At 49.2% G+C, this 117322-nt stretch overlaps 1 protein-coding gene across 1 annotated transcript; it reads right to left on the bottom strand.

Annotated features, from left to right (window-relative positions):
* Positions 1 to 2519: 2519 nt before the first annotated feature.
* Positions 2520 to 116097, bottom strand: CDC42BPB (CDC42 binding protein kinase beta). Its single transcript, XM_065871433.1, has 37 exons — positions 115923 to 116097; positions 71627 to 71718; positions 65417 to 65500; positions 61282 to 61377; positions 53919 to 54067; positions 44850 to 44943; positions 42645 to 42845; positions 40685 to 40933; positions 39210 to 39289; positions 37147 to 37313; positions 36948 to 37067; positions 35840 to 35973; positions 34407 to 34649; positions 32435 to 32545; positions 30978 to 31222; positions 30767 to 30872; positions 30269 to 30393; positions 29711 to 29816; positions 27083 to 27231; positions 26662 to 26756; positions 24719 to 24798; positions 21018 to 21107; positions 20630 to 20707; positions 18929 to 19034; positions 18131 to 18267; positions 17426 to 17565; positions 16149 to 16230; positions 14721 to 14937; positions 14531 to 14593; positions 12931 to 13527; positions 10029 to 10126; positions 9856 to 9940; positions 9618 to 9735; positions 9420 to 9537; positions 8893 to 8998; positions 8716 to 8786; positions 2520 to 2651 (listed from the first exon to the last, which is right to left on the bottom strand). Exons 1-37 carry the CDS (start codon positions 116095 to 116097, stop codon positions 2520 to 2522), a joined length of 5139 nt encoding a protein of 1712 aa, XP_065727505.1.
* Positions 116098 to 117322: the final 1225 nt, after the last annotated feature.

Raw genomic sequence — 117322 nt, 5'->3', positions numbered from 1 at the left:
CCGTGCTCTGTGGTCAGTATCCTGCCTGTGAAGCTCACCCATGTTGTGGGTGGTCGTTACTCTTGGTGCTGTGTAGCTGTTGCAATAGCTAATATTTCATTTAAAAAACGACTGACGCTTCAGGACCCGCGTTTCAGAGCTGTGAGAGGTGCTCACCTCACGTGGGTCAGACATCAAACGGAGGGAGGGCCAATGTCCAATCCCATCATCTCGGACCCCGAGGCCCCGGCTGCCCACATGGCCGCTCACCACTGGCCTATGCTCGCTTTTCAGTTTTCCAGGTGCTGTGATTTCAGTCAATCGTCTCTGCCTGTGCTTTGGGTGGTCCCCTTTCAGGGACAGGTGGGAGGATTGTGTCTGCTCCTAAAATTTGCCATGCTCCTTCCCCAGCTGTGAGCACGGAGGCCCACAGGGAGACGGGCCTGGGTCCCCGCCGGCCGGTGGGGCTGTTTGGGCTGCGGAGCCCAGGCCGTGCTGACTGGCGGAGCCGCAAGGGTGCCCAGGACGCTCCCCGAGCGTCATCACCTGCCAGGCACCCGGCTGCCGTCTGTGCTCTACTGTATGCTCACACCACCCTCTCCGGCAGGTGCCGTCACTAACCACACGTTACCAGGAGCTTACTGGGGGACAGAGCAAACGATGAAGCCCCACTCACCGCAGGCTGCTCCCCGCCCTGGGGGCCAGAGCCCCCAGTGTGGCCACCCATCCAGCGCAGCCTCCCCATGAGCTCCCCCTCCTGGGGGTGGTCTGCCCCACCCTACCCCCGGGGCTGCTGAAGGGCCAGCGTGCGTCTGTCCCCTGCAGCTTCCCTCCCGGGGCCTTGCTCTGCCTTGCGGGCTCATGGGCACATGGCCCTTTTCCAGCACTGGGGTCCCCGGTGCAGCAGCCGGCCCCACCCTGCCCCGGCCCTGGAGGACACCTGCTGCTCTCAGGCTGAATGCCCATCTGCCTGTCCTGGCACGGACACTTGGCCAGACGGCCCCCCTCTCCAGCCAGTGGCCCACCCCTGACCCTGCCCACCATGGTGCAGGGTGTCCCCAGGAGGCCCCCATCGTGACGTTGGCAGGCAAGAGGTCCCAGCTCTGGCGGCTGGTTCCTGCCACGTGGACACGAACCTTTAGCATGGACCCCACCTGAGCAAATGACCAAGAATGGCTTCCACAGGCAAGACGGTGCTTTCCAGCACAGGGCGCTACTTGGTGGTGGTGGTGGTGGGGGGGGGGGCGGGCCCAGACACCGGGTGACAAGGTGGTCACATTCAGACAAACCACTGAGAACTTTAAAACTGCCGTCTTCTGCTTTATTGACAGGTAAATTGTTCAAAAATGTTCTCACAATTCAATAATTACAAAGACTCAGACTTACATTAAAAAAGTAAAAACCAGAACCCCCAGCAGGTGCCAGCCCCAGCAGAAGGCCCAGGGGGCGGGCAGGCGGGTGCTGGGCGTGTGACACGCACAGGCAGGCCACGGTGCCCAGGTCACTCAGTGCCGACTCAAGGTAAGTGCACGTCTTCAACAGCGTTGCCACCGAGAACGTCGACCGGCGGGAGAACAGGGGGAAGCCCAGCGGGGCGAGTTAATCGCAAGCCTTTACAGAGACAGGAGGCTGCCTGATACAAATGCCGCGGGGAAGGCGGGCAGATACACGCGGGCGCTGCGGGCCAGTCCACCGGTGGAGTGTGGCGGTGAGTCTACGCGATCCCGAAGGGCACTAATCATGGGGCTCCATGCGGGGCGGGGGTCCTGGCACCTGCCGCGGGGCTACCCGGGGCTCTGGCCTCCTCTCGGCCCGCAGGCCTCGGGGCCCGGCTGCACGACACTCACTGGTTTTACAGCAGGAGGCAGAGCTGTGGAAGCGAGCGGGAAACGGAGCACAGCTGACTTCACAGTAGATACGGGTGACACTTCGTGGTTGGGACCGGAAACGGACTGACACACATGAGGGACCACGACAGAGCAGGCTTCACTCGAATGGGCCTCTGTCCATGGCTACAAGGTCGGCAGAAGGACTTCTGCATCTGACTATGTAATGGCTAAATGAATAAAAAGGCCACAAACTAAGCTCCACTTTCCTCTGTCTTCAAAACTCTAGGGACACTGGGAATGCTATACAACTTCCTACTATTCTCCTAAGGTCCTAGGAAACAGTTTCAGGGAACAGGGAACAGACGCGGCACCGAGGCCGCCCCGAGCTGCCTGCTTCCTGCACAGCCCCCGGCGCCACTGGGGTCTGCAGGAGGCTGGCGCCACGGGCCCCCCGCGCTGCCTCAGCTGGTTCTGGGCAGGAGGGGCCGCAGGCGGTCCTTCGTGTGCAAACGGAACAGCTGTGCAGATGAGATCTGGCCTACCGCCTCGCTGCGGCATAAAGCCCATCATTATTATAATAAAGTATTTTCTTCATCTCCGTATCTACAAATCGATTCTACATTTCCTTGGACAACACTGGAGGGTCAGCTCAGTCTTGGCACTGACAGGAGGCCACCCGGGCCCCCGGCCCCGCTGCGGTGACCGGCAGCTTCAGGCATCGCAGGACGGCTGCTCCAGGCCTTCAAGGGGGAGCTGGCTCCTGTGGGGGGAGTTGGGGCTTGGTGGGCCGCTGGGGTTGGAGCTGTTCGATGGAGTCGAGTGTTTGGTGGAATCCGAATCAGGCTGTGAAGACAAAGAGGGACAGCGTGAGAACCATGGCCCTGGGCCTGTGGAGGCGATGCTGCCTGGGCAGGTGTAGCCCCTGCTGGCTCCACTCTTGTCATGAGAGCACACGCTGCAAGCCTGTCACGTGGTCCTTGCTGGTGAGAGATCATAAACCAAGGCCCAACCCCACAAATGACTCAGTAACTATTCCAAAAGGAGCGACTCCGCAGTGAAGAAACCAGACGGAATGGCGACCGAGCAGTCAGAGGTCACAGACGCGAAGCCCTTCCACGATAAAAGCATGAGGAACAGAGAGGACCCTTCTCAACATGACAACGGGTGTCCGTGAGCAGCCCACAGTTCACTTCACACCCGGTGGTGAAAGGCAAAGCTTCCCGCTCAGCGCAGGAACAAGACCAGGCTGCTGCTTTCACCGCTGCTATTCGACACTGTGCTCCAAGTTCCAGCCAGGGCAAGAAAAAATGGCATCCAAGTTGGAAAGGAAGAAGTAAAAGCATCTCTCTTCACAGCTGACATGACTCTGTATAGACAGAAAATCCTAAAGAACTCCACGAAGAACAAATTCAGTAAAGTTGCAGGGTACAAGATCAACACACAAAAGTCAGCTGTGTTTCTAGATATCAGCAATGAACAATGGGAAAAGGAAATTAAGAAAACAATGCCATTTACAATAGCATCCAAAAGGATAAAATACAGCTAGGAATAAAATTTAACCAAGAAGGTGAAAGATCTGTACACTGAGACTATGAAACATCGCTGAAAGAAATGAAAGACCACCTAAATAACCGGAAGGGCATCCTACGTTCATGGATTGGAAGACTACTGTAAAGATGGCAATATTCCCCAACATGATCAACCTACAGATTCAATGCAATCGTTACTGAAATTTCAACGGATGTTTTTGGGGAGGGGCAGAAATGGAAAAGCCAATCCTCAAATTCATATAGAATTGCAAAGGACTCAGAATAGTGAAAACAATACTAAGAAAAAGTGGGAGGACTCACACTTCCCAAACTTACAACTTCAAAACGTACTACAAAGCAACAGTAATCAAATACAGCGTGGTAGTATTAATCTAAAGACCAATGCAATAGAACTGAGAGTCCAGAAATGTATCTATAAACCTGTGGTCAATGGATTTTTAACAAGGGTGCCAAGACCATTCAATGGGGGAAGGAACAAATGGTGCTGGATATTCACCTGCAAAAGAATTAAACTAGACCCCTACCTCACACCACACACACAAACTAACTCAAAATGTAAAAAAGACCTAAACAAAAGCTAAAACCATAAAACTCTTAAGAAGAAAACAGGACTAAATCTTCATAACCTTGAATTTGGCAATGGATTCTTAGATATAACATCAAAAGCACGAGCAACAAAAGAAAAAAATAGAAAAACTGGACCTCACCAAAATTAGAAACTTTTGTACACTGAAGGACATAGAGAATTGTGAAAAGACAATCCAAAAGAACGTGAAAAAACTATTTGCAAATCACATATCTGATAAGTGTCTGGTATCCTTTTTTTTGGCTGTGCCACACCACACAACTTATGGGATCTTAGTTCCCAGACCAGGGATGGAACCCGGGCCACAGCAGTGAAAATGCCAAGTCCCAACCACTGGACCCCCAGGGAATTCCCTATCCATATCGTATAAAAATTTCTTACAACCCAACAACAAAAGACAAATAATCCAATTTAAAAATGGGCAGAAGACTTGAATAGACATTTCTCCAAAGAAGGTATACAAATGGCCAATAAGCCCATGAAAAAGATGCTCAACATCACTGATCATTAGGGAAACGCAAACCAAAAGCACAATGAGATACAACTTCACACCTGCTAGGATGGCTATTGAAAAAACATTTGCTTGTAAGAAAAAAAATAAGTGTTAGCAAAGACGTGGACTCAACCCTTGTACATTTGCTGGTGGGAATGTAAAATGGTACAGCTGCTGTGGTTCCTCAAAAAGTTAAAAGTAGAGCCACCATATGACCCAGCAATCCCACTCCTAGGTACATACCCCAAAGAAGTGAAAACATGTACTCAAAACAAATACATGTACGCAGCTGTTCCTAGCGCACTATTCCTAACCACCAATGAGTACGTAAGATGTGGTCCATCTATCTACTGGACTGTTTGGCAATAAAAAGAAACAACTTACTGGTACAGAGGCTGCAACATGGACGAACCGTGAAAACATGATGCTGAGTGGAAGAAGCCAGACACAAAAGGCTATGTACTGTCTGATTCATGCCACTTATATGAAATGCCCAGAACAGGCAAATCCAGAGATTGTTAAGACTGGTGGTAGCCAGGAGCTGGGGGGAGGCAGGAATTGAGGAGAAACTGCTCAGTGGGTAGGGGTTTTATCTTGCAGTGATGGAAGTGTTCTGAGTAGACAGAGCTGGTGGTTGTACAACACTGTGAATGTACTAAACAGCCACTGAATTGTTGACTTCTTTACTTTTGGCTGTGTTGGGTCTCATTGCTGCACGCAGGCTTTCTCTAGTTGCGGCGAGCGGGGGCTATTCTTCGTTGCGGTGCGCGGGCTTCTCACTGCGGTGGCTTCTCTTGTTGCGGAGCACGGGCTCTAGGCGCACGGGCTTCAGCAGTTGTGGCACGTGGACCCAGTAGTTGTGGCTCAGGGCTCCAGAGCGCAGGCTCAGTAGTTGTGGCTCACGGGCTTAGTTGCCCCACGGCATGTGGGATCTTCCTGGAAGGGATCAAACCCGTGTCCCCTGCATTGGCAGGCGGATCCTTAACCACTGAACCACGAGGGAAGTCCGAATTGTTGACTTTTAAATGCTTACTTTCTGTTATGTGAATTTCACTTCAATAAACTTAAGGAGAGGAACAAACAGGTCAGAACAGGACAAACAGATGCCATGCACCTCAGGATGCAACACCCCAAGAAGGACACCACATCCTGTGTGCCATACTCCATCCTGGGACACACAACCCAAATCTCAAAAGACAAGGAAATGTCAGACACGCAAACTGAGGAGTGTTCTAGAAAATAAAAGATGTGCTCTCTGCCAGACAGGCTGAGGGCCTGTTCCAGAGTAAAGGGGCCAAAGAGATGAGGCAGCTAAATGCCACACGTGCTTGGGGACTGGGTCCTGCGCCAGCAAAGGTGCTTAAGGACATTATGGGGACACGCAGGTGGCTTCATCAGTGTGGCAGCTGTACTGTGGTCATGTGAGGGATCAGCCCTGCTCTCAGATAAAGGGTACGATGTGTGCAGTCAGGAAAAGTGTGTGCCGTGTGCACGCACACTCATACACACTTGTTTGTTGGTCCCTGGGGAGAACCGGGCGGCTGGGAGACAGGTGCGGAGCCTTTTCACTGTTTACGCAATTCAAAAAACCAGACCAGCCTTGACTAAGGAACGTTTTGCAAGAAAACCTGCACTTTTTGTAAACAAACTGCACAGTGGACTGAAGACTAGAGATGTGCCTACAAACGCAGCGCGTGGCCCTGGCTGGATTCTAGGGTTAGGGACAGGACGTCACCGGGCAGCGGGGAGACGCCCTCCCAAGGGAGGTGCGGGATAAGGACTTAGGGGTGGGTAATACTGCAACTCACTTTCTGCTGGTTCCTCCCCAAAAACCCAAATGGGGAAAATGGGTTAGGTACAGCCTATGTGGGTTATTCACTCTACTATTCTTGCAACTTTCCTGAAGTTTGAAAATTTTCCAAACAGATAGTTGCAGGGGAAAAAATAAGGGAAAAAACCCCAGAAGACCTACCTCTCTAGCCATCAACCTCAGGCCCTTTTAAGGGAGGCCTATAAAACCTTCCAGGAAAAGAAAACCCCTGTATGATGGCAACTAAGAGATCCGGATTTCCTAAGCCAGAGTTGAGGCTGGTGCAGCCCTGAAGACAGCTGAAAGAGCAGCTCAGCAAAGAGGGCACAGATAACTTCACTGATAAACACAGACGGAAAAACTGGCACCAAAATGTTCACCAACTGAATCTCTCACCGTCCCACATTAAGAGGATTCTACTTTACGCACAATGGCACCAAGAACCTTGGAATGCTTAAGAATTAACTTATTAGCCACCAACACGCGCAACCTGCCAGAGGGAGCCCGTCGGGAGAGACGTGCAGTGTTCCTACACAGGGAAGGTCAGGATGGTGAGCGGCCCCCAAATTCATCTACAAATCCAACACAATCCCAGCGAAAAGCTCAACACAATTTTCACTTTTTTTAGATTATGATGGAGTCAACAAGCTCCATAATCTAAAAAAAATTTTGATTTATTTTTGGCTGCGTTGGGTCGCCGTTGCTGCACGTGGGCTTTCTCTAGTTGCGGCGTGTAGGCTTCTCATTGTGATGGCTTCTCTGTTGTGGAGCAGGGGCTCTAGGCGTGTGGGCTCAGCAGTTGTGGCTCGCGGGCTTAGTTGCTCCAGGGCATGTGTGATCTTCCCGGACCAGGGCTCAAACCCGTGTCCCTTGCATTGGCAGGCGGATTCTTAACCACTGCACCACCAGGGAAGCCCCTAAAAATATTTTAAAATTTATTTGAAGGAGAAGCTAAGAAAGTGTTTTGCAAAGTGGGAATGAAGAGGTGTGCTCTACCGGCTCTCAGGTTACAGGTGGTACAGCACAGGCTCCAGGGATAGAGACAGTAAACAAAGGAATTTAACAAATAATAAAGGGTAATGCTTCAAGCTGGAAGGAAGGAAGTGGTGCAGGGCCAGCGCGTCATGTACCTTAGAAAGAAGCAGCTCAGGTCCTTGCGCACATACACGCTAAGACACACTTACACACTCACTCTCACGCCCCCTCGCAGACACTTCCACGACGTAATGACAAACAGAAAACCCTACCAAGCTCTCAGACTATAAGAGAATGTTTATCTTAATTAAAAAGATAAAGACTAGACTGTACGAGAATTAAATATTTCTGTATGACAATGCCCTTACAATTAAAGACAAAATTAAAAAGTCAGCGGTAAGGGGAAAAGTACCTGCAACAGATTAACACCCACAACCTACAAAGGGTTTCTATAAACGAGTTAAGAGGAAAGCATGGTGACTCAAGAGAAGACGGGTAAAGGGCACAAAGGTGGACCCAGAGGAAGCAGCAGCCGATCCACACCTGAAAAGCTGGCCACGCCAGGAAGGTGAGGACCACGTGAAGCGAAGCCCTTCTGGTTTCCGCTGTCAGCTCAGCAGCCCCCACGAGTCCAGCTGTCGGTGCCGGGGCTGTTAGAACAGCCAGCGGAACCCAGCCCCTCTCCTCCTTCCCACAAAAGTGCTGCTGGAGCACAGCCCTCAGGCTGCCGTTCTTCCCAGCCTCCTCCCCCACCACACACACAGGGAACCAAGGACACTGCCACCAGGAGCTGGGTCTGAAAGCCCAAGAACACCTGAGCCAGGGACGCCCCCACCTGGCCCCCACACTCCGATCCCAGGGGGCAGTCAGAAGAGGAGAGAGCAAGACACATGAGGCCACCTGTACTTTAAAAGGAACGTGCCTACTGACGTGTTACAGCCACGTGCATAAAAGTACACGGAAGAGTCTAGACGGGAAAAGCCTTCCTGCACTTTTCACAGGAGGGCTTTCATTTCTCAGTTGTGCATGGTGACGCCCACCCGCAGTCAGTGCCCAGGAGGAGAGCCGGGCCCCGGCAGCTCCCTTGGCCCCCCTCCTGAGCTTTCGGCGGCATCCTCCCGGGGCTGGCCCAGCCTCGGGCAGCCATGGCTGGGGGCAAGGGACCAGGTGACTCGGGAGCAGGGCCTGGAAGGAGGCCCAGCACCAGGCCGCAGAGGCCTCGGTCTCCCTGAGGCCATGACCTGGAGGCGAGAATCCACATCTTTCTCCCAACACACTCACAGCCACAGGGTCCACGTCCTCCCTCCTCCCGGCCTCGGCTCAGCCTCAGCAGTCATGAGTGGGGAGCTCCGGGGGGCTGGTGACCACTGAGGCCCTACGTGGCCACTCCAGGGGAGATGGAGTCTCTCTCCAAAGAACAGCTGCTTCGAGTCTCCTGCACGTGTGGAGCTGCAGACCCCAGGCCTTGTCCCTTGTAATTGGGCAAGTCTTACCTCTTTGTCAAAGTCCTGGTCGGGGTCAGACATACTTCTTAGAGGCATAGCCACGCCGGGCTCAGATCCACCTACGGAACACAGGTAGCCACTGATCATCTTGGGGAAAACAGTTCAGAGACGAACTGAAGGCCTGGAGTCCCAGCATCCAGGCCCCGCCCCGGGCGCCCCTGGTACCTGATGAGGGCCACGAGATGTAGGGCTTGTTCCTGGGCGGAGGCTGGCGGGACAGGCTGGCGGGAGCAGGGCCGGGCCTCTCCTCCTGGGAGGGGGGCATGGCGCTCTGGGCAGAGAGAATAGCACGTGAGCACAGCCTGGGGGAGCACAGCCGGGCCCCGGGCAGAGCGCGCAGGCCAAGTGCAAAGTCCGCCGCACGAGCAGGCCGGGGCCCTGGGCCTCGACAGGCAAAACGGGCTGGGAAGGACCTCTGGACAGCGGCATCAGGTCAGTTTTGAGCTAAGAATTGGCAATAGTGACTTTAGGCCAAGTCAAATTCTACAGAAAACACATTTTTTAAGGAAAAAAAAAAAACCCACAAAGTGTGCTACGTGCCCATATACTGAGATGTTTTAGCACCGTTGACAGCTATTTCTCACAAACCCCTAACAGACTGAGATGGTGACAGACACCTCAGGAGCACACAGGCAGGAGCCACAGGGGAGCCGGGGTGTGGGGAGGGCAGGGGACAGCATCCGCGGGCTCACCAGAGGCAGGTCCATGAGCACCTGCATCCCGTCGCCTGGGCCCATGTGGGCCACGTGGTTGAAGTTGGTGGGGTTGGAGATCATCTTGGATCTCAGCTCTGGGTCTCTAAGCATCTCTCTGGGGAAAGGAAACACCGTGAGGTTCAGGAAGGCGTCAGGGTCCTCTGGGCCCAGCACAGCCCCCAGCCAGGCTCCTACCGCCGCTGCTGCAGCCTCTCCTCCTCCGGCACCTTGAAGACAAACCGCCTTTTGCTTCTGGTCCGCAGCATCTGCTTCCTGCTGTTGTCAGAGGTGTCGGGCACGTTGAGAGCCGCTCCTGCAGGACAAGGAAAGGCCGCTGTGGCTCCGTGGGGCCGGGGGGAGGGCCACGGGGCCGCCGACTCCCAGGCAGGCCCCCTCCAGCCCCCGTCCTCTGCTCCCCCCGAGAAGGGCTCACCCGAGAACTTGCTCTTGAAGTAGATCAGGCGGGGAGGCTCGCAGTTGAGGAGGTTGAGGCTGCCCTCCAAGTTCAGTGGCCGGATCTGCGTTGGAAACCAGAGAGGGAGGCTGGCTGCTGGGGGGGCGGGGGAGGGGCGGCCAGGGGAGGGGCCGAGCACCGCCGGGCCTTACCCTGCGCAGGCCGACGGTCTGGACCCACTCCATGGTGCGTACGTCAAAGACGTCCACGCCGTACTCGCTGTAGACCGTGACGTGTGCGGGGCTGCAACCTGGCGCACACGGAGCAGAGTGGTGAGCCCGGGCCCGCCCCCCCTAGTGCCGGGGGCTGCCCGCCCAGCGTGGGGTGCAACGGCCCAGGCCGCAGGGGCCCTGCCCCTTACTCTAGAGGGAACCTTCACTTCAAGGTTCAGACAAACACAACGGACGTCTGAACGCTTTACCTCCACTCCTGAAACTAAACAGCATTTCAATACCATCGCCAAAGGTGCCGAAGGTGACCTGTTTAAACACCTGGCTTCCCCTTTAGCTTTCTTATACAACTACTGCAGAAGCCTGTCACTTCAGGCTCAGAACATCTGATATCCAGGTAGGGGCCCAATGTCCTGTTTCTTAAGGCAAATCCCTTCTTTCAGAGATGCCAAAAGGTCAGATTTCTGGGTAAATATTTAAAATCTCCACCCAGAGACTACTGCTGGGCTCTGGGCAAGGGCGCTGGCTTACTCTGGAGCTGCCTTCAGGCAGCCCTCCTGTAATCAGGTCTGAACACACACGCGGTAAAATGACAATTGCTCTCCTGCGATGAGCTGGGGAGCTGGTGCTGTCTCCCCCCTTCCCCGCTAAGGGATGGGACATCGTCAGGTCGTGACGGAAGACCCTCCCAGCGAACCAGACGTGTGAGACCGAGGACTGGTGGCCCTGTGGCACCCGAAGTTTAAGGGGCCTTTCCCACGTTTAGGACAGCGGTAAAAAATATCTGAACTATCTGAGAGAAAGCAGCGGTGGAGGCTGCATCCCGCCATCCTGCCAGGGGAGGCGCAAGGCTGGGGTCCCAGCATGCTGTCATCACACAGCCTCGCCCGGGCTGGCACGCAGAGCTGGCAGGTGGCTCTGGCTCAGCCCTGGTTCCTGGTCCTTCTACCTTCCAGGGTTAATCTTCCTCACGTTACGCTTAACTGAAGATAAATTTCTAAAAAGCTTCTGCTATGCTGCTATTACAGATTCCATATGGGCTCTCTGATCACACCTGTTGTTTTGAACCCAAAAATAAAATACAACAGGGTTTAGGAAACAGACAAAAGATGCTGGAACCAGTCACCAAACTGTCCCAGAAGTGACATCTCAGACAAACCATAAGGCCTTTTTGAGTGCCACATGTGAAAAAGATGGTCAGAGAAACCAGGGCCCTGAAGTGACTCAGAGGACCTTCCCGCACATGGGGGCTTCTGGGGCAGCTCTTCTTACTTGTGGGCATGTGGGGCTTCATCTGCAGGGAGCCAGGAGAGATCTGTGCGTACGACTTACTGATAAAGTGATAAACTGAGATGTCCAGTCTAAAGAAAAATTTAAACTAAAAAGTTAAATCAGTGGAGAGAACACGGGCCGTGGAGTCTAGATCCAAGTCTGAAGCCAGCCTCTGCTGCGTGGTTTGTGCAGGTCACCTCACTTCGTGGCCCTCAGGGTCCTCCTCGGTAGGCTGGGATCGATTAGCGCCCCCCAGCCCCGCCCCCCAGGTAACAGGAGAAGGGGGCAGAACACACGCATGCTCGGATGGGGCTTGGGACAAGCAGGCCACAATTCTAGTTCTCCAGCCTCAAAGTCACTGAATTACTTTTGGCAGCTCTAAAACTGACTTGGCATCTGTACTGTGCATGGAGGTGAGACGAGAGCACAAAGGTGGAGAGAGAGCTGCAATCAGAGGAGAACGCAGGAACCTCAGGCGTCACCGCCAGGTCACTCACGGTCAAGATTACAGAACACGGCACTCAGTGACCTGCATCCTGTCAGACGTTACCGGGTGGTCTTGAGGCCATTCCTGCACTGGCCGCCCACGAAGACGAGCGGGCGCGGCAGAGAGAGACCAGGAGAAGCGCCAGGGCCAGGCCTCGGCCCTTCCTGCCGGCTCTGGCTGCCCGCACCGCACCCCAGGCCCTGGCCAAGGGCTAACAAGGCCGGGACACGTCCAGCGAGCCTCCGCCGGCTGAAGGCCGGCAGCTCCCCTCACGGGCCTGGCTCCTGGTCCCAGCGCCTTGGCTGTTCTGCCAGCTTGGTGAAGCCAGCAACGAGGCAGCCGCAAGACTGTTCCTTTAGGTAATGAAGGAAAAACTGAACTCCCACGCCCCACCCCCACGACCCCAGCCCCCAGCAGCTGGAAATCAACGTGTACCCTGCGGCTGCCTACTCAGTCCTCGTCCCTCTGCCTTCCGGCGTCATGATGCAGCCCACCTGCTATACGCTATATCGAGTGGCCAGAATGGGGGGTTTAGGGTCTTTAAAAAGTGCTCAGACAGCAGGCCCAGCAGGAAGCGCCCCTGTGGAGTGCAGACTCCAGGGCCTCGTGCCCAGCGCTGTCGTCCATGCAGAAGGACATGCAACCGAGCCGATGAAGCAACAACTGTTCTCCAGAACGGCTCCTACCCCTCGGAACAGTATCTGTCCCAAGAGGAACTCTGACCTGGACATCAGAACTGAGTATTTTCTGGTCACTGCAAACCTTTAGCTTGTTTTCATCACCGTGTAAGTTTATACATCATCACGAAGAACATCTTTTAAAACGTAAAACAGTGCAGGTCCTGTCTTCCCTTGGCCTGGGCTTCCCCCAGGGAGGCCAGCCGTCTCCGTTGGGCTCCTGGGCTGAGGGGCTCCCGCAGTGCCCGTGGGATAGGAGGGCAAGCCCACTCCAACGGGCCCGGGGTGTGGCAGTGGGACCACCCTGCCCCCGCAGCAAGCCGCAGGGCCCGCCTCTCACGACCACTCAGCTAAGGGAGCTAGAGGACAAACCAAAGCAAATAGGACACATGCTGACCGGTGATGCGACAGCGGCAACGGGGTATGGCAACAGAAAACATATACATACTACAGGCAACGGGCGCCGCAGGCCACATGAGCTCCTGCGTGCGTGACCTCCGGCCTTGTGGGTCCACGTACAGTCCCATGTGGCTGAAGCAAAGCAGGTACTCCTCACTTTTGAGCTCCACAGCACAAAGGGCATCAAAAGACTGTTGTGAGAGGAACGTAAGCGAGGGGTCATTGGGATTTACCAGGTTTAGAGCCTGCCCATCTCCCTGGGTGCTCAACAGAGAGAACCCGGAAGGGTAGCCAACACAGAGCCTGTCCTTGACCACGGCCATCCACTGTGCATTGCCAGGGGCCACAAGCTCGCTGAGCTTCCTGTGGAAAGGCTTAGTTCTCTGGATCTCATAGCAAAGCACCAGCCGCTTCACCGCCACGAACAGGCAGGTGGGGCCGCCCTTCCTCAGCGTCCCGGTCGCCATGAGCTGGCAGCCCTTTGTCTCCGGAAGCTTGACGTCCACGCTGCTCTCCACGCCGTCGAAGGAGGACCACGGACACAGGTGGACATGGTGGTTCCGGCCGCAGAGGAGGATGGCGACTCTCTCTCTGGGGGCAAGCTCGATCTGGTACACTTTCTTGTAGTCGGCCACACGGACGATCACTGCAGGATGGGGGCCAGAGCATGAGGCCAGGGCCTCTGCTCGCGCCCCACCCGGAGCGCCCCTTCCTCATCATCTCACACACACACCTGGCACCAGGGCCCTGGCTGGGAGGTGCCAAGGGCAGTGAGGCCCTGCGTGGGTGGATCTGGACAGCCTTCCGGCTCATCCCTGAAGCCAGGAACCACGTTTGGAAAACAAAAAAAACCTCACTGGATCCTTGGATAAACTCGCTGAAGGCTCCCACCTGCTCACTGGGCCCCCAGACCAACCCAGGACCCTCGATACCCTAACTGGGGCAGGGCCTCCACTCGGGCTCTGAGCAAGAGCCGGGGGTCTGGACCCCGAGGGACAACAGCCTGTGGCAGCAGCCACCATCCCAAGGCCACATGTGTTCACCCTTCTTCCACTGTGCCTGTGTCGGGACCCCAGGCCCATGAGGAAGGCACCACCACCACCTCGGGGCAACTCCCTATTCCTTGGGGGAGGCGCCCAGAGCTGGGCCCAGGGCGGTGAAATGGGGAGACTTGTGGGTACTTTTGCTTTTTCTTCTGGGAAGAATGAAAGGTCAAAATTTGAAGCAAAGGAAGGCGAGTTTTGGTAAGGCCTCGGTGCACCGAGGAATTAAGGAAGCATTTCTCCTCCTGGGAAGCTCTCCCTGCCCCGACTCCCTGCTCAGTCCTCTCCCTGAAGGGCCTAATATACACGGCAGTCAGCTCACCACCAGCCCTCGAGGCTGGTCTCTGCGTTTCACTGGACCTGCTGGGTGGGCCCTGCCCACAGCCTTCAGGGCTGGGGGACACGAGGCAGACAGTCACTGACCATCTGTCTTATTTGTGGCATGTTCCTCTCCTCAGCCGCTGGCCTTTCCCTTTCTTTATAAAGCTCTCTGACACGGTGACTTACTGCTCTCACCCAGGAAATCCGTCTTAACCCTACACGTTGCCACCACTGACCCCGCGCGCGTGGCGCTAAGCAGGCGGCCTGAGCGTCCAGCTCACTCACCGTCCCGGGTCACCTCTATGACGTAGAGCCCTTCCTCGAGGCCGACGGCGATCCTGTCCCCGTCTGCGAACAACGTAAAGCGGTCAGTACCGGCGCGCGGGCCGTCTGCTTCCAAAGCGGCGGAGAAACTACCGGTTCAAATGGGCCACACCGCTGAGCCCACAGGCGGCCGGGACGCGGAGAAACGCACCCAGGATGGCGGCCGTGAGGATGGCCTTGATGAGGGGCAGCGAGCTGTCGTAGGCCTCCTGCGGGACGTGCACCACCAGGTTCCTCAGGCGGTTCTTGTGAAGGATGGCCTGCAGGCCTTCCAGGATCCCCACCCACTTCCTCTTTTCGTTCTCATTTTCCGTCAGAATGAGCAGCGAGCTGGTCTTAGAAGGTGTACCTAAGAGAGAGGCCGTCACCTTCACGACGGAAAACAAAACAGACAGAGAAGAGCCGTAAGACAACCGGACACACCGAACAGACGCCACGCGGCCTGCAGGGGTGAGGGCGGGGGCTGCTGCCCGGAGAGCTCGCCTCCGCGGGCCGCCAGGGTCCTGGTCCAGCCGCCCGCGGGCCGCGACAGCCTGGCTCTCACACGGCGCCCGCAGCCCGGCCTCGCCAGAGCTCAGGTGACTCGGCTCTGGCCAGAACTGCGGTTCACTGTTCACTCGAAAGCCGCCTTCTTGAATGCTCTGATCACAACTGAGAAACACATTCTCAGAACACGTCGAGGGACAACAGGATCTCAAACAAACGACTTCCCTGTGGGCGCTCCCCAAACACTTACCAGGACACGGGACAACCTTAGTTGCTACAAATCATCCTTTAGGCACACAATGATGGGAATTTTCTGTATTGTATACAGAGACAGTTTCTGAAGAGATGTGATTTAACAGAAAGTGATCCATACACTCGGTTTTGTGGTCAACCAAATTTCTCTGTACTTATAAAAATTCCCAGTGGAGGGGGATCCACCATCTTTTAGAAGCTTCCTGATGCCACAGCATCTAACACTAGCTCAGCAGGGGACACTCCAACTCAGCCAGCAAGACCGCTGATAAGCAATGTCTGCTAATTTCCCCCGGCTTTGCTCCAGTTAATGGCCAGCAAGTCCTCAGGAGGGAGGCTGAATGGTCCGCTTCATCTGGAGCCAACCGTGTGGCGGCCTCCAGCATCTAGCGCACGGGGCTGGAGCAGCCGGGACACAGACCGAGGAGGGAGGACGGAGCGGGAGGGCCTGACGCTGGGGAGACGGGGCTCTGCTGTGTGCAGAGAGGGTCCGTTACCCAGTACGGGGAGGGGGACGGGCGACACGGGACATATCGACAGGTGTGAAGGATCTGGAGAAACGGGAGGTCCACTCCGGATGTGCGCGAGCCCCTTGCTACAAGACAAGGAAATGCTCACAACAGTCCTTTTACTTTAACTACACGGATTTTTTTTCTTTTTTTTTTTTTTTTTTTTGGCCGCACCACGTGGCATTCGGGATCTTAGTTCCCCGACCACGGACTGAACCCGTGCCCCCTGCAGGGGAACTGCGGAGTCTTAACCACTGGACCGCCGGGGAAGTCCCCCTACGGACTTTTTATCATTAATGAAACGTCTCTTAAAAATCGGAAAGAAAACATACCCTGAATATACACGGAATATCTCGGCGTGAAGCATGTATGACGTCTGAAGCCAGGACTGAGCTCACAGAGAACTCTTCATCTCTGGTAAGAAATAACACATTCAGAATACCGGAAAAGAGACATGCACACAGGACTCTGTCCTCCACCCTTTAGGAACGGTATGAAAAAGGATACTTTCTAGAATACAAGGGAAGCTCCTCGCCTCCACCAGGATAAGAAAACGCTTATAATGACTAAGGCAACAAACAAAGCACAAGAATCTTGCATGCGTTTCAATGATTAGGGATGACTGGGAATAAAACCACTTTCCTGACTCACACTGTTCTATACTGTGCCAGACTGTTCCACAGGTACAAACATACCACGTCTTTGCTTTGGCCTGTACCTGGCTATAAACGGGGATAAAATGTGCTGAGATAACCACGGAATCACCTCCAGTTCGCTCTAAACCCTGGGCTACGGGCAGCGTTTCGTCTCGGGACACCTGCCAGCGGTCTCGTCACTGCTGGGCCAGGGGCACACCTGTGTGCAGCGAGGGGTGAGCAGGGTCGCCTGGGGCCGCTCCCACATCACAGGTGCCCAGCTGCTCACCCCTGCCCCGTGGGCCCCCCGAAGACCAATGCTGGAGAACGAAGCTCCAGGCCAGGCCCTAGTCCCGGACAGGTGCCATACTGTGTGGCACTGGGGGTGGGTGACAGAGGGACGGGCGCTCCACCTTGTGAGGAGAGGACGTGGCAGCAGCAACAATAGCTCTGCTGGCCAGGCTCTGAGCTAAGCACACCCTGTCTATTCACTTGCTTAATTAATCTTCCCAACAACCCTAGTACCTCACGACGTTGCTATTATGTCCATTTCAGAGTTAACCACAGAGAAGGTGGGGAGGGAAGGGTGCTGTGCCTTTTTGTATGTGGATGGCAGGAAGGCATCTGACTAGAGATGGAAGCCCTAAGAGACGGTGCCACTCAGCAAACGCTGTGGCCACACGAAGACAAGGGCTCACGAAGACAGAGCACAGACTACCTCAGGCTGTGCAACGTGTCTCTGGGATCTTTTCTACTTGTTCTTGGATGTAGTAGATGCCTATTTGGCAAATCTTTCAGTGCAAAAACATTCACAGCAGGAAAGTTTCTAGCAGGCACCTGTTTTTGGAGCTGCCCAATAACTAAGGGCGTGAAGGTAGAAATGGGGTTAAAGGCTACCAGGCAACAAACTCTCATTCTCAGACATATAAGTCAAGTAAACCTCCTAGAACGAGGATAGACTACACCACACCGACCTGAGGTCTAGGACTTGGCTGGCCACGACGCCAGGCTGCGTGGACTTGCCCTCGGGCAGATCGTACAGAAAGAGCTTGCAGTCACAGACCACTGCGTAGGCCCGCTGCCACCCCTTCTTCACCCCGGTCGGCTTGGGGACCTGCAGATCAAAGTAACCATGTTCCTCTGGGCCAGGGGTGCCAGCCGCAACACGGCCGGACAACGGAAAGTGGAGGTGGCAGGCCCGGGAGACTTCCTGGAGGCGGCTGCTGTGCAGCGGTCCGCTCCTAGCTGCTGCACGGCCAGTCCAGGCTGGCGGCAGAGCTGCGTCTGGGCCCAGGATGACTCGGGCAGTGCTGGGGAGGGGCTCTGCCCATGACAGAAGGTGACGCAGGGGACAGTGCAGACAGCTCAACGAATGGGTGTGTTCACAGCAGACGGGGAGCAGCGTGGAATGCTGGGCCGGGCACAGCGCCTTCAAATGGCACTTGGCTTTGAAACCTTAAGTGCGTCAGCCCAGGAGGTGGGGACGAGAGGCCCCAGCTAATGCTGAGTGTGTTTCTGGGGCGGGGGGTCCCTCAGGACCCCAGGAGGGGAGGGCTCCCAGGACCGGCATGTGGGTCGCTTCATGCAGCAAACGGACCAATTTCCAGGGTAGCTGGGCACGGCCGTGGGTCACCAGGCTGGGTCGCCTGCCTGGGCAGGCAGCAGGGGGAACATCCTACCTTTACGTAGCCCTTGTAGGCTGTTCCTATGCCTCTCTGTACGTCCACACCAAGAGGCCGCTTGGACTGCTCAGGGGGTATGGGGCACACCTGGGGAGCGCTGTCCTTGCAAGACACGTGGCAGGCAAACGAGCACACTGCGAAAGCACAGAACACACTGTCACACCTCCGCCCCCAAAGCAGCAGTTGCCTCAGACGTGCGTGGCACCCCAAGAAGGAAACAGTTTTTAGAGCAGTTCCTACAGACGCTTAGGGTACGCTGGCATCGAGCAACTTTTCCACACGCTCACTAGCACCCACTGGGGGGCTGGCGCCTGTGCTCGGGGGCTCCGGCCCCAGGCTCGTCACGGTTCTCACCGCGGGACCTCGGCTGGCCACGCATGCCCGCCCAGCCCCAGCACAGGGCAAGACCACAACACAGAGGCCTAAAATGCTAACAATGACAAACTAGCAGAAAAGAGACCAGACAGTGGTGCTTATCTCTAAATGACTTGATAGTGGAAGATCGTAAAGTTGTTTTTACTCTCCGCCTTTCCTCATCCTGCAGGAGAACGGACGTGGACGGGACGTGGATGTTACATTTTGTAACAAACAAGGACCAACAGACACCCTGGTCACCCCAGAGCAGCGCGCTGTCCACTGCAGCATGATCTCAACTCAGAGACCTTCACCGAGCACTTGTAAAGCCAGAGAAGGAACATGTGCCCTGGGCCCCTCATGGCTAGGTGGCCCTTGGCCTTGCCGGCCTTCACCGGGACTCCCACGCCTGGCCCCTCTTGGCTCGCAGGCCGCACTCACCCTCGCAGGCGTAGCCCTGGCGGATCAGCCCCACCATCAGGGAGGTGCAGTGGCTGCACTGCGTGGGGCTGGAGAAGGACTTGATGCTGAACTGGTGCGCTTTCGGCTGCAGGAAGAAGGTCAAGGTGGTGAGACACGAGCGGTGGGGACCGGGGACATGTCTGCTTGTAACCAAGCGTTCCAACAACTGCAGCGCACCCTGGAAAAGCTGAGCCACGCGCTTTCACCACGACGTGCGCGGCTCCCGGCGTGACCCCACGCATGGAGCCTGAGCCAGAAAATGAGTCCACACGTGCAGCCTTCAGTGAGGACCCTCGCCGCCCACACCAGCAACGCCGGCCGGGCTGGGGCGCTGTGGTGACTCGAGCCCCTTGCCTGCCAGAGGCTCTGGGGCTGGCCTGGGCCGTGTCTTGGAGTGGGCTGCCACCCACAGCAGCTTGTTCCTCCCAGCAAGAGTCTGGAAAGACCCAATGCTCCTTGTCGGGAGAGCAGACACAGGACGCCACCGACAACAGAAAGAGAAGCCCAGCCAGCATCCATGAAGCTTAACACGGCAAATGAAAGGATTCATTTCAGGGGCACGTGAAGATGTGGAACCATCTGTAGGAAGCAAGGGAGTGACCAACACAAAATCCAGAGAGCAGTCCGATCCCCGACTCCACGAGAATCGTAGTCCAAAAGCCAAGCCGTTAGCTGCTCTCAAACAAAATCAAGCCTCCATCTCTAGCTGGCATGGCTGTCTGTGACTGAAGCCTTAAAAAAGACCATGTCTATGTTAAAAAAAAACATCTAGTACGTAAGGCCAGACACCTGCTAAGCTTGAAACCAGGGCCCTGTCACAGCTCGAAGCCATGACCTACGCCGAACCCGGGCGCACTGACGGCACAGCTCTCCAAGATACATCTACGAAAAAGCCAAGTCACCAAGCTGCACGCTGAGCAGAATTCCATTCGCGCTGAGGAGGAAGTGCCTCCCATAAACCACGGGGACCTCCGAGGCCCGAAGTGCAGCCAGACAAACGGGAATGAACGTGGAGAAGGGACTTAATGGACACCGAGCGCAGAGTGGTTACCAGTGGACTAGGAAATGCGGTCTGGGGAGTGAAGACAGAGGGCTGGGGAGGTTAAACTCTGAAATCAGCCAATTAGAATGCACTCATGTCTCACTGGTTTAATCAAGAAAACACAGGGGTCTTCCTTGGTGGCGCAGTGGTTAAGAGTCCGCCTGCCAATGCAGGGGACACGGGTTTAAGCCCTGGTCCGGGAAGATCCCACATGCCGCGGAGCAACTAAGCCCATGCGCCACAACTACTGAGTCTGTGCTCTAGAGCCTGGGCGCGACAACTGCTGATCCCGCGTGTCACAACTACTGAAGCCCGTGCACGTAGAGCCCGTGCTCTGCAACGAGAAGCCACCACAATGAGAAGCCCGCGCACTGCAAGGAAGAGTAGCCCCTGCTCGCTGCAACTAGAGAAAGCCCGCACGCAACAATGAAGACCCAACGCAGCCAAAAATAAACAAATTAATTAAATATACATATTTTTAAAAAGTATAGAAAACACAGGGTCCTGATGCTTTCTGGATTACACACTACTCAGAACAAAACATTACTGTGTACGTGAAAATACTAAGTTCGTCCTATTTACACAAAAGTTGTCTAAATCCGAGAAGGCCCCCCGGGGAAGAGCAAGGTCCCTCCTACCTTTGGTCCCGCCAGAGCGAGGGTCTGTGTGGTGGGCAGCGGCACGGTGGGTGGCCTCTGAGGGGCCCGAGCCACGTCCTGGGGGACAAGTGGGGACAAGCGTGGACAGGTGAGCACTGTCCTAGCTCAGCACGCCTCTTACGCAGCAGAACTGATTAATAATGAACAGTCCTGTCCATTTTAATTTACCAGATTGTTGAGACACCTGTCAAAGCAGCCCTCATCTGGCTGATGCACTGACAGTAATTCTCAAACACAAGCCGGGCTTAGAGTGGCAAGCTGTGAGGCATCAGGGCAGCTTCTGTTCGAGGGCCCGCGAGGCACGTGGATGTGGGGGCAGGGGGCAGACCGCAGGGCTCTCGGGGCGTCAACAGGGCAATACTCTCACCTCCTGCTGTTCTGTGCTTGCGGCCACAGAGACTGGTGGGGACGCCTCTGGCTTTGGAGCTTGTGTTTCTTGCTCACTAGTTGAGCTGGTCTGTGAAAACAAAGGCAGAGAAATACTGTGGGAATAAAAGAGCTTATTCTGCAGAATTTACACTCTAACTACATGTTCTTTACTTAAAAAGTGCATTTCCTTGGGGACCTAAGGTCCCAGCACTGGTCCTTAGTCCTGGGACGTCCCGCCACGGACCCCACCTCACTCACAGCTGTCCTACCTTCTCCGAGGCCTCTGCCCCCGGCGTTCTAAGGCTGGGGTGGCGACCGCGTGGGAGGGTGGACTCTGACAAGTCACAACGATCGCCAAAGGCCTCACGCTCCAACTGCAGCCCGGAACCCCCCATCCTCCAGCCCCAGCCATTTAAGGGCAGGAACGGGAGCTGCCAACCCTGAGGTCAGTCAGCACTGGTTTTACTCTGCACCCAGGAGCCCTACGATCAAGTAGCCACGTGCTCCATGACCCCAACTCAGGGATCGAGAAAAAATACTAACGTCAAAAAAGGTCTATGGGGCTTCCCCGGTGGCGCAGCGGTTGGGAGTCCGCCTGCCGATGCAGGGGACGCGGGTTTGCGCCCCGGTCCGGGAAGATCCCACATGCCGCGGAGCGGCTGGGCCCGTGAGCCATGGCCGCTGAGCCTGCATGTCCGGAGCCTGTGCTCCACAAAGGGAGAGGCCACAGCAGTGAGAGGCCCACGTGCCGCTAAAAAAAAAAAAGTCTATGGACCTGTGACCAGAAGTAGGAATTTCCCTGGAAGCTTTATGACACAGGGAAGTCATGTTCTGTTCTGATAACTCAAGATTCCCAATTTACTCCCACAATTTGAAGCTCAAGCTGCATTCTAAAACCACCTAAAAATGACTTCACATTCATGAGTGTTCCTGATTCTAACATTTCCTCATCACCAGCAATTACAATTTACACAGATGCACATATACAGTTTACAAAGCTTCATAAATGTGACACAGAAGTAGCTGGGTAGGTACCTACAAGAGCAGTTTACAGCTTGCATTCCAAATCGAAATCCCATTGAACCAAATCAGAGACACACCTTCCAATGGCTGGAATTAATCAGGCTGCTGTCTAAGGAGCCAAATTCAGATGGGAAGGCAGCACATACACAAACAACACATACACAACTGTGTACTCCAATATTTGAATTTGTAAGCAAACTCACAAGGGAAAGGCTAGATCAATTAGCTACAAATATAAGCAAGCTTCTCCCATAAGTAAGGCATGTTACATGAGTTACAGTTCCATCTTTAGATAAATGAAGGGCAAGAGAACATTAAGTAATTTAATTTTAGCCATGTAGCAGCCCCACTAGTTTCATTTCGTTGGTTAATTAATCAAAAGGATGCAAATGAAGGAGGAGGAGAGGTGCACATCCAGTGCCACTCTGCTGACGTGAGTGAGGGCGCGGGGAGCCGGCGCGGGCAGCGGCCTCCTTCTTCCCAAGAGGCTGGCAGAGAGGAGGAGACAGAGCCCTCGGGTGCGACAGGAGGCACAAAACTATCATTCCCGCCCAATAAAAACTTGCGTAAAAATGTACTGATTCACTCACCATGGCAAACACTTCTAGTATAAACAGTAAGCTTAATGCAGGGAAATCAGAAGAGAAGCTTCCATCAGACATTTCTCACGTCTGGAAACCCTCCTAGCACACTCAAGACTCTGACCAAGGATTGTTTTCTTTCCATCAGTAAATGTCCTTCCTACTTGAATCACAGGGGAGTGAGGGACTAAAGCATGAAAATGGCAGGGGTGCTGGCTGCACAGGCTGAGGTTCAGAGGTCAGAACCTCTGCCGTCACGCTGAAGCCGCCACGCTGGCCGCCCATGGAGATGCAAGGTCTGAGCCAGAACCACCTGCCGCCTCACGGATCGCTACCCTGTCCACTAGTTTTACAGAAAAGCCACTGCTGTCCGCACCCCCCCCCCCCACCCCGCCAGTTAACAACCCCAGTCTTTGCTTCTCGGGAGTCTGTATCTGCCCCGACGACGGTGTCTGGCCGTGCAGGGCCAGGAGGAGGCACCAGGCTGAGTAGCGGCAGGTTCTGCACGTACCACGGGTTGTGAACGGTTGCATGTATTTACCTCTTAAAAAGTGAGGACTTCAGGGAAAAGGCAGCATCACAAATTTGATTAAAAAAACCCTCTTGACAGGTGAATGTAAACAGGTGTGCGCCCAGAATGGTGGCGGCAATACAGATCCGCCTGGATTTCCTAACAACTGATCTAGGCAAGGATCACGGTCGTCCGCTAACCCACGGTGACCGCTGATTGCTCCCAGGGCCCTTCCCGGGGTGGGGTCTGGTCTGGCAGATACCACCTCCACCTAAGGGTCAAGAAGCTTAGCGTCCCCGGTGCTGAGCAAACTGGCCTCCGCTCACGGGGAGAACACACCATCTCCCGAGCAGAGTTCACATCAAGATGTTCAACCCACATCTAATCGAGAGGAAGAGTGGAGGCCTTCTACAAGAGAACTGGTCTGGACACTACAAGAACATCAATGCTATAAAACACAAAGTGGGGGGTGGGGGGGACAGGGGCACAGCTCCAGATTAGAAGAGACCAAAGGGACACGAGCTCTGGCTCCTGAGCTGGAGGGAAGGCAGCTGTGCGCTGCGGCATCAGTGCAAACCATCCCTGCGTGGTGACGGCACTGTGGATACGCAGGGGAACGTCTTCAACTCAGGAAAGAAACGCTGGAGTACTGAGTGTATTAGGGGTCATGATGCCTGCAACCCACACTCAAATAGCTCAGGGGAAAAAGGTCCATGTGCATGTGGAGAGAGAGGGAGAGAAAGCAAGGGCAGCAACATGCCAGGTGAGAGACACGTATGTTCCCTGTACTATTCTTTCAACTTTCCCACAGGCTTAAAATTTTCTAATAAAAAGTTAGAAAACAAAAGCAACGGCAAACACATCAGAAGTCCCATTGATGAGATTTCCTTTCACACATCAGAAGTCCCATTGATGAGATTTCCTTTCACTAGTTTCCCGTTGCGGCTTGCTTTACGGGGCTGCTGGCAAGGGCCCGTCCCAGCAGTTTTGCAGAGACCGTCCTGCCTCCACAGACTGATGTGAAGAACACACAGCTGAAGAGGAGGGAGGCGGGACCCACTCAGACCAGCAGCCACTCCCGGAGCTGGAGGGGCTGCTCTGGGTTCCTCCTGTGCGGGGCGGGCCTCCCTGAGCAGAGGCGATGGACTCCAGCACCAGGACCGCAGCAGGGGCCTGGGCCGGACTACTCTTGCAAGCCAGCCACCTCCGCCCCGGCAAGGCTGTACCGTACTGCAACAGGAACACGACCAGCTCGTTCTTCACCGTGAGAGCCTGTGGTTTAAAAACTGCCTGGAATATTCAGCACGCAGGCAGAGGCCGGTGTGGACTTCCTCCCGGAAGGTGCCAAGCACTCTCTTACCCTCCACCTAACTTGAGGGGCCTCTCTGTGAACGCCTCAAACACCCTAACTGCTTCCAACTGTACACGTTTAGCCCCTGGTCAATTGCAGGATCGGCACAGCTGAGCTAAACTGCCCGGGGCCAGTGTACTGTGGGTTTGCGGCCCTGCAGGCAGTCAAATCACAGTAACTGATTTCTAACTTTTCATCAATCCACCTGCCACTGTAAAAACATAATTACTTACTCTAAACGTCAGATCGTGCGCAAGGGGTGCAGTGTTGAAGTACTCAAAAATGGAATCCTGAAAATCTGGAAGCTTGAGTCCTGTGAGAACAAAACGGGACTAGTCAAGGTAAAAACTTAAGATGCAAAGACTCAGGGTCACCGAGATATCAATTCTGTCAGTTAATGATGAATCTGAGAGAGTAACCGAGGAAGACTATCCGGAAATCTCTAAAAATGAGGGGGCGGGTGGGGGGAGGAGACCTACCAGATGCTAAAGCAGATTCATTGAAGCGTCTCTAATTAGAATCGGGAGGCATTGCCCATGGACAATGAGCAGGGGAGAAAATCCAGGAAGAGCCCCCACGCCCACGGTAATGAAATCTCAGCTATGGTAAGACCCACATCTGAAATCAGTAGCGAGGGGAACTTTTTAATAACTGGTACTGGACAACTAACTAGCCACAGGAGAAAGATAAAACGGGGTCCGCCCCTCAAACTGTACGTCATAGTAAATTCCAGATAAGTCAGTAATCTAAATGTTAAAAGTGAGACTATGCAAGCGTCAAAAGAAGACATGGGCGAATTACTTGAGCAACTGGGGACATGGGGGTACTGCCCTGTAACTCAAAAAAGGGAAAAAACTGATAAATTTGACACACAAAAATTTAAAAAACAACAATAAAAATACCTTACGCTTGGCAAAACAAAAACAACAATAGCAAAAAACCATCATAAACGAAGACAAACTAGGAAAACTATTTGCAACTTCTGTCAAACAAAACGTTCTAGTCCTCAATATATAGAAAGCTTCTAAAAATTAAGAGAAAGCCACAACCTGAATTATAAAAAATGGGCAGAAAACACAGATACGTAAGTCACCAGAATAAGAAATACAAACAGCCCTCAAACACATGGAAAGGTGTGCAGTCTGGCTCATAGTAAGAAAAAATGCAAATGTGGTGCTACTTCTCACCCATTCAGAGTAAGATCACACTTTGTAGGCGGGGCTCTGGGGCAGGAACGCTCGCCTGCACTGTGGCGGAGACACCAATGCACAAGCTTCGGAGCAGAATCCAGCACTGCTGAGGCTAAGTGTATGCATGCTTAGCCTCTGACTGGCAATCCCACTTCTGGAAACCTATCCCCAAGATGCACGGACAGAAATAGGAAACGCTATATGCACACGGCTACTCACCGCAGCACTCTGTGATAGCAAGAGACCAGAACAGCCCAACACCCGGCAGGGGGCTGCGCTGTGCTGGGCGAAGGGTCCGGGACCAGCTGAGGGCTGTGGCCTCGCCTGAGCACGTAACAGAGCAGGGCAGGCCTTTGTGAAGTCATGGGGGACACAACTGTCTAATTATACAGGTACAGGTACTTGCTTTATATTTGCAAGGTGAAACAAAGGAAGAATAAACCAAAAACTGTGGCTACTTTTGGAGAAGGCATCTTTGAACAAACTCTACTTCAGAATTTGGACTTTGGAATTATGCTAAGTGCTTTCTTTATGTAACTAAAAACTATTAAACCTAAAAGAAATGAAATGTAAAATAAAACCATTTCATTAAAAAAGGTTTATATTTAAATCATTCAGGGGCTTCCCTGGGTGGCGCAGTGGTTAAGAATCCACCTGCCGATGCAGGGAACATGGGTTCGAGCCCTGGTCCGGGAAGATCCCACATGCTGTGGAGCAACTAAGCCCGTGCGCCACAACTACTGAGCCTGCGCTCTAGAGCCCGTGAGCCACAACTACTGAAGGCCACGTGCTGCAAGCCACAACTACTGAAGCCCATTGTGCTCTGCAACAATGAGAAGCCACTGGAATGAGAAGCCCACGCACTGCAATGAAGAGTAGCCCCCGCTCTCAGCAACTAGAGAAAAGCCTGTGCACAGCAACGAAGACCCAATGCAGCCAAAAATAAATTAAAAAAAAAAAATTCAGACGCGTTGATTCTAATTTACCAGTATCTGCTCTAAACTTTTCTTCCATCTTCTTCTTCAAAATTTCCATTTCTTCTAATAATTCTCTGTTCTTGGCTTCGGAATCCTTTAGTTTGCTAAAATAAAAAATAAACAGCTTTAAGTGCCCAGAGCCCAGGTAATCTCTGTGCTGGCTCAGAGAGTGTCAAGATGTTGGGGGGGGCGGGGGGGCGGGGAGGGTGTTTAATCCAGGTGCCTGGGAAAGTGGCAGGGCAGGCACGACAAGTACCCCTGTTCATACACTTCAAAACTGCAGACTCTCATGCTCTCATTTTTTTCCTTAAAACACTAATAATAAGCACAGCCCCCAGGAGGTGAAGTGCTCACACATACCCGTGCACCTAGGTCTAACTGAACACCGACTAAGTGCCCGCCCCCGGGTGGCCCAAGGCCCCGCAGGCACCTTTCAAAGGAGAGATTCATGTCCTTGACCTTCCTCAGCTCCTCCTGGACGAGCTGTTTGGCCCGGATCTCCGCCTCTAGAGCTGACTGCAGTTCCAGGCGTGCAGACATGTCCAGCTTCTGGCTACGGCGAACTTTCCAAAGGGGATCCTGTAGAGATCAGTTCAAATGTTAAAAACAGATTCTTAAGCTATTTACTTGTTTAACAAAATTAATGCTAACAAATAAGTAATTCACCTTCTTTTAATCTTAAGCTTTTATTATATTTAAGTATCAACTCTCAGATGTTAAAGTCCATGGGATCCAGTTTTAGATTTGTGACTTTTTTCTCAGAGGTCTTCTAAAGAATAAACTTTACGGTTTTCCTTTAAGAATAAAGCCGACCCTGTAGTGTAACCTCTACATGGCCCCACTGCTCTGTTACAAACTTAAGTTACATTCTAGGATCACAGCTATCTTATTTCTCCTACGTCTTGAAACGTTTTGCTATTTCATCATCTTAGTAACTATGCCGATACTCATCAATTATTCCTACCTATGACAAAAGACTAAAATAATAACAGGAAGGAAGAATGATGTAATGACCTAGAAGGTTGAAGCCACAGTGAAATAAACCAGCTTGAGGACAGCATTCTTCCATTTTCTTACTGAGCTGCCTAATGTATCTCACCGACTTTCAAGAGCATAAGAGAAGTCTGAAGAGATTATCTTGCAGACTTTTTTTTAAGGCTGTCACTGAATACAGTTAAGAATTCTTCATTTTTCCTCCATAACAAGAAAGAGGAGAAAACGGAGTGAGAGAGATGGCTCACAAGCAGAAGAGGGTACGGAGGAGCGGGCAGGGCTCCATCTAGTGGTGACAGCGGGACGGATAAGCTGAGAGAAGGCTCAGGGGACCACATCCTAGGGGAACTTCCTCAAGAATGGATAAGTGAACAGACAACACACTTCTAAGGACATTCTCATCCAGTTAGTCCTTCAACACGAAGAACTATCTACACTGTATTTTGCAACAAAAATCTCAACGGGGGCTTCCCTGGTGGTGCAGCGGTTAAGAATCTGCCTGCCAACGCAGGGGACACGGGTTCAATCCCTGGTCCGGGAAGATCCCACATGCCGTGGAGCAACTAAGCCCATGCGCCACAACTACTGAGTCTGTGCTCTAGAGCCTGCGAGCCACAACTACTGGAGCCCACATGCCAAAACTACTGAAGCCTGTGTGCCTAGAGCCCGTGCTCTGCCACAAGAGAAGCCACCACACCACAATGAAGAGTAGCCTCTGCTCGCCCCAACTAGAGAAAGCCCGCGCATAGCAACGGAGACCCAACGCAGACAAAAATTAATAAGTAAATTAAAAATCTCAACAATCCCATTTTGCTAAAAGGACGTATTCTTTCATCTTTTATAAGGTTTGTGCATAAACTTTATTTAATGCAGTTTATAAATGCCAGTGTACTTGTAAACATGACTGGAAGAAAAGAAAAACAGAAACAAAAAAATGTACTACTCATTCTAATTGGTGTTTATAAATGTAAAAATGAAAATGTTTTCCAATCATGGAGCAAAGAACACAGTGGTAGTTTTTCTTTCAATAAAATTATGAGCTGTCCATGTTTTCAAAAGTATTGTGTTCTGGACATTCCTGGTGGCACAGTGGTTAAGAATCCACCTGCCGATGCAGGGGACACAGGTTCGAGCCCTGGTCCGGGAAGATCCCACATGCCGTGGAGCAACTAAGCCCGTGCGCCACAACTACTGAGCCTGCGCTCTAGAGCCACAACTACTGAAGCCTGCACGCCTAGAGCCCATGCTCCACAACAAGAGAAGCCCGCACACCACAACCAAGAGTAGCCCCTGCTCACCTCAACTAGAGAAAGGCCGCACGCAGCAACGAAGAGCCAACACAGCCAAAAATAAATAAATAAAAACAAAATTAAAAATGTATTGTGTTTTGGTGACGGAAGCGCAAGAAGAGTGAGAGGTCAAGGATGAGCTGGAACCTATCAGAGACGGACTCCTGAGGTTCAGCATCTACAAGCCGCACGTGCTCCAGGCCCTGTGGGATGGGGGCCAGCAGTTCAGTCCACCCGAAAGTACTGGCCCCCCCACCTTGGTAAATATACCTTCAAACCAGGAAAACATGGAATAAAACTGTGCGTTCACTAAGTTTAATTCTAGCCAGAATCCTAATGAAGTTTTGTTCCTCTTCACCTTTACTCTGACTTTGTGAATTATTCACAAAGTAACTCACACATGCGTATTTTAACAAGGGTAAATGGTGGAGGAGAGAAGGGGGCGCGAGCTGCTGCATGGGGAGCAGCACCACCAGCCCAGCGCTCAGAGTCACACAGGCTGCTGGACAGACGGACAGACCTACACACTAATAAAGCAAACCTCCTCGACGGCGGAATCCCATCCTGCTAAGTTAAGACTGCACCACAGAGCCTGCTACTCAACAGTGATTTGCTAAATGAATGAATGGTATCAAAGTAATCTGTGATCTCCCGGCGCCCGACAAGATGCCGGGCACACAGAAGCCTCCCACATCACTGAATTACCTGCACGTTCACATTTGGAGCCACCTATGATCCCCCAGCAACAGAAGTGCGCACTTTAGACCCAGACCTACCAGTGTCCTTGACCCCAGGCTGGAGCTCCTCAGCGCCTCGAGTTCTTCGGTCATCTTCGAAGCCAAGGCCTGAAGATAGCCCCGGGCATCCTTCTCGTCGCTGACCCTGGAGGGGAACAGCCATCCCGTGAGCCAGAGGCGCCCACCACCCCTCCTCAGGACACGGTGGCCCAATGCCATGTCACCCCCCATCTCCCGTGACGAGCCCACACCCTGTTAGGGGAGGCCAGTCCCAGCTAGCTCTCTGGGGCTCCTGGGCCATCGTGCAGCCGTGCTTCCCAGAAGCTCTGCCTCCGTTTCAGCCAGGACATGCGGGGCGGGGGCCAGCGCGACCCACACCCTCGGGGGCTTGGTGGTGCTGTTTCTCCACCTTCAGTCCAATGTCATGATCACTGGACAGAACTGCTGCCCCAAGACGGTACCGATCTGGGGGACACAGGCGAGACCTGTAGGCTTAGAGCTCAGAGACGCCACACGAGGTGCAAAGGAGGGGTGGCAGCTGGGAACCACGGTGGGGGCGCCCACTGGGCCGCACCGCGGGGCTCGCCGTGCACGCACCACTGAATGATTTCCGCGATCTGGGCTTCCCAGTGGGCAACCGACTCCTTCTTGGCTGCCAGATCCTGCAGGTCATCCTCCAGCTGTCTGTTCTGAGCTGTGAGTTTATCCACAAAGGAACAAAGCTGAAATTAAACAATTGTAACACACAACTCGTTACTGGGCATCCTCAGCGTTATGAAAACTCCAAGTCCTTTTGAATTTTGAAAGTTTTCTTTAATCGTTATGAGAGTTTCCCAAACGAAGTTTCCAATGTGGACTTTTTGATCATATCAAACTTAAGTCACGTTTCAATACAAATCTTAACATCAAAGTGATTAGAGCTACTGGTTTCAGGTAATTAGCAGCTTGTAACCAAATGAAAACATCCCACTTAAAAGATCAAACATATTATTACTTCACTTAAAAATTAAAATACTTAAAACACCAAACTTCTAAGACTCAAGAACGAAAAAATGACAGCATCCACAAAGTGACGGTTCAGATCCTTTAAATCACCTTTTCGTTTTCTGCAGTCAATTTCTTGTTTTCCTCAAGCAGCATCGCCCTTTCTCGTTCGTACTTGTCTTTGACTGTGCCCACGGCCTCCTCCATCTCACTGTGCCTGAGAAGGCGGGAGAGGTTTTAGGGGTTCCTGACTTTGCCAACGCTCCTCCCCGGGCCCGGCGCAGCCGCGAGGCCTCCGCGCCGCGGGGCTGTGCGGACTCACCGCTCACGTTTGGACTTCTCTAACTTGTCCTTCAGCACCAGGACCTCCTTCTGCAGGGCCAGCTGCTGGCTTTCAGAGTCGTGCACCTCTTTCTTCACATTCTTCACCTCCAGCACGTGGGAGGCCTCGCGTCTCACCAATTCCTCTTCATAAAACAGGACTTTCTTCTCAAGCTCAGATTTTATCTTGGAAATCTCCTGCTGATGTTCTAAGGCGGCACCTGGCCCACGGCCTCCTTGCTTCATCTGAAGATAAAGGTTGGAATAAATTACAAATCTCTGCGCCCTCCTCGAGGCTCAGGCATCACCCCGACCACGACAGACATTTGCAAGTGCTTCTTCCTCTGCCCTGCTGACAGACACCGATCCTTCTAACAGCTGCAGGGCAGGCTTTGGTGGGGGCGGGTGTGTGTGTGTGTCTGCCCTGGGAGGGGTGAGCCCAGATCTGCCTGAGACCCAGAGGCCCCGTCTCACACTCTGACACGAATGGTTCTCAAGGTCTCCTCACACCGTCCGTTCATTCACGCAACAATATTCTCTGGAGGGCTGACTGTGTGCCAGGCACCCTCCTGCTAACAGGGTCACACGGGGTGGTGACGTGGGAAGTGAGCCATCAGGCTAGGAAGGTCTTCATCACGGGGGAGGCGGGGGCTCAGCCAGGGCAGAGGCACTGAGTGAGGGGAGTCGGGGGACAAGTTGCAAGTGTCTGAAGAACAGGAGGAATTGGGGGGCACGAGGGAGGAGGTCAGGGTTATTCGAGCGCTGCGGGAAGCCATCAGAGGACATTAACAACGTGACGAGCTTTGACTTTGGTGTAATGAGCTGCTGTGTGGAGAGTAGACTGCAAAGGGCACAGAAAGGGATGGGGAGATGCAGTCACAGGCCGCCGAGTCCGGGCAAAAGGTGTTGCCCGTGGAAGCAAATACGACGGGGAGAAGCTGACACCTCAGGGATGTGTACTGGGGGGACGGGCCAGGTGTGAGGGCGAGAGAAGACCCATCGTCTGCATTTCACAGATGAGGAAACCCAGGCTCAGAAAGTGGAGTCCCGGATCTGAAGTCTCGCCAAGCCCATGAGGAGCCACTACAGCCCTCCCCCGCCCCTCCCCAGCCACCCCACTGCCCTCTGTCCCTGGACGAGGGCCCCAGGCCATCAGCCCGGCTCTTCCACTGTCAGCAGCAGGACAGACACAGAGAAAGCATGAGGCATCCGTTTGCTAGGGCTGGCTCTAGACTGCCGGAAACATTTACACAGGAAAGAAATGAAGGAACCCGGTTTTTAAAGGTGAGAAGCTCCCATAAGCTTTACATCGCGTTCCCGGCCCCCCGCCGCCCCTGCCCCACGCCAGGTCTTGTTGGAGCCCCGACAATCGCATCATTTAAGGTGACTCCCGCCTGGCAACCGCTAAGGATAAGAGTCTGCTCTCTCAGTAAGAATGAAGACCTCACCGAGCACTACCTTGAGGGCTTCAAGCTCACTTTCCATTTGCTTGGAGAAGTTCTCGCTGTGCTCACGCAGCTTGCGCTCCTTGGAGGCCTCGGCCACGGCGTCCTCGAGCTGAGCTTCCAGCTAAGGAAGGAGAACAGCGCTTTTTATCAACACAAACCAGCTCCACTGCGGCAGCTAGACCTTTACCCAGAAGGAACTCTGGGTAATTCTTCGCTCTTCATCAGATTTTGATCACAAAGTAAAGGCTGAGAAATACACTTCAGGACTTAACTGGAATGGCTGTTTAGTAATAAAACAAGTTTAAATTCTAATTTAAATTGATACTTTGAAACTGTATTTCAAGAAAAGATACCAGTTTGTGAAAACAAATACTCCAATACTGTAGGATATACATTCGGGGTTTTTTTGTTTGTTTGTTTTTTAATTTTACTTATTTATTTTTGGCTGTGTTGGGTCTTCGTTGCTGCCCGCGGGGCTTTCTTTAGTTGTGGCGAGCAGGGGCTACTCTTTGTTGCAGTGCGTGGGCTTCTCATTGCGGTGGCTTCTGTTGTTGTGGAACACGGGCTCTAGGCGTGTGGGCTTCAGTAGTTGTGGCTCGCGGGCTCAGCAGTTGCGGCTCGCGGGCTCCAGAGCGCAGGCTCAGTAGTTGTGGCGCACGGGCTTATTTGCTCCGCGGCATGTGGGATCTTCCCAGGCCAGGGCTTGAACCTGTGTCCCCTGCATTGGCGGGCGGATTCTTAACCACTGCACCACCAGAGAAGTCCCAGATTCATTTTTTTTTAATGGAAGACTTGAAACATACACAAAAGTAGATAGAGTGGTAGAATGAAGCCCATGTGCCATGACCCGGCGTCAAGAGGTAGCACCCTGGGCCTGCTTCAGCTGCATGGCTACTCCCCAATCATTTTAAAGCAAACCCCAGACACAGTTATCATTTCACCCAGAACTGGAATGGTCATGCTTAATTAGGGGTTCACTACAAAGAGTTACAGTTGGCTAGAACTACAAATGTACTGGGGTTGCAAAATCAACTGTCTAAGAAGAAAACAGATAGGCATTCTGAGGCCGAAGGACAAAGAGCCCTGGACATGAAAGGAACAGGAGCACATGCTCTGCGCCTCCCACTCAGTTCACCCTCCCCCTCAGTTTACCGAGTAAACCCAACAGAATGTTAAAGGAAGGGTTGTGGGCCATATGTTGCCTGTTGGTAGCAGAACGTTTGAAATCATCTCGGGCAGCAGTTCAAAGTGGGGTCCTGAGGCCCTTTTAGGGTCTGCAAGGCCCTTCCCCTTCTAAGTCCCTACATTAGGAGCTGGGCTTTCTTCATGTACATTATACAAAAAAGCGTATCACTCCAGACAATGGAGAAAGAGATATGAGAAGCCGGGTGTTTTCTATTAAGTCAGACATTAAAGAAAGGCATAAGCATGTTAAAAATGCCACGCTTCTCACTATATTTTAAAAAACTGGTCACTTTTCATAAAAATGTTATTTATGTTAACATGTAATGACTCTGTTGTTATACTGAACATTTTTTCAGTTTTAATTTCTAACGTGGTAAACACTAAGACCTATAACCACACAAACAAAAGCCCTTCGGGGCCCTCAGTGATTTCTGAGTGTCAAGGATCCCGAAGCCAGCCTCAGGACCGCTGCTCTGGGGCAGCGGCATTGCGCACCTAGAAGCCATGCTGCGTCACATCATGACGTGTTTCTATGGTATTTCTTGTTCGTGAATACCCTCTATTCTGCTTTAAAATTTTAGTACTACAGGAACTTCTTTTAATAACTTCACAAATAGGGAACAAGGGCTGAGAGCTACAAAACAGACGCTTAGCAAAGCGGCTGCTTGGCTTCACGTGAAGTTTAAGATCCACTGTATCTTCAAGTGACTTACGTGACGCAGCCTAAGCTCCCAAAGCTGTTTTACTGGGATCACCCAGGCGCCCCACCAGCGTCCCCTGAAGCCCCGAGAAGCTACCTCCTTCCTGCTCTTGTCGGCCCTGCGGGCCTCCTGCCTCAGCGCGTCCATCTTCTGCACGGCCGCCTCCACCTCCTCCTCCCGGTCCCGCAGCTGCCGGGACACCTTCTGCTTCTGGGACCGGAGCGCGGCCATGCGCTCGTTGAGCTCTGAGAACTCGTGCAGGGCCAGCTTCCGCTGCCGGCGGGCGTCTTCCAGCTCCCGGGCCTGGGACTTCAACCGCTCGCAAGCCTCCACCAATTGCTGAACACAAAAGAGCTAAATTACAGATGGTTTACGTTCGCCTAACAAGGACCGGACCGGAGGCGTAGCGCTGCCTTCCACTGTATTAAGGGGTTAAAGCGACGGCAGGTCTGGTTACAGGCTGTAGCCACAGCCCCGAGAACTGACCTTCCTGGAAAAAGCCCTTTGTTTGTCCCAGCGCAGCCTGAAGAAGCCCACCTGAGACCAGTGAGACCCTCCTATGATGTGAGCAGCTTGCTCACAGAGGCAAGTCTGGCCCAGGAATTTCGACCTCTCCCCTGTGTCATCCACGCCATCACCAAAGTAGCTGAAGCACGAATCTGGTCGCCAATCTGCTTACTTAAACCCAGCAGATCAGAAAAGAGCACATTATATACAGAAGTGCTTACGATTTCAATCAAAGTAAAGAACCGTATAAAAACAATCTGCTCCCTGCCGCCGATCCCTTGACAACTGGGCTGCTTGGTCACCGTGGCACCTGCTGGCCTGCGGCTGGAAGCAGCAGGATCTGAGCAGGCTGGCAGGGCAGCTCCCGCCACAGGGAGGAGAGGCCCCTGTGGACCCGCCCACTGCAAGTTTCTCCAGCCCACCTGCGCCTCTGAGACAAAGCCCTGCAGGTGGTACGATACCATGGGGAACGGAAATCCTGCTCGATTCAGAAAACAGACCCCAGCCACAGGGTCAACAACCGAGTGTACCTTAGGAAACACGGCCCTCACCGGTGTGAACATACTGCTGTCTGAACACAGCTGGACGTGTCTCACTGAACATCAATGTCATAAAGGAGCTATGGCCTCTTTCGCAAAGCCTTGCCAGAGCTGCAGGCCGGGCAGGAAGGATAGGGACTCTGGCTCGGGGGAAGACACGCACCCTAAGCCAACTGGGTCAGTGCAGGGAAAACCCTCAGCCCTCACACAGGGATACCGCCTGCTCAGCAGGCCCATGTCCGAGGTTAAAGACAACGACCGGAAAGTGCGCCCATGTAGCCACGGCACTGAAGAGCACCCACGACCACGATTGGCCCCACGGTAACCGGGCGCCAGTTTGGCTCCGTGTGAGCCTCGGCAGCAGGGGCCAGGATCTGCACACAGGCGAGGGGCCTGGACATCCTCGAACATACACACGGACTCAACCTCACACTCTGCAAGATCACGTAAGCCTCTCTCACACAAACAAGGCCTCTTGACTACCTTGTGGAAATCCTCCTTCTCCTGCCGCACCAGGCGGTACTGCTTCTCCAGGCCTTTCAGTCGATGCGTGGAATCCTCGTGCTCCTGGCGAAGAGTCACCGTGTCCTCAAGCTGTCGCTCAAGCCTATTTGAATCTGAGCAAAAGAGAAAAGAAAGCGTATTCCCTTACATGCAAAACTTTGTGATCTGACCTACTGACAGGGAATTATTTAATAATCCCAACGCTCTTTGTGATCTGACTTACTGAACAGGGAATTATTTAATAACCCCAACGCTCTTTGTGATCTGACTTACTGAACAGGGATTTATTTAATAATCCCAAATGCCCTCGAGGCTTTTTTGACATTCTCTCTCAGGCACGCACATGGCCGCCTGCACACCTGAGCAGACCCAGCAGACTTGGCTCTGCCCCTCTGTCTACGCACCCTTCCCCGGGACCGTGAGCCCCAGGGCGGCATGCGCCTCTCTGCCTCGCCCTTGCTCCGTGTGTGCCAGCACAGTGCAGCCGAGTGGTGCAGGAGGGTTTTAGTAAGTAATGGACGCAATGGAAGCCCTTTTCCGGATCGGGGTAGTGGGTCCCAGATAGGAAACAGAGAAGGCAATTGACTCGGCTTTGATCTGAGGTGAGGCAAGTGCAGCAGCAACCCACGTGTCAGGTAAAGGGTTAAGACTTAAAGGTGACTTGAGTCTTCAGGAAGCTCTGATAACCTAGGAACCACAAAACACACACTCTCGTGACAACAGAACCAGCATCTAAAACACTGGAAAGTGAGTACAGCCACTGAGGGGAGCTTCAGAAAGGAAAGTTATGGCAATTCTGTCTCAGAGTGACAAAGAGGAGAATTAAGAGAGAGAAATGCAAAATATTCTGAGAGTTTATGCATAAAATATTGAGAACTGATTCTAGCTGTAACTATAACATTATAGTATTAGTTAAGCAAGTTGGAGAAATGATTTTAAATAAGCTGGCAAAACACCAGAACTCTTTGCTGAAGTTTAACCTTTTTTTTTCCTGCTTTTCCATCCAATGAAAAGGACTCTGAAAATTTTCTTGGCAGAGACGAATGCCCAAGAATAGAGACTAAGCAGCTTGACTTTAGAACATTACCTGCTATTTTGTTCTTCAAACGCTCGATTTCTTCGTTCAGCTTTTTGATCTCTTTATCCCGGGCTGAACTGCCCAGGGCCCGGGCCGAGCCGTGGAGGGACTGGACGGTCTGGGTGGACTCTGGGGAAGAGACACACATGAGTGCAGGCCCACGGCAGCGGCAAGCAGACCCCACTGCAGAGGCCCCGCTGCCACTCACCCTGCAGCTTCCTGCTCAGCTCCAGCCTCTCCTGTTCCAGCCTCCGGATCCTCCTCTCATAGGCTTCAACCTGCAGGCTGTTCTCCAAATCCCGCTGCACACCCTCGTCTTTGGTTAACGTACTGGACTGCATTATGCTCTTCAGAGAGCCCCGGTCAGAAAAACAGCTGCAAATAAAGCAACAGGGTTTTCTGATCTACTGAGAATTTACAGTGATTCCATTAGCATTTAAAAACTTCCTGGGGTAAAAGATAAGCCTTTTTAAATTGGCAAACAAAAACACTCGTGAAAAGACTTTATTGTTTATGGAGCCAAAATTAGACAAGAGTCTTCCTTCCTGCAAATGACTGGGTGACAACGGGCAGCGAAGAGGGACGCCCTCAGAGCTGGTCAGAGACATTGCCTCTGCAGGGGAGGGGACGTTAATTTCTTTCTTTCTTGTTGAAGTACTGTTGATTTACAATGCTGTGTTAGTACAGAGCACAACTTCTAAATCATCGCGCCCACTCAACCAGACACTGAGAAGAGAAGGCCTTCTGCACGAGGAGCTGGGCTGGGGGGGCCTGGCTGGGCGCAGGCAGAGGCTTCCCAGGACGCTCACCCTGGAGGCCTGCGGCGAAGTGAGTCGGCGAGGGCACACTGGCTCCACACTGACTGGAGACTGTTCCTTCAACCCTCCGGGGCTCATCTTCCCCCGAAGACTGAACACCCTGTAAGGTTCCTTCAATTCCAGCACTCTCACCGGCACAGATAAGCTCCTCACCAATGACCAGCCGACTCACAACGCACAGACTAAGGCCAAGGATGGTTCTCTCCATCAGAGCTCAACTCGGAGACAGGTTACTTAGTTCCTCTTGCATTTAACGTGACAGTGATGTCAGGGACGTTTGAGTCCTACAATGCATGCAGCGAGGCACCCACCGTGCACACGCAAGCACACACACACTCACAGGAGGGGCTGGCTGGTGTTTCTCAAAGGTGGCCCGAGGGTGCTGTGCCGGCTGGCACTGCCGGGGTCCGGGGTCCGTTCCAGGAGGAGGTCCCTGGACCCAACCCAACACACCTGAGCCTCGGTCGCGGGGACGGGGCTGGGATCCACAGGTGTGATAAGCACCCAGGGAACTGAACGCAGTGGGAAGGTCTAGCGCCTCTGCAGAGGAGCTAATAAAGCAATACGCCCAGCACACCCTGGAACGCCTCCTTCTTGGCTGGAAGGCATGTGCCATAACTTGGGCTTATGTGCTGTTTAACTCCGGCATCCACACTGAAGAGTCTCTACAAGCTTGGGCACCAGTAACCTCTTCTGCAAGGAGTCTGTATCACTGCAGGCACCGTGGCAGCTCCATTTGTTTTATTTTACCCGCCTTTCTTCCTAACCCCTCTCTTCTTGGCCCAGTTTCCTTTTAAAGGCAAGTTAGAGCGTCTCCGGCAATGCAAGTCTGCCAGAGGCCCATTCGAGACAGAGGCCGACGCAGACAAACACCAGCCGGGGCTCCCGGGGCTGGAGCCACATGTGGGGCTCATGCTCTCAGCTCTGGCGGGGACTGTGCTGCAGCCCCACCCATGGGAGCGACGGGGCCGTGGCTAAGAGCCCTGCAAAAGCGAGTGGGAACCCTGATGAAGATGGCGCTCAGCCGGGCGTGAATGGACACCGTGCCACTAACTGCAGCCACTGATGTCCCATCGGCACAAATCCTGCCAGTGCCGATGGCCTACAGAGATCAGGCGCCAGCAAACTATGGCCCGAGGGCCAAATCCTCTCGAGCCTGCTTTTGTACCTCCCATAAGTTGAAAATGGTTTTTACGTTTTTAATGGGTTGTTAAAAAAGAAAAGTATACAGCAGAGATCTCAAAGCCTAAAGTATGTGCTGCCAGGCCCTTTATGGAGAAAGTCTGCCGACCCCGCTATACATGGCATCACGTGCAGCACCAGGTGTGCACTTCTAAAGGACAAAGCCACCCGGCGCCCCCTGAGCACAGCCCTCTCAGCGCTCGGACTGCTCACCCCCGCCCCCCGGTGGGAAGGCTCCTGCCGTGCTGCTGAGTGATAAACGCTGACGTACCTTTCCGTGGTGAATGTGAAACCGATGAATGGCAAATGTAATCCAGAAAAGCCCGTATGAGAACCAGGAGGCAATATTTCCTGTGCAAGAACACACACAACATAAACGAAATTATGTTCAAACAAATGGCAAACAAGGGAGAAAAAGTATTACCCCAGGATGAACTCAAGAGTGCAGCGGGGAGAACGGAGGGCGCTTCTGGAACGTTGCCTCCACGGTGCCACCTGCGTGGGGCCGGGTACCGGCAGGTCCACTTCCCGCTCCTGGCAGGGGCCAAAGCGTGACGCAGTTAAGGGGATAAACCCACTGCTTCTGATGATCATAACGGCACGGGTCCAACTTGGATCAGGCTGCTGACTGTGAACCTTCTAAAGCGGCAAGACCCCCACTCACCGTGACCCTGGGCAGGGAGGAGTGGGGGACCCGGGGCAGGCGCTTGGGCTCTGGGTTCTTGGCCTGAAACAGAGGCCAAGGCAGAAGCAGGGTTTGGAACCCAAAGGTGGACTATTTTAGACAGGCTTACTACAACTCTATTTTTCAATATGCGGGTCCTTCTCTATTAAAAATAAAAGCAAAGTTATTTATCTGGAGAATTGCAGTGTGGAAACAGTTTCTCTGAAGTCCAGGAAAAATCCTTTCAACAATGATAATACTTTTCTCACATCATCTAAACATCAGCTCTTATTTTACTAAGAAAAAGTCTGTAGGGAATAATCAAGATTTTTCTTTTACTTGGTTGAAACCTCAGTTTCTCTATCCCCAAACAAAGACACACGTATAGACTAATAAGGCTGAGTTTGATGACGCCAAAATAGTTTTACAGCATATGAGCAAAACTCTCTGGAGGCCAAAGGTATACTGACAAGTGCATCAGAGGCCCTGACAGAAAAGGTCAGACACCAGATGGGTCCCAGGGCCACATCCCAACTTGAAAAACCCACGACCTGAAACATCAGCAACTCAAAATCGGCCCATCACCACGGTCACTCCTGACTTCCCGAGGCATAAGGAAACATTCACGCACACGCTGAACACACATGATGGCAGGAAGTCCGGACATCCTCACGCACAGGGTCAGTGAGAAGGACCGGAAACCCTGAGGCCCACGTACTACCTGTGGGGCCGCAGGCGGGCTCCTGGCAGCGGTGACAACGGAAGTGACGTTCTAATGTGATAACGTACCTAACGCTGTTTCGCAAAGGTACAAAGCCATGAAGATAAAAGTAATTCTGATGAATTCTAAAACAAAACAGCTATTTAATAACTCCATTTTACTCAAATTGAGTAACCCATCATTTTAAAAACGGGATGTTAAGGACCAAGCCGTAGGCTGGGATAAAAGGTACATTTTCTTGAGACAACTGCCAAAACTTCTGGAGCCCAGCACAGTTCTAAGATTCGCCGCCTCCAAGGCGAGCAACCCTGTGTGCTGCAGACCCCCTGGGGTGCGACACAGGGACGGCCGCTGCACTTACAGCGTTCCTCAGCACGTCGTCATCCACGTCAAAGTTGGACGTGTCGGAAGGACTGCTCACATCCGGGATGTAAGGGGCTTCCAGGTTTCGTATATTTTCCCAGTTCAGTCCTTGGAAAAACGCGTGCTTCTTGAAGTCCTCCACCCCGTTCTGTCCCAGCCGGCGCTCCCTGCTGCAGATCAGCCTCTGGATGAGGTCTTTCGCCTCCTCGGACACATCTGTGACGTGGGATGGGAACTGAAACCGCTCCTGGAGGGGGAAGGGGCAAATCAGGGGACACGTGATGAAAACACTCAGAAAAATCTAAAGTGCACAGACATCACAGGGAACAGAGTAGAAACAACAGCTCCAAAGCAACAGTCACTTTTTATTTCATGGTAACTAAGTGCAACCAAAGCTAATGAAGCCGAATTCCAGAAAGGCAAACATAAAAATCATAAGTCTTGCTGGTTTTCCTCATGGCAGACTTGTTACCACATTGCACATAAATTAAAACAGTGATACATTTTCACCTATCAAGGTGGCAAAGAATGCTGACAACAGGCTGTGGGTGGGAGAGAAACTGGCACAGCCTTTCAGAACGCATTTTGCTAACAGCTGTGGCAGTTCCACTTCCAAAAAATTTAGTCTAGAGAAACGGTCCCAAAGAGAAAACATAACATGTTCATGATGCCATTCTATTCTGACCAAGAAAACTGAAAAGTACCTAAATGCTCATCAAAAAGGGACTTGTTAAAACAAGATATGGTGCACACATACACAGAGAGTAAGGTCCACCTCCACGTGCTGAGCAGAAAGATGACCAAAACCCCAGCCATATGCGGTGTGATGCCATTTATCTAAATGCCAACCCCCCATGCCAGCTTAAGTCCACAAGGCCACATACCACCATGGCACAGTGGGCCTGAGCACTGAGCCGCCCCTGCTGTCCAGGGCTGTGGTGGAGACTGAATAAAAGAACGAAGAGACCACTAGGCCAGGCCCCACAGGCGGCAGGCGCTTGGAAACAGCAGGTCTCGCTGAGAAGTATACGGGGTGTCTTTCACCATCTATTTACTGCATGCACTTTTGCATGTCTGAAGTTTTTATAGTAAGTATATATTAATTTATAAATAAAAAATTATTTCTACTTTGGGAAAAGTGTTTTTTAAAAAAACAGTATAACTTGCTTTGATTTAAACAGAAGACCCTTTACCACTTTAGTGTTAATCTGCTCCCTATGTGGGCAAATAAAGGGAGACAGGGCTGCAGGACAGATGGCAGACAAGTGGGAACCCTGCTGGGGTGTGTGAATGACTGAGCAGGTGGGGGAAAGAATGCTGTAAGCAAACAGGCAGAAAGGATGAAACTGGCATTAGAAAGACATCTGATAAGGAGTATGGAGAAAAAATACAGATGACAAAAACATGAGATGGAAGAAGAAATAATAAACAGGAAAACGAAGGAAACAGAAGAAAGCAATGTTGAAGTGAGAAATGAACAGCTGGGAAAAGGAAAGGGGAAAAATAAGAGGAAAAGAAATAGGATCAAGAACGCTACTATGTTGAGACGTGTGACCTGTTCATGATAACTGACTTCTGGGCAAACAGGTTGAGAGTCTGAGCTGGCATCCGGTAGATCCAGGCGCACAGGTCAAAGTGGTCAGTGGGCCACCCTCTCTGGCAATTCCCACCCCACACGGCACCGCGGGTACCTGCGTTTTCCTACCGAAGCCCGCTTCTCCTGCAGCGATCCTGGCCTGATGAACCCGTCACCCTCCGCCAGGAAACAGGAGCATCCTTGGAACCTCCCCTCCCACCCAGCCTTCTGTGTCAGCAGCCTGTGCAGACTCCCGTCTGGCTGCCCAGCCTACTCCACCCCGTCCCTCTTCCCCAGTGACTCCCCCTCAGGCTGCCTTCCTTGCCTTGGGGCCTGCGCCTCGGGACTAGAACAAACAGGGTGTGGAAATGCAACAGCTTACTTCATGGTTCATGATCTTTCCATAGGTCTCCACAAGGGATTCTGCATAAAACGGTGTTTCTCCATAAAGCATCTCGTACATGCAGACACCTAGAGACCACCAGTCGCACTCGGGGCCGTACTTGCCCATGCCATCCTCCATCGCCTGCAGGATCTCTGGGGAGATGTAGTCAGGGGTGCCCACGGCCACAGAGGACTGCACCTTAGGGGAGAGGGCGGTTGGTGTTGAAGGGAAACCCTAGGGCATCTCTACTTTCAAATTCCTAATTATTTTCTCTAAAACAGGGACAGCAGATGATGAAATCATCATGGAATAAAACTGGCACCTGATCATGATTTAAAAACCTAAGAATTCAAAATTCAATGCAAGTAAGTGTTGCTGCAGCACTAAACGGAGGCAGTGTCCGGAAGGCGCGGGGCTCTTGCACGCTGGGCCTTTCGACGCCCAGATGCCCACCAAGCCTCCACATGGCACTAAAGAGGCAGTGTCCGGAAGGCGCGGGGCTCTTGCACGCTGGGCCTTTCGACGCCCAGATGCCCACCAAGCCTCCACATGGCACTAAAGAGGCAGTGTCCGGAAGGCGCGGGGCTCTTGCACGCTGGGCCTTTCGACGCCCAGATGCCCACCAAGCCTCCACATGGCACTAAAGACACACATTCTCACTGCGGCTCAAAGTGTGGTCCAAGGACCATGTGCATCAGCCCAGCCCTTCTCAGACCTTCATGCAGGGACACCATGTACCTGTGAGACAGAGATTCTAAGACGCTGCATTTCTAACATGCTCCCAGGGGAAGTCCAGGCTGCTCACCACACCCTACCCTCTGGCCCCCAAACAGGAACGTCTGGAAGTAGGTCCAGGGACCAGCTGGGTGCCTGGACACTCCCTACATGGGGCACTGGGAATGGACCTGAACGTAGCAACACCTCTATGGAGAGCTACAACTGGTGAGGTGGCAACCATCCCGGAGAAGGCAAGGGGGCTGCGCAGGCTGAGAGGTCACAGACCGGCCTCAGAGCACGTGGAGTCCACAGGCCTGAGGGTCAGGCAGGACATGGAGACAACAACCCAGAAGGCCCATCTGCACAAAGACCAGGCGCTCCCTGGGTGCCAGCCCCAGAGCCATCTGAATGACTCAGCGGGGAGTCCTCAGGAGCTCTGACCGGGCAGCAGGGCAACAGCTGTCGGGAGCTATCGCAGGGTGAGTGCCACCGGGACGGGAGTGCCATGCAGGTAAGAAAGGTGACCAACGCTCCAGCTCAGACCAAGGCCACTGCTCCCGTCGTTACAAGACTGGCTTCGGGGACAGCACCAACGTATCAATCAACGCGTGGTCAAGACTCCAGAAATAAGAGATTGGCTTTGTGGAGAGAAAGTGAGTAAATCGCTTCGCTCATTTGAAAACGCTGTCAAGTGATGCCAGTTTTACAGGTTCTTTTACTGCTGCTTGAAAACTCACAGTAAGAAGCGGGGCGGGGGTCTGCTCTCCTCTGGAGAAGTAGCTGCATTAGACTTTATGATATGTGTAGATTCTAAAGAAGAAAAGTCTCCCAAACACCTCACACTGAAACTGTGACAAGGGACGCAAGGGAGAACGCAGACGACTCCCTAACGCACTGGAAGCCGCTGGCTGGAAGCAGCTGAGTGAGGTGCAGCAGCCCCACTTGAGGCCACTCAGCCAGCGTGCTGGTCCAGCTGAGGCCCAAGCCCAGCCTCCTGGCGACGGCCCCTCCGGGGAGGTCCTCCTGCTGTGCAGGGAGTGTCCGTTGGCCCTTGGAACAGGGGTATCAAGGCCCCCATTTCTACATCTGCAACACCCCTGGCTGACAGGAAGTCCCACCCCAGACGGAAACAAGAATGCACCATCACCCAGTTAAGGTCTGTCTACCTGGCAGGCATTTTAAGCAAGGACCCAAGGGCTGCCTCTCTTTCACTGCTGTGCTGGCACACTTTTAGCTGCCTAGGGATCTGAGGAAACCTGACAACCCCCCTTTTAGAAGGCATATGTATTATTTTTGTAAACATAAAAAACAAAGATGTTTTAAACTTAATAGAAAATTTCAACTGTCTCCTAAGTGCATTCGTCTTAATTTACATTAATAAACTTGGTTTCTTAATTGTATCTCAAATTGAAAATGTAAATAAGCCCCTTCTAATTGCAAGCAAACCCCAAAACCAAATGGAAAATCTCCAACAAAAATACCTACAGTTCCATCATCATTCATCTTCAAACACGATCCAAAGTCAGCCAGGCGGATATGACCATTCACATCCAAAAGGACATTGTCAGGTTTAATGTCTCTGTTAGTAAAATAAATACATAAATTAACCATTTCCATGCAACACATTAGGTAGGTCAAAGCCCTTAACTGGTAGCGGATCATCGGGGGAGACGCTAGCATCAGTCATGACGGCTGTAACAATCCACGAAAACATCCCCGTGATGATTCAGTCGGGCATGGCAGCAGCAGTCACCACCAGCGCTCATTCCTGCACAGCAGTTAATCCCCCATTGACACGCTGAGACACCGTTACTGTTCCCACCCACCCACCCAGCCTGCGAACCAATGCTTCCAGAGCACCTGCCTCGTGCCAGGCGCTGCTCTTGAGCCCAGGCCTACGACAGTACCGAGACGGCGCTGCCCTGCCTTCACGAAGCCTCACACCAGCTGGGGTGTCAGGAAATGAACATGCAAATGCACAGATATGCACATGGTCTTGGCATCCCTGAGTACAATCCACGGGGCAAGTGCTACAAAGAAACAGGAGGAGATATAAAAAGAGGTAGAGGGACAGAGTGTGAAGCGAGTCAAGGTGGCCGTTACCACTGAGAAGAGACGCCTAAGCAACTGGGGTAGAACAGCTACAGACCAACAAAGCACCACGCACGCCAAAACTGCATTTTACAGACAACAACAGGGAAGCTCCAGGGTGGAGCAGTCTGCCCAGTTATACAGCAGCAGGAAAGTAAACTGTCCCACTAAACCCGTGGTCTTACTGACGGTTCTTCTGTGCACTTGCCAGCACCGGGCAGGGATGGGGGGACAGCAAGGTGGACTTTAAGGAACTAGCCCTCCTTCCTGGCAGAATAAGCTTATGTGACTGGAAAAGCCACATAAGCACGAAAAGGAACAGAAACTTTAAAAGCAGAGGAAGACATTCACCAGGAAGAGTACAAGGATGTTTCCAGCAGCACAACTTGTAACAGCCACAAAGTGGGACCCACCTAACGTCCACCTGCAGGAGACAGGTAAAGCAGTGGGCTGTCCTCACGTGACAGAATGCTACATCTCAATGAAAACACACGGGAGCACCAACTACTCCCAACACAACAGACGAGTCTCACAAAGAAATGTGAGCAAAAGATGATGACAATTCTTACCCCAAAAGATAAACAAAGAAAAAACCCTTCTAGCACTCTAAACTGAAATAAATCTCCTTAAATAAACACCCAAGAATATGAAAAACAAAACAATATAATCCCTCAGTGAGTCAGAAAAATAAAAACTAAGAACAGGGGACTTCCCTGGTGGTTCAGTGGTTAAGACTCCGCACTTCCACTGCAGGGGGTGTGGGTTCAATCCCTGGTCAGGGAACTAAGATCCCACATGCCCTGCAGTGTGGCAAAACAAAAAGGAAACAAAAAAAACCTACAAACAGAACTAGACAAACATGGGGAGAAGTGAAAAGAGAGTTGATTTAACCCAGGAAAGAAACCGAAGAAAAAGACAAAATCTTAGTAGAAATAAGGACTAAATTATAAGATGCCAAAGGGGAATCAATTTCAATAAAAATCTAATGAAAGGCATTGAAGAAATAGAGGAAAAGGTCTGGAAGAATAAAAATGAGACAAAGAATTAAAAAGGGTCAGAGAGAAAGTAGCTGGAGACTGAAATGGAAGACAAGCAAAGAAGGCACAACATATACATAACAGGAGTCCCTAAAGAAATCAAAACAATAAAACATAACTAACATTTGAAACTATGCTCCAAGAGAACTTTCCAGAAGTAAAAAAGACCTGAATCTACAGACTAAAGGGCCCATCAAATTTAAAAATAAATAAATAAAATGTCCTGTTTTTTGGAGCCAGACAAGTTGATATGGAACAACCAACATGGAAGAATAGCTAGAAAAACACTGAAGAGAAAGAGGTATGATGGGGGGACTTGGCCGTACGTGATTTCAAGCCTCCATGATTAAAGCAGTGTGGTCCCAGAGCACAGAGAGAAAGACAACAATGGAACAGAATAGAATGTCCAGAAACAGACCAAATTCATAAAGAAACTGAGTGTATAATAAAGATGTTATCTCAAATCAGTGGGCAGACACAAATAAGTTTCATGCTAGGACAACTGAAGAGCCTTTTAGTTAAAGATAAAATCAGATCCATTCTTTTTTTTTGTGTGGTACGCGGGCCTCTCACTGTTGTGGCCTCTCCCACTGCGGAGCATAGGCTCCAGACGCGCAGGCTCAGCAACCATGGCTCATGGGCCCAGCCGCTCTGCAGCATGTGGGATCTTCCCGGACCGGGGCACGAACCCGTGTCCCCTACATCGGCAGGCGGACTCTCAACCACTGCGCCACCAGGGAAGCCCAGATCCATTCTTTATACAAGAATAAACTCCAAATGGATCACAGATCCATACGTTAAAAATAAAACTATTAGAAGAAAACATGGGTTTTCTTTTTCTCTGGGGTTTTAAAAAAAAAAGTACTTCTAACTATGACTCAAAATCCCAATGTAATAAAAGACCAATAAATTTAATACATTAAAAAAATCTACATGGCAAAAGACTACAATAAGCAAAACCAAAAAGCAAATGGCAAACTGGGAAAAAATATTTGCAACATATATTACAGATAAAGGGCAAATATTTAGCAACTGAAGGGAAAAAGCTAGAAATCAGAAAAACAGGCAAATGACATGAAGTAAATAACTCACACAGAAAGATATATAAATGAAATTCAACTCCACAAGAAAGACAAAAAACAAAAACAAAAAAACCCAACTGTATAACCATCTCTAATCCATCAGATGGCAAAAACATAAAAATACACTATGTTGCCAAGGCTGCAACGAAACAGGCACTTTCATACATTGCTGGTAGGAACACAAAAAGGTGCATCTCTACGGATGGAAACTGGCAACATCTGATAAAGCTAATAAAAAATGTTAGTATACATCTAATATGTATTTTATTTCTCTGTCGATCCAGTGATCCCACTTCTAGGAATTCACCCTAAAGACACACCGACAATACAAAAAGATGTAGGTACAAGGTTATTCATTACTGCATTATTTATAATCGCAAAATACTAGAAACAACCTAAATGTCCACCCACAAGAGAATTAACTATGGTACCGATACATGTGGCATGCTGTGCAAACGTAAAAGAGAATGAAGAGCTCCATGAGCTGATACAGAATGATTTCTAGGATACGTTAAGTGAAAACAACAAAATGTGTTAAGTGCATATTTAACCATGCTGCCTTCTGTTTAAGGAAAAGAGAAATAAGGAAACATGTCTGCTCATCTTGCATACACACACACACACACAATAAACGAAAAATAAGGAACTGGTTACTTAGAAGGGGCAGGGAATGAGGTGGATGCGATAAGGAAGGAAGGGACAGTTCTGAGTATAACCTTGCTTAGTTTTGGTATTATCGAAGCATGCTTGTGTTCTACATGCTTAAAAAATGAAACGAGGGCTTCCCTGGTGGCGCAGTGGTTGAGAGTCCGCCTGCCGATGCAGGGGACACGGGTTCGTGCCCCGGTCCGGGAAGATCCCACATGCCACAGAGCGGCTGGGCCTGTGGGCCCGGAACCTGTGCTCCGTGGCGGGAGAGGCTACAGCAGTGAGAGGCCCACGTACCACCAAAAAAAAAAAAATGAAACGAAATCAACAAAGATGGGAAGGGGCACCTGAAATGGAAAGCTGATGAAACCAGTGAACCCAATTATATTTCAAACCAGTAACACAACAGCACTGAAGGGAAATGGGGTAGAAAAAAACCCCAAACCTAAGTAACTTACGGCAGAGAACCTGACACTTGCAGTTGGGAGGTGGGGTTAGGGCTAGGGTTAGGTTTGTTTTTAGTAGGATAAAAGCAGAGCGAGGGTCCCTGGTAGCTCAGGACTTCCCTGGTGGCGCAGTGGTTAAGAATCCGCCTGCCAATGCAGGGGGCACGGGTTCAAGCCCTGGTCCAGGAAGATCCCACATGCCGCAGAGCAATTAAGCCCGTGTGCCACAACTACTGAGCCTGCGCTCTAGAGCCCACGAGCCACAACTACTGAAGCCCATGCGCCTAGAGCCCACGAGCCACAACTACTGAGCCTGCGCTCTGGAGCCTGCGAGCCACAACTACTGAAGCCCGCGCGCCTAGAGCCCATGCTCTGCAACAAGAGAACACTCCAATGAGAAGCCTGCACACCGCAATGAAGAGGAGCCCCCGCTCGCCGCAACTAGAGAAAGGCCTGCGCGCAGCAACAAAGACCCAACGCAGCCAAAAATAAGTAAATAAATAAACTTATAAATTATAGTAATAAAAAAAGCAGAGCGATTCTGAAGCTACTTCAGATACATGGCAGCGCTGGGCAAATGACTGGACGTGCTGGTGCTGCCGGGAGCCAGAGGAGGAGACGGAAATGGACCGGGAGAAAGCCAGAAGGGTAACTCGTGGTTCCCAAATTAGACATGGGTCTGTATGTATAAATGCGGACGTGTACAGACATGCACTTTACTCTGTCCACTGAGGGGCCTAAAACAGACACCCTGTAGCTCGAGCACACCCAGCACCCAAATATGGTCTTTAAAACCATCCCCCACTAAAGGAACCAGGGTTCCTCGGAGAAGGTACGAGATGAGCCAGAAACTAAGGCAGTTCTCAAAAACAATGAGGGCATGTCAGAAACATGGGAGTCAGGTAGAAGGGGCTTCCACTGGCCAAATATAGGACAATATAAGCATAAAAAGAATTCAGACAATGACAAATTATAAACCGTTGGGGTGACAAAGGATCCAGGTACCCACACTGATAATAAATAGACAAATGGGAGAGAAGGGAGGTGCTTCAACGTGGAGTGGATCCTGGAGTTTGGAAATCGTCATTTTGCAACCATCACAGTACAGGCTGGCCCGGGCAAAAATCATCAACAGATACTAAATGTGGGGGGAACTCTGAAGAGGATGTATGCATGACCTTAAAGTGTCTCCCCACAGATTGCTTTTAGATACAAAGGGGAAAAGTCCTAACTATGCAGCAGTGAATCACTACTTGAGTCTAAGACGGGTGGGGAGGGTCTTCAAAAGGTGCCCCTCTCCCTTTATACCCTCCAGAGGTGTTCAGCTGCTAACCGTCTGCGTGCACCTTTTTTCCCAATGGTGTTGGTTTATCTGGGCAGCATGGTTCTCTATTTAAAATATAATATCATCAATAAATGTTACTTAAAAAAAAACTGAATTGTCCATTTGCATGCAGGGAGGTTACAAAGAAAGGCCCTCTCAGCAAAACACCAGGGAGGCCGAGGGCAAGGACTAACCCAAGCTCCTACCAGCAGTGCTTCTGAGCTGGGCAGGTGGTCCCCACAGCACCAACTGAGAGAGCAGCCAATCCATGAGCTGACCGTCCCCATGGGCCACCACCCTGCTTGGGACTAACCCAGCCCATTCTCCCTCCAAACCCGGCGGTGGCCGCTTTTCCAGTAGAGTCAGGCGCACAGCTGAGAAGCAGCTCCAGTCCCCCGAGAGGGCCTTTTCTCTGTCAGCTGTTGTGACTCTGGTTAAAACGGTGGAATTGGCCGGGGCGGGGCTGGGTGGGTGGGATTACAGCCCTGGACAGACTGTAGTCTGATTTTCCTTTCCTGTTCTGCCCGTGATGCGCTGAGAAGGGAGGCCCTCCCGCCCACTGCTGTCCCATTTCTGAGCGACACACAGTGCGCCCGTGGGGCTTCCTACTGCAAAACCAAGCCGCAGGCTCGGTGGAGGTGGCGCGGGCCTGGTCCCTGTGCCTCCACGGACAGGCCTCCGCGCCAGCCCGGCTCCTGGAGGCCCCGGGCCGCCTCTGTCTTCGTCCAGGTCCTCTACTCCTACTCCACGCCTCTTCTACTCGGCTTTCTAGTTTTCCTTTTCTAAGGCCTTTCTTGTTCTCTGAATATTCCTTCTCTTAAAAGTGTACCTGTTCTTATTTCGATCGTAAGCTGTACGTATTCTGTTCTCTCTGGGGATGTGATTTCCCAGCTGCAATCCTTTGTGAGCCTGTCGCTCTCGGTCTCTGCCTCTGCTGGCATCTGGGGCTGACCTCTCAGGAAGCGGCGGCACCCACCGGGGGGTGGGCTCCCAGGTCCGAGCTCCCCACTGCTTCTGGCACAGTGAGCCTCGCAGGGGTCCAGAGCCAGGGAGCAGCCGTTCCACACGCAGAAGCCCGGCCGGCGGGGCGGCGGGCGCTGCCTGAAGTCGCCAAGGCCCACATCCTCCCACGGGAAAGGGCCCCAAGCTACGGTCTGAACCACGCTCCTCAAATCCACCAGTGAGGACAGTCTTGTGCTGATGAAACTCATTTCCTTCTGGCCCCGCCAAACGCAGCCTCAACTTACATCCCCCGGAGACTGGGTAGGACTGACTTCCTGTATTACCTAACTTTGTGAACTTTCTAGCAAAAACGCAAAGCTTACTGTTTTCACTAGGTCATTCAAGCACTTAGTCTGAATATGGAGTTGACTTTGAGGGAAAAAAAGTTCTTGAATTATTTTAATGTTTCCTACCATGCCCAGAGATTAAAAGATAGAGCAAAACTTCTACACAACCAATTAAGAAAATGAGGAGAAAGCTTCCTAATTAAGGAAAAACAGGAAAGAATAAACTATTCAAAAGGCAGTCAAGGGCTTCCCTGGTGGCGCAGTGGTTGAGCGTCCGCCTGCCGATGCAGGGGACACGGGTTCGTGCCCCGGTCCGGGAAGATCCCACATGCCGCGGAGCGGCTGGGCCCGTGAGCCATGGCCGCTGAGCCTGCGCGTCCGGGGCCTGTGCTCCGCAACGGGAGAGGCCACAACAGTGAGAGGCCCGTGTACCGCAAAAAAAAAAAAAAAAAAAAAAAAAAAAAAAAAAGGCAGTCAAATTAATTTCCCTGGAGCTCTGTGACAAATACAAAGACATTCATCTCTCTGTTGTGAATTAGGCAAAGTTCTCTCAAGAAGAGTATAAAATCTAATGTTGAAAACAACAACAATAACTGTTATAAAAGCAGGCATAATGACATTAAAGAAAACAGGAAAAAGAGGAAATGCCCTGTCCCAAACTTCATGGCCCTAAAAGCAGCAACCGCTGTGGGGGGCAGCTCCCTGGGCTCGCCCATGACACGGGGACCTATGCACAGCGCCCTGGGCAGGAGCGCGTGGTCCCAGGCAAGCTGCCCCCCCACCCCCACAGGGCAATGAGGTCACACTCTTGGCAGGACTTGAAGGGCTGTTACTTTGACGCTGGGAGCCATTGCTACCCTCAGAGCAGGAGCTGCGTCTGCTTAGGAAAATCCCTGACAGGCTCAGAGGCTCAGCCCGACCACAGTGCAAGGTCAGGGGACTCATGACAGCTGCAAACCTCTCGACGGCAACACTGAATTCCACACAGGATCATCTATCAGTCACGTATGTGAATGCAATTAAGATGCTCCTCTCAAAAAAATTATTTCACACACCTCCTTTTCCAGAAACTGCTGGAGGATATGTGCCACCAAATCAGAAGAATAAACCAAGAACAGAAAGACGCACGACCCAGAAAACAAGGGAGCCCATCCCAGGGAGACGGGAAGAGAACCTCTCCACTCAAAAAGAAACCTCACGATGAGAGCCACCAGAGTAGGAAGGCGTGGGAAAGACAGAAGGGATGGATCCAGGAAGGTAGATCGAGGATTGCTGGTGTGTCTGAATGTACAGAGCTTTACAATTTGGTCACAATATTTGGGGATAGTTAGTGGCAGCAACACAGAGAAGTAGCCAAAGAAAAAACAGTGCAATTATTAACTCCAGAGGAAACAAACTTTATATAGGAAGTGTAACTATTTATACCACCAGGCTCATCTGTAATATTTACACAGTATACTATAAATACTACACACTGATCTAACCGAAAGTTATTACATTTGACCCCTGAACAACACCAGGGCTGGGGTGCCAACCTCTGCGCAGTCGAAAATCTGAGTATAACTTCACAGTCGGCCCTCCATACCCGTGGGTCTACACCCACAGACCGTGTAAAACCGTATTATGTATCTAGTGAAAGAAATCTGAGTATAAGCCGACCCGTGTAGTTCAAACCCACGTTGTTCAAGGGCCAACTGTATTTTACTAACTGGGGCCAGATGGGAGAGGGAAGTTTGAGAGTTTGTGCGGGAGACAGGGATGAGAGACAGATGTACTTACTTGTGTCAAAGAGTCAAATCTCCATTTCGATAGATGTGGTCTAAGACTCCCCACCCCCACACAAAGTGAAACAGCAATGAAGCCCGTTATTTAGAAATATGGAAGTAAACAGAAGAAACAAGTAAAAACTGTCCATCATTACCTATGGCAAGGGGCAGCAGGGTGGGGGATGGCTGGAGACTCACGTTTTGTTTTAAGCCCTGTACAACTATTTGACTGTTTAAAGCTACTGCCGTGAAATACTTTGATAAAAATAAAACAAAACAGAACAAAACCAACAAAACCCCACCCAAACCCCACAGGATTAAAGCACTGTCTTAAATGGTAGAATGAGACTGACACAGAGGCACAGGCTGGCTGAGGCACTAAGGCCGCTGTCCTGGCGGGGGAGGGGTGGGGAGGGCGGGAGGGGGCCCCCCGCCCCCGCCTGACATGCAAGAGCAGTTACACTCACTCAATTCAAGTCCTTTACGATGCTGTGATGTGAGCCCCTCTCCTCAACCCAGGCCCCCTTTCCTGAGTGTTTTATGGGTGATTGAGGCATGAGCTCTGGGGGCTGGGCAGGGGAGAACATGAGCCAATGGCAGGTAAATATCAAAAGACAAGGTGACTTCAGCTGACAGCATTTAGAGCGTCACAACAGTCACATAAAGCTGGGGTCTCCTGGGAGCCAGGTGCTGGGGTGTAAAGCAGCGACCTGGTAAGGCATCCTGCAGCATGGCAGTCAAAGGGAGGACCCACTAACTGCACGACTTCCCTGCACAGCCTGGAACTGGGGTCCACAACTCAGGGGACTCTGAAAGGAATATCCTGACACATTAAAGGTGATTTCCATAAGATATATAACAAGGTGATTACCTGTGCACGTAATGAAGCTGATGGATGGAATCGATAGCCAACACCATTTCACCAATGTAGAATCTTGCCATATCTTCTGGAAGCTTGTCCTCAAATTTACTGAGCAGGGTCAGTAAATCACCACCCACGTAATAATCCATGACTAAGTACTACAATTGGGAAGAGAAGGGCAGAGAAGACGACATTCAGTCACCACGAAACCTAACAACCAAAGGTCAGCTTCCACTGCAGGAGCTCTGGACTCCTCAAGTCCGGGTGGACGGCTTCCTGCTGTTCCTGTCATCCAGGGCTTCCCCCCAGAACAAGGACCCTGATGGACCATAATGCTGCTGTAGTTGAGAAGAGATTTCAGTAAATACTTATTCTTCTTGTCAATAAAATTTCTACCTGTACAAGACAATCAGATGGTATCAATATAGAAGTCACATTCCATTTATAAACTGATGAAAGGACCACTGGTTTCTCTTTTTTTGGATTTTATTTTATTTTTATACAGCAGGTTCTTATTAGTTATCTACTTTATACATATTAGTGTATGTATGTCAATCCCAACCTCCCAATTCATCCCACCACCCACCCCCCCACTCTCCCCCCTTGGTGTCCATATAAGGGGACACCTGTCTCTATTTCTGCCTTGCAAACCGGTTCATCTGTACCATTTTTCTAGATTCCACATGTATGTGTTAATATATTTGTTTTTCTCTTTCTGACTTACTTCACTCTGTATGACAGTCTCTAGGTCCATCCATGTCTCTACCAAATGACCAAATTTCGTTCCTTTTTATGGCTGAATGATATACAAGATATTGTTGTGGGGTTTTTTTGCCACACCGGGCGGCATACAGGATCTTAGCTCCCCAAGCAGTGATTGAACCTGCGCCCTCTGCAATAGAGGCAGAGTCGTAACCACTGGGCCACCAGGGGAGCCCCTGAGAGGACTGCTGATTTCTTGATATCGTTAAATCTTCCTATGTAAACTAGCAGTGTTATTATTTTTGATTTGTACAAATCATTTTTTCATATTCTTCAGAAATATTTTACCCCAATCCTCTTCATTTTTATTGAATGAAACACTCTTTAAATTCTATAGTGCTTTACAATTTTCAAGTTTCACACACATATTCTCATATAATCCCATAGAAACCCCCTTTTCAATTCCCTACCCCTATACTGCCCCTCTCCCTTCCCTCTCCCCAATGGTAACAATTAGTTTGTTCTATGTATCTGTGAGTCTGCTTCTTTTCTGTTATATTTACTAGTTCGTTTTATTTTTTTAGATTCCACATATAAGTGATATCATACAATATTTGTCTTTCTCTGACTTATTTCACTTAGCATAATACCCTCCCATCCACCCATGTTGCTACAAATGGCAAAATTTCATTCTTTTTATGGTTGAGTAGTATTCCATTACATATATGTTATATACATATATACATCTTCTTTATCCATTCATCTGTTGATGGACGCCTAGGCTGGCAATTGTAAAAAAACAAAAAAAAATGCTGCTATGAACATTGGGGTGCATATATCTTTTCAAATTAGTGTTTTTGGTGGGGTTTTTTTGGATATATACCCAGGAGTGGAATTGCTGGGTCATATAGTAATTCTATTTTTAGTTTTTTGAGAAAATGCCATACTGTTCTCCATAGTGGCTGCACCAATTTACATTCTCACCAACAGTGTAGGAGGGCTCCCTTTTCTCCACAACCTTGCCAACGTTTCGTTATTTGTGTTCTTTTGGATGACGGCCATTCTGACAGGTGTGAGGTGACGTCTCACTGTGGTTTTGATTTGCATTTCCCTGATGATTAGCGATGTTGTGCGTCTTTTCACATGCCTGTTGGCCAGCCGCATTTCCTCTTCGGAAAAATGTCTATCAGTTCTTCCGCCCTTTTTTTAAAAAATTTATTTATTTTGGCTGTGTTGGGTCTTCATTGCTGCATGTGGGCTTTCTTAGTTGCGGTGTGTGGGCTTCTCATTGCGGTGGCTTCTCTTGCTGCAGAGCACGGGCTCTAGGCGTGCAGGCTTCAGTAGTTGCAGCACAGGGGCTCAGTAGTCGTGGCACGTGGGCTCTAGAGCACAGGCTCAGCAGTTGTGGCGCACGGGCTTAGTTGCTCCGCAGCATGTGGGATCTTCCCGGACCAGGGATCAAACCCGTGTCCCCTGCACTGGCAGGTGGATTCCTAACCACTGCGCCACCAGGGAAGTCCCTTCCGCCCATATTTTAATCAGGTTAAAGAAGAATATACAACATAATAATATTTTCAAAATGTGTGAAGAAAAAAACAGAATGAAGCCCCATAACATACATTATAAAGAAATGAAAATTAAAATAGTTTTGTGCTGATTCACGGATATAGTGAGAGACGAATGAAATACAAAATTCAAAAGGAAAATAAACGTATATGGAAATTTCACCTACAGTAAAGGCAGGAGAGGAAAGAACAGATGTAGATTCACAGTGTCCCAGCCCACGGATAGGCAGCTGAGCCTCTGTCTCCCCAAGTGTCTGCTCCCCGAAGGGCTGGTGTTCCTATATGTACAGGGAGGATATTCAATGTTTGAGAAAGGGCATCTTGGGCTATGGTCTGACGGGTATCTCTGCTGGCTCAGCACACACTATATAACCTGTTCTCAGGGCCCGTGCTGCATTCCCTGGTGAGCTGAGCTGTCACTGCCATCAGTAAAGCTGTGTCACCTGCACCTGACCCGCTTTCTCTGCCCGGGAACCTCGGGAATGGCCACACCTCATTTGAGTGATTCCAGCAGTTGATGACCTGCCTGATTCCAACTCTGTGGGGGACCCGACTCCCCCAGGGCCATGGGTGGTTAAGAGTCTGCGATCGGTCCACAGAGGGACCAGGCGTGTGGGGATGTGGGGGCAGGACATCCCAACACTTGGATACTCTTTGTCTAGACCACAAACTGGCACAGGCAGAAGATGCCAACTTCTCAAAAAAAAAAATGTGGAAATAACAAACATCCTTGATTATGAAAAACAGATGATCTTCTTCTGAAGATATGCTAGAATGGAAACTTCCTGGACAGGAACTTTTTCTTTTTCTTTGTGAGAAATCCTCCCCCTCCAAAATTGGAAGGACTTTATAAATCATGTCAAGAGGCACACAGGAACCAGCATAGGCAGAAGACGCCAACTCCTTTAGGAAAAAAAATATGTGGAGATGACAAACATCCTTGATTATGACAGACCATCTTCTTCAGAGCAAATGCTAAGATAGTAACTGCCTAGATGGGGAAAATACATATATACACGTACATATATTTAATCAGTGGAAAAAATGACTGAAAGGTTCGACACTCCAGGAGGTGTTCTAAAAGCTAATGGCCCAAAGTGGAAGCACAAATAATACTCCATCAAGTTTTATGCGGTTTAAAACTATTTCTCCAGTTTCTCCTGCCACACGAAGAGGACACAGGACCAGAGAAGGAAGGTGAATTACCTAAAATCACAAAACCAGCGGCTCTTATTAGAAAAACAGTTTCATGAACAAACTGAAAGGTAAGTTCCTATGGGTGCATCCCCACGGAAGGGCCAGAGAATGCACTGCTGGAGTGGAAACTAGAGCCCCAAGAGGGCAAAGGCCGAGGCGCTGGGTGTGCTCCACCAACAGCACTGGGCCATCCCTTCGCTCAGCGCTCACGGGCCCGGGGCCAGCAGTGCTGGGCAGCCTTCCACCGGAAGACAGTCTTCCACTGGAAGACAGCCCCTCTGGCTGCACCCTGAAGGCTACGGTGGAGGAGCCCCAGGGGCTGTGGAGACCTGATGGGGTCATCCCACCAGGCAGAGAGAGACTGGCATAGCCAGAGTCAGGGCGGCAGCCAGCACCCCTACTGCTGGGGCTGCCGAGCAGAGACAGCTGGAGAAGCTGTTCCTCCCAGGAACCGCCCCCTGATGCTTTTAAGAGATGGATGCTCTGGTCTGAGCAGTTAACTTTTAACCAATGAACAGAGAGAGGAAATCCCACTCCCCGATGACTCAGCCAGAGAGACAATCCTTTAGTATTATGGAGACCCTAGTACTAAGAGCTACCGTTCGTGGTGTAACCATAATGTGCTGTGCCTTCAGGTTCTACGACTTACTGCCACCATCACCGTTAATCCTCAGAACTGCCCTGGCCACAGCTACTGTCATGACCGTGGTTTACAGGTAAGGAAAGGAGGCTTGATGACGCAGCCTAAGCCGCCCAGCTAGCGAGCAGCAGAGCTCGGGTGTGAACCCAGGCAGCTGGACTCCAGGCCCTTGGTCTTAAATGAGGCGCAGTGTCTCCTGGGAGAGGGCAGCCATCAGCCTGGGGCCGGGCCTACGGAGGAATCCCTGTTCTCAACAGCCCTCCCATCCTGCCTCAGAACTCGGCTTTCAAGACTCACCTCACTCGACCCCTCCGCTGAGAAGCCTCCCTGATCTCCCTGCCCCCTCCTGCCCAACGGCAGCCTCAGTCGGGCCTCCCACCCTGGCCTCCTGGCACTGTCGCCCATCCCTTCCACCCAAGAGCGGCTTCTACGGGCAGGAGTCCTGTCGCTCCCACGCCTGGCACAACTCCAGTCACACAGACGACTCTCAAAGGACGTCTGGCTCGCTCACTCTCTCAATAACAAACTTGTCGGCACCCGCTAGGCGACGGGTCCCTCCTCCACGGGACTGACATCACGTGGGGAGAGGTGAACACAGGAATTCAGAGTGACGGGACCAGGAAGAAAACCCAACTGTAGGCGTGGGAGGGCCCGACTGGCGGCTCCCGCACACGGACACCGCGAGGACCCAGGCCCGGGGGTCTGAAGGGCAGAAGGAAGCCGGCTGGGCCAGGGTCGCCTTCCAGACAAAGGGACTGAGAGGAGCAGGAACGTGGGCCCTGGAGACACGGGAACCGGCGACTGGCAGAGCGCGGCGAGTGCAGACGGGCTGAGGCCAGGCCCCGCAGGCCACGGCAGGGACGTCGGGCTCCACTCTGAGAACCACGAGAAGCTGCATCCTGCTCCACGATTATAGCTTCCTCTGGCTGCCCTGTGCAGGGCAGACTCGAGGGGGAGGGACGAGAGCAGGACCAGAGAGGGGCCCAGCAGGAGGCAAGGGTGACAGCGCTGGGGAGGGTGGGCAGAACGACAGCTGGGCAGAGCGCAGGTAATCCGGGGGAGCAGACCACAGCACCTGCGGACGGACACACGGGTGAAGGAGAGTCGGGTGCCCCTAAAGAAAACAGTGGGAGTGAGGCAAGCGCCGCATCTAGCGGAGCTCAACCGTTTCCCTGTCCACCTAGAAATCTGAAAAGAAAAACAAAAGTGTATCACAGCGGTGCCAAATACGATTGATGGGCTCCTGGAAAACAAGTTTACAAGAAGAGTAACCTGCAAAGGCTGATAAGGCAGGCAGGTAGAAACGTATTTTTGGAATAAGAGAACGCTACCAATTATGTCCCGTCACATAACACAGAATCCTGACTTGAGTCAATAAGGCAGCACCCTTTTAGTTACTGGTGAAACAAGTTTAATTTTTACGAAATGCCCAGTCTAGATACCCACAGTAGCAACTCTAACGCAAGCGGGCTCCGTGGGGCGGGCTCCGTGTCACGGAAGACCCCTCACCCCGCTGCACCCTGCGCCCCAGCGGCACTCAGGCCGCTCACTTCCCGCCTCATCCCTCCTCACCTCCTCCCCGCAGGGCAGTGACTGCCCCTAAAAACGCCACTCGTGGGTGGCAGAGGCAGGAGCCAAACCCGGTCTTGCAGCCCCGTGTTCACGAACTAGGAAGGGCCAGGGCCCCTGGCATCCTTCTCTCCGCGGTCTTCACCGTACGTCTGATTGGGGAGCTCCCAAACTCAAGAAGATGCTCCATCACCGGAATTCCTTACCGGCTGTTCTAACTCAGAATAAGCTGGCAACACGCTACGCTGACTGCAGGGCAACTTATCTGAAACAAAAAAAGTTGTCTTCCTTCTGTGCAGACCCAGACTAGCATTCCTTAGAGATTTCATTCAGTTCTTGTCAAAATAGTAAGTGAACTGGAGACAGTCCACTCAACGCAGGGACACTGGTCCTGGAAGCAACGGGTTATGGAGAGATGGCCCCAGGGCAGGAGGACTCTTTTCTCAGCCAGAGGGAGGGCACCGCGCACCACCTCCTGCCAGAGGGGCCCGGGCTGGGCCTGGCACAATCCCTGTATCTGTGTGATAAGCTTGGACAAATGACTTCCTCCCTCCTTGCCCCAGACCCCATTCATAAAATGGTGAAAAATCATGAATGCCTAACTCACTTGGCCACTGGGAAGACTGACCGCGATAACCCATAGGTTGTGCTCAATAAACCCCAGCTGCCCCTTCCATCAAAACACATGGTTTTTCAATCTAAATAAAGAATATAACAAACTATTTTACCTAATCCTAGACTACTGTATCTAAGGGATTTCTCTGATGTCTGCAAGAGATTATTTTAAGATAAATAAAAGAAATCCTCCATGACTCCACTTGTTGTAAGCAAATGGAGTCCACTACTGAGAGTGAACTTACAAGTCAGCTGTTCTCGAGAACACAGCCGAGGCCCCTGCCTTCGAAGCCCCGTGCGGCCACTGCTGGGGAAACATGCCAGCTGTGCCCCGGCCAGAGGAGCTGGGCTGAGACCGGCTTCCCTGAGGTCTGCCCAGGCCCCGTCTACCCAGAGCTCCACGGTGCGGACATTTTTAGGTTTAGGCAAACCTGGAAAGTCATTCTCAGAGTTCAAAGTCCTAACAAAGCAGTCGTGGAGTCACTCAGGCCCTAAGCCAAAAGTCTGGTTTCCCTTTCACTCCAAACTGGTTGTCTTGCAACTGTTCTACTAGGCGTCCGAGCGCAATTCTACCCACACACGTGAATCACAAAGCTGATTTGCCTACACTGCAAGTGAGCCCCAGCTCCAATCAGAACAAACAGGTGACCACAACAAGGGGACCAAGAGTCACCCCAAAACCTGTGTCAGCGGTTCCAGCGGGGAAGGCTGCAAACCAGCACGTGCCACCCGACCTGGCCGTCAGGGAAACGTGGCAGAAACACCCACTCGGTTAAAGGGTCAAACATTTTAAATCCCCACGGCAATTTCTTATTCTTTTACGTAATTCAAGATAGAAAATGTTTTAAACGCCCAGTTTATAATAAACCAAGAATAAAATAAGCACCTTATCTAGTGATTAGAGGAAAAAGTCCACCTGGTGATTACATGAAAACAAACCCTCAGTTTTATCTGTCAAGTATACACTTAGGCAACGACAGTTCCAGTGTCTCACTCATTTTTTAGTGGCAGCACAAAGGAATCAAAACACTTCAGTGAGATGCCATTTGATAGAGTCCTTAAGTTCTTGGTGACCCACACCTACCAGGTAATTTTCATCCTGAAAGGCATAGTGCAGCGTGGTGATCCACTGACAGTCCCCATTCACCAGCACGTCGCGTTCTTCCCGGAAACAAGCCGTCTGTAAAGAATTGGGGAGAAAGTCAGTCTGTGTCCATCGGGAAAGTGCCCTGCAGAGCACAGTCCCAAGCAGACAGAGACTCTGGAGACAGTGTCCCCTGTCTTCTGGGACGCAGGGACCCAGGCGCACTGCCGCCTCCCAGTGGGGCTCCTGGCACCAGCTGAACCTCTGCTCTCTCCTGCTCCTGCAGCCTGACCCTCACCCCGGTGCACCAAGGGCCGCTGAGAACTCACCTCCCCACCTGGGGCTTGCACCCACCCTCCCACACACGCCACTTCCAGGGCCAGCACGCCAGGTTCACCCCAGCTCACGCGTGCGTTTCAGCTACAGCTTCCCATTCCAGTGTCGCCAGCTTCTCGGGGTAGCCTGTGGTGTGGCTGCCCCTCATGTCCCATCCCCTCCACCCCACCCCCACTGCAGGACTACAGTTCAGGAGCCACACGGCTGGCCGGACAGGGCACAAACCTGCTTACTGATCTGAGTTACAGACCTGGGCCAGTTACTTTCAAGAAATGTGATTTATTCGCAGTGTACTGATGCACACGATGCTAACAGGACTCTCCTATGCAGATCCATGGCCTGCAGCACACGGGCAGAAGGCCGGCTTTTAGGCTGCTGTGGGTTTTTTTTTTTTTTTAAGAGCTTTAATACACAGGTAGAATCTGTATTTAAAAGGAACTAGGTCTTTGGCATAATTATAATAAGATGTCCTCTTTCTTGACCACAGAAGATTTTAACTCCTCCTTGTATTTCCAACTTGCAAAGCTTAAGGAAAATGACAGCACCCCTAGGGGAGGGTTTGAACACACAGCACCGCAGCAAGCTCTCCACCTGTTCTCTCAGAGTCTCCTGGTGACCTTTAGAACTTGTTTTTATACAAGTTTTTCTTTTCCAAACTTTTTTTTTTTTTTTGCAATACGTGGGCCTCTCACTGTCGTGGCCTCTCCTTTTGCGGAGCACAGGCTCCGGAGGCGCAGGCTCAGCGGCCATGGCTCACGGGCCCAGCCGCTCCGTGGCATGTGGGATCTTCCCGGACCGGGGCACGAACCCGTGTCCCCTGCATCAGCAGGCGGACTCTCGACCACTGCGCCACCAGGGAAGCCCTCTTTTCTAAACTTTTAAAAAGAGTTTTTTTCTTTTGAAAACGGGATTGAGGTAGATGTGTCCTATTCTCCTAACTGAAGCAGACGAGAGAACTTAACAACGTCCAGATGTGCAGAGACAAGTGGTTCTGAAACTACCATGGTCCCCAGGCCACAGGCCTGGGGAAGGGGCAGCAGAAAGAAAACCTGGGGCCGGGGCCAGCCCAGAAGCCCCAGTGTCTGGAACACTGTTTCCACCAGATTCTGATCCACATCCTCAAGTGTCTACCTAACAACATTCAGCATAAAGCCCGTTCTTAAACCAGGATCGCCAGTATGGTACCCACAGAGAGGAAATATACATATTGTTCAATAGTTTTAAGAGCAGATAAACTTTCTAATTTTTTTCTTTTATGACCAAAAAAATAAAGAACTAAAAGCCCAGCCCGGTCTATAAGTTATGAACTTCCATTGCCTAGTGACTTTTCTACTGCCAACTCTTGTTGAAGTCATGCTTTTAAAGATGAGTTTTTGAAGTCAATATTATAAAATTAAATACTTAAAATAAGTCGACGAAAGGCTTCCCTGGTGGCGCAGTGGTTAAGAATCCACCTGCCAATGCAGGGAACACGGGTTCGAGCCCTGGTCCGGGAAGATTCCACATGCCGTTTATCCCACTAAGCCCGTGTGCCACAACTTCTGCGCCTGCGCTCTAGAGCCCGTGATCCACAACTACTGAGCCCATGTGCCACAACTACTGAAGCCCACATGCCTAGAGCCTGTGCTCTGCAACAAGAGAAGCCACTGCAGTGAGAAGCCCGTGCACCACAACGAGGAGTAGCTCCTGCTCGATGCAACCAGAGAAGAGCCCACGCGCAGCAACGAAGACCCAACGTAGCCAAAAATAAATAAATAAAATAAACTTAAAAAAATAAAAATACAATATAATAAGCCTACTAAATGAAATGTGAATAAAAAGATAAATTACCTTAACCAGCACTGTATCTATATTACATTTTTGTATGTATCACACACACATATACTTACAGCCCATTGCACACATTCTAGGATAATCACCATGATTGGCAGACAATCTTGGACTTGGTGCTGAGTATGCCAGTTAAATAGGTTCTGTGTGTAACCAGATTTACATTTAAAAAGCAGTATTTACTTTTCTAAAATGTACTCACTCACTGTGACATCTGGGTAAATACTAACTAGTATGATAAGGTGAGAATCACCTCTCCCTAACCTGAGGATCTCACACACACTTCACTCCAGAGGTTAACATAACAAGTCATACCATGTATGGCTCAGCTATCACCTTTCAAAAATCAATCACTCCTGTAAAAATATAAACTTCAATAGAATTTGCTGCTAGTATTTCTTTCCCCAAACACTTATTTCCTTTCCCAAACTTTCATGCAACAGTAGACGTTTCCCCCCACAAGAGAACTGCTTCAGTGATTTTCCTGTGTTTACCAACATGCCAGTGATGGCATGAAGAAGGGCTGCCAGGGCCGAGGCTGCAGCACGAGGTGAGGAAGGTGATGGGTGAGGATGGCGGGGAGGACACCAGCGGGGCCAAGAGGGACGGAGGCTCGGAAGGGGGTGGCTGAGGCCGAGTCATGGGCCACCCACATTTCGAGCCCTGGTGGCTGCAAAACTGGTGACGACTCAGTCAACCAACATGCATTTACTGAGCAATAAACAGGTGTAAGACCTTGTGCTGGTGCCATAGCTGGAAAGAGGAAACGGGTGTAGACAGGGAAGGAGGAAAAGCCACACGCAGTTTAACATGATGAACCTGAGACGCTGGGGGTGGGGGTGGGGGGGATGCTGAAGCGGAAGTGCCCGGCGAGGGAGGGAAAACCTGAGCTCAGGAGAGCCACGCGGCCTCAGTGAGAGGCGTGTGTACTGTCCGCACAAGGTGGCGACTGTCATCAGCCGGTAAAAATCCAGAACAAAAGAGGAAAGGGCCACCTAGAATCACAAGGAGGGTTTAGTGACAGGATGAGAGAGGCCAGAAACCACAGAAGGAATGTCGAAAGGAGGAGGTGGCCGATTCTGGAGGGGAGAGCGCCGGGCAAACAAAGGGCAGCAGCGGTGTGAGGAGGGGAACAGCGGCTTGGGTGCAGAGCGGGCACTGAGCCAATCAGAGAACAAAGGACAGTGATGGGGCAGCTCAGAAAGGACAAAGCCAGGAGGCTGATGGCAACGTGCCCTTGGAAAGGAAGGACCCTTGGCTCCAAGGTGAATGTGAAATGGAGGAACACACAGGGCGGGCGGTACAGACACTGGGAGGCAGTGGAGGTGAGTCTGGCAAGGACCAGAGGGAGAACCTGTGTCTCAGTGGGGGCTGGGCGTGGGGCTGGGGAGAGCGGGGTCAGGGGCACGAAACAGTCGCCACAGGGATGGACGAAGAAGAAAGAAAAAGCGGGTCAGAGGCTGCCATGCAGCAGCAGCCATCTACTTTTATTTATAATCTTCACTCCCCTCGAGGAGGGAATACAAAACATTTCCAAATTCAATAATTCCTTCTGCAGAGGGAGCAGAATTGAGATAAATGCCTGAAGGGTTTTGTTTTGTTTTTTGGTTTTTTTTGGCCATGCCACAGGCATGCAGGATTCTAGTTCTCCGACCAAGGATCGAACCCAGGCCCCTTGCAGTAGAAGTATGGAGCCTTAACCACTGGACCGCCAGGGAAGTCCCTCCATGGAGGTTTTAAACTGCCCCTGCAGACACACCTGAGGGGGAGCTTGTGAGCAGGACACCTGGTAATGAGTCAACACCAAGGCGGACGGCGCTGGGAGGGGGCTGAGGTCCTGTGGACAAAGAGCGGCCTGCTCTTGTCGAGGAAGGAAGGCCCAGATGTGGTCTTACCCAGCTGGGCTTCATCACCCCTTTTCGTGCATATAAACCCCTGTTTACTTATTTATTTAATGCTCCACACTTACCTCTGCTCTTTTAAGCATCTCCCACTTGTTGAGGATTTTCATGGCATATATGCGTTCAGTGTTCTTCATTTTGACAACAGCAACCTGCCACACAAATGGGAGTTTAACAAAAATTTAGTCAACGGAACACAAAAGGTCAGCACATTTCATATAACTACAGGGAAATCTTAATTGCCTGGAAACCCTGGAAAATGACCTGTTAAGGAAAGTAAAGTTTTCTATGTGAATAAAGATTTGCTCTTTTTAGCATCAAAACTTGATTTTAACTACATTGCAGCTTGAATGATGTCATCTGCTCAGTCCGAAACGCTTCAGTGCTGAGCACCGGTGCACATGGGGCTCTGCTGGCCTCTACTTTGGTGTGTCCGGGGATTTTCACGGTAATGGCTTTTGAAGTTCATCAGTGGCTCCCGAGCTCCCCTCCTGCATTCAAGGGCTCCATCCCCACTCACGCCTACCCGCCTCCACCGACGCCCGTGTCCACCTCTCATGCCCACGGCCAGCGTTTGCACGTGCCCGGGCTTAACTCTGGGATCTTTTCTTCACTGGGTTGGTTAGTATCTAGGGGGGGCTCTGGAATGTAACTTGGGCAAATTCACTTCTTTGTGCCTCAGTTTCTACAACTAGAATGGGTAACAGCAGGACTGGCCTAAGACCGCTGTGCGGATCAAATGAGTCAACACAGTTAATGTGCTCAGCATGGTTAGGCACATAGTTATTAGCCCTTAGTGTGCTGGCTGTCAGCCATATTCTTCAAGGTACAACTCAAATGCCACCTCTTCCAGGAAGTCCTCTTGGAACTCCTGGTCTTCATCAAATTTCAAATGAACTCTTCCATTACTACCAACACCAGATGTGATGTCTGCACCATCATATGTTACATCCTACCCTATATAAATCAGTCATTCGTTGACCTAAGTCCCCTTCACAAAACCATAAGCAGTGATAATAACTTCTGAGCCTTTCTGCTGCCAATGGCAGGCAGCCACACAGCAGGGTTGGAACAAAGAGTTCTAAAAGTGAATCACTTACTTCCTTACTTTCTGAACAACACCACCACACAACAACATCGTTGAAGTGACCATGAGAGCTGACACTCACGGACCACTTCCCATGCCCGGAGCTGTGCCAAGCAATGGACCTGCACCCTCTCAGCTAATCGTCTCCAGAGCCCTAGATGGTGGCTATTTCTAATATCCTTACTTTACAGATGTGAAATCTGAGGCCCAGAGGGGTTAAACAACATGCCTAAGAAGCGGCAGAGGCTCATCCTCAGGTGCGTGCCGTTTAGGACTGTATTATACTGACCGTCATAATTAGATATAACCCTCCCGGAGCCTGATGACGGCGGGCAGGGCTGGGGGTCCACCACCAACATGCCCTGATGTGGCTCCAGAGCCTGCAGATGGTCAGAGGCATCTGCCCTCCTATGCAGGGCTCCCAGCCAGGGCTCCCTGCCCACGAGTACACCGAGATCACCCTCCGGCTATCGCCCTCAGTCACCCCTCTCACTGCCACTCCATGGCACACCACACCTAAGCTGCTATCTATTCGCTACGGTCTTAGAAACCACTGACCAAACTCGCTACGACTCTGAATTAAAAATAAACGGTGCGTAAATAAAGGCTTTGTGGGCTCTCCGACATGTCTAAGAACAAGAATTCTGGGCACACACTTTGTCATCATGTTAGAAGTGTCTATTTCTTCCTGGGAATCAGCTATAATCCAGATAGGTGAGATATTAGAGTTAAAAAAAAAAAGCCACATAGTAATTACTACACAAAAGGTCTAACTTGGCAAGAATGGTAGAGTTGTTAACCTTTGAGGAAAATAATGAAATTCTGAAAATGACGAGCCTCATGAACGATCCAGATCTTGCTGGAAATGAGACGCAGAACACAGGAAATTTGATTTCTTTACAAGAGGCCTATTAGGGCACAGACCATTTCCAGAAAACACGCAAGATGGCTCTGATAAAATACGTAGAAGGAAAAAGAATGTATCTGTCCATGGAAAACACGTATCAAACCAAGAATATGTAGACAAGGACTTCCCTGGTGGCGCAGTGGTTAAGAATCTGCCTGCCAAAGCAGCAGACAAGGTTTCGATTCCTGGTCCGGGAAGTTCCCACATGCCACAGAGCAACTAAGCCCGTGCGCCACAACTACTGAAGCCCGTGCGCCTAGAGCTCGTGCTCCACAACAAGAGAAGCCACCGCAGTGAGAAGCCCGCGCGCCGCAATCAAGACCCAACGCAGACAAAACAAAAGAATAAGTAGACAAGTAAAATTTAATGTAAAAAAACCAAAAACAACAAACCTTCTCTATTGTACAACGACCTATAAAAGAAATAATTTTTAGAGAATCTTGTTTGGTTTACCAGAAGCTTCTTCCTAGCCGAAAACTTAGTCTGAATTCCTTCAAAGAGAGATGATAATCCTACAAATCTCCCCAAAATTAGACACTTAAGTAAAGAAATACAAATCAAAGTAATTTTACAAAACATTAAAAAGTGATTCTGGAACACAACAATTAAGTATAATACCTGATGCTAGCCCAGATCCAGTACAAGAGAGAAAAGGTAAAACAAAGAACATCACTGGGCCAAACTGGTATAAGACAGCAGATTGGACAAAAAGTGTTCTATCAGTTCTAAATTTAAGTTTATGAACTGTGGTTATGTCAAAGACCATCCCTATCAGAACAGGAACTAAAGTATTAGGGGGAGAGGGTCTTGCTTGACGTAAGCAACTCATCCACAGTGGTTCAGTAAAAATTACACACACACACACACACACACACACACACACACAGGGAGGGAGGGAGGGAGCAAGCTCAAGCAGGAGTAGCACAGCTATAATATGATCAAGAAAATGTGATAAAATGCTAGCAAAAGGGAATTTGGGTAAAGGATTAGACTGTTTTTGAACCATTGTAGTCATACAACTGTTCTGTTAATTTGAAACCGTTTCTAAACAAAGCTTTTAAAGCTTTGTTTCTTTAAGTCATTCTAGGAACAAGAGAGACGGCAGGGCACAGTGTCTGGACACACAGGCCTTGGGTCACGCAGGTGGGGTTCAAGTGGCGCCCCCACAGCCTGCCCTGGGGCCAGGCCCCCCGCTCCGGGCTTGACTTCTCATCTTGCCAATGGGCCAGCGGTGTAGCCAGTGGCCGCAAGGCTTCCAGGGGCTCGAAGCCTGGGTTGCCCGGCACGCAGTCATCTGCGGGGGGCTGCTGTCAGGCCGAAAGCATGGCCCTGGGCACCGCACCCCGGTAGCTGAGGAACGAGCCTCCAGAAGGGTGCCAGGGTCTTAGGAACTTCCTGGGCCGCTGTCCCCGAGACGCTGAGGGGAGGACGAAGGTGTTCTCAAAGTCACTGTGCTCCAGAAAAAGGGCAATGCCCCAGGACTCCAATCCTTGTTTGAATAATAATCTAGAAACGGTTTTGCTAAACTCTGCTGAGGTAAGCGTTTCATACACTCCTCTCAAATTGGACTCCGTGAGCTCTTTCTCAGGGGCAGGGCTCTTGAGCAGCCTGTGCCACGGCCTCAGCAGCACAGGTACACACACCTGTGCACCAAGGTGGGGGCGCACACAGACTCTCACCCTTCCCTGGCCTACCATTCAATCAGAACTGTATGTGAAGAACACCCTGGACGCAACAATGATTAAGGGTATCCTCACTTCTGTGATCCACTTGGTGCTGTCAGAGACAGAGAGGCTGCAGTTGGCTGCATTTCAGGTACGTGATTACGAGACTATCCCAGGGAGGCAGTGCGGTGGCGGGAATACAAGCCACAGAGCCCGGAATTCTAGTTGTGGCAGGAAGGCTGGCGCTCGTGTGCAGGGGACCCAGAATGGCCACGGGGCCAGAGCAGTTGGGCAAGAAGGGCTGGCGTGCTGAGCGCAGGCCACAGGGCCCAGGGAGAGATGATGGAGGGGGAGGGGGGAGGGAATGCACAAAGCAGCTGCTAAAGCCTGGAGAGGGAGCAAAGGCAAAGGGGGGGCGCTCCGAGAACACGTTCTCTTAATTTGGGAAGAGCTAAAAAGTGATCGATGTTATCTTCTTTAAACTCAGGAACTGAGTTTCGCATCAAGTCCTTTGGCAAAGAAGAGCGCTAAAAGTAACCACCGGCTGTTCTGACACAACAACACTCTCTCCTGTGCTTTCTTTTTTCCTCCCAAAGGCCGCCCGGCTCCTGCCCTGGAGTCTCTCCCTGCCCCTGGCCCCCAACACCCTAACGGGCTCGATGTCACTGCGGAGCTCCGCATGGGCCTGGGTCTTGCTCGGCGCTGTGTCCAGCAGCCCGGCACAACTCCTGGTACAAGGGGGCCGGTCGGTGAAAGCATATAGCCAATTGAATTGGGTTTAGCTTTCAAAGTCTTTCTCTTTCTTCTCACTGAGCAACAACAAAAACCCTCCCTTACCTCATCACATCCTAACTAGAGCTCAGAGATCTGTTATTTCTATGCAGAACTCAATTTTTTCCCTGTTGGCGGCCATCGGGAGAGTGGCCACCTGGGGAAGGAGGTGGAGGCTCTGGAAAGAAACAGGAAGTAACTTTCTAGGGAACAGAAATGCTCTATATAGACTGCGGTGCTGCTTACACAGGTGTAGACATCTGTCATAACTCAAACCATACACCTAGATCTGTGCGTTTTACATGTAAGTATACCTTAATATTTAAAAACAAAAACCCGGGCTTCCCTGGTGGCGCAGTGGTTGAGAGTCCGCCTGCCGATGCAGGGGACACGGGTTCGTGCCCCGGTCCGGGAAGATCCCACATGCCGCGGAGCGGCTGGGCCTGTGAGCCATGGCCGCAGAGCCCGCGCGTCCGGAGCCTGTGCTCCGCAACGGGAGAGGCACAACAGTGAGAGGCCCGCATACCGAAAAAAAAAAAAACCAACAACCTCCCCATCCCGTCCCAGCCCAGAGCTGAATTCGGTCGGGGAGTCCTGGATCCAGGGTCATTCCGAGGTCAGCCTGGGAGGAGATGCCGTCCCAGAGGACAAGGCTGCCACCAAAGCAGCCCCCCCGGGGCGCTACTTCCCCTCTACCCACTCCTTGGTGAGATTCGCTCTTAGGAGTGGGCTGGGGAAGGGGTGGGTATGAAGACCAGGCTGGGTGAGGGAGAGGAGGGTATGAGGACGAGAGACGGGGCTCGCCACAGAGCGTGGGGCTGGGGTCTGATCTGAGGCCAGGGCAGTTTCCAAGGAAGAAATGAGGGCACAACACACAACTGCCCACATTCACTCAGGCAGGCCAGAGCTTTCTCACTCGAGTATTTTGAAAGCATTTTCGTAGGAATGTTTTCTTTTGGTGTATTCTACTGAAGCCCTGCAAATAAAGTAGGGCTGTCATCAGGTGCTGGTAGCAGAAGAATCACCAAAAATACTGAGATGTTTTCAAAGACAGATCACAGGCCTGGTTTCCACTCGTGAGCTACTTCAGAACAAAGCAGCTATCTCGTTAAATCCCTGCTTTGCTTTTTTCCACGTATATTTTGCCCAATATGAAGTGTACACCGTGCAAAACAAATGCTATCTCCCACTCTGCAGCACTTTAGAGTCACGTCCAGCAGGGCTGTGTTGGACAGAGCACACGCGCTGCTGGACATGACACAGAGCATCTCATTAACCCACACGCACAGCTCCGCAGCCTGGGAGTGCCACCGGCAAAACCTAAGGAGAGGAGTTAATGTAGTTCAGTTAAGCGCCTGTAAACACACCCAGGCGGGCTGGGCGGGGAGCTGGCAGGAGGGACAGCAGCTCCAGGCGGAGCTGTGGGGGGCTGCAGGGCGTGTCACGAGGACCCGGTGCACAAGCTGTTCTCCTCCAAACACAGGGGGCGGGACTCACAATCGCATGAGGACGGTAGGCAAGCTACGAACGATGAGCACCACTCCGATGCGACCCTTCTTGTATTTTTTTGAAAACCGCTGCCAACACTTTTTTTTGACTGACAAATGGATGTTTTTAAAAACTTATCTGTCAGAAAGAACTATTTTGGTCAAGACAATTTTCAGGGTAATTCACCAGTCACCAGCTTTTGTTTTTGTTTTTTCTCTCCTTAACTCTCTTTCAGATTTTATCCACCAAGGTCTCTCCAAATGATACCAATAATTACCTCGTCCCAAAATCAATGTACAGGACCCTAAAACTGCTAGATGGGAGCTGCTAGGCAAAATGAACAAAAATAAGTTTATCTTACCTCACCAAAAGCACCTCTTCCGATTACTTTAATTATTTCAAAGTCTTCTCGATGAAGTTGCATTTCCTTCACCAGTTGTGTAAATGGTTTAGCTACAAATTAAAAAAAGTAAAATTAACAACTTACTCTAAAAAGTTGACAATAGATAAAAATTTAATTGATTGGGGTATTCCATTAAGTTATACTTTCTTTAGAAAAAACTTTACTTTTTAAATGAATGAATACTTTTTAAGACACTTAATATCTGTAAAGTCATTAACATTTGGAAAGTCGGTATTTATGCCAAATTAATGTGGATGTTCATACTGGCACCTGTATTTCAATGTCTGTTATAACAAATACCATCACAACAAAGATCCCCTAGAAGAATCATGAAAGCTGAGCTCTCCCCGCTGGGCACCCGCCTGCTCTGCAGGGCGGCACAGGCACCGGCTCACCAGGTCCGTGAGTTCTGGGCACCACCTACCGGCTCTCAGGGCCACAGGGCAGCTGGGGGGGGACACAAGGCGTTCTCCGCGACAACGGGCAACCACCCTTGAGAGAAGCGCGGAGCCCCTGACGGTAACGGGGGCCGGGCTGGGAGCAGCATCTGACACCGCTCCCACGAGGTCAGCACACACGTTCTTGAAATTCATTCCATGACCATCCACATTTTAGGAAGAAGAAAACTAAGCCAACTTTTCTGTGGAAAGTGGACTGGGTTGGACAGTGTCTCCCCAAAACCTATGAATGCGACCTGATTTGGAAGTGGGGTCTCTGCAGATGTAATCAAGTTAGGACAAAGTCACAAACAGGAATGGAGTGGGCTCTAAATCCAGCATGACTGGCGTCTGCATAAAAGTGAGAGATCTGGATCAGAGACACAGAGAGGGGAAAAGTCACGTGAAGATGGAGGCTCAGATTCGAGTGATTCAGTTACAAGCAAGAAACGCCAAAAACTGCTGCCACCACCAAAGGCTGAAAGAGACAGGGACAGACTCTGTCCAGAGCCTTCAGGAGGGGCATGGCCCTGCTGACACCTTGACTCTGGACTTCTGGCCTCAAGAACTGTGAGAGAAGAAAAATCTCTGCGACCTTACGCCCCCAGTTGGTGGTAATTAGTCACAGCAGCCCCAGGACCAGAAGCCCCGCGCTGTGAGACTCCAGAAGCAGCACCCGCGCGCTGACCACCCGCGCTCCGTCTAGCAGCCGCTCCGTTACGTCTCCTACACCTTTCTCCTCTTTTCACCTTCAGATCTAAATCCCTATGTTTATGCCTACTTTTATTTGTTCTCTACAGATCTTTTTCAAATCCTCCACGATTACAGCTTCACAACATTCCCATGGCGGGGGGAATGGGCAAAATGTACCAGGGCTCTTTCTGTGTTGTTTCTTATAACTACACATGCATCTACAATTATCTCCCCCCAAACCTGCAATCTGGTACTTTCTGGGCTTCTAACTGAGCTCCATATTATAAATCTAACTCCAAATTTTTTTTTCTTAAATAGTTGCTTAGTACCACCAAGGTCTGACCACCATGGTTCACTGATCCAAGGAACAAAAGCCAAAGCACCAGAAGGTTCTTGGTGCCTATTAATAGGCACCAAGAACGGTAAATACCCACTGGCACAGAGATTAGGGAACAGAACACACAGGCCCTGAATTATTTAGGGCGGGGGGCGGGGGAAGCCAGGCTAAAGAAAACCCTTGAGCTAGAACTTAAAGGTCACTTATGGTTCACCTTTCTTCCGAATATCACCTAAAATACCCATTCCCAAAAATCCTCATGGAAATACAGACTCTAAACAGCCCCTGGAGCTCACAATCCCTCTCGGCATCTTCTGGGGGAACCAAACGGTACCTTCCATTTTACTGTGAAGAAACACAATCCCAACAAACCACCCCCAGGCCAGCGAGTGTGGGAAGGAGATGGTGCCGCTCTGCCCACCCGTGGAGGACCCACGCCACAGTCACACTTGCTACACTGCCGAAACACTCACTCTGGCAGGGGCTCAACACAGCATTCTGGACGCCTCTACAAAAACCCCAAACACTCACAAAACCTGCTGGCCAGTGTTTTAAACGTGCAAATCAAACAGCAATTGCCATGGAAATTAAAGAAAATTCCACCCATAATTGTGCCATGAACCACTTTAACTTCACATGTTCCCATTCCAGCCCCTGACTGTAGACACAGTCAATGTTTATATAGCAATTTTTTTTGTGTGTATTCTGCTTTTATCTCGTTTCTTACATTTTCCATACCACTCAACTAACATTCTATACCACTCAACTAACATTCTAACAGTGGCATAATATTTCACTAAGTTGACACACCAACAATTTATAATTGTGTCTACTGAATGGAGGGGCTAAATGTTTTTTTTAATTATTTTCTTATGGTGAATAAATCTGCAATGAACTTTTCATGCACACAGATTTTTTACTATTTTAAATTAATTTTGAGGATGAAACTCCAGGACTCTCCAAAGGGCACTAACGTTCTATCTGGTTCCTAACCTGCCTTCCAAGCTGCATCTCCTGAGTCACACCCCCCTCACAGCCACACACTGACATCTCGTCTTCCTTTGAAATCAGCAGTTCTTTGATGCCTGTCGAGGTGGTGTTCTCCCATATCCGGCTGTGCCCTGTGATGTTAATTATCCATTCATGACACTTGCTCATTAATCACATCTTGATGTTTTTTAATCAACTGTGTAAGAGCTTTACTTTGGCTCTCTTACACATAACAGCTGTAAACACTACTCCTCCATTCTGTTGCCTCTTTTCATCTGAACTATGCTATTTTTATTTTATAGCAATTATTACTTCCGATAAAAGTATCATTTTTAATAAAATCAAATTCATTTTTCCTTTGTCATTTTCTTATTAAGGCTTAGAAAGTTATGACTCGTTAACAATCTGTCAATCCTATTTTTGGTCAAACGGCTATTTAAAATAGTCAACCCATTATTCATCTGCTGTTTAGAGTATGTTGGAGCACGGTGTGAAGTGTTTATCTTATTTCTAGTGGTAGCGATCTGTGTGTATGTAAGTGGTCCAACGATACGCTATCCAGTTCTGTTTACTCCTGCCCTACTTGGCAGGAGGAGGCCCAGGGAAAAGCCCTGGCTTCCTTCCATTCAGGAGTCAAGTCCTAAGTGGGACACCTGGTCGCCATGCCATCTTAAGAAAGTCATCTGCTCCTCTGTGACTAAATTTTCTTATCCCTAAAATAGGCAAAAAGTCCCTCCTCCCACCGCAGTGAGGGCTGAGGCAGAGAAGCGCGAAGTCCCTTGTGGCGGATGAGACCTGGCTAGCTTCATCTTTTTTTTCCACATCAATTGTCTTACTTGATGTTCCTCGACAAGTTTTCCTCTTACTCTTTTTATAGAACCTGTTTCTGTTGCTTATGCATTTTACACAGCCCTGTACAATTTCCCTGAAATGTATGAACACGGATTTATCAGGGGCAGTCTGATAAACGGGGGAAGAACTATGGAAACACCCCAAATGAAAGCTTGGAAAGGTAAAGAAATTAAGAGTCAAGCAACAGGAAATCAACTATGTGAACAAAACCTAATGTTTAAAAATAGAGGGCACTAAAAAGGATCCAGAAGGAAAGCATTATTTTTGAAAAATGTTAAATATTTTCAAACAGTTCTGAGGACACAGTAAAAATATTGTAGCGCTATGTAAAAATCATTAAGACTGCATTAGCTAGAACCAGAATAGAGAATTAAATCACAGCAGCAGACCACCCTGCGAACCACACAAGTACTGAGAGGCCATGAAATCACTCTGACAGGAGGGACTAATAAGAAAGACGGAAGGACTTACACCCATGAAAAGGAGAAAGAGTGACATTTCAAATGGGGTGTCAATCAGTGTCAACACAAGTACAAGGTGACCCCACCATACGGACTGGGTAGAGTCAACAGACAGAAGCCACACCACCAGTTATTTGAAGAAAATGTAACAGAAAGGACTGTTACCTAGGTAACCAAAAAAGTTGAAAGGGGGTATTTCCCTGGCGGTCCAGTGGTTAAGACTTCGCCTTCCAATGCGGGGGGTGAGGGTTCGATTTCTGGTCGACCCCGGGTCAGGGAGCTAGGATCCCACATGCCCAGCGGCCAAAAGACCGAAACGTAAAACAGAAACAATACTGTAAGAAATTCACTAAAGACTTGAAAAAAAAAGTTAAAAGGGAGCACTGGATTATCATGAGACAGCAGGTGCAGGAAGCGAATGCTAGGCTTAGGACTGGGGAACCAAAGGCAGAAGCTGGGATTTGTGAACCCTGGGCAAGGGCCCCGCCCAGCTGAAACTCTGAGGCTCAGCTGCTGCTGCCGGTTACTGGGGTCTCTAAGCACAAAGGCTGCGACCTAAGGGCTGGGACCCAGGGAGCTGAGAGGGGCACTCGCCAGCTGATGCTGGGGTCTCTGCAAGTGTGGGAAAATGCCCAAACCGGGACCAGCTGCCCACTACCAGAATACACTTCCTGCCAGGAGGAGGCTGGCTGCTAAGGTGCCACAGAGGGGGGAAGCTGGCAGGAAGCTGCAAGGCCCACCCCCCCACACCCCCCCACACACCCGCCTCCCTCTAGCACCTCCTTTAGGCAGAGCCCAACGGGAACAGGGGTCGGAGCCCAAACTGGGTGACGCTGGGCTAAGGAGGACGTCCGTCGGGGACAGGAGATTGTTACATACAGAAGGACTGATCACATCAGTAAACAGGTTCAGGATAACGGGGGCCAGCTTCCTCACTGTCAGAAAAGGGAGTTACGAAAAAGGGAGAACAGACCCTACAGCACTGAATTAGAAGTGGAGGCATCAGTGTGAGCTCGTGGTTTTCAGTATGTGGACGCAGAAAAGGTGCAGACATAAATGGGTGTGTACATACATATGGAAGCCCTAGCTCTGCCTCTGGAGAGGGCCAGGAGGCGGCAACACCCCAGCAGCAAGAAGCATCACTAGTGACAGATCTTGGTTTCTAAATACCATTCTCCAGCTAAGAGACCAGGACACCTCCATCAAGTCCAGAGGTGGGTCAGGAAAGCGCAGGTCAGCCTGGAACATCTTCTTGTGCCCGAAAATAAGAAAGCGCTCAAAGAATGGGAGTGAGGGCTTCTCTGGTGGTGCAGTGGCTGAGAGTCTGCCTGCTGATGCAGGGGACACGGGTTCATGCCCGGGTCTGGAAAGATCCCACGTGCCGCGGAGCGGCTGGGCCCGTGAGCCATGGCCACGAGCCTACGCGACCAGAGCCTGTGCTCCTCAACAGGAGAGGCCACAACAGTGAGAGGCCCGCATACCACAAAAAAATAGATAAAATAAAAAGAATGGAAGTGAATCAAAATAAATACGGATAGTCACAGATTATCCAGCCCACTAAATAAAACAAAATCAGGAGTACACACTGATATTAAATAAATCAATGTTAAAATATCTGATGAGAAATGGGATATTTACATAGCTTCAAAGTACATCCAAACAAAATACTTGTTGATCAAACAGAGGAAACAGTGCCTTCGCAGTGCAGTCTGGCAGACGTTACCTAAACCAAGCGATCAGAGTGATGTGATCAGGGTGAGACTGTGTGCCACCCCAAAGGACGCAATGAGAAAAACACAGTGTCACCTCTGTGATTTTCCTGGCAAATTTATAAAAGCTGAATTTAATCATGAGGAAACGGGAGGAACACCTAAATTGAAGAGATATTCCACAAAACGACTGGCCCGCAACGGTTTCAGTCATGAAAGTCAGGAGAGGCCAGAGTCCCCACAGAAGGGAGAGAGGAAGACAGCACGGAAGTCAAGTGAGCGTTGGTTCTCAGGCTCCTTTGCTACGAGAGAACAGCAGACTGGGGCTGGGGTGATCCCTTGCTAGCTCTGTGTCAATGTCATATTCCTGACTTGGGGCTAGAGACCAGCCGGGGCTGCAGGAAATACACGCCAAACTTTCAGCAGGGAGGGGGACCATGCAGGCAACTTACTCTCAACTCCTCGAGGCACTTCTTTATATTGTTATTTGCAACTTTTCTGTAAGTTTGAACCTGTTTCCAAACAAGCTTTTAACCTCTTTTTAAAGATCATCTGTCGCTATTTGGAAAGCAGGCCATGAGGGCAAGCATGGAAGGACAGCTGGGGGACGCCGCTTCCCACAGGAGGTAAGCGGGGCTCGGGGTGTCGGGCCTGGAGCCCCGAGGAGGCCGCGTCTGGTTTCCCTCTGGAGGCGCAGTCGCCTGCGACGTGGGTTAAGCAAGAGGAGACTCCAGGATGCCTGCTGGGTTTCCAGCCTGGGCAACGTGATGAGTGGGTGCCACTTACTCACGTGGAAAGACCCAGGGATGATCGGGTGGGGTGGGGAAGGAGACACTTCACAGTTACTGCTGCAGAGCCTGAGACAGGGAACAGACCAAACTGATTTTTCTCACAAGATTCTACTGCTGTTTCACGTTTTCAAAAAAATATCCCTTCAGAACAGCCAGCTGACCTGGGGGTGGGTGGGAGGGGAGAACCAGTCTCTGTGGCTAGGAAATTGGAGCTAGAGCTTACTGGGAGGAAGCAGGGCAGTAGCACTTGAAAAAGCATAAATGCTCCTCCACTAAGCCTAGAGCTTGCAATGTTCCTCAGAATACAAAATGTTATCGGCAAAATTTTATGAATTATATCCACTGGGGTGCAACACAGCTTGTCATGCACTCTTAAAACATTCAGGATGCAAAGCAAAACCACAGCAACCAAAACACCATTAGGGATTCATTTTAAACATCATTTATATTAAGATTAGAAGACAGACATTATGGGTAGCTTGAAGAAAACAGATCAGCTGTAATGCTTAAAATAACGTTTGCTTTTCATGGTGATAATGAACTGGTAGTTTCGGAAGTAAGACAACATCACTATTCTAAATTTTAGAAAGAGTAAAACGACCTCTCCTTCCCATGCCCTCAACAAAAAGCTGCCGAGTCAGCAAACACTGACTGGGCCCCCAAGTGCGCCAGCACCGGGACACTACGCTGAGGACAGACGGGCACTGCCGCCCTCCGGCTCAGAGAAGCGGGCACAGGCCGACCGGCTGGCCCTGTGGGGCTCTGCACTCCAGCGACTGCCGGGGTTGACACCCACTCGGAGTCCTGCACCACACACACCCTGACCTGCAGCTGCAGCCTCAGACCATTCCCCAAGCCCCCAGCCCCATCCCCGTCCCTCCGATGCAGACCACCATCACTCCCCTGCTCCTGCAGCTGGCCTCCTGCACCCACTCGCCGCCTCTCCAGCCCTCCAGCCCCACGGCACCATCTCCTCCAAAACCAACACAATCCCATCACTCCCCTGCTGACGATTCCTCAAGTTTTGCATGGCTCTTCGACAGCATCTAAATGCTCACAGAGCTTGCTGCATGTCTGGGTCCTGCCTGCCTCCCCCTGCCCCGCATCGCCCCTGTGCTCCCCTCAATCCCACCACACCTGTCTTTCAGCTATGCAGGCCCTCGCTCAACCCTGGGTGGAATAGCACCCCCCCCGGCCCCCATCTCCCCCACCATCTGCTACTGTCCTCGGGGTCCCCGGCTCCAACCAGGTGACTAGATCAGGACCCTGCTAGCCTTCTGATAAGTGAGCTTCGCACGTGTATTTGCTCACTGCCATCTTCCCCGCTGGACTGGAGGGCCCAGGAAGGCACGGTCTACCTCCACCTGGTTAACCGCTGCCCCGCAAGCCCCGACACAAACAGGGAACACAAAAGGGAACGCAATAAGCACAGCTGACTCAACAACCATCCTCAACCACCAGTCATCAGGAAAGGTTACTTTCTCCACTGGGAGGGCTTTTATTTTCTTCTAAGGTAAGAATATATTCAAAAACTTGGGTTATTTCCCACCAAAAGAAGACTGAATAAAGCTTTAGCCCTTTGATAGCTAAACTTTAATTAGGAGAAAAATTTTCCTAATCTCTTCATTCTTCTACAACCCAAGATTGTCCCCTATAAAATGTCTCTTGATGCCCTAAAAGGCAATGAATCAATCAACCAATCAAGGGCAACCACCTGCAAGTATGAGGTCCCAACTGCAAGGGAAAACTGGGAGCCCAGTGTTCCCTTTAAACAGGAAAAAGCTTTGCCAGGAAGGACTGGGGATGGAGGGAGGATCTCCAGCTGAAAGTGACTGAAAACAGTTGTGAAATGAGAAACTGACTGCTCCCCCCCACCTTTGGTTTGTTTATCAAGAGAGGAAATAAGATCAAACAGGCTGGAAGGAGTGCCCAGGAGGGGCCCTGTCAGGAAAGAGGACTGTGTCACAGGGCAGCAGCCCAAGGGCAGCGGGAAGCCTGCTCAGCCCGCCCCGCTCTGCCTGTGCCCTGCGTGGCCTCCCCCTCCCCCCGGACGTCACCCAGCCTCTCTCCTGACATGGCCTCAGCCCCTTGGCAATCACACTTGGAGAACTGGAAACGGTCTTTCAGATTATCCAGTCCAAACAGTACATTTACTAATGAGGAAATGGGAGCCCAAGGGCCAAATGACATGCAGAGGACACGAGGGGCAACTCTCCTCCCTCCGGAGTGAACAGCAGCTCCGATCCCGGGAAGTTCCCCCCGCCCCGCCCCCCCCCCCCCCCCCCCCGTGATGGAGACCCTCTGCTGCCTGTAGCAACTACCCCCCACCCCCCGCTGGCTGGGTACAGTGACGGGCAGCTCTGCAAGGCGTCTCGTGTAGGGGAGGAGAGGCCGGCACAGCACCCCAAGGACCCGGGAGTGTGGCCACAGGCAGGACAATAAAGCAGACAGACAGGAACTCAGCCCCCGCTGAGCACCCACGGCATGAACTCCCCACGGGCCCGGGAATACAGGGCAAGGGCCAGGTCTTGATCCAGCACGTGGCAGGAAAAGCAAACACTTCTACCAGTCCCAGCTTTGAAGTTCATAGTTCAAAAATGGCTTGAAATCTGTTCTCACAGTTCAGATCGCAGATACACCTATGCAAGAATAACACCTACCGTGAAGTTTTTGAAAAATGTGCTTAAATTACACTAAATGGGTTTTGCTTGTTTTAATAACTAAGATTTTTTGTTAAATGACAGAATACGATCCTTCATAGGGAGCCCGTCACAAATCTTTCTCAATATGAATCAGTTTGAGAAAGCTGCATCTTCCAAGAAGCTCTATTAACTCCCAAATAAAGTTCTCCAAGTACGAACTCTTCCACATAAGCTGATGATCAGGAACTATAATGCTGTGAAGTGAACAAACACTGATTTTAACTTAATGAGATTTAAAATTTTAGAGGACTGAAAAGGAAGCCCTTATATGTGTATGTATAGCTGATTCACTTTGTTATAAAGCAGAAACTAACACACCATTGTAAAGCAATTATACTCCAATAAAGATGTTAAAAAAAAAAAACAAAGACAGAAAGAAAAGGAAGCCCTTTAATACTGTGACTCAGAAGACAAGTAAGGTTCAGACTGAGTCAGTGAAAATCTGAGAAGCTGGGGTGGGGAACGGGTGAGGAGGCTGTACTGAGTCAACAGTAAACCAGGAGAAGTCTCATTCCAACAGCCTGCTGTCGCGTGAAGGCGGTTAACCTTCCTAGACCCTGCGTGGGGACCGAGCCAGGGGTCAGTCACGTGTTCCTTCGTCTTTGCCTCCACTCCACAGTTGATCGATTGCTTTTCTCAATTCCTTTTCATTTGGTCCATCTTGCTTTGTCATTACTGAAATAAAATCCTATTGCCTCACTACCGGGTATCACTTAGAACTGTCTGCCTTCCTGCCTGACAGTGGCACGTCCCACTTGAAGCCTCTGATCAAGGAGGTAGTGACCCAGAGACAGCGGGTCTCCCCCACAAGCTGCCGTGGCACTGCCCTTTGGGATTCCTTTGCCAAAGCAAAGAACCTGTGTAAAGTGAGTGACCTTCACAGCACACGTCTCTTTTCTAAAGCCAATTCCCGGGGCTTCCCTGGTGGCGCAGTGGTTACAAATCCGCCTGCCAATGCAGGGGACACGGGTTCAATCCCTGGTCCGGGAAGATCCCACATGCCGCGGAGCAACTAAGCCCGTGTGCCACAACTACTGAGCCTGAGCTCTAGAGCCCGCAAGCCACAACAAGAGAAGCCACTGCAGTGAGAAGCTCGCTCACCACAACTAGAGAAAGCCCGAACGCAGCAACGAAGACCCAATGCAGCCAGAATAATAATAAATAATAAAAAGAAAGCCAACTCCCTTGCTAATGTGAATACAAATATATGTTTTGTTAAAAAAAGAAAAAAAAACCCAGTGTACAATAGCACAATAGGAAAGAGCCAACACCGTCACATCCAGATTTCCCGCTACCCAAAGTACGGTGCTCCAAGGAAACCTTTCCTAAGCCAAACTGGAGTAAAGCAGTCACCTTAGGACAGACACATCTTGCTAAGTGACGCACAGGGACAAAGCAGAGATGCTCTCAGACACAGTGCACAGCTCTGGGGAGATGCCGAGTGTGGTTCCCGGGGAGGGAGCCTGGCGGGGGCCCCTGTCACTGCTGAGGGTGCTGCCTCTATAACGGCACTCAGCAAAATAAACACTGACCGGTATTTTCACGCTTTGCCTTTTTTCCTAAAAGTGGAAATCGTCCTAGGATTTCTCTCGGTTGTCAAAAACAGGTAGGTCTTTCATAAAAGCGAAGTGGCAGAAACCTAATTTTTGATGAGCAGGGGATACCTGTATACAAGTCACAAACATGCGATACAAGCACAAACAGATGACAACATTATGCCCTGATGTTCACAGCAACGAGACAGCTGGCCTCCAGGCCGTTTCTTCTGTGCGGCACAGACACATCCTACATATGTACTTTCTAAGTTTAAGAAAAAGAAAAATCAAGAGTACAGCATGAATACTGGTTAGCAAACTGGCAGGGGAGGGGTAAAGCTCCCCCAGGACCACTGTCCCACTACTCAGCAGAAGCCAGGTCCCCGTGTTAAGCCCACACACTCCCAGGCCACTGCGCGAGCCTGGCAGATTTCCCTGGCACCTCCAAGGCTGTCTCCTCACCCGCTGACTGAGAGTAACAGTGTTCCTCCAAGAAGTCACCGGCGGAGTACTAGACAGTCCCCATAAAGCTTTGAGCACCATGCCCAACATACAGTAAATTCTCATTACACGGGAGCTACTGTCACTGTTACTGGATGACACTGTTTTCTAATCAGTTATTTACAAGTCATATTTAACAAGTAAACTATACCACCCCAAATTATCCTAGAATCCAGCTAAATTACCAACCAAGAAGGTACACTTGTTACAAACAAGCTCTACTGAGCAGGTTACACATAGATGACACCTGGGTAGCACTTAGTAACTTCCACTGAGTAGCCCTGTAAACCAAGCACCCCAAAAAGGGCCCCGTGCAGCCTGGGAGGAGGGTCTCTTCTGAGGAGGGTGTAACATAACCCACGAGCACACCTTCCACAGCAGGGCTGCTTCTGGACCTGCTACATTAGTGGAGGGAGGGAAATTTTACCTGCAAGGTCCAGACCACCCCACAGTTTCCATTCTGCCTGCCCCATCCCTGGTGAATAAGCCATCACTGACCTTCCACTTTAACCAGCATTTCTACTGCTTCCCCCTCACGCACCAGAGAGCAGCTGTGACTCGTGGAAGGTGTGGAACAGCGTTCTGACTGTTGTGATGACCTTCACGTTTCCACACACATGGCTACTTTTCTTCAGTGATGCCCCGCTTAAGAACTTCTTTATAAAGGTGAAACACACTAAGGGTCAACTCAAGTGAAATTTCTGCCTGAGGCAGAGACTGTGATAGGCCCCCTCGGGCCAGGCCTTTAAGCTGCCTGCTGTCTGCTTCCCCAACTTGCCCAAAGGCTCGTCACTAATTACAGTACAGTGACTGGCAAAACACATGAGCTGAAAACACGCCTGAAGGACCACCATCAGATGTATCCCCCTATTGCTTCTGAAGAAAATGGGACAAAAACCTTTTTTTTTTTTTGCGGTACGCAGGCCTCTCACTGTTGTGGCCTCTCCCGTTGCGGAGCACAGGCTCCGGACATGCAGGCTCAGCGGCCATGGCTCACACGGGCCCAGCTGCTCTGCGGCATGTGGGATCTTCCTGGACCGGGGCACGAGCCTGCGTCTCCTGCATCGGCAGGCGGACTCTCAGCCACTGCGCCACCAGGGAAGCCCAGGACAAAAACCTTTTAAGAGATTCATATTTTTTTCTGTAGTAAGTAGAATTTTTGATGTAAGAGTTTTAGTTCTCGTTCTGTTTTGTTTGCCCTCATTTTAATATGACAGGTAGAGGGCAAAGTCTACGTGAAGTGTGAATGTGGAACAGTAACTCACTGATATAGAGCACTTCCTAGTGTGCCTGCTGCTGAACCCAGCATTGGAGTGGCCACCAACAACAGGCCCTGAGTCTGCACCAGACATGAGCTACTTCTGCCGTCCCCCCCCCAGTGCCAGCCGCCCTGCAAGCTCGGCGGCATTACCCCCATCCTACGAGTGAGAAAACTGGAGCTGCACCCTGACCTTAGAGCTTCTTGAACCCAAAGCTGGCGTGGTGCCTCAGGCCTGTGTCTTCTCAGGGCACTGGGTCAGGTTTCTGGGACTGGTGGGGAATCCTGTCTCACCTTTCGGCGAGCAGCTTAGAAAGTGCTAAGGGCTCGTCAGAAGGGCCAGTTCTAGTCATCTTCCCGTAAGAGGTCATCTAAGCTACCGTGCTGCTTTGGGATTACACTAGCAAGACAGATATAAGGGGGGAAACGTTTTAGGTTTTTGTTACCCTCTAATGTACCCCATTCCAGAATTTAACCCCAAAAATGTTTGTCATTTAACAGAATCAGGGACATAGACAATAGACTGGCGGTTACCAAAGGGGAGGGGGGAGGGAGAGGGATGGACCGGGAGTTGGGATTAGCAGATGCAAACTGGTACATATAGAATGGATGGATAAACAGCAAGGTCCTACTGTACAGCACAGGGAACTATATTCAATATCCTGTGATAAACCATAATGGAAAAGAATATGAAAAAGAATGTATATATATATATAAATGAGTCACTTTGCTGTACAGCAGTAATTAACACAACACTGTAATTCAACTATACTTCAAAAAAAATAAATTAAAAAAAATTTTTTTCGTAATTTAATATGGCAGCTTGTCTGTTTCTTTCACTCAATTTTCTAGGAACAGAGAAGAACCCAATCATGGAGTGAAAAGATCTGGTAAATTGCTTCTTCTTCTGGACTGGAACAATCACAGCTTCTTGTCCCTTTCAACACTTCAATTTTCTAGGGCCTTTCAGCCATCTCTGCAGTTTTTCTTCAAACCGTAAGTCTCCCACACCCTCTTTACTACACTGGTCTTCAAATGCAACAGTTCTGAAGAAATTTCACTTTAACATCTGGAATCATTCACCACAAGGGTGAATCCGAAAAGGCCCAGCTCCATGGGCAGGCAGAAGGTGAGGCTGGCTGGGCCTCGCCACGTCCGTCTGGCCCACTGGTGGGCGCAGCACCTGCTTGCTGGCTGGCATGATCCCCTTGCTGTAAGCAGTCTCATCTCACAGTGACCCTCTGGTTTGTCCTGCGGGAGGGCCCTGCCTTTTTCTCCATCTCTAACATGCCCTGCAAGACCTGAGGAATGCAGGCCTCCAGTCCAAGTTCAATTCAAACCTCACTTACTGAGGAAAGCCCGACTGGGCACCCCTACCAAGGCCGACTCCCTGCCGTTCAGAGTTCCCTTGGCTTGGCAGAGGACAGGGACAGAAACACACTGAACACAGCACATGGACAAGCAAGGTAAGAGACATAAAGAATTTTAAGAAAAAAGCTGTATGGGTGAATTTTATGGTCTGTGAATTTTATCCCAATAAAGTTGTTAGAAGAGAGAGAAAAGAAACCAGCTGTGAGGGTATGAGGGAGGGAACTTACAATCTTTTTTGCTTTTTTTGAAGGGAGATGTGAGGATAGAGGTAGAGGGGAAAACAAGTAAAAGCTGTGTAGGACACAGACCCACCTTCTAGAGAAATGGAAATAAAAACAAAAATAAACAAATGGGACCTAATGAAACTTAAAAGCTTTTGCACAGCAAAGGAAACCATAAACAAGACCAAAAGACAACCCTCAGAATGGGAGAAAATATTTGCAAATGAAGCAACTGACAAAGGATTAATCTCCAAAAGTTATAAGCAGCTCATTCAGCTCAATAACAAAAAAACAAACAACCCAATCCAAAAATGGGCAGAAGGACTAAGTAGACATTTCTCCAAAGAAGATATACAGATTGCCAACAAACACGTGAAAGGATGCTCAACATCAATAATCATTAGAGAAATGCAAATCAAAACTACAATAAGGTATCACCTCACACCAGTCAGAATGGCCATCATCAAAAAATCTACAAACAATAAATGCTGGAGAGGGTGTGGAGAAAAGGGAACACTCTTGCACTGCTGGTGGGAATGTGAATTGGTACAGCCACTATGGAGAACAGTATGGAGGTTCCTTAAAAAACTACAAATAGAACTATTTGTACATCCGAAAGAACACCATACGACCCAGCAATCCCACTACTGGGCATATACCCTGAGAAAACCATAATTCAAAAAGAGTCATGTACCAAAATGTTCACTGCAGCTCTCTTTACAATAGCCAGGAGATGGAAGCAACCTAAGTGTCCATCATCGGATGAATGGATAAAGAAGATGTGGCACATATATACAATGGAATATTACTCAGCCATAAAAAGAAACGAAATTTAGCTATTTGTAGTGAGGTGGATGGACCTAGAGTCTGTCATACAGAGTGAAGTAAGTCAGAAAGAGAAAAACAAATACCGTATGCTAACACATATATATGGAATCTAAGGGGAAAAAATGTCATGAAGAACCTAGGGGTAAGACTGGAATAAAGACACAGACCTACTAGAGAATGGACTTGAGGATATGGGGAGGGGGAGGGGGAAGGGGAAGGGGAAGGGTAAGCTGTGACAAAGTGAGAGAGTGGCATGGACATATATACACTACCAAACATAAAATAGATAGCTAGTGGGAAGCAGCCGCATAGCACAGGGAGATCAGCTCGGTGCTTTGTGACCACCTAGAGGGGTGGGAGGGAGGGAGACGCAAGAGGGAAGAGATATGGGAACACATGTATATGAATAACTGATTCACTTTGTTATAAAGCAGAAAACTAACACACCATTGTAAAGCAATAATACTCCAATAAAGATGTAAAAAAAAAAAAAAGCAACCCTAAAGTCCTGCTACTGTATTAGACAGGAAAAAGAGGCGGGGGAGGGAGGGAGGAAGACAGGTGCATGCACACATCCATCAGCAGAGATTTAGAAAGAGCAGCCTGAGCAAACAGAGGCATGAAGAAGGGAGCCACAGAGCATCCGAAAGAACACCCAGTAGGGCTCGGCTGCAGTATAAATTACGTGTAGGGATGTGGAGAAAGATCTGGCCGTGAAAGTGGGACAAGCCAACGTGAACAAAGACATAGCATCTTTATCTCTTTTGGGGGCCAGAGCAAGGAACCCACGGATTTTGTACAGGGGTCTGATACAATGACTGGCATTTGTGTTAGCTGAATAAACGAATATGTGAAAGCATTTTGTAAACTGCAATCCTGTATATAAACGCTCTTGTCAATGATACAATGACTCCTAATCAATAAGGACCCAAAGGGCTTTATATACATGTTTCAAAATTATCAGTCAATTAAACAAATACTTATTACGTGCCCACTGTTTGCAAGGAACTATTCTAGGCAGTAGGAATAAATCTGTGAACAAACAAAAATCCCTAACTTCATCAAACTTACATTTTAGTGGAATAAGACAGAAAAGAAACAGTACATATAAGGAACAAATAGACTATACAGAAAATAGTAAACCCTTTGGATAAAAGGAAAAAAAGCAGGGAAACTGGGAGTGTGGTGGGGCAGGGAGGAGAGTTACAATTTATACGGTGACAGTGGTCTGAACAGTCAGATTCTGACTATATTTTGAAGGTGGGACCAACAGGATTTCCTGCTGGACTGGATGTGCAGTGTGAGAATCATCCAAGGCGTTGGCCTAAGCAATTAGGAGGAGGGAGCTGCCAATGAGTGAGGTGGGGAAAGCAGGACGGGGCAGACTGCGGGGTGAGCTGCCGGTGTCCAGCAGATGCCCAGGAGGCAGCCGGCAGCCAGTGCACGAGTCTGGATTCTGGAGAGGAGCCCGGGCCGGGGCTGTGCACTGGGGTTTCGGTACACGGCTGCATTAGGGTCAGGAGCCTGGAAGAGGTCCCCCAGGGAGTTAGCGGAGTAGAGGAGGGGACCGAGGACTGAGCCCAGGGAGCTTCAGTAAGAGGATGGGGAGAAGAGAAGGAAGCAGCTGGGAGCCTGGGGGAACAGCCAGCACGGTGCGCAGGAAGCCAGGACTTCCGTCCTGATGCTGAGAATTAAGCAGTTTCTGCCATGTGGAGACCACAGGTGGCCTTGACAAAAGCCAGCAGTTTTGAGGGAGTGGTGAGGGACAAAAGTCTGATTAGACTGAGTTTGAGAATGGGAGAGAGGGAGTCAAGACAGTGAGAACAGACAACTCTGAAGAGCTTTGCTGCTTTAAAAAAATAATAATAAAAGCATGGATTAGATGTTTGAATTCATTTTCACCAAATGTTTTGTTAAAAAACAACTGGACTTCCCTGGTGGTCCAGTGGTTAGGACTCCACGCTTCCACTGCCAAGGGTGAGGGTTCAGTCCCTTGGGGCAGAGGGAGGGGGACTGAGATCCCCCAAGCCGCAACCCCACTCATTTTGGAATGGAGGGGAAGTCGATCTATTCCAAACCTGTGCTCACATCACACTGATCAACTAGCCCAACAGCACGGTGGGGGGGGGGGGGGGGGGATGAGTATTACCGACTTCTCAGAGGTTGTAAACAAGAAGGTCACTTTCACTGGATTAGATGCTAACAATAAACCATGACTCTAGGGTTACAAAGATAAATGTCTCAAGATTCAATAAGCAATCCACAGAATACAGCTATTCTTTAAAATGAACATCAGACTTCCCTGGCAGTCCAGTGGTTAAGACTCCAAGCTTCCAATGCAGCAGGTGCGGGTTCGATCCCTGGTCGGAGAACTAAGATCCCACGTGTGGAGGCCAAAAAATTAAATGAAATAAACAAAATTAAAATGAACGTAATGGCACTCGATACTTTTATGGCTAGGCCACTTCGCTTGGCGGAGTCACTCCCCTGATGGGCCTGCTCACCTGCACCAGGCTCCCTCCCCATGTACCCTCACTAGCACTTTATTACCATGGGGGGGGGGTGGAATTAGTGATTTTACTCAATGGTTTTTCTTCAGTTTTTCCAGATTTTTCTCTACTGAATTTTGAGTAAAAACTCTGATAAATAAATATATTGATAAACATACAGACTGCCTTATCAAATCAACTACTGGGATTATACACATATATATTTTGATAATACACAGATTTCACAACATGCCAAACTGAAGTATTTAAAACCATCTATGATAACAGAGTATGGCTTTTTGCTAGTTCAGCAACAGTAACACAGCCATCTAGAGATGGTTTTATGATTCCAAATCTTACTTGTTAACTAAATAGATATCTAGGAAACTTTGTAAATGACCAGTTTCACCCTCAGCATTCTGAGTTACTTTAAAGACAAAAAGCAGTACACAGTGCATTCTGTGGTTACAGATGACGCCCTGCAAGTCAGCTGGGCAGGACCCTGCACACACCCAGCGCTGAGACGGGGACGCCCTTGGAGGACTAGGCCGTCACCAGGAAGAGGGATCGAGAAATGAGCTTAGCTGCAGTGCAGAGCAGGAAGAGAAATCCCTGAGTTCCTCACCCCTTCCCAGCACAAAGCCAGACCCAGGGACCCCCTCGCACACACTTACAACTGGGCTGTGACCCACGGGGGCAAGAAGGAGGGCGTGAGCAACGGCAAGGAAGGGGATGTCTACAACTCTTCCTCCAAGAATGCCTCAGATTTACAAGGCCTGTTGGACTGAGGCTGAGGGGCAAAAAGGAGCTCAAAGCTTCGCCCCTGGAATCCTGTAACAGAGTGAGTCCTCATTTACTCTTCCTGGCCCCTGACTCGCAAGTCTGAGCTTGCTGGCACATTTCTAGAAGACACTGGTCCCGAGGCCTTTAACAAAGGACACTAATAAAAACTGTATCTAGGAAGGAAATGGCAACTAAGTAGGGAGTGGGGAGAGTAAAATAAGAAAGTAAGAAGTTTGCAAATCATCAGCAAATTAGTACATTCAAAGGAAGGCAACTTATTTTCAGTAGTCAGTAATTTGGAGGAATTTTTAGCAAGCGAAAATATTCACCAACAGTCTGTTATGATTAAATCAAACTTGTGCCATGGTTCCATTTAGGAAACCTATGGAGTTAGGATCTTGACTTAATACTTTAAATTTGTCTTTTACTCTCTTTTCCACCCCAAATATTTGAGAAAATTATCACCACTTTCTGAACATCTACATATGTGTCAGGAATGTCATATAATAGTTTCTAAAACCTACAGGATAGATATTATCTGCTTTTGATAAATAAGCAAACTGAGAAAACACAAAGCCCAAGTTCATATAAATGCTTGGTACTGGGGCTTCCCTGGTGGCGCAGTGGTTGAGAGTCAGCCTGCCGATGCAGGGGACACGGGTTCGTGCCCAGGTCTGGGAAGATCCCACATGCCGCGGAGCGGCTGGGCCCGTGGGCCATGGCCGCTGAGCCTGCGCGTCCGGAGCCTGTGCTCCACAACGGGAGAGGCCACAACAGTGAGAGGCCCGCGTACCGTAAAAAAAAAAAAAAAAAAAAAAAAAAAAAAATGCTTGGTACTTTTATTCCCTTGTTATTTATCTTTATTTCCACATATGTGACTTCACATTTCTTATAAAATTTAAAATTTTCAATTTTAAAAAACAAGGGAAAAAATGAACTCCACTTATTCTTCTTCTTGTTCTTAATCATCATCAAGTCGGCAATATAGTTTTGTGTGCCACTGCTGCGAACTGAGAAAAGCCTGGTTTTCTTTCTGCACAGGAAAATAACAGCTGCTTTTACTCTCATGATTAGTATACCTTCTGAGGAACTAGCGGTCAATGGCAGCCCGTATCATTCTAGTTAAAGGTGAACTGTATCACTCAAATTCTCTGAAAACCGGTAATCCAAGCAAACAATTCTTTCACTATCCTCTAAACAGAGTATTTGATTTATCGCCCTTCCATGCCCCCATTTGTGTCTGTATCTCTTAAGCTAACGTACCCTACACAACCCAGTTACACCTACCAAAAAGACAGAAGAATGTTCATATCAGCTTTACTAATAACCCTCAAAAACTGATAGCAACCCAGATGTTCGCTAACAGAGGAATGGAGAAAAATCTGTGGTATTCCTGCAATGAAATTCTACTCACCAAGAAAAAAAGAATGACCCAGTGCTACACACAACACTGACGCACCTCAAGGACAGAGCAGGAAGCTCAAGAAATCAGACACAAAATATTCTCGATTTCATTGTATGAAACTCAAAACCAGACACAACTCCAAGAAAACTCAAAGGGGAAAGAACAGTCTCTTCAACCAACAGTGCTGGGACAAATGCGACAAGCACAAGCCAAAGAATAACTGGACTCCAACCGCAGACCACAGACGAAAATTAACTCAAAATGCATCAAAGACCAAAAAGTGAGAGCTAAAACTATAAACCTCTTAGAAGAAAACATAGGTATAAATCTTCATGACCTTGGATTAGGCAATGAATTCTTAAATATGAAACCAAAAGCATAAGCAAGAAAAAATGTTTTAATTAGTTAGACTTCATCAAAAGTAAAAATGCTTGCTTCCCGTTGGGAGACAAATGAGTGCCAGGGAGGTGCTGCACCACGTGACCCAGATAACGCACACTGCTGCACGGTGTAAGTGAAAGCTGCTCCGAGAGGAAAGCCTTTTCTGAATCTCTCCTGGTTACTGAGCTGTAACTGACACACAGCACCGTGTAGGTGTGAGGTGCACAGCATAGTGCCCTGACTTACACATACTGCGACATGACCACCACAATAGGGTTAGCGAGCCTCCATCACCTCATACAGACACAACATTAAAGAAATTAAAAAATATATATTTTTCCTTGTGATGAAAACTCTTAGGATACATAATTACTGACTATATTCCCCATACTGCACATTTCAAAGCTGTGACTCGTTTATTTCGTAACTGAAAGTATGGACCTCTTTATCTCATCACAAGGAAAAAATTTTTCTATGTCTTTAATTGGATAAATGGATAAACAAAATGTGGTCTATCCATACAATGGAGTATTATTAAGCCATAAAAAGGCACTGGTGAATCTTACAAACATTATGCTAAGTAAAAGAAGCCAGTCACAAAGACCACATATTTTACGATTCCATTTACATGAAATGCCCAGAATGGGCAAACCCACAGACAGAAAGTAGGTTAGTGGCTGCCAGGAGCTGGGGGCAGCGGGGAATGGGGAGTGGCTAGTAATGGGGATAGGGTTTCTTTTAGGGGTGATGAAAATGCTCTAGAATTAGACAGTGGTGATGGTTGTACAACTCTGAATATACTAAAAATCACTGAACTGTATACACTTAAAAAAATAACAAACTTAAAAGAAACAGGCATTAACTAATCTGTGATGGGGTCGCAGCAGTGCTTACTAGTGGGGAAGGAGTTCTACACGGGGGGACAAGGGGGTCACAACAGAGCCTGCTTGGGTTCATGACTCACTCATTCATTTACTCAAAAGGTATTAGGGATATTTAAAGAAGTTACTGAAATGAAGCAGACACAGTGGCTGAGAGCAGGCACTTGAGTTAGACCTAGCTGCCCCATTGGTGTTGCAAGATCCCTGATCTGAGCCCTGGTTTCCTCACTGGTAAATTAAGGATAATCCCAGCACTGAGGGTTATGGGGAAGATTAGATGAGACCTGGACGTAAACCGCGAGCTCCCTGTATCCAGACGTGGAGCCATTATAATCGTGTGTGATCACATGCTCGTCACAGAAGACTCACTGTGCTCCCCCCACCTCGATTCCTTTTCCCAGGATCAGCCTGTGCTCAGGCAGGTGCCAGCAAGCACCTGGCCCTCTCCGGGGACACAGGCCTTGCCTCCCTTGCTGCCTCGAGCCCAGACCCGGCCCCTACCGCGCCGCCCGGGCTGCTCCTCGCAGCCACAGCTTTGCGAAGGGCCACTCCCTGCCCGGCCCTGAGGAGGCTGACCTCACAGGCCCGCCCTCCGAGAGCACTCCAACGCTGACCTGGTTTGAATAAAACAAAATCTACTGCTTCCAAGAAGCATTTTTCAGCATCATCTTATGACCTTCATTATATTCCATGCTCATGACCCGTACGTATGGAGCGGACTCTTCTTTCTGAACCCAAGTGCGTGGAATTCTTGGTTAATGGGATTGTTATTTATTTTTAAACTCATTCAACTGAAAACAAGAGAAAAACGAACTCATGTCAGGGCTCAAAAAAAAATTCTAGCACACGTCCAGAGACCAGTAGAGTCCTATTCAAGCTCCTAAACCTTCTGTACATAAACCATTTTCATCAGTGTTCATAATGACTGCCCAGAGCCAAATACAGAAATGACCCAAGTCCGATATGACAATGTCTCTGAACTGGATGGTTGATATACAAGGTGTTTAGAAAAAGTGGGGGAGGGGGGCTTCCCTGGTGGCGCAGTGGTTGAGAGTCCGCCTGCCAATGCAGGAGACATGGGTTTGTGCCCCGGTCCGGGAAGATCCCACATGCCGCGGAGCGGCTGGGCCCATGAGCCATGGCCGCTGAGCCTGCGCGTCCGGAGCCTGTGCTCCGCAACGGGAGAGGCTACAACAGTGAGAGGCCCGCGTCCCGCAAAAAAAAAAAAGGGGGGGGTTTAAAAGTAACCCTTTTCGTCAGTGATCTTCTCCTATTCAAAAGTCACTCAAGCGTTACCATATTCAGTGACTAGCTCTGTATTTTTGCCCAAGGAATAAATATCTCTGGAAGGATGTGCTTCTACCAAAATTACATGAATCTTCTAGAACCTACTCCTATGTCAGACATCTGCGGCTACCAAGAAATGCTAGACTGCAGCCCCAGTGGCCAGACATGAAGGAGAGTAAGAATATTCAAAACGGCAACAGCAAGCCACAGAGCAACTCCAATATTTAACCTACTTTCAAGGCAACTGCTTCTGAACCAGAGAAAAGAACCAAGCAAGCTGCCCTCAGAGCGATGCACTCACTTCCCTTCCAAAAGGGGGGAAATAAGGGGCAGCCGGCCTCTGTGCCTGCCTCTCGGCCCTGACAGGAGGGCGGTTTTGACCTCTGAGCAGCTGTCACCCACCTCAGCCCCAGATGGGCCTGCGATTCTGAGTGCTCGAGCAGTTTCAAAGCCCTCGCCCTGCAAGGCTAAGGTAGAAACCAAGCCTTTTCAAAACGCTCCTGAGTGTACAGAAGAACCAAGTTGCATGGTTTTGTTTTTTGTTAAAGCTTATAAAGTTGCTGGAGAAGTACTTTAGATGTGACAAAAATGGCTTCACTCATTTTATATGCTGTTTATTTGAACATCAACAATTGGATATGTCCAAGGCTGGATGCCACGCTATCCACATTAAGTGATACGTCACATCATCCAACTGAACCCATGCATTTTTGAGGTACTTTTTAAAAAATAAGCGAGCAAGCCCTCTGCTTTGTATTTTTTCACTAATAAAATGTCAGCATAAAGGAAATGAAACACAAAGGAAAATAATCCAGACACTAGAGAAGGTTAAATGTCCTCCTGTATCTTCTATCTTCAGCTCACCGTTCGCAAAATAAGTTAAAAAGTAGGAAGGACGCTGTTTGTATATAAGACTCTTTTAAGCATCACTCTGGTTTCATCTAGCCATTGGTACGGTGGTCCTCTTCTCACTAGACAGCCAGAGATGAGACAAGCTGAAAACAAATGACAAAAGCTTCCCGTAAATCAATACAATTTTACTGAAAGGTTGGCAAATGTTAACATTTCAAAAAAGGACATCTAGCTTTGTGAAGTCTACCTTTGCACACTATAAGAACCAATCAAAAAATGGCTTTCTCCTTAAACAATCCTTCATTAAAATTAAAGATTTATATTACAAGTGTTATTTGATTTTTAAAAAATCACACTTTTCCAGAATGTCTGGCGATTCTGAGTGAACTGAATCTGCACACACACCCCTCCTTAGCTCTTCCCCGGAGTGCTCTCAGCAGGAAGCTGCTTGGCTCTCCTAACATTTCAAGGGCACAGCCTTTGTTTGGCCTGTCGGCAGGTTGGCTTTTCAGAGCTGGATTAAAGAAAAAGTAAGAGCTGGATGCAATGGAGGGTACGGCTTCACCGTCAGACACAGCCAAGCATGAACTGCTTTTTCTGAAGCCCAATTAAAAAACCAAAAGCTTAAGATCATATTTTTAAAAGTGAGTCCTCACCAATGTCAATTCCAAAGTGTCTCCAACAAACAACTGTTATGTTATATTTAAGACCTGCCTTATATTTAAAAAAATATCTAAAATAGATGCTAGGAGCCCAGCGTGTCTCTTGGAGTTCCCTGCTGGTCATCCAAGCTGAACAAGCACCTAAATGAGCTTCTGGCCTTGAAGTCAGTGAGGACCCTTTCCCCACATCCTGGGCAGCGTGGCCGTTTCTGACACGAGGGACCCGAGAGGCAAGCCTGCACCTCTCACTTCCCTCGCCCCCTGCTCGGTCAGGGGATGCCGTGCCTGTCCCCCACTGGGAGCCGTCACATCCTCCAGTGCACAGGATACTCACAACCTCCCAACCAGCCTCGAGGGCTCGTCCCACCCTGACCCTGACCGTGCAAACCCCAGTTTAAGAGGAAACGCTGAGAATCACTGTGACTTCCCTACGGGACCAGCCTTCTCACACCTAGAGGACCTGGAACTCTGCGGCGGGATGGGAAGGGGAGCACCTGAGCGGCACGGAGGACGCTGAGTGGCAGGGCCGGCAGCGGGCACAGCAGGCTACCCCAGAGCCCCGCCCACCATCATCTCCAGCCGGGCCTGGCCTGCCCCGCGCAGCCCTCCGGAATCCCGGGTGCCCCCGGGTGCGGCCCGCGCAGAGGGGCCCGCGCTGGCTTGACCAAGGGTGGGGGGGTTAAGCGAAGGTTCGGGAAGGCCCGCGTGGGCACCGGAGCAGCTACCAGAACGTGTCTTTAGGAGACAGGACCGGCGAAGGGGTGGCTGGAGCTGTGTGCCACGGTGTGCAGCGTCACCGCCTCTTCCATAACCACAACGGTCACTCAGGAAAGGCCGGCGGGGGGTGGCCCGCCTGTCACACGGCTACACAGCTGTCTGCACCTCCTCCCACTCCCGGGGTGGCTTCTACCCTGAGGATGCTCCTCGCCCCTTCACCGGGCTCTGACCCACTTTCCTAAGCCTCGGGCTCCCCACTCCCAGCCTGCACCCTCCACGGAACTCCTCAGCACCGTCCAGCCACGCCCCGCTCCTCCCGCCGGGCCTCCAGGCCACTCTGCTCTGGCCTCCCCTCCACCCAGCAAACCTCCACCCCCTCTGCGACCAGATCAAACACGACCGGCTCGCCTCAGCGAGGCCTCTCATTTCTCCAGACAGAGGAAGCTGCGCTGAACTCTGGCCACCCAGCATTTTCTCCAGCTCCATGCCAGGCAGTGCTCACTGGCTGTCTAAAGGCGCTGGTGACAGAGCCTAGCCTACCCGCCATCCCGCACAGGAAGAGGGGGCACCCGGCACAGGGAGGGGGCGCCTGGCCCAGGAAGGGGGGTACATGGCACAGGAAGGGGGGGCACATGGCACAGGAAGGGGGGGCACCCGGCACAGGAAGAGGGGTACCCGGCACAGGAAGGAGGGCACCTGGCACAGGAAGAGGGGGCACCCGGCACAGTAAGGGGGCACCTGGCCCAGGAAGGGGGGTACCTGGCTCAGGAAGGGGGGTACCTGGCACAGGAAGTGGGGGGAATCCAGCACAGGAAGTGGGGCACCCGGCACAGGAAGAGGGGGCACCTGGCACATGAAGGGGGGCACCTGGCACAGGAAGAGGGGGCACCCGGCACAGGAAGTGGGGGGAATCCAGCAAGGAAGAGGGGGCACCCGGCACAGGAAGGAAGGCACCTGGCACAGGAAGAGGGGGCACCCGGCACAGGAAGGGGGGCACCTGGCACAGGAAGAGGGGGCACCCGGCACAGGAAGAGGGGGGAATCCAGCACAGGAAGGGGGCACAGCACTGGAGACCTCAGACCCCGGCACCCTCCACTTCAACCTGCAGTAATAAACTCAGAAAGAAACACCAGCGAGTTCTGACAAAAGACAAACTAAGAAAAACTATCAAACAGAATATAGAAAAGCGGCTAATTTCCCTAATATAACAAGGAAACAGTAGGGAATATTAAAATATAAAGTTCTAAGAAATGTATACGAAAAAGCTGAACAAACCAATATGAAGTGTGGGGGAAAGGGAAGGATACTAGCGAGACATTAATCAACTCTTCAAATTGTCATAAAATGCCGGGGGCGGGCAGGCGGGCTGAATCAGACACGTGGGCTCCGCAGAAAAACGGAGGGGTTCAATATTCTACTCTCTCATTGAGATTCCTATAATAAATTTTTTAATGGACTTAGGAGATAATACCAATTGCTATCACTTTTATTAACACTAATTACGAAAACAAAGAATATCAACATATGAAAAATTCAAGCCATTCCAAAAAAGGAACAATGACATTTTCAAACATGGGGTCCTCGACTATTTCATATCTAAATGGACAGTGAAGGCATGACAAGGGATATTAGGCTAGAAGTTTTTGACAAATGAGTTTCCTTTTACAACTACTCAAATCAATTGAAAGCCAAACAGAAAGAATCCAAATCTCCACAAAGTCTTGTCACAAACCACACAACAGTTTTCCTCACTGGAAGCATATCTGGGCACGAAAATCAGCTACACACCCAGTTTATCTGTTATGAGTTCATTTGTTTTATTGCTGGCATTCCTTCTGGGTCATAAAAGTTTTATGAGCTGGTAAACATTTCGTACAAACTCTGCAAAGCTGCCATGACTAACGGCTTCAGTATTCAGCGTAACAGATCTCTATAGACCCTGACCTGGTTAATGCCGGTGCAGCAGCACGTACCCTGGACTCAACTTTCAGAAGGTCTAGGTGATGCTCTAACTGCTAAATGTTTACCTAAGGACTCTCTTTCACTTTGAAGAAAGGAGAATACCATGGGAAAAGTGGAAAACAACAGTTAAATTTCTCCACACCAAACTTTATTTTAAAAAACATTTAAAGTTCATTTTACTGGAGAATATTTTTCACAGATAATAAATGTAGTATTTTTAGCATCGTTAAACTTGCAATACAATCCACAATAATTACTGTAGTAGGAAAGAAATAAGCCATAAGAAGAGGGATGTGGGTGGTGCTATGAAATAGATATTAAGAATGTGTGAATTTTTAAAGTTTTTTTTCTTCTTACAAAATGAAGTTTTGTTTATATTACAAACCAATCGTTATGAAAATGCTACCAGAGAGGAAAAACTATAAAATATGATGGAGGGGGTGGGGGGTGAGGGGTAGGATGAATTGGGAGATCGGGATTGACATATATACACTAATATATATAAAATAGATAATAAGAACCTGCTGTATAGCACAGGGAACTCCACTTCGCTGTACAGTAGAAACTAACACAACATTGTAAAACAACTATACCTCAATTTTTAAAATATAAATAAATAAATAATAAAATCTGATGGACTAAGGATTTAGCAGTGCTCAAAAACATCACCACTCAGTAGGAACAACTAGTAATTCTATATTATTTTTAGGGAAGTTTTCTAAATAATCCACGACAAAAAGAACCACCAAGAATTACCAGTATTTGAAGGAAAATCATTACGAGGAAAAGTTCCAAGGTGAACAAAGAACTGACCCCACAGGAAACATAAATCAGGGAGAACACTTGTAAAAATTCTAATTAGTATCCTCAGAAAGAGAAAAAATTACAGCCACCTTCTACCCAGCACCTCACCATGATCATGAAGGAATATCTTTTTCAAGAGGGAGACATTTCGGGGCTTCCCTGGTGGCACAGTGGTTGAGAATCCGTCTGCCAATGCAGGGGGCACAGGTTCTGGTCCAGGAAGGTCCCACATGCCACAGAGCAACTAAGCCTGTGCGCCACAACTACTGAGCCCGCGCTCTACAGCCCGCAAGCCACAACTACTGAGCCCGCGTGCCACGACTACCAAAGCTCTTGCGCCTAGAGCCCGTGCTCTGCAACAAGAGAAGCCACCGCAATGAGAAGCCCGCACACTGCAACGAAGAGTAGCCCCCGCTCGCTGCAACTAGAGAAAGCCCATGCACAGCAACAAAGACCCAACGCAGGGCTTCCCTGGTGGCGTGGTGGTTGAGAGTCCGCCTGCCGATGCAGGGGACACAAGTTCGTGTCCCGGTCCGGGAGGATCCCGCATGCCGCAGAGCGGCTGGGGTCGTGAGCCGTGGCCGCTGGTTCTGCGCATCCGGGGCCTGTGCTCCGCGGCGGGAGGGGCCGCAACAGTGAGGGGCCCGCGTACCGCAAAAAAAAAAAAAAAGACCCAACGCAGCCAAAAATAAATTAATTAATTAAAAAAAAAATAGACTTGACTTTTAAAAAAAAAAAAAAGAGGGAGACATTTCGACACTAGAAATCCATACACAGTCAAACAAACACCACTAAAATGAGGGCACAATAAGACATTTTTAGACATGCAATAACTTGGAAAGATTACCACCCTTGATCCCTTCATGGGGGGAAAGTGTTATATACACATACAGTTGTATATATAAAACATATACGGGGCTTCCCTGGTGGCACAGTGGTTAAGAAACCGCCTGCCAATGCAGGAGACACGGGTTCAAGTCCTGGTCCGGGAAGATCCACATGCCGCAGAACAACTAAGCCTGTGCGCCACAACTACTGAGCCTGCGCTCTAGAGCCTGTGCGCCACAACTACTGAGTCCACATGCCACAACAACTGAAGCCCGTGCGCCTAGAGCCCCATGCTCCACAACGAGAAGCCACTACAATGAGATCAAGCCCGCGCACCGCAACAAAGAGTAGCCCCCACTTACCGCAACTAGAGAAAGCCTGCACGCAGCAATGAAGACTCAACGTAGCCAAAAATAAATAATAAAATTTTAAAATAAATTTTAAAAAAATATATATGTATACATATCCCCCCACCATGAAAAGACTCTAGCAAATCATTGAGTCAATTTGGTAGTTTTTGTCTTTTTAGGAATTTGTCCATTTCATTGACAAAATAAAAGAATCCAAGAAAGAGTGACGTGAGCAATAAGAAACGGTGGCAGCTGAGTTATGCCCAGAAGCAGCAAAGAAAGTTAGGAAGAAAGTCCAGGGATTCTTCAATGCTAACATCTGGATGACTCTCCTGCTCAAGGCACAGGATAGGTGCCTTCTCCCTGGGTCCAGTCACACAATTGGGTTTTACAGTGAATAACAGTTACATACCTAAAATTATTATAAATTCTATTCATTAGTTTCCAATTCTTACAACCAACTTAGAATGAAAAAGATTTCACTGTAAGTCACAACATAACATAAATGCTATAAACTTTGACAACATAAAATTGGTAACTCCCCCTAATGAACTACTGAGTGAAAACTAAAAATGATGTAGCCACAGGCATAAAAGAAATAAAAGTAGTTAAATTATTTCATGTACAATTCCATGTTAATAAACCAAAGGTTATTGATAAAATGAATGGTGTTTCTTAGGGAATATTAATTATAAAATTAACCAAGAGACAGAAAACCCAACAGAATACTAAGTTTGAAAGTTGTCTAAGAATATCCCCCACTGAAAGCCACTGTATTTAGATAGTTCTTCACTCTGTAAAAATATTCTTGAACACAAGACTGGAAGCTTTATAACTTTTCATAAAAAATCTTATTTCTTAGCATAATTCTGATACCAAAATATTCCAAAGACAACATATGAAAGTTAAAACCACTAACTACAGACTCCTCTTCAATAAAGAAAACATGAATACAACAGGTTTGACTGTGCAGTTAGAGAATAAAATGCCATGGCTAAGTGTGCTTTATCCTGGCAATGTATGAATGATTCAACAGCATTATGTATATTAACATAAACAATAAAAATTAATAGTCTATCAAAGGCAAAAATCACAATCCTCGATATATGTAATAACCATATTCTAACGTTAATTTCTTATGAAAAATTTTAAATGACTATAAATAGAAATATATTTTTATGTTAAAAATCTTTCAAATCAATATTCAATTTTAATGTAAATTCTAGAAGATGCTGTAAAATTTTAAAAGAAGTAAAAAAATTATAATACAACTAAGGGGAAGAAGACTTTTACCCTCTATGACATACCCTTCTATACTGCCTGAATTCATTAAATCACGAGCATACATTATTTTTATAATTTTAACATTATTTAAAATAAAAATAGCACTGGCCAAATATAATTTCTGTGATATAGGTTCTACTATTTTTAATACTTGGTATGAGGGACAATCCTAAGCTACCAAGAACTGTGACTTCGACCATCTGTGACCACCCTCCACAAACTATTACAGAATTCAACGTTTGGAGAGAGGCACTAGATTTAGAAAAATCATTCATTCTTTCTGGAGAATTTTAAAAACCAAAACAAGTTCTGGCAGCATCACTCTTCATTAATAGCCCCAAACTGGACAACCCAGATGTCCATCTGAATGAATGGATAAACTGTGGGAAACGAATTCAGTGGACTACTATACAGCAACCAGAAAGAACTAGCTATAGTTATTTACACTCAACGACATGGATGGATTTCAATTACCTTTACTTGCAATTACTTTTTTGTTCAGATAAAATATATATAATGTAAAATTTGCCATTTTAACCATTTTAAAGTTGGCCAAGAAAAAAAAAAAGAGGAGACTCAAATTGCTAGAACTGAAATGAAAGAGGGGACACTACTACAGATCCTACAGAAATAAAAGGATTAAGAAATACTACAAACAACTGTATGCCAACAAATTAACCTCAATGAAATGGACAAATTCCTAAAAAGACAAAAACTACCAAATTGACTCAAGAAGAAACAGAAAATGTGAACAGATCTATAATAACTAGAGAGACTGAATTAGTAATCAAAAAACTAACCACAAAGAAAGCCTAGGGACTTCCCTGGTGGCACAGTGATTAAGAATCTGCCTGCCAATGCCGGGGACACGGATTTGAGCCCTGGTCCAGGAAGATCCCACATGCCGTGGAGCAACTAAGCCTATGCGCCACAACTACTGAGCCTGAGCTCTAGAGCCCGCGAGCCACAGTGACTGAGCCCGCGTGCCTAGAACCTATGCTCCACAACAAAGAGAAGCCAAAACCTAAAATAAAATAAATTAAGTAAAAAGCCCAGATGGCTTCATAGGTGACTTTTTTTTTTTTTCATAGGTGACTTTTATCAAACATGGGAAGAATCAAATATTAATTTTTCACAAACTCTCAAAAAATGTGAGAACCCTTCCTAACTCATTCTATAAGGCCAGTAGTATCCTGATACCAAAATCTGACAAAGACATATGACGAAAGAAAAACACTCCAGACCAATTATCTCTTATGAATATAGATGCAAAAATCTCCAACAAAATACTAGCAAACCAAATCAAGTAACACAGAAAAAGAATTGTACACTGTGACCAAGTGGGATTTATCCCAGGAATGCAAGATTGATTCAACATACAGAAATCAATTAAATGTAATACACCACAGCAACAGAGTAAGAAACAAAAGCCACATGACTATCTCCACAGATGCAAAAAAGCAGCTGATAAAATCCAATAAACTTTCATGACAAAAATACTCAACAAACTAGGAATAGAAGGGTACTTCCTCAACCTAATAAAGGGCATCTATGAAAACTCACAGCTAACAGCATACTTAATGGTGAAAGATAGAGACACTTTCTCCCTAAGATCAGGAATGAGACAAGAACGCCCACGCTTGCCACTTCTATTCCACACTGTACTAGAGGTTCTAGCCAGGACAATTAGGCAACAAAAATAAATAAAAGGCATCCAAATTGGAAAGGAAGAAACAAAACTACCTCTATTCATGGGTGACATGACTCTGTACCCAAAAATCCTAAGAAATCCACTAAAAAAACCATTAGAACTAATAAACAAGTTGAGCAATTTTGCAGGATACAGAATCACTATTAAAAAAATTGTATTTGGGGCTTCCTTGGTGGCGCAGTGGTTAAGAATCCACCTGCCAATGCAGGGGACATGGGTTCAAGCCCTGGTCCGGGAAGATCCCACGTGCCGCGGAGCAACTAAGCCCATGTGCCACAGCTGCTGAGCCTGCACTCTAGAGCCCGCAAGCCACAACTACTGAGTCCACGTGCCACAACTACTGAAGCCTGCGCGCCTAGAGCCCATGCTCCACAACAAGAGAAGCCACCGCAATGAGAAGCCCACACACCACAACTAAGAGTAGCCCCTGCTTGCCACAACCAGAGAAAGCCCGTGTGCAGCGACAAAGACCCAACGCAGCCAAAAATAAATAAATAAAAATTTATATTAAAAAATTGTATTTGTATAAATTTGCAATGAACAATCCAAAAATGAGATTAAGAAAACAATTCCACTTGCAATAGCATTTAAAAAGAGACAAACTTGGGAATAATTTAACAACATAAGTACAAATCTTACACTTTGCATGGTGAATGGAATTAATGCAACTAAATGATCACTCAAAAAGTTAAAATGGGGCTTCCCTGGTGGCGCGGTGGTTGGGAGTCCGCCTGCCGATGCAGGGGACGCGGGTTCGTGCCCCGGTCCAGGAGGGTCCCACGTGCCGCGGAGCGGCTGGGCCCGTGAGCCATGGCCGCTGAGCCTACGGGTCCGGAGCCTGTGCTCCGCAACGGGAGAGGCCACAGCAGTGAGAGGCCCGCGTGCCGCGAAGAAAAAAAAAAAAAAAAGTTAAAATGGCACATTTTATGTCATATGTATTTTACCACAGTAAAAAAGTAAAAACAAGTTAAACTCTGAAAACTACAAAATACTTTTGAAAAAAAATTCAGAGAGCTAAATAAATGGAAAGATATATTGTGTTTATAGACAGGCAGACTTAATATTGTCAAGATGGCAATACTCCCCAAATTGATCTACAGATTCAACTCAATCCCTATCAGAATCCCAGAGGGCTTCTTCATAGAAATTGACACACTGACCCTAAAATTCATATGGAGGTTCAAGGAACCCAGAATAGCCAAAACCACCTTGAAAAAGAACAAAGTTGGAGGACTCAAACTTCCCGATTTCAAAACTTACTACAAAGCAACAGTAATCAAGAAAGTGTGGTAGTTACATAAAAATAGGCATATACATCAACAGAAGAGAACTGAGAGCCCAGAAATAAGACCATACGTTTATGGCAAGTTGATTTTGACAAGGGTGCCAAGACTATTCAATGGGAAAAACACAGTCTCTTCAACAAATGGTGTTGGGACAACAGGATAGCCACATGCAAAAGAATGAATTTGAACTCCCATCTCACACCTTATATAAAAAATGATTCAAAATGGATCAAAGACGTAAATGTAAAAGCTAAAACTATAAAATTCTTAGAAGAAAACACAGATATAAATCTTTGTGACCCTGGATTTAGCAACGGATTCTTACATATGCCACCAAAAGCAACAAAAGTTAAATTGGATTTCATCAAAATTAATAACTTGTGCTTCAACGGAAACCATTAAGAAATTGAAATGACAACCTACAGTATAGGAGAAAATATCTGCAAATCACACGTCTAATGAAGGATTTGTATCCAGAATATATAAAGAACTCTCACAACTCAACAAAATAAACAATTTTGTTTATTTAACACAATTTAAAAAAATGAGCAAGGAACCTGAATAGACATTTCTCCAAAGAACATATAAAAATGGCCAATAAACAAAACAATAAACAAGATGCTCATCATTAGCCTTTAGGCAAAAGCAAATCAAAACCACAGTGAGATACCACTTCAACACACACTAGTATGGCTAGAATAAAAAAGACAAATAAGAACAAGCATTGGGGAGGATGAGGAGAAACTGGAACCCTACTGCTGCTGTCGGGAATGTGAACTGGGACGGCTGTTATGGAAAACAATCTGGCAGTTCTTCAAAATGCTAAGCAGAAAGTTACCAAATGACCTAGCAATTCCACTCCCAGGTATACAATCAAGGGAAATGACAGCATATGTCCACATAAAAACCTGTACATTAACGTTCATAGCAACATTATTCAAAATAGCTCAAAGGTAGAAATAACCCAAATGTCCATCAACTGATGAATGGGTAAACAAAATATGGACTATCCATATAACAGAATATTATTCAGCAATAAAAAGGAATGAAATACAGATAGATCCTTGAAAACATTACGCTAAGTGAAAAGAATCCAATCACAAAAGACCACATATTATATGATTCCATTTATAGGAAATGTCCAGAATATGCCAATATATAATGAAACGAGATTAGTGGCTGCTCAGGGCTGCCTGGGGCTGGTGAGGGAAGCAAGGAGTTGGGACTGACAGCTAAAGGGTTTAGGATTTCTTTTGAAGGTGATGAAGGTGGAAATAAATAGCTGCACCACTCTACGAAATACTAAACCTGCTGAACTCTACAACCCAAATAGGTAAACGCATGTGGATTACATCTCAATAAAACTGCTACAAAAAAGAAAGACAAGAGAAAAGAAAAGAAATCATTTGTTAATTGTAAATGGCAGGGAAACCTTCCTTTTTCACTAAAATAAATTTAGTTAGCTGTGTAATTCGATTTAAGTTTCTCTCACATTGTTGATAGACATCCAGGGTCTGTTCAATATCCCTCTTAACATATCATTTCACAAGGATTATCAAAACTTCATAAACACAAATCTTGCTTTTTTAAAAATAATTATATACTTCTACAAGAAATATGTCCAGGCTTATCACTTTGATTACATAAAACCATAATAATGCCTTAGGTTTTGAGAAACATTTTTGTCCCAATACAGTCTAATGTAAATGCTACCCTTGACACCTTAACTGGTGGAATTGGAAATAGAGCATTCTTAGTAACCTCCCAAAGTGTTGCTAGCTAGACAATATATCCTACATATTTGAAAGCAATGCTTCATCAACATTTTCTCAGATTCATTTAAAGGTACATCAAAAAGGTGATTTGTTAATATACTTAAAGACTTTTCAACAATCTGATTCCAAATACTTAGGGTTAAAAAAGAAACAAATCTGAGCTGCAAAATTATTTTTTAAGGATTGCTGCAAACCCATTAATTATGAAACCAACATCTTTCTCAATAATGAAGAATCAATATAAATGCTATTTCAAGTTAAAAATATGTTAAAAGTCAATTTAGCCCCCTGATTTAAATTTTTTAAACAAAACGAGAGAAACTCAATGTTTTTAATTCAATTCTTTCACATGAACAGGGGTAAAGCACAAGAGAGCAACAGCCTTAAAATGTAGTTTGGGTATCCTGGTAAGGGAGGTCTATTTACCTTTGGTTTTTTTTTTTTTTTGAGTGCTTAGGTTTCCTTAACTTTTTTTTTTAGTATAAATGCTTTACGATGTTGTGTTAGTTTCTAGTGTACAGCAAAATGAATCAGCTATATGCATACATATATCCCCATGTCCCCTCCCTCTTGAGCCTCCCTGCCACCCTCCCTATCCTGTCCCTCTAGGTGGTCACAAAGCACGGAGCTGATCTCCCTGTGCTATGCGGCTGCTTCCCACTAGCTATCTATTTTACATTTGGTAGTGTATATATGTGCATGCCACTCTCTCACTTCACCCCAGCTTCCCCCCCCACCCCCGTGCCCTCAAGTCCGTTCTCTATGTCTGCATCTTTATTCCTGCCCTGCCACTAGGTTCATCAGTACCGCTTTTTAAAATTCCATATATATGCGTTAGCATAAGGTATTTGTTTTTCTCTTTCTGACTTACTTCACTCTGTATGACAGTCTCTAGGTCCATCCACCTCACTACAAATAACTCAATTTCATTCCTTTTTATGGCTGAGTGATATTCCATTGTATACATGTGCCACATCTTTATCCATTCATCTGTTAATGGACACTTAGGTTGCTCCCGTGCCCTGGCTATTGTAAATAGAGCTGCAACGAACATTGTAGTACATGTATCTTTCTGAATCATGGTTTTCTCAGGGTATATGCCCTGTAGTGAGACTGCTGGGTCATATGGTAGTTCTATTTTTAGTTTTTTAAGGAACGAGGGAGGTCTATTTACCTTTGGATTTCATTTGTTTTTTATGTATTTATAAAACCATGAGTGGCAAGAACATTTCTTATTCTGCTCTTTATTTTAAATTGGTGATTTCTTCCTACATACCAAAAGCTTTAGAGTTAAACAGAATCTGCTCTGTGTCACTTCAAGAAAGATAAAGTTTATACACCGGGTCCCTGAGTCACAAACACCCAATTCAAACATCGCCACGTTACCTATCCACACAGGCACACTCCTGCTTCACGCCTATGCCCACCCAGGGTGCCTCCCCAGCCCTCCTTCCAACCACTTTTCAGGCACCCCCTCTTCTGCTTTCAACACACCCAAGTCCCCCTCCTTCACATCCTTTTACCCCTTCTCCTTTCTCTATCTTCCAATGTTGTACAATTACTAGAAAAAAACTTGCCCTCCCATATCTCCATTTCTTCCTTCTACTTACACAGGAAACTTTCTAATAAGTGAGTAAATATAACAAACAGAATACATCCAAAAAAAAATGAAACAGCAACTGTACGCTCTGACTTCATTTAGAGATGAAAACTAGGGTACCTTTCAGTTACCTCCAGTGTATAGGACACCCTTATCTCTGCACCACCTGGAAATCTCATAAAATGATAGCATAGATTACAGTGGGACGTAGCCTCAAGGATAACATGCGCTCCAGAGAACAGTAATTTTGTTTTGTTACCACTGCAGTGCCTGGCACTTCTTAAGTCCTTAAAGAATGCTTGTTGAATGAATGACAGGAGATGACAGTAGACTACAAATGTCAACACAATGCTGCAGTGGGGAGAGCAAATGGACAAGTGGCATCTAATTTAGCGAAGCTAGAAAAGTGAAAGTGAAGTATGGATAAGGCAGCCCAGGAATAACCAGTACCTTGAAGGCTAAACAATAATGGACAGAAAACAGAATTGGCTTTAAGTCCACAGAAGAAGTAGTTATACTCCAGACCTCCTCCCTCCCCCATCCCCACCACTGGCCCTCCTCCACCTCACCCCACCTTCGCAGAAAGCTGGCAGCTGGGCATATACCACTCTCCCTACCATCTAAGCAGGAGACCAGAAACCCCACTCTGGGGAAACTGACAGCCCAGAGGAGGAACTACTTTAACAACCCTGGCAGCGCCCCTCAAATGAGCCACACCCCCATCTGCCTTCTAGTGGTGAGACTCAACATTTGAAGTTTGCGCACACAGAGAGTTCCAATCAGTCCAGGCATAATTATGGAAGACAGCCAATAATCACCAGACATCTGAAGAAGAGCTTCTGACATCAAAGACGAAGACCAAAGTAGGAAACAGGATAAAAAGGACTCAGAAGAAACAGAGACAGCACAAGAAACAAAAGAAAATGTCTGTAAAACATAAATGTACGCACATAAATCAACAAAACATAAAGAGGAAAAAGTTTTCAATGATTTTGCCTTCATGAAACAGAAACAAGATGTTATTAAAAAGAAAGAAATACTAAGGACAAAAACGCTTAGAAATGAATGGCAGAAATAAAAACTCAATGTAAAGACTAGAAGACAAAGTTGAGGATCTCTCCCAGAAAAATAAGGACAAAAGATCAATGAATGGAAAAAAGTAGGAGAAAGGAAACTAGCAGAAAATTCCAGAAGGTCCAAAATATGAATAACAGGCAACCAAAAAGGCAAGAATGAAGAAAGCAGACATCATAAAGATATAATACAGAAAAGTTCTGGAGAGCTGAAGGACCCAAGTGTCCCCACCAAAAAGACCCACCAAGGAACACTAGGGATAAGTAAAGACCTTGAAAGCTCCCAGAGATGGAACAAGTCTCACAAAGGCGTGGGAATCACAATGGTCTCAGGCTTCCCCTTTGCAACAACAGCAGGGAGACATCTGAGTAAAGCTCCAAACTTCTGAGGAAAAATGACCTGTAACCTAGAATTCAATACCCAGGTAAACTGCCGTTCAAGTGTAAGAAAAGAAAAGACATTTTCAGACAGGCTCTCAAAAAACTTCTCTTTGATGAACTCTTTCTCAGGAAGCCACTAGAATATAAGACACAGGATCCAGGAATTCCCATTCCACACAGGAGAGGCACAAAAAGAATTCCCAGAAGGAATGAAGAGAAATCCCAGGATGACTGCTAAGTAGCAGGCCTAGAGAAGAAACAGCCTACAATGGAACAGGAAAATGAAAGGCTCTACAAGGGATGAAAAGTGAGAGATTACTCGAGGTGTCTGTACTGGGGAGTTCTATTTAGAAGCCTGGACTAAATTCATGACTATACATTGGCATCCACGCTAAATGAGAGAAAAAATAATTCATTCCAATTAACACAAACATAATTCCTTGTCTTAGGAGACTGAATTAACTGTATCCTATGTGGCTCAGCTGTTAAAATGTTTACCCAATGATAACAACAAACACTGAGTATCAGTTTAAACAAAAATTATTATATAGCCAGATTTGGAAAAGCAGAGAGAAAGGAAGAGTGTGTGTGTTTTGGGCAGCGCAGGAAAGAAGACCTGTAAAGCTCCATAGCCTTCTCTTCCACAGTAGGAAGTTAACAGGTAATATATAAAATGGCAAGTCAGAAATCAGCAGTACAAGCATGCGATTTAGATGCATGAAATCTGAGGCAAGAACTGCTAAACAGACAACCATCAGCATCCAAGAATCCCCCCATCCGCATAACACCTTCACCCTCTGCCTGGAGTGTAGACAGGAGGGCCCCCATCAGACCACACACTGGACTTAGCAGGAAAGGGCCCAGGTCCCTGAAGACTTCTTGGAATGAGACTGTCTTCCTAGCCCTGGACTACCAACAGTGTCACATAACTTAGAATTCAACCTTGATTTTAAGTCACTGTTGTTTGGTTCTCTATTACTGGCAGTTCAATGGGATCATAAGACAGTTGATGATAAGGAGAAATAGAAGGGTTAAAAGAGGTTGCTTAGGGACTTCCCTGGTGGCGCAGTGGTTAAGAATCCGCCTGCCAATGCAGGGGACACGGGTTCGAGCCCTGGTCCAGGAAGATGCCGCATGCCGCGGAGCAACTAAGCCTGTGCGCCACAACTACGGAGCCCACGCACCACAACTACTGAGCCCACGTGCCACAACTATTGAAGCCCACGTGCTCTAGGGCCCGCATGTCGCAACTACTGGCCCCGCGTGCTGCAACGACTGAAGTCCGTGCGCCTACAGCCCGTGCTCCGCCACAAGAGAAGCCACAGCAGTGAGAAGCCCGCACACTGCAACGAACAGTAGCCCCCGCTCGCCGCAACTAGAGAAAGCCCGCGCGCAGCAACGAAGACCCAACACAGCCAAAAATAAATGAGTGAATGAATAAATAAATGAAATAAATAAACCTAAAAAGATACAACTAATCCAAGTTTTAGAGGTTGAGATTAATGGCACCTCTGACCATATCCTGTGGGGGTGATTTTCATTAAATACAATTTTACTTTTATTAAGGAAATGCATTTACTCAGTTTTAAAAGTCAAGTAGTTCTACAGAGTTATTCAATATAATGCAAAACAGTAGTCCCTCTACCAGCCAGCCCACTCTGGGTCTAACTTCTATAAGCAACCTCTTCGGGGCTCCTCTTCGTTGCGGTGCATGGGCTTCTCATTGCGGTGGCTTCTCTTGTTGCGGAGCATGGGCTCTAGGTGCACAGGCTTCAGCAGTTGTGGCACACGGGCTCAGTAGCTGTGGCTCGCGGGCTCTAGAGCACAGGCTCAGTAGTTGTGGCGCCCTGGCTTAGTTGCTCCATGGCATGTGGGATCTTCCCGGACCAGGGCTCGAACCCTCATCCCCTGCATTGGCAGGTGAATTCTTAACCACTGTGCCACCAGGGAAGTCCCTTAGGTCAATGTTAAATTCCAGCGTTGGACCATGGATTTCAGACCTGATTTTTTTTTAAGGCAACAGAATACAAAGTCATTGTAGAAGTTTTGAAAGGGGGAATGATGAAATGAAAAGCAGTGTTGAAGACTGATCTGGCAGAGATATTTAAATCTTCAAGCAAGAAAGGCTTTAATTTAGGTCTGAGGGCCTGAGAGCTTCAGCTAGGCCACTGATAATGGGAATGGGGGCGGGGGGGGGGGAAGAAAGGTTAAAATAAAACTAAGATATTTCAAAGCAGGTGCCGGCAAGGAGGTCCAGGGCTGACCATGGGTCCATGAAGGAGAGAAACCCCGGTAAGAGGGCTACTTGCTCAGAAATGATTAGGGTAAATGTCCAGAGCCCGGTTTACCCAAACGATAGGGGAGATGGCGGTGGAGGGCAGATCATGGGAACTCTCAAACTCCTAACCGTTTTCAAACCCATGACTCTGTGATTTTGGAGGCTAGAGGAATCATCACCAAGCCAGTAAATGTTAGGCTCCCCGCTGAAGAGTAAATTCCTTACGTCTCCAAAGAAGCTCCAATGCAAGAACAGAAATGATATAATTCAATTCGAATTTCTCTTCAAATTTCTAATTCTTTCCTAAAGACAACAAAAATCCAAAGCCTCCTATTATAGGGGACTTCCCTGGTGGTCCAGTGGGTACGACTCCGCGCTCCCAATGCAGGGGGCCCAGGTTCGATCCCTGGTCTGGGAACTAGATCCCGCGTGCTGCAACTAGGACCCAGCACAGCCAAAATAAATAAATTAAATTAAACATTAAAAAAAATTTTTTCAAGTCTCCTATTATACAATTGATCCCTTTTGCAAAGTTTTAATCTGAAAACAATTTTGCTGCCACTTACCTACTGGCAAAAATCTAATATGAAACAGATTATTTAAAATCATACTATAAAGTGTGGCCTTCATCTCATAGATAGTATCTGTTTTATTTTAAATGAATAAAATTAAAAAATAAGATAAAATAGATACTAATTGTTTAATTGTTCTTTGGTAGATTTTAAGTCTAAATAAAGCCCTCAAAAATTACCATATTCCTCCGTGGCATGTGGGATCTTCCCAGGCCAGGGCTCGAACCCGTGTCCTTTGCATTGGCAGGCAGATTCTTAACCACTGCGTCACCAGGGAAGCCCCATTTTACCACTTATGATTTTTTTAAAAAGGGTAAAAAATCTATATGTGGTCTCTTGTAGCATGATCCTTTTACTTTATTAGTCTCAAAAAATACATTTTGCCTCTTTACCAAGAAAAGCATTCAATAGCTTTGTTGTACTTAATATAGTTTGAAATTAACAGTCCTGTTTGCTCGCATGTTTATCCAGCGTCACAGACGTCAGCAGACAGGACAAGATTTCCAAGGGCGTCAGGTCCTGCAACAAGAGGCAGGGCAAAGGCAAGGGGCGTTCCTGTCAACACTGCCACCGGCGCATTCTGAGTTTTTACCTTAACGTGCATTTGCAATTGAAGAGCAATTCACCACGCAGCAGAAGCTTTTTCAGTCAGCTCACACAGTGGTATCTTGAAGTGAGACCAACTCACTCCAACTCCAGTTTTACTTATTGCAAGTCTACATTTAACAAAGACACTGCTGTTTACCTCAAAGCCCAACTGTCAATGGAGGAGGTTTTAAGAGAGAAAAAGTAAGGCTGGCCGGTTAATGTTTAATGGTTTCAGCCGTTCCATCACTTGCCATGCAGTCAATATCACCATGCATTTCAAATACCTATTTACAAATCCAAATTATGTTAACCTAAATTTTATTACCCAATCCCCGTATTCCCCTACAAGTTAGATCGTATTATTCAAAAGATCTGTTTCTTATATCTGTAAGTTAAAAAACGTGTTCCTATGTTACGCAAAAATTCTATCTGGAGAAACCATTAGATTAAAATGTTATCTTGAGACGTTCAGCACCACCAGCTAAGCCTGAACGCATTAAACTCGGAAGAGTCATCCCACTCACACCTAGGGCTGCATCCCCAGGCCAAGAGCTACAGGAATTCACACAGATGAAGGAGAACTCTGAGAAGGTACCGCTTCCTTCATAATAAGAAAAATCACCAATGAGGAAATTAAACAGAGGGCTACAAAGATTAATTCTAGCCCTTACAGAGGAAGCGTGGTGGCACGATGGGAGAAGATGCCCTGGACTGGGAAACGGGAAACCCACGCTCACGTCTGCCGCCAGCAGCGAGCTCCAGGCCTCCCACCTGCTCTGCAGGCCACGTGGGGGTCAGAGCAGAGGGCCACTGTGGTCCACCCAGTGCCAATGGGCTGGGACTTCAAACATCAGCTCTGTCTAAATATAATATCAGCCATTATTTTTAAGTCATGAAAAACAAATGTTAAGACACGTAAAAGTATTTTTATGTAACGAAGATGAAAGACAACAATTTCACCTCATTTAGTTGTCCATATTTGTTGCTGTTTACTTGTAGAAATTTCAAAATGTTTCATATGCTCTGCTTCAAATGGTATCAAATTTGCATTTAAAAAACAGCTTAAAGAAATACACATGCAAAGCAGGGTATTTCCAACTTTTAATTAAGGTCCTGGATCTCATAGAGAAAACTAATCAAACTATAAACACAATCAAGGGAAAATTAAAGGCAAAATCTACAGCGAAGCCTAGCATGAGTCTTGTCCCAAGCAGCCACTGTGGAAATAAGAAAATCTTCTTTTAAAACTTAAAATCTTTAATACTTTCCAAACTTCCTCAAAGATTCCCCAGTAAGTCTCAAATCTGGGCTGAATCGGCTATTTTTCTTCATTAAGCTTCAAGAATTCTACATAACTGTTAACAGACACCTAGCAAGGTTGGCCCCTCTGCAGGAGAGGACTCAACACATCAGAGGTCTCAAACATCAGGCGGAGTGTAAATGCAAACACTCAACAATCCGCAGGCTGACAGCCTAGGTATGTGTTTCTTGAGCAGAGCAGAAGTAATTCCACTTGGAAGACCATTCTTTGCCTTCCAAACACAATGACTGGGCATTCCAAGTAACACTAAATAATGACTGCACACACATCCTAACTAGTAATACACACTGTGGAGTTACATCGGTGCGTATGTTAACACACATGAGATGAAATACTGCTTCTAAAATATATTACTATTCCATGAACGTGCCACCTTAGAGTACATTCTTCTCTGTAATTTAAAGCTCTGTGCAGACTGAGTTCTTTAGAATAATGTAATTTATTTGTAATCATAATTTCCAAAGAGCCAGCACACGATTTTCAAAGTATTTCTTATATTACAGCACACAGCTTCTACTTAAGACTTGGAAAACCCAAATCTCATAAGACCTCCGCACATGCAGAGAAGAGCTTCCTCCAGTGAAGCCCACCAGTTCACAGAGTGGCAGGTACCATCTGGTGGTTGAGGGGGCTGCACAAGGAAGGACCACTGCTCCACAGGGCACCCAGCCTTCAGGATAAGCCCCTCCGAGGCACTGCAGGTCCCCAGGCCAGAGGCTAGCTGGACCACACCTTACCTGCTAACTCAACCTTCCCTCTGCCTCCTCTTTGCAGTCACACATTTACTCACATACCAAGCACTGAGTTGAACCTGATCTTGAAACTGGATTTCAAGATCAAACGCTCAGCAAGAACAGCAAAGAGAATACTCAGAAGGCTGGGATGTAACAGGCACCAAAGACTTCACTTTCAAAGCAACTGTGAAGTCAGTTAAATCATTCAGTTAGAAATCATGTCATTGATAAATGACCCCAGAAAATGAATAGTACTCTTATTTTACTGATATCGTATATAATCAAGAAAGGTGGACCCCACCAAAATAAAGCATAACAGGCTGTCCTGGGGCTGTGGGCCTCCTTCTACTGCTGCTCTCACAAGACATCAAAATTCCACTAAAGAGCGAAAAACAGAAGCTCTCTAAAGAATATCACAACTTAAGTTTTATTTTGTAAACAAAATTCCAAATTCTAATTACCATTTTGGCAGAGGAGGTGGCCTCACTATGGAATACATTCGTTTGTTTCTTCATGTCAATATCAGCTTTATCAGCCCCAAAGGTTAGAAATTACTGGGTCCAACTGCACAGTCCTAGGCCAATGGCGCACATGACCCAAGGATAAGATTTTCATAGATCTGGCCCGAACCCTGAACAGAAACACTGCATCTTCCCTCTCAGTATTTTTATATGAGACTGAGAGTCTTGACAAAATGTCCAAGTTAGAGAGAGAGAATGTAAGAAGATTTCACTTTACACGTGTAGCTGTTCTTGAGATTCTAACCATTAAGTAGCTTAATCAAATTTTTGTCCTAATAAAGCATAATAGCTTAGTTAACCAATGATTAAGGCACGCAAAGATCAGACGAAGAAAGTTCTTAAGTGACTTCCATATACTAACAGTTCCAGCTGCCCCCCAAATATTACAAGGGTCTGGCAAAACTACAATGAAAAAAATCCATTTGCTCTCGCACGGTGTATTCAAAACAAGGCTTTTAACCTTAAAATTCCCTTAGAGGTGGTACAGTCAAAGGGATGTTCAGGCCCCAGACACCAAGGGATGCAGACAGGCTGTCACCTAGGAGGGGCTCCCAGGAGACGCACGGGGGTGCGGGGGACAGACGCAAAAAGCACACGCCGCTGCCCCTACAAGCCAGCAGGGCGAGCGGGGGGAGCAACTCGACGCGGACTCCGGACCCCAAGGGCGAGGGGCGGATATCCCAGGGAGTGCTGCAGGAAACGATATCCAGACTCGGAGGGTGGATCTAGGAAGCGGCCGGGGCGATGGCCGGGCGCGGGGGTGGGGGTGGGAACGGAGGATGTGGCTCCGAGGAGCAGGATGAGGGGGCGGGTCGGCCGAACGCGGATGCGAGAAGGCCAAAGAGGAGGGCAGGGCGGGATGGAGAGCCGCGAAGCGGTGAGGGCGCCAGGAGCGGCCGGACAGGGATGGGGCGGCGGGTCTGGGAGCGGTGACGAGGCGGGATGAGCGGAAGCCCGAGGACAGGGAGGAGGCGGGCGGAGTGGGGGGAGGGCGCAACCGGGCGGGGGTCGCAGAGCCGAGGGTCAGGCCCGCGCACACTTACCCCACTCAAGGAACTCGGCCACATACTTGTCGCGGCGCAGGGCCGAGTGGCTACACTCGGTGTACAGGCAGACGAGCACGTCGAGCAGCGTCTCCACGCTCAGGGCGCTCTCGTTGCGCCAGGGCCCGTCCAGGAGCAGCTGCTCCAGCTTCTTGAGCCGCACCTTGGCAGACATGGTGCCGCGCGGCCCGCTCCCAACGCGCCGGCCTCTCGCCGCCCGCTCGGCCAGTCCGTCAGGGCGAGCCCTCAGCGTCCCGGCGGCCGCGAGCCTCGGCAGCCGCGGCCCCTCGTCGCCGCCCCGTCCGCGTCGTCGCGCCCCGGCCTAGGCCGACATCTTGGGCTCGGTCCCGGCGGCGCAGCGTCTGGGGCGCCGGGCCCCGCGGGTCCATGGGCTGGTCTCCTCCCCTCGGCGCCGCCGCCCGCCCCCGCCTCGCGCTCCTCGGCCCCGCCCGCGGCCGCACCCTCCTCGCCGCCCGCCGTCGACCTGCAGCGGCGCGGAGCCGAGCGCTGCGCAAGCCCGGCCGGCGCCCGAGCCCCGACCCCAGCCTCGACCCGGCGGCACAGCCCCGCGGCCCGCAGCCAACCAGGGCGCGGCCAGCGCGGGCGCAGCCAACCACGGCGTGGCCGGCCGCCGCCGCGCTGACCTCAGCGCGCCGCCCCGCCCCTGCGCTCCCGGCTCCCGGCTCCCGGCGGGATCGGACCTCGCCGCTTGCCGTAGCGGGGGGGGGGGGGTCGGGATGCTGGGAAGGTCGGGCGGGCGGGGTCGAAGGGGAGTGTCACCCGGCGGGGGCGGGGCGAGCGAATAGCCAGTGCTCCGCCGAGATTGTGGCGCAGGCGCGTGCGCAGAGGGCGGCCGGGCGGCGTGCGCGAGCGCGTCGGGGACCGGGCCTCTGTGTGCGAGGCCTGCGCTCCCGCGCGCGCACGTCTTTCCTCCAGAAGGGGACCGGGGGTCTCGGAGTAGACCCACGGGGCCTGTCCTCCCTGAGGGCTTCGTGGCCGGTGGGCTGACGTGAGCGTCGAGGGCCGTCCCGCAGACGCAGCGCTGGCAGCCTCGGCTGTCTCTTTTAAAACCGGGTCTCATCTGGGCTGGGAGCGGCCTTACGGAAAAGGCGACCTTCTTCTAACTTGACGGGCGGGAGACAGGCCCGCCCGTACAGGGTGGGGGCTGCTGGAGAGGGGCGCCCCCGCGGTCTACCCAGCGCCCCGTGAATTCGTGTTGCACCCGCAGTGGCCGCTTCAGACTCTACTGCCCACCTTCCCCTCCCCGCAAACAGATGCCTTGGGGTGTCAGTTTGGTAGGAAGGGGCCTGCTGTTTGTCTCCAGGCTGGGTTTGCCTAGCGAGTCCCTGCTTATACCAAGATTACGGGTTTATTCGTGTGCCTGGGGAAGGAGGGTGACG

The sequence above is a fragment of the Phocoena phocoena genome, chromosome 2 (assembly GCF_963924675.1).
Source record: "Phocoena phocoena chromosome 2, mPhoPho1.1, whole genome shotgun sequence".
In the NCBI taxonomy this organism is placed as follows: domain Eukaryota; kingdom Metazoa; phylum Chordata; class Mammalia; order Artiodactyla; family Phocoenidae; genus Phocoena; species Phocoena phocoena.
Note: the sequence above shows the minus strand (reverse complement) of the source record. Positions and strands in the feature narration are given on the sequence as shown.

Coding starts and splice junctions, on each gene's coding strand:
- CDC42BPB (XM_065871433.1), bottom strand. CDS start 116,097: ATGTCTGCCAAGGTGCGGCTCAAGAAGCTGGAGCAGCTGCTCCTGGAC. Junction 71,719..115,922: donor GGCCGAGTTCCTTGAGTGGG/GTAAGTGTGCGC, acceptor TTTAATTTGTAG/CTAAACCATTTACACAACTG. Junction 30,873..30,977: donor GAGAAGTCCAAACGTGAGCG/GTGAGTCCGCAC, acceptor CCGCCTTCTCAG/GCACAGTGAGATGGAGGAGG.